The sequence below is a fragment of the Glycine soja genome, chromosome 7, assembly GCF_004193775.1.
Source record: "Glycine soja cultivar W05 chromosome 7, ASM419377v2, whole genome shotgun sequence".
Classification (NCBI taxonomy): Eukaryota; Viridiplantae; Streptophyta; class Magnoliopsida; order Fabales; family Fabaceae; genus Glycine; species Glycine soja.
In genome coordinates this window covers 38,760,550-38,861,759 of record NC_041008.1, presented here as the reverse complement: position 1 = coordinate 38,861,759, position 101,210 = coordinate 38,760,550, and the positions used below count along the sequence as shown (strand labels likewise).

The 101,210-nt window shown below is 30.8% G+C and overlaps 5 protein-coding genes, 2 long non-coding RNA genes and 2 pseudogenes across 10 annotated transcripts; 5 read left to right on the top strand and 4 right to left on the bottom strand.

The window, feature by feature from the left end:
• Nucleotides 1-13,638: 13,638 nt before the first annotated feature.
• On the top strand, nucleotides 13,639-14,393 carry LOC114417742 (protein RALF-like 19). The gene has a single exon (XM_028382815.1). The coding sequence runs from the start codon at nucleotides 13,792-13,794 to the stop codon at nucleotides 14,125-14,127; it is 336 nt and encodes a 111-aa protein (XP_028238616.1). The 5' UTR covers nucleotides 13,639-13,791; the 3' UTR covers nucleotides 14,128-14,393.
• A 4,930-nt stretch (nucleotides 14,394-19,323) lies between these two features.
• Nucleotides 19,324-20,653, top strand: LOC114417792. The gene is made up of 2 exons (XR_003667922.1): nucleotides 19,324-19,664; nucleotides 20,150-20,653. It is a non-coding gene; the product is annotated as an uncharacterized LOC114417792 (long non-coding RNA).
• Nucleotides 20,654-32,224: 11,571 nt separating this feature from the next.
• On the bottom strand, nucleotides 32,225-35,390 carry LOC114419555 (VQ motif-containing protein 4-like). 4 transcript variants are annotated; one of them, XM_028385256.1, is made up of 2 exons: nucleotides 34,334-35,390; nucleotides 32,225-32,585 (listed from the first exon to the last, which is right to left on the bottom strand). In XM_028385256.1, the coding sequence occupies exons 1-2, from the start codon at nucleotides 35,094-35,096 to the stop codon at nucleotides 32,545-32,547; spliced, it is 804 nt and encodes a 267-aa protein (XP_028241057.1). In that variant the 5' UTR covers nucleotides 35,097-35,390; the 3' UTR covers nucleotides 32,225-32,544. The 4 variants fall into 4 exon arrangements, with proteins under 4 accessions (XP_028241057.1, XP_028241058.1, XP_028241055.1 ...); XM_028385257.1 differs by having other exon boundaries at nucleotides 32,225-32,582; XM_028385254.1 differs by lacking the exon at nucleotides 32,225-32,585 and adding an exon at nucleotides 32,909-33,671.
• A 33,088-nt stretch (nucleotides 35,391-68,478) lies between these two features.
• On the bottom strand, nucleotides 68,479-70,915 carry LOC114419554 (non-classical arabinogalactan protein 31-like). Its single transcript, XM_028385253.1, has 2 exons — nucleotides 70,041-70,915; nucleotides 68,479-68,968 (listed from the first exon to the last, which is right to left on the bottom strand). The coding sequence occupies exons 1-2, from the start codon at nucleotides 70,561-70,563 to the stop codon at nucleotides 68,679-68,681; spliced, it is 813 nt and encodes a 270-aa protein (XP_028241054.1). The 5' UTR covers nucleotides 70,564-70,915; the 3' UTR covers nucleotides 68,479-68,678.
• Nucleotides 70,916-78,265: 7,350 nt separating this feature from the next.
• LOC114419553 (protein MOS2-like) lies at nucleotides 78,266-80,090 on the top strand. Its single transcript, XM_028385252.1, has one exon. The coding sequence runs from the start codon at nucleotides 78,344-78,346 to the stop codon at nucleotides 79,775-79,777; it is 1,434 nt and encodes a 477-aa protein (XP_028241053.1). The 5' UTR covers nucleotides 78,266-78,343; the 3' UTR covers nucleotides 79,778-80,090.
• Nucleotides 80,091-81,393: 1,303 nt separating this feature from the next.
• Nucleotides 81,394-85,261, bottom strand: LOC114417748 (annotated as a pseudogene).
• Nucleotides 85,262-88,647: 3,386 nt separating this feature from the next.
• On the top strand, nucleotides 88,648-92,803 carry LOC114419550 (chaperone protein dnaJ C76, chloroplastic-like). Its single transcript, XM_028385251.1, has 4 exons — nucleotides 88,648-89,067; nucleotides 89,903-90,159; nucleotides 91,678-91,858; nucleotides 92,005-92,803. The coding sequence occupies exons 1-4, from the start codon at nucleotides 88,660-88,662 to the stop codon at nucleotides 92,626-92,628; spliced, it is 1,470 nt and encodes a 489-aa protein (XP_028241052.1). The 5' UTR covers nucleotides 88,648-88,659; the 3' UTR covers nucleotides 92,629-92,803.
• LOC114419551 lies at nucleotides 90,796-92,295 on the bottom strand. The gene is made up of 2 exons (XR_003668265.1): nucleotides 92,156-92,295; nucleotides 90,796-91,781 (listed from the first exon to the last, which is right to left on the bottom strand). It is a non-coding gene; the product is annotated as an uncharacterized LOC114419551 (long non-coding RNA).
• A 1,321-nt stretch (nucleotides 92,804-94,124) lies between the features above and the next one.
• LOC114420667 lies at nucleotides 94,125-98,724 on the top strand (annotated as a pseudogene).
• Nucleotides 98,725-101,210: the final 2,486 nt, after the last annotated feature.

Sequence of the window (101,210 nt, the reverse complement as noted above, 5' to 3'; positions counted from 1 at the left end):
CTATTTTTTTAAGTCCCTATCATGATCTAAGAGATCAAAACAACTGACAACGAATGTTGTAAGAATAAAAAAATTATAAAAATCGCTATATTTGTGGAGACATAAAATATAGTTAAGCTTTGTCCCAACCTTTATTTTATATTCCTTATAAAAAATTGTTCTGTTTGTAAAACCTTCACAAAACCTTTTTATTTTCTTTTATAAGTACGATACACTTAAACTCAACATCTTGATTCGTAAATAAAATTAATTAAACTACCCTTTGTTACAGATTTTGACTAATTACATACAATTCTGTCTGTTTCTTAAACATTATATACAAACTCTCCTTGTGTTTTATGTACAAATATTTGTCATTTTTACAAAAAAAAAAAACAAAATAAATAAAGATATCGAATTTAAGTGTAACATATTTATAAAAAAAACAAATTGCGTAGGTTTTAAAAAATAATGATTTTTTTTGTAAGAAATAAAGATGTTAAAGTAATTTGCTTTAACCTTGCTTTAAGTTTGTAATGATTTTTTATTTTAAAAAGTTTGTGGATGAAAATGTGTTTATTGGAAGAAGTTAACTCTCCTGTACCAAAAAAAAAAAGAAGAAGAAGAAAAGGTTAGTTTCTTATATAAATTTAGTACTGTGAAAAATTCATCTTTGATTTTTGACGAAAAGAAATCCTAGATTAAAAAGGTATTTGCTTTAATTAAAATATTAACACAGTTTTGAAAAAATAAAATAAAAGTAAAGTCTAATGACAAGGTGCGTAGCTGTTTTGCATGAGAATGAATTCCATGAATACCAACATAACTTGATACTGTCACACTCGACTAATGTAGTTCAAGAGGAGCAGTGATCTTTACTCTTTAGTTCAAGTAATAAGTAGGTAGGTATATTAAATACTTGAAGAAATTTTTTTATCATTTAAAATAATTTTATTCTACTCGAATATGATATATACATATAAAAAAAAGTAAGGTTGATTATTCTTGAGAAGTTGATTTAGTAACAAATAAATTTGTAGTAGGTTAATAAACATATATTAATGTATGTTTAGATCTTAATCATATTAATTACTTGATGTTAAGTGAAAAAAAATTATAAATCTTATATAATCCTAACATGACTTGTACCTTTAACTAAATTAAAGAAACAAATTATATTGAAGTAACATGATAAAATCTGATTGCAAGATGATTAAAAGGAAAAAGAGAGAGAGAGAGAGAGAAGAGCTAACTTAACAGTGTGTGGACATCTAGTTAAGTGCCATTTCACTTTCCCCTATATGAGATAGGACAAAGAGGGCTTGACCAAACTGCCCACACATGCATGTATACAGAAGAGTAGGTAGATGCTGGTGGGTAGTTAAGACTCCAGAGGGGGTCAATTCCAAATGCTTGCCAATATTTCAAGATGTCTTTTTCTGACCAGTGCTGAGTCACATAAGAATGAAGTCATCTTATTTGAATCCCTATTATTTTTATGTGTTTTTATTGCAAATAAATTTTATTATCTTTTGTTTCTTATTCTCTGTGAATGCTATTCCTAACTGGTCTCTAACAAGAGTTGTATGGTCTATCATGCCAAAGAGGTGTTTTTTTTTACAAATGTATCTCCACACAAAAAATATAATAATTGAACTCTTTTATATATCCTATTATTATTATTAGGAGTTATATAATAATTGAACTCTTTTATATATCCTTTTATTAGGACTTATAAAATTGATTTAATGGTTGAAAAAAAAAAACTAAACATGAAAAAAAGAGTTTGTTTGTTCGAATTTTTCTCACTAACAATCTAATAAAATTAATCACTAATATTTATTATAAGATAATAATTTTTTTCTTCTCTTTTGCTAATAAAAAACCTATTCTTCCTATGATTCATCATATAAATTTATTAAAAAAAGGATTCATCATATAAAAATCCAAGATGGATATTCATTTCCCACGCCTGACTTTGCATTCGTCATAATGAAAATAACAGGAAAAGCTTATGCTTAGGCGTACACTTTTATTTTCTCTATGGATTAAATAACCTTATTTTATTTACCGCAAATTCGGGTAAAGTTGAAATAGCCGGAAGGGGGTGACAGAATAAAAATTGCTTATGCGATGTCTACTTAAGACTTTTAAGGCACGTAACGTAATTTTCGTTCGCCGCATAGATCGTTTACCCTGTGTGCTGGGTAATTTGTGAAAAAATTTAAGAAGGACGGTTTTACCAGGGTTATTAGGTATGGAAATTGAACAGGAGAAGTTGTAAAAATTTGTGTCTCATATTTCCTCTTACTTTAGCAATAATGTTGATTGAAAAAAAAGTGTTGCTTAAAAATTAAATATTTTATAATAATAATAATAATAAAATATTTTCTGTTAAAAGTTAATGGAATAAAAACTTAAAAAATTTTAGTTAATAAAACATTTGAAATATGAAATATTGTTTTTACTCATCTAAATTTTTTAATTGATATGAATTCAACTTAGAAACCAATACTCTCATAAGTAAATGTTGATTTTAAGAAGAAAAAAAAAGTAAGAATATCTCTGGTGAGAATATTTGAGTTGTTTAACTTTTTTTTTATCCATATTGTAGTAGATGACATGAAATTTCTTATATAAACAATTATCGTTTAAAATATTTATAAGATAAATAATATATTTTTTAAATATTGTAGGACCCGTAAAATTAAGATAAGTACTCATTTTAATCATCTTAACATTGAAGTAAGTTTTTGTGTAGAGTATTTAAATTTATGTAAAATATAAGGTTAAAAAATTAAGATAAACAATCCATTTATGTAATTATACATTGTAGATGTTGAAAGTGATTTTTTTTCTTCATGTTTTTGTTTTCATTTATATTATTTCAATTAATACACTTTTTTTGCTCTAGTTATTTTTTTATTTCTATTTTTTTTTCTATTTCTTTCTTTCCTATTTATTTCTATTCTGATTCATTTTTAATCCAGACAAAAGTTTATGGTCTTTTTTGAAATGAAGGTGAGAAAATAAAGAAGGAAAGAAAATTTTTAAGTTTTTGTTTTTGAAAGTCAATATTCCCCCTTTTTTTTCTTTCCTCTTTCTCACCCAAAAGCTAAACACAAATAAATAAAAATACATCATTATCTATATCATATGCACTTTTTTTTTTCATAATAAGAATGAATTAGTCGCAGTGTACATGTTATAATGTAAAATTCACAATTGAGATTAATTTGAGTACACATTTGAATTATATTTAATGAAAATTAGTTATACTCAATTTAAAATAAAGGAGATAAGTGAAAGGATGACATATAGAGGCTAAAATAAGTGGCTTAAGAACTATATAATTCAGATATTATCATTTTACTATTTTTCAGTTTTATTTTAAATTTGTTAAGCTAGGGTGATGATACTTGTAGGATCATATTAGCTTCATAGTATTAATAGTATTAGCATTCTATAACTGTTGAGCGTGTAGATCAACTGAGGTGAGGTTATTTTAGTTTTATAAGATATTTTAAATTTGAGTCCTAAATATATAATTATATTGTATTAAATATTAGAAGGAAAAAAGTGTTGATACTTTTCAACTGATGCTTTTATTGAGAGTCAGCCTACCAAAAAGAATTACCTATAAGTTAAATCAAGGTGCAAACTGAATAGTAATAAGTGAGTGAAGTCACCATAAAAAAAGAATTATCATCTTGTTAATGTTGATAGAGGAAAAATTATTATGAGTGAAAGTCGATTCTTAAAGAGAATCACAATATTAGAAATCTTAAAATAATCTACTTCATGTGATATTTGAGTTACAAAATTTTCTCACTTAATAAACTTAACAATACACTTTGTAACATTTTTTTGAATATATTTTTTAACTAATATACTCTTCCATTGGGGACGAGACAATGTATTGCTAAAACTTTTGACACCAATTAATTATGTTGGAAAGTTAACCAACAAACACTTCATATTGAATCCCAACTTTTAGATGATAGAAGATTGTTGAGTCCTAACTAACTATTATGATAGATTGATCAAAGACAAGAAAGATGGATGTGGATTTAGTAATTGTTTGTTAGGTTAGTGATTGATGTTGATTTCATGTCAAAATTTAAACTTAATTATTCAAGAAACCTGTTACACAGTCTTGCATGTGTCATCCCCAATTTTTCATCCATTAACATGTGCTTATGTTAAGTGAATATTTAATTCTACTTTGTTGGGATCCCTCCTTAAGTGGAGAGGTTCTAGAAAATTCTATAGCTTTCTAGAAAAGTGTAGAATTTTCTAGAACGTCCTGGAGAACTCTAGAGTAGTGTAAAACTCTCTAGAAGCTTGTGGAAGAATGTGGAAACCTGTGAAATATCCTGAAGATGTGTGAAATCTTATGGAAGAGTATGGGAGGATATGGAATGGAATAGAAAAGTGTAGAGACTTCTAGAATGTGCGGAGCATTCTAGAGAATTAATCTCCACCCTAGGATACAAGTAATCTTCACCATTCATTGTGAAGGTGGAGTAGTATAAATAAAGGTAGGAGCCTTCATTCCTAACCATCAAAGACAAGAGTGAATCCACTCCTTGGAGTGAGAAAGCTAGAAGGTTAGAGAACCTCTTTGAGAGAGAAGATAAATAACTTGGAAAGTCTCTATCCTCAAGTTTGAGTGAGCCACTATAAAGTGAGTCGATCCCAAGATAAGAGTGAATCCACTCCTTGGAGTGAAAAAAACTAGAAAGTTAGAGAATCTCTTTGAGAGAGAACATAAATAGCTTAGGAAGTCTCTATCCTCAAGCTTGAGTGAGCCACTGTAAAGTGAGTCAATTTTGTAAACACATCTTTGTAACCCTACTATGCTTTTGTATAGTGGAAGAATCTCCATATTGAAGAATTATAATCATATGCTTTCATTACTACCTTTAATTACTAAGTGTCTATCTTAACTTCACGAATCAGGAAAATCCGAGTTTTTCCCAACATATTTAAAGAATTTCTATTGATAACTATTTTGATTGTGAATGTGATAATTTTAGAGTCTAATATTTCTCATGACATAACAATATAAAGAAGAAGGACTAAGCCCAAACTTTAGAGACAAAAATTTTTAGTAATGTCTAATTGTAACTATATCAGATGCATTGGCCTTGGCCATATCCACAATAAAACAATTTGAAAAATATCTCTTTAACAAATTCCAATTGAAAATGATTGACAAACACTTTATATAAGTAACCTTAAGCTGGTTTGACCAATTTTACAAGAGGGCAAGAATTTTTGGAAGAAACTTCTTGGGACTTTGTGCAAATGCAAACATGGGTTTTTAGTTGGAATTCTGTGTCACGGGCATGGAAATTTTATTCTCTATTGAAATTCCGGAATTCATGATTTGATGGGTTAGATTATTATAGACAACAATATGAGATTTTGAATATTTTTTAGAGTGCCAATACAACTTCTAAATGTGAACAAGTCTAATATATTTCCATTTGCTTTGTGGAGAGAATTCTCTCATTTGGAGTCTACCCATTTATTAATTTCAATGAGGAAATAATCGATAGCACTACAATAATCTTGCAAGGTTAACCAATTTCACAAGCATGATCCAGAAAACCAAAAGCTTCAAGTAAAGTTTTTGACATTTTAAGTGTGTTCGGAACAACGGTAAAAAAAATAGATTATTTCAATAATCGATTATAATCATAATTATGTTTTGTGTGGGTAAGTTTGCTGAACAGTAATTTGAAAATAATAATTTCGTTTTGATGCAACAAAAGAATTTATTTTTTACATAATAAAATGCTATAAAACCGCTAAAAGGAAAATAAGCGGTTGAAAAATCACCACAAGGTACAAATTTTCAGCTTTTTAAATTGCTTATTTTTTAAAAAAAGTTTTTTTTTTCTTTCTAAATTTAAGCTAGGATCTCAAGCATCTAGTCTTTTTCAAAACAATTTATTTTCTAAAAAAAGATGAAATTTTAAATCATAAATTGTCCCAAACATGCTTTAGTTGGAAATGGAATTCAATTTTTGTTTCAGTAACAAAACACCAATTATTAATCGCCTATGCTTAAGGCCGAACTTTTACTGAGGCCCAGAAAAATATTAGTGATAAATATCTCTCTCTTTTCCTCTCTCTTTGCATATATATATATATAAAGTAGTATTTTAGTCGCATAGATAAATATTTAGTTTTATACAATTATATTTTATAATAAATTAATATTTTTAAATATATAATTATATTATTATTAAAATTCATAGTAAATCAAAATTTTAAATATATATAAATTATATTTCAGTTTTTTAAAATTAAATTATACCATAAATTTATTTTTAATTATTGAGAATTCATTTATAAAAAATATTGAAACTCAATTTAGAGATTAAAATAAATGAAAATAAATAAATAATTATGAAAATCAAGCATACAAATAAAAATTAGAAGAAGATAGTTCATTTGAAAGTTATGTAATTTTCATTTAATATATATCATTTCTATAATAACTCCTTAATTTGTTTCCACTCAGAACTCATTTATTTTTTTAAAAGAAACGTTGGGATGGTATGCTTTGTTTATAAATACTTGTTTTCTTGGTCAAACTTTGCTCATAAATATGAACTAGAGAACTCTTGTGCAACCGAAAAGGAAACAACCTATTTTATTGGTAGAGATTTTACAAAACTCAAAAAAGTTAAGCTACTTACGGCATCCGCTTCACATCACCCATAAAAAAAGCCCAATTTACAATGGACCAAAGTTTGCACAATCTAATTAACTTGGATTGCGAAAAAAAGAAAAAAAATCATTGACAAAATGCATTTGAATCTTGCACAAACCGAATTGTATCCTACATGTCCCATTTTATTTGTATGGATAAAAATATCCCAAAATGACTTATGTCTCAACACCTTCCTTCCCTGCCATGGACAACTTGCATCGATCATTGCCCTTCACCCAACACCACTGCACTACTATGCACCTCCACCAACACATTTATATATTTGATTTAATAACTTAAGTGTAAGGGGAATGAGAGACGGGGACAAGGGGAACATGGATTCATGACATAAAAGATGGGGATTGTTATTGATTTTGGTGAGTAGGGTTGTGATGAAGGTAAAGGGAAAAGGAGAACAAGGGATATCACCCTATCTAGAATAGGTTTTCAAAGCACATCTTATTTCGGAATAGTTATTTTGGAAGGTAATTTTTACCTTTTGGAATAACTATTTCGGAAGGTAAAAATAACTTTCAGAAATAACTATTTTAGAACATTGGTTTATGGTGAAAGGACGATTTTCTGTCCACATAAATAAAATGGGAGGTGTATGATACAAGTTGGGAGGTGCATGATTTAAATGCCTTGACAAAAACAAGATCAAAATAGGAAAAAAAAAAAACTTGGGAATAGGTTAGGATGACCCAATATAGCTTGAATTTGTCTTAAAAATGTATTTTGATTTAAGTTCTTAAATTTGAACCTATCAAAAGTCTCTTTTAGACATGGTCAAATTAATGGAACATGACAAATTATGATTACTCCTAATTTTAACAAAGTTAAATTATGACTTAATATCCAATTTGGCCCCTAAATTTATTTTATGTGCTCAATTGAGTCCTTTGGTTTTTGTAGTATGCAATTGGGTCACTTTGTTTGTAAAACTTACCCAATGGGTCCTTACCGTCAGAATAAGACAAACATCACTAAGTGGGTGTATAGGTGGCTTATTGATTTTATTTTAATAATGTTTTGGTCTTTTTCTTCTTGGTCATCCCCAAATTGATGCATCGAAAAACTAGGGTTCCTCCTCTACCTCATTCTACTCGATTCCTCCCTTTGCTCATCCTTATCGAATTGAATTTCGAACTTCCAAGGTTCTTCTAGTGGCAATGACATGTTGAGGAGTGTCTCTAGTGCTGAAAGAGGAAGAATTGTGCCACCAAGGACTGCAAGGAGCTTTGTGTTATTCGAACAACACACACTACCAGATATAATGGGAGGCAATTTTGGGGATGTCCTAACTAGGTGAGTTTTTCTTGAACAATTTGGTCATTTCTATATAATATTATGGCTTTGATTCATGTTTAATTTGTAGGTTTTTTCCATTGAAAACATAGTGGGAGTAATAAACTTGGATGCAATTTTTTTTTTATTGGTGTTCAGTTGAACTAAATGATGAAAAAGACTTGGTGATTTTCCAACAAAGGAGAAAGATCATGAAAGTTAAAAGTTCATTGAAGGAAACCAAAAAGTGGTTGAAGTTATTCATTGCAATGTGTTGTTTTCTTGTACTGGTGAATGCCATTTTGATGACATTAATGTGGAACATAGGAGGTAGAGATGGAAGAAATTTGTACTTGAAGTAGAAAGTAATGTATTTTGAAGATTATAAGAGGTAGAGATGGAAGGAATCTTTACTTGAAGTAGAAAGTAATGTATTTTGAAGATGATAGGAGGTAGAGATGGAAGGAATCTGTACTTGAATTAATTGATATCATTTTGAAGTTGATATTGGTTCATAGTTGTAAAATTCTATGTTTAGATTAGGTGCACCCATATGTTTTGTTTAGTAATGTATTTGAAGTCATTGTTGACAATATGGACCTTTTGACAAGCTTGTATTGGTTCACAATTGTAGAATATGCTATGTTTAGATGAGGTGCACATGTAGGTTTTGTTTGGTCATGTATTTGAAGTCATTTTGTAATAGATATTTTGATGGGTTAAATTAAATAAGGCCTTTTGATATTATAACAAACCTTTTGATGTTGTGACAAATTTTTGTAAATGACAATAAATTTCTAACACTATTAAGCACAACAAATAACCAATAGTAAATATAATTTATAAACAACCCAATATTTTGATGGTTGAAAAATAAATTTCAATTGTACTCCAAAATACATACCAAGGAGCATTACCAAAATAAATTTCAAATGTATCCTTAAAATAGATAGAATTGAACATAACAACATTCAAACAGTGCAACAGAACTTAACTAAAACTAAAGTAATGTTCTATATCAAGACATTACAACCTAAAACACTTTTGAAAGTCATATTGAAGCATCATGGCTTCCACCAAGGTCTTTTAGTTGGCAGCTTCTTCCCTATTAAGTTGATGTTCAATGGTACAAATGTATATGGTTGGGTTGATTGAGATGCAACAACTTCAATTGAGGTAATGGATTGTCTTTGGCTAGGATATGTGGTTTGGTTTGTGTCAGAGGTTTGGGTTTGCCTAGGCACATTGGTTTATGCTGTTGTTTGGGTTTGGGCTTGCCTAGGCCCATTGATTTGTGTTGTTGTTTGGGTTTTTGCTTGACTAGGCACAGTGGTTTGGGTGGTGATTGGTTAGGCTAGGCACATTGGTTTGTGTTGCTGTTTGGCTAGGTTGTGGTGTATTCATTGGTGCATCCTTGCAAGTTGATTTGTCATGCCCAAATTGAAGGTAAATGCTAATTTTTTTTTTGCACACCAATCTTTCTGATCTTTATGCCATCAATAGTTTTTTTCCCCTGGTTCCTGAATTCTTTTCTTCTAGGGTTGATCCAACATCTTTTTCTTTGGTGGTAGGACATCATTGCACCATGTTCTTTTCCACAATTTTGTCCCATTTACAGCATGAATAATTGGTGCATAAACACTCTCATATGCCTCTTTCCTAAAACATGTAAGGATGCAGTCTCTTGGTTCCTGATTATTAAATTTCATGGATGAAATTGCATGACAGCAAGGGATTCCACTTAACATCCATTTCCTACAGCTGCAATCATTCCCCTTGATGAATAAAATATATTAGGCTCACAGAAGGGTAGATGTACCCTACGCAATAGTAACAATAGATTTGAAAGTCTGGATTTCAAACCCAAAGGATCAGTTGTATTCTCAATTAATCAAATTTATTAAACTAACAGTAAAGATGATTAAAAAGAGGATTTAAATATTTTTATGATTTTGGTTTTTATAAGAACAAATAGATGGATATAAAGAGAGGTTTTGAGTTATAATAAGAGTGACCATGGGTTATGACTCAATAGTATCAATTTTTCCCCAATCTTAGTCCTAATGAAATTCTTTCCCAAGTTAATTACCGATTCCCAAAATCAACTAAAGCCTACGATCAAGTTTAAAAGATGCGTTTTGCGTTAAATCAATAGCCCAATAATCATGGATCTATCAATTTAAGTCAAAATATAAAGTCAATTTTAGGGACGATTAATTAAATATTAACTAATCTATTAGAAATTACTTAAACAGTTTGACCATGCAATTTGGTACAAAACATTCTCTACTTAGATCTATCAATTACATGCATATGATCACTATTATGCAATCGATTGAGTATTAAAATGATAGGTTCCAAATAAACATTAAAATAAAAAGAAAATTAATTAACATAAAACAATGAGGAATTTCATTAAGAATAAGGAGAGGAGTGCATTTGAACAATTACATTTTAACCCTTGGACTAGGGAGACTAGCCATTCATGATTAGAGCAAAATTAATAATCCTATAAAAATTAATCATAGACATACCAATAGGCAGAAACGATGATCATGATTCCTCCTAGTGGTGTTGTCTACGCTTTTTAGCTCTCAAAATTCAAATTCATTAAAAGATAAGAATAAAACTTAAGATTAAACTTAGAATTTTACAAAGCCTAAAGACTTACTTATATATGGCTTTCTAAATATATCTACACGAAAAGGTGCACCATGATCGTAGTAAAAAATAATGCTGAAGCCTTGGGCCATTATGGATTGACAATGACCCTCTTGGCTGACCATGACCCTTATGATTTAACCACGGTTATTGTTGGATCTTGACGCTGTTTTGGAAGGGGCTGCCATCACTTTATTGTGGTCATGCCGATTACTATGGTCGTGATCAATGTACCATAACTGTGATTAAGTGCAGAATCTTCAAATCATCATAAATTTGTGTAATTTTTAACTCTTTCACTTAATTGAGCGGTTGTACTTCTACAATACAAAATTAATGTCCAAATGTGATTTCTACCAAGAAAATATATGAAAAATGGCACAAAAGATCATACAAAATACTATTCAAAAATGATTTATTACTCCTTCAAGTTGACAACATATTTATCACCTACATAGGTGATGTGCCTTTCTTCAAATAGTCCTTGTCCATCTTACCTACAAAATGCACACATAAGTAAGTACTGCAGTAGTGGCATAGGCAAACAAAATGACACATAAATAATGATTGAAGCAATTACAATGGTAACCATGGACTATTGTATGATGACTTTAGTTGGAATCTCTTTCTAATCTTAGGTAGAATGCTTCCTTCAAAGTTTGCAATACTTTATCTATTTTTCTTCCATCTCTCCATTAAGTACAACTTGATGTGCTCTAACATAAAAACTACATGCTTAGATTTGGCCTAAACTATAACACTGTTATCATATTAAAAAAGTGTAAGAAATATGACAAATCCATATAGTGTAACCAACATGCATTTTTTCACTAACTTACCTAGGTGAAATCCCTATCAAACACAAATATACATAATTATTAATAGATTTAATTTCCTTCATTATTCTCTCCCATGCATTAGGATATGTTTCCCTTGTTGCTTTCCAAATTAGATCCTTTAATTTCTTGCCTAGAAGCTATTTTTTAAAATTATTATACATGTGTCAGACACAAAATATATGCTCAGCTCTAGGCAACAACTCTACAAGTGTAGGCACCAAACTCTAAACAAAAATTACACCATTCACGAATATATATCATAAAAACATAAAAAAAATGTTGAGGATAGTGTTTGTTACCTTTTGTCTATCAATCATGAATGTATATGTATTATATTTTTGTGGACCACCCTAATCATTGATTAGCATTTGCAAAAACCATTTCCAATTGTCATATGATTCCTCCTCTGCCATAACATACGCAATTGACACCATCTGATTATTTGGGTCTACACCAACAATTGCTAGAATGAACCTTCCAACATTCTTTTCAGGAAGCAACCATCCAACCCAATGACAGGTCTTGACATAAGGAAACTTTCCTTACATGCTTGCAAACAAAACATATAATCTCTAGAAGGTTGAGGACAAATTACTATTTGGATTTTCCAATTGACTGTCAGTTCCTTATACTCCCTCAACTTGAACCTTTATTGTTGACCCTTTGTTAGCATAAGGTAATGCATTAGTATAGTCATAAATCCCGGTGAACTATTTTTGAATGAACCTTCCACCTCCATTTTTGCAGAAAGTCAAGCTTTTTGTGCCATAGCCCTTGATATATCAATATCGCATTTTTTCTGTGCCTTTTAACGAACCCTAATCTCCAAAATGATCCATTACTTGAATGAAGATTTTTCTCAAATAAAGACTCCCTTGGTTCTGAGAATGAGTTTTCCCATAGTTTTGACTCACAATTTCCCAAACTAGTGCAAACGACAACATTTTACAATTGCATATTAAAATAAAATAAAATATTATCATAATATTACAAGTCATCAATTAAACCAATTAAAAAATATCCAACAGTGGCCACATATGGTAGGTTTATCGACATACTTAACAGAGCAAACACTAAGGACCCAATTGAGTAAATTTTACAAACAAAGAGATTAAGAGACCCAATTGCATACTATAAAAACTAAAATACCCAATTGAACACATAAAATAAATTAAGTGACCAAATTGGATATTAAGCCTTAAATGATTTATAAGATAACCTTTTTGTAAGATTGTTTTCATTCATATTTTAATATTAACATTAGTTTTTTTAGAAACATAGATAGCCTCAATGGAAAATAATTTTGCTTAAGCTAAATATGATTATTATAGGCAATAAAATCTTCCCTTCATATATTTAATATAATTACATATGAAAAACTCTTAAAGGGATTGATTTAGTTTAGTTGATTGAGAAATATGCATAAGTTATTATAATCCTCCTTTATCAATTTTTGATTCTTATGAATAAATTTTAAAAAAAAGTTGAGAAATGTGGATGAGTTATTATAATAATCCTTTATCTATTTTTGATTCTTATAAATAAATTTTTTAAAAAAACTTGTATCAATTAATGCACACGTTGAGTGCTTACTGTCCTTTTTCTTATATTTGTATCTCTCACCTTTATAGATAATGTTATATAAATGGAAAAAAGCTAATCGTGCATCCCAAATTTAAGGCGTACGAGTGGAACAAGGAAATTTTTTTTTTGATAAACTGACAATTGATGTAACAAAGAATAAAAAACAGAAATGAAATAAAATATGAGATAGAAGCAATACTAGGTATATAATAATCCTATACAAGCTCCTTCAAAAAAATAAATAGTCTTATAAATGTTTAATTATCATGCATTTCTCATTTTAGTATCTTTCATTGCAAATAAAGTCATTATTATTTAGAGAAACACGTAATTCCTTTCAATTTATAGCAACTTCACCATGCATGGCAGTCATGCATTTGAAATATAAAGTATAAACCACAACACATGATCTCTATCTAGCATATATAGAATTAATTCTAAGTCACAAAGAGCATAAGAGAAAAAGCAGGAGCAAGAATCGGGCACTGCCCAAAATTACGTTAAATCACAAGTAACAGCCACGAAAATCTATCCTTTTTTATCCCTAGAAACTAACTACCTACTCAACTTTTTTCTCCTATATCCTCTTCTTTCCCCTCCTACACAAGGAAGGACAGCGATAAAATCAGCCCTAAAGGCTCTTCTCATTCTCTTTTACATTCCAAAGCCAAAAAAAAAAAAAAAAAACTCACTACCCTACCCTACCCTTTTGAAATGAACTTCAAACCCTGGCTCTCTTTCCTCCTCTTGGCCCTGGCCTTGGCCATGGTGGCTGAGGCTTCTAGTGTTCATCATGAATATGGCTTTCATGGTGCTGCTGTGGTCCATGATCTCATTGGAGATGACAATGAGATGTTGCTTGATTCAGAGACCAATCGTCGAACGCTCGCTGGCCGGCAACAGTACATTAGCTATGGTGCCCTAAATGCCAACAATGTGCCATGTGGTAACCGTGGAAGATCCTACTACAATTGCCAGCAGAGGGGTCGTGCCAACCCTTACAATCGTGGTTGCACGCAAATCACACATTGTGCTAGAGACACCAGCTAGATGAACAAGTGATGAAGCTGGAAAGGGAGATATATGATATATAATTATGTTATATAATAAGTATTAATTGTGGCTGGCTTTTGTTCTATGGATTAAGATTCTAGAATAACTTATGTGAGTTCTTGTCACACTTACCTATATAGGCTTCCCATTGAACAAATTTTATTTTAATTTGTTGGGGAGGTTATTTAATTAATTGTTTGTTTGTTTAATTTTTGAGTGTGTTGATGCTAATGTGATATGCGGACCGAATTGGTCCCTCTCTCTATATATTCTTGTTATGTAGTCTATGTATAATTCTTTTCCTCTTGTTCCAAATATAGATGGAGCTTATAGATAAACATCTAATAAATTAGAGAGATACGTAGCTAAAGCTTGTCGCATTATATTCTTACTTTTATAAACGCATACTAGTAATTTGTATTTGTCAATACGGAAGACAAATTAATAATTAATGTCTGCTAGCTGATGTTAAGTTTTCATTGTTTCTGTAGACAATACCACATAATCATGTTCTCACATATATAATTAACCATTTCGTTTCAATAATTTGAGTTATGCATATAATCATATTCTTCTTTTCTTGTTTTCAATTTGATATCCCTTTCTCGCCTCCAATATTATCCAAAAAAAAGTACATTATATTTTTTGAAGACTTCCTTCTAAAAGCACTTGAAAATAATTATTCGCATGCACATTCATCCCTCATTATATAATAACCTATAATCTTTTTTAATTTTTGTATCAACATGAGATTAGTACTGAGTATTTATTAGTTTTGTTGATAATTATTTTTCATCAGAAAATCTGATTGACCTTTAATGAGATCTTTTCTTTTAATTATTATTTTTTTTATCCATAAAATTCGGACTAAAATCTTGCTTAAAAAAATCAAATAAGTATCACTCAGACTAATAACTAGTTAATTATTCCCCTTAATTAAAACATTTTATAATAGTCCTAATTAATACAATTTAACTAGTGCTATAAGGTGTATAAACTACATTTAATTAGTTCATATTCATCAACGATATAATTGATTGGAATTTTTTTCACATAATACTTTTAATAATCAATCATGATAGAGAAGAAAAAAAAATTTAAAGAATATTGAATAGATATATTAATTAACTAATATATAATATAAATAGAGAATCACATATTTTTAGTGAAAAAATTTGACCTTTCAAAGAGACACATTCTTAATAAAAAGTTACATAGTATGGTCTTTGGTTTGAAGTCAGATATCACACTCCTTATTGAGAGTCACAATTCATAACCGAATGAAAAGTCACAACCTTTCATTTTCAAAATCTCTCATGAAAGAAACCTGTCATTAATCCAAAAGATTATCAACATGGCATGACTTATGCATCTGGTTTAGAAACAGATCATCCTCTCCAATACAAGCACGGGCCAGAATAAAAATTCCTAGTCTATACCATTGGTAGCTGCAGCCCCGTGATCCCTATAATTTACATATAGTAGTGACCTGAACTACAAAAGAAAAACAAAACAAAAAGTAGCCAGCAAGAGAAAAAATTCAAACAAGACTAAATCACGAAAATGTAGCCAGAAATAACTAGTTAGTAGAAGCTTGTATTTGAATTTCAAAATTTATCAACACCTGCCATAATTGGTATATAAAAAGAGTCAGCACATGCAGTCTTCAATATTCTTGAAATAATCCGCCTGGTTAGCATAATTAAGCACTCTATCAAAAGCCTGCGTTGTCCTACCTAAGTTCCAAGCATCTTGCTATTCATTGAGATTTCACGTGCCGCAGAACAACATTATAGGGTTCATGTTCCTCTCCGAAATCCTTCCTTGACGAATTAATGTCATCATCACACCGTAACTTTCTAGCTTTTGCTTCTGAATCAATCTTACACAAACCTGATATACAACATTATAGTAATTGACAATTCCTTATGGCAATTTGGACACGTAGTTTTTCCACAAAGTAACCAAGAATTAATTCAAGACGAATGAAATTCATGGACACATGCACACTCCAAATGGTTGGATTAAATCTCCATTCTCAAATTCATCCATGCAAATAGAACAATTCCAAATCAAAAGAATACGAGCTTGTGTTCTTTGATATTCTTTCCACTCATTATCAAGTATACGAGCAACACAATTCCAAATCAAAAGAATATTCCCAAAAGACAACACAAAGGTATGAAAATTTCAGTTGACAAAACAAAACCCCCATCAGAGGTAGAACAAAAATCGACACAATCGCTAAGAACAATAGCAGCGGCGAGGCCCCTTTACGAAAAATGAGAATTAGAATAGATCGAGTATGTATCTGAGTTGAGAATATAATTAGAATAGAGTATGGATCTGAGTTGGGAATAAGAAGAAAAAATCAAGGAACAGAGGAGTGAGGAAACTCGTTCTGTTTAGACTGTGAGTTTAGGTTAATTTAGATTTGTAAAATGATTACAGTTAGAAATCCTCCCGATAAAGTGATTATTTATGTCCCTATTTATCGCTTAACCTTTCTATAACTGTAAGTAATATTAATTATGTTTATCTATCAAATTATCTATATTTATTTCATTATCCATCTACTAATAAAGCAGTTTGATAGTGGATGGGAGTATAATTAAATCCTGTAGATCATTTCTAACGTGAGTTCCTTATGAAACTTTTAAAATTAAAAGCAACTCCAATATAGATGTTTATATTGATTTTTAAAGTTAAGTAATTTGAGGATACTATTGAAACAAATGAGTTCATGTAGAGTTCTAATAAAATTTAGCTACGACAAGTAGGTTGATTAATTAACCATTAAAGAAAACAATTTTCTCAATTATATGGAAATTCTTCTGCGAGTGAAGAGATAAAATAGGATTCACCAAAAATAAGTTAAGAATTAGAGTGTAATTTAATTAGAGATAAAATAGGATTAACCATTATAGATAACATGGCATTGTATCTTTAATTAAGATTTCAAATTTGAATCTTATAGATAAAAAGATAATTGAGAAGAAAAATCCACTAAATATGATTAGTTAGATTTCTGGATGAAGATTATTTATTGAAAAAGTCAATGAATATCTCATGATAAAAAAATATTATGTCAACAATTAAAAAACAACCAAAATCAAAGTTAAAAATCTATGTTAATTTCTTGTATAGGTATCAAGTTTAGTTGTTAAATAAGGCGTATGAGTTGTGACAAACTCTTCAGAATATTTGCCTTTAGTTGTTAAGAATAAAAAAATGTATTGGAGATATTCCTAGAAAGAAAACTTAAATAAAATTCTTAAATCTCACGTGATTTGAGCACATGCACCAAAATAAATTAAATAACTAATACTATAACATAGGAATAAATTCACTCTTAATTAGCCATTCTTAATATTATTTCTCTTTTTTTTTTTTGCACGAGCATTTCACACACTCTACAATTATCCAAAATAATTCCTCTCAAACATCAATCATTTTAACTATTTTTTTTATTTTTTTATACTAGATCTTCTTAATTGTCCATCCCTTTTAATTTGCTCTCTTTTTAAATTGAATTTCAATTGTTTTTTAAGAGTTTAATTGACATGACAATCCATGTAAATATTTTTACTTTTATCAACTAATTAGAATTCATCTTTAAAGTATTTTTAAGTAATTGTTATAAAAATTTAATAAACTAACCCTACTACAAAAATCACCTTCAACGACATTAATTCAAAAACGGTTTTTTGAAAACTATTTTCATCATAAACACGATGATATTTTTATAAATAATTGAAACTATTCAACAACGGTTTCATAAAACTCGTCTTTAAAAATAAGAGTTCAAAGAAGGTTTTCGAAAAATCGTCTTTAAAATTCCTTTCCATTTGGCTTTCATTTCCTTTTGCTTGTGCTCTCTGAGTCTCTCACGCAGCATTCTCTCTCTCACACTCTGACCCAACTCCACCACAAGTCAAAGAAGTTGCCGATCTGGCCAAAGAAGTTATTAATAATTGTTAATTATAAGTATATTTTGGAATTAAATTATATAAGAATTTATAATTTTTCTCTTCTAATTCTTTCTTTTTGAGCAAATAATTATTAAATTAACATCATTTAAGTTTTTGTGGAGAAAATATTAAAAGTGATGAATTTATGATATTTAGTGAGTAAAATAAAGCTCCCAAAAATAGGATAATTAAAAAAAGTATGACTAATTAAGAAAAGTAGGATAATTAAAGAAAACAAGACTACCTAAATAAAACATGCTAATTCAAGAAAATAAAGGCAGGCTTAGCGCGAGAAGTTCGCTTAGTACTAAGCTAATCTACACCTATAAAAGAAGAAGAGAAAAGAAAAAAAAAACACACAGAAATTTCAAGAGAATACAATTCCTTATAGAAGATAAAGGCTAAAAAAAGGAGAAGCAAACAAACATTAGGAGTTATTCTTTCTCTCAATTCCCTTTCTTATCTTTTTTCCTTTACTAAATATTATCTTCTTGCAAGTGTAAAACCTTCATGACAATAAGAGGCTAAATTCCCTTTGTTGGAAACTTGGAAGTCAACTACTTTTGATGTAATTTCTCTTTTTATCTATTTAAAAATATTAGATTTGCATTATCCTTTCTTCCGTTTAATATAATTACTTGTGACTTGATCATCCATTTGCATTGTAAGTTTTAGGGGTAGCATTAGAAAAAGTTATATTTTTCTAAAAGAACTAGAAATGGGTATCTAAATAAAGTCCATCACTAGGGATAGATTGATATTTGTTTAGTCTGTCTTACATCTTTATTCTTAATGCAATTTACTATCTTTTAGCTCTGCAAATAGATTTGAGAGAGAAAATAGATAGATTAGATTCTTTCAGGAACCAAATTAGAGTATACTAATATATACATATATAAATTGGAATAATTATAAATAAAGAAAAATTATTAATATTACATTAAAGAATGACTCTGATAAACTAAGTTTTCAATATTTCCATCTTCTGAATTTAACTTCTATAATAATTGGTTTTTCTTCTCTTTTCTGTCTTTAATTAATTAATTTAAATTCTCCTTTTGTTTGATTTAATTTTCTGTCAATTTAAATTATTATTTTTCTCATCATTCTTTTGAATAAATTTTCTTTTACAAATAAAATTCACGTGAATTTGACACTTAACTCTTATTTTAACTTTAATACTTGATAAATTAATACACTTGACAAGCTATCATCAGCTAGATCCGACATCCAATGTCATAGATAATTCATTGTCCCCTCTCACCTCCTCAACCATGGGTATTGTGAACGTCACCGTCGCTACTCATTGACGATTCAGATTCACAAAGCAAAAAGTCTATCATAAATAGATTGACAGTTTTCATAAATTGGTCGTCTTTGCAATCGACAGTCTCTTTCCTTTCTTTTCTTTTTGTGTTTAGGGATTCAGTCTGGTTCCTCTGTGCTTCTTATTATTGTGCAGGCGTTACTCGTGTTTTCTTTTAATCCGATTTCGTTACCAAATCCGAATAGCGCTGCGTGGAAATTCCTCAAGCTTGAAATCTTTGTCGCCGTTATGTATTGGTATCTTTCTTAATTCTATAATACTATATTTGTGTGATTTAAAATGAAATCAATAAATCATATGCAAAACCTTTAAATCCCTTTTCATACTAAATTAGTGATCCGTTTTCTAGTTCCTTTTTTTTTATAGGCAAGCTATATTATAGTTTGAAACCTGAACGGATCCAGTTGGAAGAAATATGTTGTCATATATAATAGTTGGAGCAAGTAGAATCTTCAAGAAAAGTGAAAAGAAACTACATCAATTGTTATAAAATACTGTAGTTTTCTTGGCAAAGATAAGTAAGATCTCTCTTTTTGAACATATCTTACTTATCTATTTGTGTGAATACAATTCTTCTACATGTTTTCATATTTTACTTTAGTAATGTGCTTTCATGGCCAGGGTGTTTTAAAATTTTCCTTGTCTATTTGTGTGAATATAATTCTTCTGCATCCCTATGGCAAAATTATAATCTCTATGTATCTTAAACGACTTATTTCAGGGCTTGCTATGGTGTTTTAGAATTTGTGATGGAAAGTGGGGCCAAAGGATGCGAGGTTTGTTTTATGGACTCCTAATATTGTATTGCTTTATGTAATGGTTTGGTTAATTCAAGGATGGATACATGATTTCTTCTGGACAACCAGTCAAGGATCATTGACTCAGCAGTGAGACACGTGCTACTAAGACAGGTTTGATTTATTTTTTCTTCTTTTTCTTCATAGCCACATCATGCAAGGGTAAATGGAAAGGAGGATGATAAAGAAACGATTTTGGGGATTGTGTGAGTAAGAATACAAAAAGGAATGGCCACTTTTTAACTACTGATGATAGCCTCGTAGGACGACAGTGTGAAACAGAAAGCAAACGTTCATCTTGTGATTCTTCTGCAATGCTAAGTCCCGCATTTCTTTTTAGTTCAGTGAATTCATTGAGTGAAGTGATAAAAAGCTTCACATATTGTACCAGTATATCTTATTTTAAAAAATTATGATATTTTTCTTCACCTGTTGCTTCTTCACCTATTTTTTGTAAAGACGGAATAATGATGTTTAATTCTGGTATTAATATATTTTTATAACATTTCTCCTTAAATTGCTTTGAAATATATACGACATTATGGATATATTTGTCATTTTTAAATATTTATGGTTGTGTAATATGCTTGCAGGTTTGAGAACACATTAAAAAAAATATATACATAATATATTTTTAAAATTTGTCTTTAGAAAATATACTTTTTTAAGATAGTTTTTAGAAAAATTATATTTATGATTTCACGTTTTTTGAATAAAAATAACACTTAATTTCTTTAGAATAATCAAGGTAGAAATTGACATTTTAAGACAATTTAAAAATTGTCATGAAAAATATCCACTTTTTACAATGATTATTTCAAAAATGATTAAAAATCATCATAAAAAATGTTAAATAATTAACTTTAAAAGGCTTTTTTAATAGTGTAATCATATTTGATAATTTTAGATGTTAGTGTAAATAAAATCTTTACAATGCAACTAATTTAATTTATTTTTTAAAAGAATTGTTAATAGTTTAAATAAATTTATATAATAATTTAAATTATTTATTATAATCCAAAATATGATTTATACCAAAAAAATTTATTTATTATAAATTTTAATTATAATACAATTTATATATTAAAATATATTTATTTTATTTATCATAAACTTTAATTGTATAAAAATAAACATCTATAATATACACTACAAAAAAAAAAACTACAATTTCTAACTGTCAAAAACTGTAATTTGCGACAGCTAACTGAAATAGAAATAGAAGCAAAAAAATAACACTAGTATCTTTAGCAAAACTATTGTTAATTTAATGAGTGAAATGGCCACTCTTGATCACTAGTAGAAGCGCTCAACCATGCAACCCTGTGTTGCATGTCTCCACCAACCACACAACCTCAAACATTATCTACATGCATGAGATTGTCAATGAAAAAGATTAATCTCCATTCACAAATACCCTAACCCCGAATCCAAAAACCAAAACATAAGCAATGGCAAAGAAAAAGAGAAGATAACTAACCATAATGAGATCAAAGCGTGTGACTTGTCCTTAAGATCCGTCAACATCTCTGATACTCTAGAATGAAAAAAATGGAAGATGAGATCTTAGTGTTAGTTAGTTAGCGGGAAGTTAAGTTAGTTTAGTTGTTAATTAGTTAGAAATTAGTTTAATTAGTTCAAACTAATAGTTAGTTAGAAGTTAGTTGTTGTATATGTGTATATATAACCATTTGTACAAATCAAGATGTATATTTTTGAGAATTAATTTTTCAATACATAAAACTCCATTCATTGCTTCCCTTTTCTTTCTAAGCTTTTCTTGCAAGTTTACTTGGTTAACTCTGCATCCAGCAATGGCAGACACAAGGTTTATGATGGTATCAGAGCACTAGTGCTCTACTGTGTCACTCCCTGATCTTAACCTAAATATTTTCTTTTCTTTTGTTCTTCTTCATTATGATCAACAAGATTTCTCCACAAGACCTATCCCTGAATATGCTCAGCCCATACTACCTTCATCCAGGTGAAAATCCTACAAATGCATTGGTTTCTGTAGTTCTTGATCCAACAAACTACAACTCATGAAGTCGTTCGATGTTTACTGCATTAAGTACGAAAAAAAAAATCGAATTCATAGATGGATCAATCCAGAAGTGTGCATCAAATCATCTTCTTCATCCAGCTTGGAGGAGAAGCAACAATATGGTGGTTTCCTGACTTGTCCACTTAGTTTCACCCTCGATAAGGCAAAGTATCTTGTGGATGGATAATGCTAGAGACATTTGGAAGGACTTAAAGTCAAGATACTCACAAGGAGATCTGCTGAGAATTTCAGAATTGCAGCAAGAAATGGCTTCTATCAAACAAGGTGATCAAAGCATTGTCAATTACTTCACAAAATTGAGAATTATTTGGGATGAATTGGAAAGTTACAGGCCTGATCCAACATGTTCATGTGATCCAAAGTGTATATGTGATGCTTTTACTAGTATGATAGAAAGAAAGCAACAAGATCGTATAATGCAATTTTCAAATATATCCAAGGTTTTCTCATATGTTGTTCAACAGGAAAGACAAATCAATAGCAATGAATTAATAGGAAGCATTAGTCTGATCAATGCAGCAGGCAACAATTCATCAAATTCTAGGCCTTCATATACCTATTGTGGGAAAGATAATCACACTATTGATAAATGCTATAGGAAGAATGGTCCACCTCAGAATGATCCTTCAAAAAGGGGAAAAGGAAACTTTGGAGCAAAAGGAAACAAGGTCTCCACAAACCGTGGTCTTTCTAACCATACTATAGATGACTGCTACAAGAAACATGGGTACCCACCAGGACACAAATTTTACAAGGTACAAAATCCAAACATCAACAATGTCAATACTAGAAGGGAAGAAGGTGATGGTTCACCCTCAGATCGAAATCAAGAGACACAAAATAAAGATGTAAGATTAACTACTCAACAATATAAAGCCTTGATGTCATTGCTGCAACAGCAAGCTCGAGCTCAAAGCAATTCACAAATAAATCAGATTGGTACAGTCACTAACAAAGGTAGTATATTACTTGTTACTTGTAGTGTTAGCAAGACTAGCCAAGATGAATGGATCCTTGATTCTGGAGCCACAGATCATGTCACAACTTTCCCACATTTTTTTTCTTTATGCAAGAAAATAAAACCTGTAATGGTTAGGTTTCCTAATGGCCATACAGTTACTGCAACCCTTGCAGGCAGAATCCAAACTACTCAAGTTTTATACTTGGAGGAAGTTTTATACATTTTAAGCTTTCGATATAATTTGATACCAGTGTCTAAATTGGTTTCCTCTTTACCCTACAAACTAACATTTATGAATGATAAATGTTTTATCCAGGATATGAACCAGCAGAAGATTAGTACAGTTGAGATGGTGGAAGGACTCTACAGACTCAAGATGATTCCTATCAAGTCTAAGTACAAGTCTGATTTTGTTGGTTCTAGCATTTCCAATTTTTTTGCCTTTTCATGTAATAGAATACCTATAGATCTATGGCACTATAGACTTGGTCATCCATCTTTAGAAAGATTGTTGTTATTAAAACAATTTTATCCTATTCTTAAATCAGATAAGCAATTTGTGTGTGAAACCTATCATCATTCAAAGCAAAAAAGATTATCCTTTCCTAGTAGTGAATCACATTCTTCTTGTGCTTTTGCTCTTATACATGTTGATATCTGGGGTCCTTGCAATGTAACTTCATTAAATGGTTGCAAGTATTTCCTTACTATAATAAATTATTACTGAAGGTTTGTTTGGGTTTTTCTCATGCAGTCAAAAGCTAAGACACAATCTCATCTAAAGAATTTTGTTGCCAATGTTGAAAGGCAGTTTGAGACAAAAGTAAAAGTGATTAGGTCAGATAATGGGGCAGACTTTATCATGAGACAATTTTATGATGATACTGGTATTGTGCATCAAACTACTTGTGTTGAAACACCCCAACAAAACGACATTGTTGAAAGAAAACATCAACATTTGCTCAATGTGACTCGATCTTTGTTATTTCAATCAAATCTCTCGACTGTATTCTGGTCATATGCATTGATTCACTCTATTGTTCTTATCAATTGCATGTTCTCTCCTTTTCTTAATAATCATACTCCCTATGAAAAATTACATGGAAAAATCTATGATATTGAGTCTTTAAGAGTATTTGAGTGTTTATGTTTTTCTAGTACTCTAACAGCTAATAGAAAGAAACTAGATCCTAGGGCTGTTACTTTTGTATTTTTGGGTTTTAAACCAAACACTAAAGGATTCATTATGTTTGATCTTAAAACCAGTGCCATATATGTCTCTAGAAATGTGATCTTTTATGAGGATTGTTTTCCTTTCATTGGTCAAGACAAACTTGATGCTATCACTATCCTTCCTATTCCTTCTTCTCATGCCATTGATCAACCTGATGGTGTCTCATCAGAATTACTAGTTGATCATATCATGCATGTACCAAATAATGTTGATTCTGATTCCTTAACCTTAGAGCAATCCCCTAATACAACCAGAAGATCTCTGAGACAGACACACAAACCAAGTAAGTATAAGGACTTCCATGTTTCATACCTATTTTAACCTATAGCTAGTTATTCTACAGGTACTTGTCTCTATCCTCTTAATTATGTTCTTTCATATAGAAAATTGTCTCCTTCTTATCATAATATTGTTTTATCCATTACACAAAGTCTTGAACCTCGGTCATATAATGAAGCTTCTAAGGATCCTATTTGGGTAGAGGCAATGAATGTAGAGATTAAGGCTTTAGAACTTAATGATACTTGGATTTTAACTGATATGCCTCAACATAAGAATGTTATTGGTTGTAAGTGGGTGTATAAGATCAAGTACAAATCAGATGGGTCAGTAGAGAGACATAAGGCCAGGTTAGTGGCCAAGGGCTACACTCAAGTGGAAGGGCAAGGTTACCTAGACACATTTTCTCCATTTGCCAAGCTAACCAAAGTGAGACTTCTATTGGCCTTAGCTGCTATCAATAAATGGTATCTCAAGCAATTAGATGTGAATAATTCTTTCTTGCATGGTGATTTAAATGAAGAAGTGTACATGATGCTTCCTCAAGGTATGCAAGTAGCCAAGCCTGGGCAAGTTTGTAAGTTGCAAAGGTCCTTATATAGATTGAAATAAGCCAGCAGGCAGTGGTATGCCAGGCTCTCTTCCTTTTTGATCTCTCATGGGTACAAGCAGTGTGCTTCAGATCATTCTTTGTTTCTCAAGCATGGATTCAATACTGTTAGTGCTCTGTTAGTTTATGTGGATGATATTGTTTTGTTAGGAAATGATTTGATTGAAATACAAGCTATTACACAATTGCTGGACAATGCTTTTAAGATAAAAGATTTAGGTGACTTGAGATACTTCTTAGGTTTTGAAGTGGCCAGAAAACCTACTGGTATCAATCTTTGTCAGAGGAAGTATGCCTTAGACATTCTCAGTGATGCTGGTATGCTTGGATCTAAACCAGTATCTACTCCATCAGATTATGCTACTAAGCTGCATCAACAATCAGGGACTCCTCTTTCATTAGAAGATGCTTCCTCTTTTAGAAGGTTAATTGGAAGGTTGATCTACTTGACCAATACAAGGCCAGATATCACTTATGTTGTGCAACATCTGAGCCAATTTGTTGCTGCTCCCACCTCAGCTCATCAACAAGCTACTGTTTGAATTCTTAGGTATATCAAGGGATCCCCAGCATCAAGTATTTTCTTTTCTGCTGCAAGTAAAATACATTTAAAAGGGTTTAGTGATTCTGACTGGGCTGGTTGCATTGACACAAGAAGGTCTATCACTAGTTATGCTATGTAGATTAGTGACTCACTGATTTCATGGAAATCCAAGAAATAAGCCATTGTATCTAGAAGCTCATCAGAAGCTGAATACAGGGCACTAGTCAACACCATTTGTGAAATACAATGGCTTACCTATCTGCTGGAAGAATTTAGAGTAGACTTTCAGAAACTTGTCACTCTGTATTGTGACAACAAATCTACTCTTCACATAGCTTTGAATCCAGTATTAATTTCATGAAAGAACAAAGCATATTGAGATTGTGTGCCACATAGTTCGAGAGAAGGTGTTAGGGGGTCTTGTGAAGTTGCTTCCCATTCCTTCTACAAATCAGTTAGTTGATGTTTACACTAAAGCTCTAATGTCTGGTGCTTTTAAATTTCTGCATTCCAAACTAGGAATGTCTGATATCCACTCCTAGTTTGAGGGGGGCTCTTAGTGTTAGTTAGTTAGTTGGAAGTTAAGTTAGTTTAATTGTTAGTTAGTTAGAAGTTAGTTTAGTTGGTTGAAACTAATAGTTAGTTGGAAGTTAGTTGTTGTATATGTGTATATATAACCATTCATTCAAATCAAAGATGTAATTTTGAGAATTAATCTTTCAATACATAGAAATTCATTCATTGCTTCCCTTTTTCTTTTTAAGCTTTTCCTGCAAGTTTACTTGGTTAGCTCTACATTCAACAATGGCAGAGACACAAGGTTTATGATGAGAGAAGAAAGTATGAAGTTAATAGAAAAAAAAATGAATGGGAAAGAACGAAGTGGGAGCTTTGAACCTAATTGGAAAATCATATGCACTAGATGATGTGAATTTCCAACTATGTACCAAGAATGCACACTAGGGATCTTACAATAGTATTGGGGAATTAAGGTTCAAGGAAAGGAGCGAGAATCAATGGCATTTGATATTGGACGAACCTTGAGCTCAAGAAAGCCTCCAACTAATTCAAACTTGGATGCCATTGGAATGGAGCTTCGAGATTGAGGTGAGTGATGGTTTGTGCATCTTCACAAATGCAAAGTGTTGAAGGCTAGGAGCGAAGAGAGAAATCAAGTGTCCCAAACATGAAAACCTAGAACAGATGAGCCACATTATCGTTTATTGGGCTTGGATTAGAATGTCTTTAGCGCTTAAGTGAACATAACTAGTGTATTGACCCGCGGTGTTCTTTTGTAAGGTTACACACACCGTAGACGGGTGTCAAAATGAAAAAATATATTTCAAACATTGTGGTGGAGAACTTATTTGTTAGAAATTACAACATTTTTTTGGTGTTTTTTCACGTCCGTTACAAATAAACGCTAACAAAAATCTTTTTTTTGGTAGTGTGTAATGTAGAAGTTAAAATAGTAGTGATTTTTAATAAATTTAATTTTAAAAGAAGTGATTTGAAACGATTTCATTTGTTCATGTTGCATTTATGTATCACCTAACATTCTTCATCATTCATACCCTATGCATCAGGCGGGTAGGAAACTTGTCTATACGCGCGGGTATTCCATGAAACTTTGTTTACATTAGATCACGTGGAGTATATACAGAAATTGCTATAATAAGAACATAAGTACGAACTCATCGTCAATCAAATTCATAGCAGCAAAGGCTTGTTCTCTGAATCTAATCCAAGTTGCAACAACAGCGCTAGCTATGTTCATTCATGGAAGGGAAAACGTAATCTTTCGCTCAATATGCAAATTGCTGGAAAATTAGTATGGGAACTCAGACATGAAACAATGCAAGTGGAGCTGCAATGCAGTGAAAATTGCGGCACGTGAGACCCGTGTTGTTTTCTCTTATTCCATATATTCAATGCAATGTCAAAACTTGCGGCTACTTCACTAAACAACTATTTTTTTTATGAGACTCCACGACACAGTTTATAAGTAGCATATAGGATAAATTAAGCATTTTGAGAGTTGAGATAGAGTAGTTTACATAAAGCTAATATGAAATGGATATATAACGTATAATATAGTTAGTTAATTATGATGTATGAGTTATTGGAAATTTTTTATATTTATCTTTGATTCTTACGGAAAAAAAATAAATAACTTATATTTTATTTTTATTTTTTTTAAAAAAAGTTCAAATATCATGGTAGCTAGGCCTTGGTTCTATATACATCCCTTAATTATATTGATCATAAAATGCATATGCATATATGAAATTTAATCTAACCACTACCATTTCTCACTATAATTGCAAGGTAAATCTAGTCACTACTTAGTATTTACAATCTTACAACACTCAGTAAAAAAAAAGTGTTGATTCCTTGCATTTATCGTACATTAAGCTATGTTCTGTCCCTTTCCTTATTGTTCGTCCATGCTGGTGCATCTGAAAAGTGGAAAAACTTCTGCTTTGGCGGCAGATAAAGACTAGCCAAGTGGGCCACTAGTTTTCAAAGTCATCGTCAGCATGAAACCAATCTAAAATTGCATAGTACCTTCCAAACTATGGTTGGCAACTTGCGTCCATGTTGTTGGCCGCATGCGGTGTTAAAGTACTACCACTATTAATTACACTATTCATTTTATTGGTCAAGATAAATATATAAGTTAAAATTAGTATATGTTGATTATTTATAAGCCATCACAGTACCTATCACTTTGTTTAAGAAAAATATTATATTTAAATGCATCTTGTCTGTTCAAACCCTAAGTTAAAATCATGAACGCAGTAGGACTAATGCCAATTGCAAACTCCATTACTCCATGGTCATGCCAACTAGTAGTGCTCACATGTAGCATGACATAGATTTTATTTTTTTTTTTCAGTATTCCCATATACTCCTTTCCTTCAAATAGAAACACTCATTGTTTTGACTGAGATATGTAGGTTTAACACATTCTCCAATAACAAACCGTTTATGTGAAAAATTTAAGTGCGTTTTCCTAATTATATGGGTGTTTTTTAGCTTCTTCAATCAATATCAGAGATTAAATTTTATTAGGCGTGTTACCAAGATTGAACCTTAACTTTTATCAAAAAATAATACCAAAAATATCTGAGAAAATATTACATAAATTCTTTCTTAGTTTATTATCTTTTATATTATGTGTTTAACGCAACATAATTAATTACTTCTTTTCAGTTATGTATTTATTTTTATTTAGTTTTTAAATATTTAGCACATTTATCATACATGAAAAAAAATCATATTAAAAATTTAAAATAATATATACATTATCTATTTATATTTTAATTTTTAAATAGCCATATTTATATTTTAAAATACACATGAAATAAATCAGATTAATATATGTTAGTATAGTTTTGAAAAACAGTTATCAAAGGCACTATCTTTCTTTCTTTGTTGTTTTCCATTTTCTTTAAAGTTATCATAGCATATCATAATTCGTGATTTGCAAATCCCAACTATTCTCTTTTTCTGGCATATAAAATCTCCATATGTTAACGCCCAAAAGAAAAGAAAAAAAAAACTTTTGTATGTTGATTTTTTTATTGGTTAAACTAATACACCTTTAGTCCTTTTCATTTTAAAATAAATGTTGCTTTTTTGTATTGAATAAAAATTAAGATAACTAATAAATTCTAATAAAAAATTAAATGAAGCTAGACTTTCCTTTCATTTATATTAAATATTCTTAATACTTTGTCTCTTAAAAAAAGAATGTAATTAATCTAGTTGTATAACTATCAAGATATGGTTCTTAAAAGAAAGTGTAATACAGAAGGATCATGGTTTTTGTTTTTTTTTTTTGTCATGAAACCATAACTATCTTTGTTAAAGACAAACTCGCTGGAGGTAGACAAATTACTATGGATTGCAAATTTTTCTCTATGAATATTCAGTGTCAGGGCTTGAATGAAAACAAGTAATAAATCTTTTTTCTTTATAGTATGAATGATAAAAAAATTTAAAAAATACTAAAACATTTTATTTCAAAATAAATGGAGCAATTAATATTTTTGTAACGATCAATTAGTGATATTATCATATTAGTTAATTAGGTCATTTTCAATGTCGTTGTTTATATGGGTTGTTTCAAGTTAAGCATCGTATAATACTACATATAACCTAACATTGCTTATACAAGCCAGCAACACTACTTAAAAATTTGTTAAGGATAAAAAAATGGTTTTTATGCTCTGAATAAGAGAAATTAACACTGGACCGCAAAAAATTAAGTTGAAAAACTTTATCAACCTTAACATTGAGGTGACTTTTTATGAAGAGTGCTTAAATATATATGGTTCTCAAAATTAAGATAAGCACCGCAAATATTACTCTTCTTCTTCATACTACGACCTTCGTTCCAGTATTGTCTCTTTTCTATACTATGACCTTTGTTCCTCTTTAAAAATATTTTTTTAAAATTTTTCTTCAAGAAATGTTAGATGCACACTCTCTTATTAGTTAAAACTTATTAAAAATGATAAAATTTTGTGAGTTTCATATCAATTTTGATGATTCTTTCTCCTAATTTTGTAATTTTTAATAAATTCTAACAAATTAAAGAGTATATGTTTGAAGGAATGTGTTAGAGAATGTGTTTCTAAATTTCTATCCTTCCATTCTATCATTTTAAAATTTAAAAACCAAAAGGAGTTAGGTATAGAAGGGACTAATTTTTGACAATGTAACAAACCAAAGTTTAAATCTCATTGATATACTCACATTTGGTGTCCGACAATGTGTTAGATATTTTTTCATGGGGACAACATCTCAAATATGATTGCATTCAAAGGAAAATGCATGTATGGAATTAAAAAAAATTAATACATTACTATTAATTACTTTTTGTCTATTACGCCATTAATTTTAATCATTAATTATTTAATACATTCATCATAAAATTAATGAGATATGAAGAATAATAAATGATAGATAGGTTGATCAATAAATAGACAAAATAAGTTATATATGTAAAATAATTGTATATTATCATTCAATTATAAATCATTATATATTATAATTTTTTATTTTGATTTCTATGTAGTTAGCAATCCATACCCATTAAACTCGTATAAATAAATAGTAAAACGAAAATTAGAAACAATTTTTATAAAAACAAGTTTTTTTAGTGTCTAATAGTAACAATAAGGTTTGAGTTTAATACCTTATATAAAATTATAAATTATTCAAATTTCTCACCACTAAACAGATCTATAAAGTTTTAATAAAAGAAAAAGAATACTAGTATATGTCTTAATTCATATACCATAACCTTAAATAATATTTAAAAAGTATTTTTTGTTATTTAAGGTTGATCACCTAATTTGTTTGATTCAAGAAGATAAAAGGAAACGGAAGGATTTTTTTATATATAAAAAAAAGATCACAATTACTTTTGCATGAGTCAATCTTAGGAGGACGATAAATTTCTTCCATTAATTATTTAATATAATTGTATTCTAATGATTCAAATCCAAAACCTTGGATCCACAACTCTCAAATAAAAAAAGAAAAAAAAAACTAATGTAGTTAAAAAAAAAATATTAATATTAATGCATTTCTATTATAATTTTTATTATCCTCTCAACATAATTTGTAATAAAATCTTTTTATTTATGAGTTCTTTAACTAAAACCTTTAAACAAAACACCTTCTATTTTTTCACGAACCTGAGACAAGATTAAATAGAAGAAAATAATGATTACGTGTATCTTTTCCAAAGGGATAGCAATACCGACCAATCAATAAAACTCAAGAATACACATAAAGCTTACGGATCAGTACTTGTGGCTCTTACGAATTTGAAGGTATCAGTGACAGTCAAATGTGTCAAGCTTGAATTTCCTCCTTCATAAAATAATTAAGATATGAGGACTTTGAAAGGGGTTATTATCTAATAATGCTTCAAATGAAAACACGCCACATGAGGCATGTTGTCTTTATATCTTTCTCAAAAAATGAAAGTGAAAGGCAAAGTATATATAGAAGATGGCGTTGATAATGGCATAGCAAAACGCCACTAGTGTTTCAGAGCAGTGCACATGTTGAGTTTCAAATTCCCAATAAATGCCACCACCAAGAGTTTTTTTTCCATATAGTCCTCAAAAATTATATTCGCCCACACAATCAAACAAGAGAAAAAGGATTATATAAATAATATGTAAAATAAATTATACACTCACCCATTCATAATTCCCTATATATAATAAATTTATTAATTTTTAAAATAATTCAAATAATAATTTATAATTAGATAACAGTATATATAATAAATTTATTAATTTTTAAAATAATTCAAATAATAATTTATAATTAGATAACAGTATCAGAATAGACATTAATTTCATCAAACAAACCAACACAAAAGAGGGTCATCTTAGCACCATGTTTTCTGGCTTTCCCATTTTCTTTCCTTTCATCATTACAAGCCCCACTTAGCCTTCATTTTCCCATGTCCCCATTCATTCTCTCACAACAGTTGTGGTCTCCTTCGAGTCAAAAAGGATAATTAAAATGCTGAAATCAGAGAAAGAGGAACTAACTGTCTTTGCAACATCATTGCTTTTTACGAATGTTCAAAGCTTTCATTCAACACCCTGTGACTCAAAAGAAAACGAGGTCCCTACTACAAAGGAAAAAACAACAACACAAAATTAAAGAGAGAGAAAAAAAAAAAAAAAACTTCAATGGCTCACACATCGTGTACTTTTTCTGTTCACAGTTCACTCCTTGAACAAGAATCCAATTTATTGCTCTAACCTAAACCCACTAGCAAGCTAGTTTGACTTCTCCTTACACAACATTGCGACAATTTCACGGTTCACGAAAACGAAATCACTCATCACATTACCAAGTGAACCCAAACTCAAGTTCAATTCAGCATTAGTGTTATCATTCAATCAAACAATCATTCATCTTGATACTTAAAATTAATATAAAGAACCCATGTTTTTTAAGAGACCATATATATCCTCTCTACCGAAGACAATTTTGTTCAAGCGGATACAACTATTATGAATGATAAAACTCTTAATTAACATGACTACATACCTAAAACTTGAACTCAAAACTACTAATAAAACTGAAATAACCTTGTCAGATTGATCCACAAGGGTACCCATTTTAATTAAATAACAATAAGAAACATTATATCAAATTTAGTCCTAAAAATAAGCAAGACAACCTTAATTATTACACAAGGGTGAATTTGTTTTCAACGTTTTGACAAGGGAAACACATGATGTGTGGATCTACCTTGTCCTTGGGGGTGTTAGCCTGCGCCCTGTTGTGCTTGGGGAAGAGAGGCACAAAGCACTTCCACACACACACCTAGAATGCCCTGAACTGAATGCCTGCATCTCTTGTTGGCACCTTCCCCTCACTCGGAAAGACAACAAAAAGGGTCAAGATTCCTTACCCATTCTTCTACTCTTTCTTTGACAGCTCGCCCAACCCAACACTGCTTTTCTTTTGCCATCCCATGTAGTAGTAAGTCTCTCTCTCTCTCTCTCTCACAAACCCAAGTTTCATAATTCTCATCCCTACCACTCTGCAAGGACTGCACTTAGGTATAACGTTTCATTATCATCATTGCCCTCAAGCGGAAGCAACTGAATTCGATCACATAATTCAAATTCGGCATTAATTGAAGGGTTTGACAGTGTGCAAAACGAAGTGGAGTAAATTAAAATCCTCTGAAATACGCAGCGACCTAGCATGAACCACATTTAATTTTCTTATTTATTTTTAATTTCTTTATAAATAAAACAAAGACCAAAAGTCAAAAACGAAGAAGAACCGAAATTTACGGTTGATAGTAGTAAAACCATTACTCTCATTAAATTCCCATACTACATCCCAATACCCTCATCCGCATGGCTCCTAATAATTGACAAATTTATTATTAATACCCAAAGTTAATTAAACTCCACGAGCTCAATAATTAGCATTAAAAATTGAAAATAAAAACGGTCAAAATAAATTTCCACCCTTCCGCAGTTCCGCTCCTTCTCTTAATTAGCATTGAATTAACACTTAACAAAGAGAGAAAAAAGTGAAAAGCACAATTATAAAAGAGAAAAAAAAAAAGCAAAAATTTACTACATACAATTGAAGCAAGAATCTTGTTCCATTCTCAGCATAAGCCATTACAAGTTTATCCCTCTCATTCTTTCTCGTTGACTCTTTTTTTCCCTCCTCATGAATGCCATAAAAATATACTACTATATAAGAATCTTACAAGAAAATCTAAAAAGGAAAATAGAATTAGTTAATTAATAGAAATTATTATTATTATCATTACTAATATATATTTTTTTTTGGGGGGGGGGGGGGGGGGTTGAAAATTTTAAGAGGAGGAAGAAGAACCGGAACCTGGGGACGCGGCGGCGGCGGTGGTGGTGGGGAAGAGGGGCAAAAGACGAGGCTTTTCGTCGCGAGGAGTGGACGCGGGAGAAGGGTGCAAGAAGAACCCTTTCTCCTTGATGGCTTTCTCTTCAGTAGCTTCGGCTGTGTCCATAACCATACCGGCGCCGTTTTCGTTGAGGGAACGGGAACGGTTGAAGGGGTCGGGTATGAGGGGCGTGACGGGGCTGAGAACGAGCGCGGGGAAGTCGAGGATGCTGGGAGAGAGAACCTCGTGGTGTTTCCTCGGCGAGAAAGACGAAACGACGACGTTGTTGAGAGGGTTGATGCTGAGATTCTTGCTGAGCGAGTTTCTTCGTTCGAAGAGCTTGAAACCCGTTTGTTTTTTGATGGGTGGGATGTGAGTGTGGGGTTTTGCAGGTTCAGAGGCCGAGGCTGAGGCTTGTTTTGCGGTTTGGGTGGATCCGGTTAGCATTTGGACGACTTGCTTGAAGGAGGTGGTGTCGGCTTGGACAAAGGTTGTCGGGTACGGGTTGGCGGATTCGGATCTGGTCACGGGCTTCGGAGGGTACGATGATGTCGGAGATTGAGCAGCCGCCGCGGTCGGAGTCAGAGGTGACAGCAATTGGGTGTGGTGGAGTCCATTGTTGTTGCTGCTAGTGCTGCTGGTGCTGCTGCTGTTTGAAGAACTCAAACTGTGGCGTGGCGAAGGAACAAGACTCACGCCGCCGCGGTGGTGGTGGTGCTCTTGGTGGTACCTCGGAGAGTCCATGGTTGACGGGGAGATATTAACAAAGAAACGAAACGAGGGGAAAAAGAAGAGAAAGAGAGAAAGAGAAAAATCTCTCTCTCTTACTCTCTGTAATTTGGTTTGGTAAGAAATGTGTATTCGTAGGGCCCTTTTTCTTTTTTCTCTGAGAGTGAGAGCAATAGGCCACTCCCTACGCGCTATTTAAACTGTGTGTGCTTCATATGCAGGAAGAGGTGGACCAACTAAGCAAGTTTCAAATTTGTTTAGACATTTAATTTTTATTTTGTTTGCAGTTAATGATATTTTTAATGCTTTTTTTTTCTTCAATATAATTTAATTTGTACTGCACTAGTATGTGTTAATGAGTCCAAGTCAACCCAGCAGAAAAGATTCTGGATGTAATTTTTAATGTTTGCCATTTTTTACTATAACTATTTTTTTTAGCTGATACATGCACACACACTGTTGACTGTATTTTCTTTTTATGTAAAAATATTAATTGTTGTAATGGAGAATTTGGACTCTGCAAATGATAAATTTATCCGGATTTGTTAATGTGGGGAAACAGATGGGGCAGATTCATTCATTTTATGCAGATGACTAATGTGGATTTATCCGGATTTGTTCACTGTGTTAAAATGTGATTTTGGTTTTTTAGTAATGTATTTTTTTATTATATTTTCTTTTTTGTACAAATATTAATGGTCACATAATGAATTATTTGGGCTCTGAAAATAATACATTTCTCCGGATTTGTAGGTGTGGGGAAACAGATGGGGGGGATTCATTCAAATTATGCACATGGTTAATTTGTTCACCACTAGTATGTTCAAATATGATTTGGTTGTGTTGTAAGAGAAATGTTACTGATATTCTTTCTACTACTTTTTATATGATTGGTTAAGTTTATTAAAAATTATCAATTTTAAGGGTCAAAACATTCTTTCAATTTAAATGTAAGACTTACTAATCAAATTTTAATCAATTATGTTGAGATTGTTAAAAAGAAGGTCTTAGAAAGAGTATTATTAGCGCTCCTCTCCTATATTTTTTATTAAAAAAAAGACCAATATCATGTGGGGTTTGCATATTTTATTTGGATAATAATGACAATAATATTCATTAAGGAAAAAAGATAAGTGGAAGCCCCTCATGTTATTAGACACTTAGTGAGAGAGGAATAAAAAGAATAAAATACAAATATTATAGGATTTATGATTTGATAAAAAAAAAGACATAAAATAAATAAATAAAAAATGCTAATCAAATGTTTAAAATGAATAAGTATTTAAGCATCATTACTCATTGGTTAAAGGATTTCATTGTGTATTTATTAAAAAGAAACAATTGTACATATGCATAACAGCTGTATCCTTTTTTCATATGTAAATGGAGAAAAAAAAAATTAAGTGTGCATCCTCGTATTAATTCAATATTAATGGTGTTTTCATGTATTTTGAATTCCGATTGTGGTGGAGATACTAGGAATTATCAAGTTTACTATAATTTGCCTTGTACAATAACTTGATCACACCTTTTGATAAGTTATTTTCATCAATAAAACTCACTTGCTTTTAAAAAAAATGGAAAAAAAAAGATTTGAAAATGATTCATGTCATCACTAATGGAAAATTCAAAAAATCAATAATATAATATAGAATTTGAATAATTTAAAATTTTCTCTTACATATTATCATACTCTAATTATATTGATGTACCATACTCTAATTTAAATTTTTCTCTTACATATTATCATACTCTAATTATATAGAACATCAAAATGTTAGAAAAATATTGATCTACCATACTAAGTGGAGATGTAGAGTTGTGCCTTTGATTGTTGTCACATGATGGAAATTGAGTGCATCAATTGTGTCCTTAGTCAAAATCCAAGTCTTAACAAACGATTATAATTAGACTGACATGTTGGAGTATTCCTTAACCAATTTTCTCAAAGTAAAGGTCTTTTTGGTAAACATGATGGATTGTCAAATTGCTTTGCACAACTCCAGAATTGAAGTTATTAACCTTAAGATCTTCGACATTAGGCCAACTAGGGAATTTCTTGTCAAGCAAATATCTATTTGGCCTATCTTTGTCATAATTAAACACTTTCCAATATTTAAGTAGATCAATAGAACATGAAGCAAACAACCATTCATAAATCAATTTAGCCATTCAGCTAATATTTGGAGAAGGCAATTACCGTATCTAAAATCAAATTTACAAATAATTAATAATGTATAGTTTTATCGATTTTTCCCTATGGAAATAGATATAATATATTGAATCATGTTTAGATTACACTATTTGAAAATAAAGTGAAAAAAATAATCTATTTTTAAATCCAATTTTTTTTTTCATACACCAATACAAGATTCCAATAAGACTAATATTTAAAGATAGAAACCTTAAGGAGGAAACAAAGGACTTTGTCCTAGGTAACATCTAAAGATTACTCCAAATTCCATAGGTGGAATGAAAAAGACAATTGTAAATTTTTTTAACAATAAAAGATTGAGATTTAGTAATTTGGTAGCATTTGGTGTCATGAGAATAAAACAATTCTAAAAAAACTACATTAAGAAAGAGAAGTAATCTAATGGAACTTAATACAAATAGTACTAGAAAAAAAAACACAAAATCCTACTCCAATTGATGTACATACTAATTGTTGTCCGGTGAAGTCTAAGTAGTATATCATGCAATAACTCATAATTCATAACATAGAAAATGACACCTTAACTCTTAAACATTAACCCCAACATTCTCACTAATCATGCGTGGAATTCACCTGATGAGAGCCTAGGCTACCAACATTTGTATAGTTTGAAGAAAAATATAAATATTAAAATACAAGCTTACAAGACAATTTCCAAAACTAAATGCAAGGTGCTGAAATGGTAAAGTAAGGTGGCTATCTCATATTTATGGTGACTCTCTAAAATAACAATTATGAGAAGACCCTTTACCACCAGTTCAAACACATACAAAGAGCTTTCACATATTGTTTTCCCTTTCGACATTTAAGTATCCTATTACTTCTGATCCAAGTAAGACCATTGTTAGAATAATTTAACAACATTATCCTTGCTTTTGAGCCCCTTTAGAGTTGAATACACTATATTGCTAAAGTTTAAACATATTCCTTAACAATAATTAGAAGTGATTACAACATTTTTAAACTAGTAAAAAAAACTTGGGTATGAATAAAATGGAAACTCAATATACATTCAAATAAATTTAACTAACTTTCTAACATTTATAAGACTAATTTCTCAAGTGTAACACTTTATGAAGGCTACTTGCTATAGAAAGTCTACAAGGGAAAAAAAATATTAATTAGAACACATTATAACATCATTCAAGCAAGACAAGTGCTTTTGAAGCTCAATATCCACCTTTTAAGGAACGTTCCTTCTTTGAAAATCACTCCAAAATATGTTTGTTTCAATTGTAATAACTTAAAGAGTGTGTTTGAGCTCTGCGGTATATAGTACATCCACTTTTAAGTGTTAAAAATGCATGGAATCTTATGTCTTTGAGAAGAATAAAAAAAGGTGTTTCTTAAGAGATAATTAATGAGGATTTGAAGTGTCTCGTAAGTCAATTGCTAATAGTTGTGTTTGTTTAGAAGCTTTGAAGTTAGTGTAGAATTTGCAAAGGCTTTGTGAAAGAATATCAGTGTATGCTAATCCTTAAGGGTTATGGAAAAAGAATACTTGTATAATCAAGGTTCATTACAATCTATTTCTGATAACTTTTCAAAAGCATAATTTTAGGTTAAACATTACATACATGACAATTTTATTGAACCTCAACATCTTGATTTAAAGTATTTCTAGTGATTAATTATAAATATTGGGGACGACATATTGTTTGATTTAATAATAATAATAATGAGCTTCTAAGAATCTTTTGATGGTAAGGTGTGAAAACTTGAGTAACAGATTAAAAAGAGTCTTAATATGTAATACGTACCCCTATTTTTATTTTATCAGGTGTGTTTATTTATATTCAGTATTTTATGAACAAATGAATGTGAACTCAAAATTATGAGACATAGTTCAGCTCAAAACAGTGAATGTTACTTAGTTATAACTTTTAATGATTTATTCCGAACGAGACCAAAGAAACAGAAAAATACCTAGAACATCCTAAAACATGGTATTGGGTCAAATAGTAAAAACAATCAAGATCTAGAGTGAGAAAAAATAAGCTAAATTATTATTTTGATTTCTCTATATGTTTAATTAGTTTAATTTCATTCCTTTATTATTAAGAAGTTGAATTTAATTCCGTAATTTTTAAAATTAATGCAATATTGTTCTTTTTGTTTACGCCATTTAAATTTCTAACAGCGGTGTTTTACATGGCCACTACATTCCATTTTTTTATTGTGCACATACCAACAAAGTTAGTGTTTTTTTTCTCATAATTGGATAGAAATGACAACATTACATCAATTTTAAAAACCAAGGAGCAAATTTAATGTTTTAATAATAGAGAACCAAATTCAACTAAATAAATAGAGAGACCACATTATTAATTTAGCCAAAAATTTAAGCTTAGAATATTAGAATATAATTGGAATTTTTAGAAATTATTTGGAATTTCTATGTAAAATGACTTAAATACTTTCAATTGTCTTTAAAATTTGAAAAAAAAAAAGAAGTTATTTTAACCTCTAAACATTATATTTTTAGATGAAAAAATATTTATAAGGTTTAATGTATGTATCTATAACAATTCATAATTAATTTGATTTGTCTTAATTTTCTTTAAATTTACAACACAAATAATTAAAATTATTTTTATTATTTTAGGACTAATCTTTTTCCTTAACTATTTGGTGAGTCATCACTAACATATAAGAATTAAATTTTTTATTTAAATTTATTAGCCTAATTAATTGACAATTATGTGAATTAATAGCAAAAAAAACAAAATTTAAAATATAATGATGGATAAGAACACATTTATTGTGCCATGTGATGCACAAAAATTAATCACAAATTTAGATGAAAAAGGATAATAGTAAACATTTCTAATTAATTTTAATAATCGATAAGGACGCATTTACTTACATTAAAAAATCAAAATTAAACTCTCTCATTCTATTTCTTTTCCTTCATCTACATGATCGATCTACACACACACAAACAAACAGACTTCGTTTCACCCTTTCATTTATGCCACTAATACAATAAAACTAGTTAGTTCTTGGTGTTTGGGAGAAAAAGTCTCACTTTTATTGATGTTATTGGTGTAAACTGGAAACTATTTAGTCCCTCTCCCATTGTTCAAGCTTAGCTTCTTCAGGGAAGGGGGAGTGAGACGTTTAATTCAAATTATTATTGTTAGTTAAATATAAGATTTATGGGAAGATATAAGATAGGTCTAATTGAATCTCTTTTATTAATATTTCTAATAAAATTAATATTTATCGATAAAAAAAATAAAAGATTTATGGGTTGAATTTGGCCCCAATTCCATCAGTTGTAATTTTGTGTATGATTTTATTAGTTTCCTTGTCATAATATTATTAAGTCGTAATTTTTTCGTCGTGAATATAATTGATATGCAATGTTTTTTTTTTTATAATTTAATCGTTTAGAATGATTTTTAATCATACTTTATAAGATTTAGACGGTTTAGTGATTAATTTAACATATTAGTTTTAGTCAAAAAAGATTCTAAATCGGTTTGTTTTAATTAAATAATGATTTTAATTTTCTTATTTTCGTTAAACAATTATTTAATCTATATATTTATTCTAATTAAATAGTGAGCTAGCTAATCAGTTTATTTTAATTAAAATAATTATTTAAACAATATTTTTTTTAGTTAAACAGTGTTTTGATCCATCTAATCCACCTCTCTCTTCCTTTGTCACCCTCTCTTCCTTTGCCATCACCCCATCTCTATTGAACTCAAACACAATCCCTCTTAAGCTTGTGTGTGTCTCTTACAAATCATACACAAGGTCAACAAAATAGTCAGTGCTTACAGATCCAACAAAACTTATTTGAAGTGGATTTCCTCATCTCAGTTGTGGGGTTAAGTATTTTAAGCCTAAGACAGAGACGATTGTTGGGAAGAAAATGATTGGTGCTAATGAGAAATCTATGTTTGTTTAATTTGTGTTGGGTTGTCTAATGTACTTAATTAATTATTTCTTAAATTGTTTACTTGCACATGGATCCCTTACAAAAAAAATAAAAAATATTAGCAGCCTCTAGTCGCCCCATGAAGTCCACAGGATCCTGTTGAACGTGTGTTTATAGAGTGCATGAGTTTTATAGAGATGGAAAATCATTTTATATATGTTTGATTTGAGTGTTTTTTAATTTTATTTTAAAAAATAGAAAATAAAAGTAAAAATATGCTTATTTAAAATTTATAAAACATTTTTTCTAAAAATATTTTAATAAACAGGTTTAAAATTGATGATAATAAATTAATATTTTTAATCTTTTCTTAATAAGTGAAAACACGATGATGATACTTTAAAATATATTTTTTAATATATGTTTTCTAAATCTTAAAAATTTCAAAATAAATAAATACTCAAACTAAACGTAAGCTTAAAATTTTGATGAATTGATTGACTTGGTGGGTTTCACAGCAATAGTGGGATATTGATGGATGGTCGTTGCTAGCAATTCCAGGAGGTGGTTAATGGTTTATGAGTAAATGTGAGCTCTCTAGTTCATTGTGACGGTTTGCCACAATCATAGCTCATGGCAAGTATGTTTGATAAAAAATTTTACACCTTAAATATTTTTCATTAGATGTAATCTTATTATTTATGTCAGATATAAAATGGGAAAAAAATTAAATATTTAATATAACTATATATTTAGAACTTAAATTCAAGATTTTTAATTAAATTGAAATAATTTTTCGACGGTTTATTCACGGGTTGATAGTATGTTTGGGATATTTGACTTTGAGACCTGAGAATGAAAATTTTTATTCAAGCAAGTTACTCTATAGAATTTGATTCGAGTCTATTGAAGACTAATTAAGTTTTTCACTTGGGTACTTACTCAATTGCATGTTTTGAATTCGGCAAAGATTTTTAATTCATCCACAGTTCCTAGAGTAAATATAAGTTGACATATAATTAAAATCAGAATAGCTTTATAAAAGAATATCATGATTTCTGTAAAGCGTAGGGGTCTCTACACACTAATAATTGTTGATTGGAAAATGAAGATTTTAGATGATAGTAATTAAATTTAAAATAATTTTTTATGCATGTTTTTATTTTATTTTATTTATAATTCTTAACTGCCGACATTTTAATAATAGTTGTAATGCTACACTCCTAAATTATATTACAGGATTCAGTTCCTATATATAAAATGCTGCTGAATATCTTATTAAAATGTAGCATTTAAATTAAAAAATTAAATTGAACATGTTTAATTTTTAAAAGGATGTTTATTTATGTGTAACATCAAATTTAAAGTAACTTTTAAAATTAAAAAATAAAAAATAAACTACATACACACGATGTAGTATGTTGTTATCAATTTAATAAATTGGGAAGGGACTTCAAGACTATGTGTTTATGTAACTTATTTTACTCAATAACTTTTTATAAACATTAAATTTAACTATTGGTCAAGAGTTTTTATTAAGTAGAGAAAATTTATAAAATTTTATATGATTTAAAAGTATATGGTATTTTATCAATTAATCTTATTATAGCATATAATATAATTTTTAAAATAAAAGAAAATATTGACTATAAGATCATATATTTACGAATGTTCAATTTATTTAAAATCTAACATACATACATTTTATTTAAAATCTGACATGCATATTCAATAACATAATATAGCATGGTTTAATGATTAGATTTAGAACTTTGTATTCTAAAAAGTTATTAAGGAAAATAAATCTCTAAGACTTGTAATTTTTATCTTTCATCAAAATTTAACTTGATAAAAGTTGAGGTTGAGATTTTAAATCAAGCTGTGATAGAATTTCACTCATTGAAAGAAAAATCATTTAACCAAGTAAAATAGTACTCGATCCAAATGGTACTCCAAGAAAAATCTCAATCATGAAGTAGTAAGAATTTAAATGGTATAAAGAAAAAGAAAAGTGGTGGAACTTAAACACGCGCCTACAAAAGAAGGTGGGTTGAATTTAAGGGTTCCAAATGGTAATGTTGCATTGGTGATAGTAGGAATTTTAGACAAACATGAGTGGGGATGTTGTTATGTTATGATAGAGAAAACAGAAAGCGTCAAAAAGAGTTTAATATTTGGCATTGACTCGCAGGCTGCGCCCATGACATGTTGATTCTGACTACACCCTAGTGCCTTGTTTGGGACGACTCTTATTTTCATCCATTTTTCATTCATGCTAACAAATCGCGTTATACAATTCTGGAAAGTAAAGTGTCTAATTAACCATATTATATTTTTTATTTGATTTCCCTATCATCCTATACTCAAAAGTCCTTTCTTATAATAATTATAATATTTTATTAAGGTTTAGTTAATCTATTTGGTGTTTATATATACTTCATCTCACCTTCATGTTTTATTCTAAATACTTAAAAATTCTACTATTTTAATTTATTAACAAGCAATTTTTTCATATTTTAATATTTGATATTAGTTTTATGAAAAAAGAAAGAAAAAGAATTTTATCATAGAAATTATTTATGATCTATGCCAAATAAAAGTTATTTGACACCGTAAAATCATTAGAAAATGAAAGTATATATTCATATAGGAATTAAAATGTGTGTATAAAATTTAATTTAGAAAGGGTGGATAATAGGCATCAAATGATTAATTATTATTTTTTAATTATAACTTGTAATTTCACATTTACCCCTGACAACTACTGCTGATATATGTCCCACTAGCATGCTGCAAACATACATACATATCAGAGGTTGTTCAGTCTTGTAAAAACTTATTTGGTACGGTGTCAGTTAAAGATTCTTAGAATTTAATGTCCCCACCCTCCTCTATGATATGTAGATGATAATTAGTTGCTAAAGTTTGTAAACAAAGCTATATCCGGGTTTGTCTGGTAAAGATAAAAAAGGTTATGAATTGGGATATAAATTTAAAAGTTATCCAAATTGAGATTCATAAAGATCAGATTAGACAGATGTCTTGATTGATCCTTCCAAGTTAAGGTCTTGCAGAGGAGAAGGTCCGAATTTGTTTTTATATGTCAAAATGTTAATGCTATTATCATTCACTTTCCTAGTATTACAACAGTATTAGAAGTATTTTCCTTTATAATCATTATTACCTAATCCCTACCTCTCCTCCTCGTCCTTCTTCTTCATCTGAAGGATCAAATTCCATTAGTGAGATATCTCTTCAAGAGTTCCATTTGGGGTGTTGATGTACAAAATAATTTCTTACTAATTTTTGTTCTTTGTATTAGAAAAGTGAGGAGATACATATAAGTATATAACACCTAATTGATGTGGCCAGAGATCATAGATCTCAAAAAACAAGAGAGGAGTACCATAAAAATAACTCAATGTCATTGATTGATTTGATAAAATATACAATGAAGGGGTGGAAGAGCTCTATATATAGAACTTATTTCTAACAAATTATAACTACTCTTTTAACACTTTGATTACTTGTCCAACAAAAAGAAAATTCAATTTTGAAACAATTGACTATTTTTATGCAACCTAATAGTACCTATAAAAATACTAGTGGAAAAAAAAATGACTGTTAGCAAGGACAAAAATTGCTGAAGTTCGAATTCCAAGTTTGATTAAATCATTAATGCCGTTGAGGGTGGGGTGCTAAGAGTTTGAGGACATTCTTTTCAAATACCTTTGCTTTTCTACAAGTCAGACACATTGATGATGCCCACATTGAAGTTGATACTCAATTCCCAATTCCAGAATCCTAAGCTACATTTGCTTGCAAGAAAAAAGTGAAAGTCAGTGGTGAATCCAATTCCCCTAATTTATATTAAAATAAAAAAGGTAAAAGACTAGAAATGCTGTAAAATGATGGGAAGAAAAAGGGACCACACACCACAGTGTCTAAGTGCAACATTTAGCAAAATATCGAGGTGCTCTAATCATAGAAAAAGAGTCCATTTATGTTTGGACAGTGCTACATACGGTGGGTATACGAACCCGGATGGATCCATTTAAATCCTGACCCGTAAAGTTTGTATTTTTGACGGATCGGATAAATTTAGTCTATAAAATAAATAGGTTTTTTTAAGGTTTATATTTGATTTATAAAAGTCTGCAAAAAAAATGGATCTATCTGTAAACCCAAATAGTAATTTGAAAAAAATATTTTTTTAAAAAAAGATATTTTTTCAAAAGTGAAAAATGTATAAAATTAAAAGAAAATAAACTGACTTTATTTTTAAGATAAAATCTATCATACTAAAATATACTTATATTTTAAATATAACAAATTAAAAATACTTACACATTAGACATAAGTGGGTTAAATATATAATTCACATCTTTGTGGATAACGTCAACGAGATATGTGAACTTAACGAATTAGATTAAAAAATTCGATGTAATTATGTGAATTTTAAAAAAGAGACCAGTTATCTATAAAATCGGCGGGATTAACGGGTCAGACCGTGAATCTGAGTTTGTATACCTAACCCTAGTGCTACATGTAACCACCAAACATGTTTTATCAACCAACAAGGTTGGGTCTAATGGAAGGACTAATTTCCCAAAAAATAAAGAATTAAGAATCTTTGTTAAGAAAAATGTTCATATTTAATATCCCAAAACCATGTTTCGAATAGGACCGTGAGGGGAAAAAAAAAAACACTTTTTACCACAATATTGATTCCAAAGAATTGACAAGTTCGAATGGATTATGAAAACGTAAAGTTCTTTAATTTATTGCTGCACATGGTCGTACGTTTCATACATTACATTTATATGTTGAAATTTCAAGTCTAAGGAGTAAGGATAAAAAATAATGTTAGTGGATAAACTAGAAAACTTGTCGGACATGTTGTAGGTCAGAAGCAACTTTGTCAACATCTACTATTAATGTAAGAATATAAAAGTCAGAACATTGAATATTAGGCTTTTTGAATTAGTACTCAATCATTTCGGAAAAAACTATCGATTGAAAATATGTGTCTCTGAAAGGCTAATTGCCAAATAGAAAAGCATACAGAGAGGAGATAACAATATACTAATTTAAATCGAACTATGTCAATATGAAACGGCGAAAGTTCATTTAAAATTATAAAAGTTTTGATTATTTCAATTTTCAACCGCGTAGGAGAGATCCATATGCAAAACAGGAGGGGAAAAAAGCATATAAAATAGCTGCAATGACGTTTAGGAATGGCTCCTTAGTGTTTATGGAAAAAGATGGTAGCATGTAGTTATTTCTAGTGAGAAAAATCATTCCTTTGAAATTCGAAGGGTAGACATAATAATTAGAGGATATTAAACAAGCCCATAAAGTTGTTCTTGAGATAATTTCTTCTAACTTGTACAATACTAACATGATTGCACGCTGAATTTTTTTTGAAGAACTTCAAGTTTTACTATAAAATTCTTGCCATTATTGACATTGTTTATTGTTCTTTTTCCTTAGAATTTGACATGGTCAACGTGAAGATATAAAATGAATTGAATGGTGGAAAAAAAAAAGAGAAAAAAACCACATATTCATCTCATCTACTAATAAAAAGTCTAATATTCTAATAAACTAATATTTGACAACAAAAAAATTGGTCAACCTCCTTGACGCCCTTCTCCTCCTTCATTGATCATTATTTCTTCATCTGCCCTATTGATTTCTAAGTCCTCCTTCATTTTTTATTCAACTTTATATGTTTATGACAATTCATTGAAGAAATAATAAAAAATGGTTTGATGTTGGACTTGCTTTAATTGATGCTTAGTTGCTTTGCTTTATATGTTGTACAGACAAGTTTTAAAAGATTTGATATATAGTGTTTAGATATAAGTTTAAGATTCACGTTTTCTGATAAACTCACATCTAGAACGTGGATCAACTTAAAGCAAAAATATTGTTTTTGCGTCATATGAGAATTTGGAGAAGTTCCAAACCAATCAGGTTAGCACTTGTGTTTACAATTTTTTTTAATTTTTTTTGCTTTAAGTATATTATTGCAACATTAAGACTTCTTTTTGTCTTGCTACTTTTGTGTCCTTATGCATTACTAAAATTTTACTTCTCCTTTGTTCTTCTGTTCACATTTGACTTTTTTTTTTATCTCAAATAGTATAGAAGAAGTAACTTTACAGGAGCTAAGCAAATGTTCATAACAGACTACTCAAGGCCACCTCTTTTCAGATAAGTAATTGAATGTTTTATTCTTTTTAAATTGCATTGTTAAAACATTGTGATCATCACGTATCGTCTGACCCTATACGCTTAACTACTTTTATTAATTTCAATTTATTTAATTAGTTAAGGTTATGAAACCATCACAATTTTTTTGGAATCTATGGACATCAAACATCACTGGACTAAATATTTTTTTATCTTCAAAACAGTAAAATATCAAATAATTTGTTAGAAATTATATAAAAAGGAGAAAAAAAGTAAAACTTCCTAAAATAAATTACAGTTTACACGTGTTTGAATAAGTGTTGGTAAAATTAATTTTCAATGAAATTGATTTTAGTTAAAATTGATTTTGATGTAATGTGATTTTTATTTGAATGTTTTTGTAATAAAATCAGGTTGAAAATAAAATCCATTACAAAATTTTGAATCTAACATAAAAATTACTCAAAATTGTTTCAGAATCAATCTTAGATCCATAATTAATTTTAAACTCTTTTTTTTAACATGAAACCAAATATGTCAAAATTTATTAAAAATCAATTATAAATACAAAATCAATTCTTCAACGCGCACACGATTAACAATTTCTATTCGATTAATTAATGTATTACAATATCTATTTATTACACTTTGCATTTTCTCAGGAAAATATGTTATTTTCTATATATATATATATATATATATATATATATATATATTTTACTTCTAGTTACTTAAAATAAGGCCTAAAAACTAGTGTTAATAAAACTATATTTTGAAGAATCTTTATCTAACTGAACCAAAACATAATAGATGAACAAATCAGGTCTCCATCCTTTTGATTAAAAAGTGGGTTGAATCAAATATTGTGTTTGGTTATGTGGTGGCGTGAAAGAAAATTATTATAGTATCTTTTTTTAAGGTTGAAGGCACTGCATTCTTTTTTTTGTAACTTCAAGATTTCAATGGTAAAAAATGGATTTTTGTGGTGCTACTGTATAAACGCATGTTTGGATTAGCTTGATAGAGGAATCTGTTTTTTTGTTTTTTTAATCTTTTCCGAACATGCAGTAGAAACTTGTTAGGGGAAGGTTTCTCTTTATTTATTTTTTGTTATAATCTAAACTCATTCTATAATTTTGATAATTATTATATCATTTTATAATTTACAACTATTATATCACATATACAATTCATATTAATCCAAAATCATTTATTACCTCATTTATATATATTAAAATCAACATAATATAAATATTTTAAAATATATTAAAATATGAATCATTTGATTATTTTTTTATTGTTATTTAATTTTGATAAAATTTAACACAAATAATTTTAATAATATATAATAATAATTCAACCATTAAATCAATAAAAGTTATCTTCTATATTAAATTATAAAAATAATGTAATATAATTTGGTTAGGAGCTGAGCTCAATAGTGAAGCAGTTTTTTATTTTTTCCAATTAGGATACCAGCAACATGCTTCGGATTTCAAGGGATAGGCAAAGATTCCCTGCAAGATACAGTCACATAAGGATTTTTCCATATAAAGATTCCCTAGGTGAATAGGGAATTTCCATTATGGCGTGTTTACATTTTGCACACAATGAAAAATAAAATCATAAGTTATCGTCTTAATAAATCACTCTGGCATGAAAAACAAAGAATAGTGTCAGTCTTATATTTCCAACTTTAATACTTAGCACAAGCAGTTGAGAACTTAAGGATTTATTTGAATATAAGATATAAGTGTTTTTGATTTTTTTTTTAAATATAAAGTTTCTTTCACTAGAAAAACTCTCAAAAACTACTAGAAGAACTTTTAATCTTATTTTCGAACATACACTAAGTTTTTTAAATAAAATTTGAAGTTCAATATTTAATTTAGACATAAAGTTGCAGTATTATTTTGTCCAAAATGAACTGGACTTGATAGAAGAGAATTATTTGGGTACTAAATAAAAGATCCCTATACTTTCTATTTATACTAAAACAAAAAAAATGAATCATCCCTAGAGTATCCAAGTAGCAGGGTATTGAATGTATATCCGATACAGAATCTATGGCAAATACAAATATGTGTGCTTTATAGGATAAGCACCAAACAAACATATTAAACCATGTGTAAGCTCTATTCATTTAATATAAAAAGAAATGTGGAACATTATACTCACGTTTTGCATTGTAGTAGCTTCCTGCTTCGATGAGGCCAAACAAAAACCCCATTTTTATATTAAATTTATTGAAGTAGAAAATTTTATAATTTACATTCAACTAGGGTGGGGGCTTTTTATTTACAATCAAATGTTGCAAAAAGAAAAGTGATAGAAAAAATGTTGCACAAAGGAAAACAGAAAAAGGTTCCATTTCATCCTTTTCCCACCCTATGTTTGGGCATAAAACACGAATCTATGAGTGAATTAAGCAGAAGTATGTCCCTAATGTTCCTCATGCTCTGCATTGGCTTCCTTATTGGAATGTTGATCAGCTCCTGCAATATTATAAGAAGCGTTGAAATTGTCATCATTCTGCACAAAAGCTGAACAATAATGGAGTTATGAAAGAAACCCGAATACCCCCATCAGTGTTGTTAAGTCCTACTTCTTGTTTTACTAATAGTGTGTTGAAGAGTGAATGTGTTACTAACACTCCCCTAAGATAAATTGATGTTTAATTATTTTGTACAAGGATTGGGGAGCTTATTCCTTTCTCAAGTTCGTTTAAGTCCAGAGTTAATGCTGGCATATAATCTCTTGAATAGTTTCTCTCCAAGACAATGGGGGACAACTTTGATTCTTTAAAAAAAAAAAAAAAAAAAACTCAAGCTTTTGACATACGCTCAACAACACTAAAGGTGAAAGATTAATTTAAAATTTAGATACAGTAGCATAATTATTAATCAGAATGGTGAAAACATCAGCTATTTCCTGAATAACAAACATCAGCTACAGTAGCATAATTATTAATCAGAATGGTGAAAACAAGTTATAGTTTAATCTTTTGGAGAAATTTCATGAATACTATCTGAGTTGTGCTATTTCCTGCCAAATTAATTTGGTAGAAAAGGGATATGAATGAATTTGCAAGTTGCAACCAATCATCAGATAAGAGAAGATACCGGAGATGATTAGGAATAAATACTAGTATTACAGATAGAGTTCCTACTAAAAATCATTTCCCGTAGGGTGGTAAATGAGATAAAGCAGATAAATATACCTATTTAGTGTGACCATTAGCTGACATAACTTCATGAAGCTATAAGCATTTTTCTTCTTCTACCTGACAACCAGAACTCAAATTATTAACACAGAAATAAACCAAAACTATCTAGTATACATCAGGCAACGGCATCAAAAGGGGCAACCAATTTATATTTGGACATAGACAGATTGCTAAATCACAAAACTCAATATTATGATCCAGCGCCTAGAATTAGAACAACAAAACACTTTAGCAAGGTTTTCCTCTCCATTTCTGTGGAATAAACACATTTGCAATTGATGTTACTGAACATAATACACAACATGTATAAGATTAAGGGTGAGTTTATTTAAACTTTAAAATAAATACTTTTTATATAAGTATTTTTTTCATCAACCAGATAAGATTTATTTTTTAAAATAAACATAAAATTGTTTTTTTTAAGTGAAAACAATTTAGACCAATACATTTAAAAAATAAAAAAAATTGCTTATTTTATTTAAATAAGTATTTATTTCAACAAAAAAGTTTTAAATAAACTGACCCTAATTAGAGAAATAGTAGTAGATAGATCAATAGGCCAGAATATTTTGCAGGAAGAGACTGGAATCAAATGATCTAGGTTGATCACATAATAAATTTATCATCAGACTATTTTGCAAAGACAAAGGAGTTGTCTACAATGTGATATAAGCATTTTGTGCAGAGGATAAATCAGACAAAGAGCTGATAAATAAATTGCCCAGATTGCTATGCAGCAAGAAATTAAAATCAAATGACCAAGCATTATGAGTTAATAAATTTACCATCATAAAATAATAGCACATTGTGAAACTACCAATTTTACCCTCTTAGTTGCATATCTTGTTCACAACTTGACATTGCTAGCAGCACTAAAAAGTTGTTACTTTCCTAAATTTGTAGCAGAATGAAGCATATATAAACAAGTGGTGTAAGAAAACAAAACCCAATAGCCAACTAAAGAATTTCGAGGGGAAAAAAAAAGGAGAAAATATAACAACCTGAAGTTTTTGCAATTTATGTAACATTGATATATATATGCTTCCCTAAAAGACCTCATTCTGCTTGTCCATATGCCTGTCCACCAGAAACATAAGAATAGAATATTAATTCAAAAATAGTTTCAAAAAAATAGCAGCAATTAATTAATGAGTTAATCACAAATTCACAATAATTTAATCGCATTATGAAAGCACGGAGTAGAAGGGGAATGTACTTCAATAACTCTTCAGAGGCTCTTGTGTGAAATTTTCCAGGTTCCATCCTGATATATAAACAATTGAAGATCAAATTAATCAAAAAACGCAAAGGGAACATTTTTGCTTAATTTAAGGGCATATTAGAAGAAGCCCATTAAACAGATGGCTTTGTGTGTGTGGGGTGTTGCTAGGTGCACCCAGCAATTTCCCATTTTTCCAAAATTGTCCTTCCATAAAATATGCATTAGAAATTTTAGTGTTATGTATAACAACATTATTTATTTTATAACATAATTGACTCATTAGCTCAATTGGTTAGAGCATTGTGCTAATAACCTGAAAGTCACAGATAACTTCTTCCGTAAAATTTTATGGAAGGGCAATTTTGGGAAAATGGGTAATTACTGGGTGCACCTAGCAAAACACTCGTGTGTGTTGTCTTCCAAGGAAAGGCCCTGGTCCTCTCTGGGCCTGGAGTTGCCCAAACTAACCAAAAGAGCGGGGTGTGTTGAAAATGCGCATTTTGGGCCAATTTGCATAGGCTGAGGAAAAGTTAAAAGTTTAATTACTATATTAATCTTCTAATTTATTTTTAATTTAATCCCTTAATGTTTTTTATTAGTTTTAATTTTATTTTTTTTTAGGTTCAATTATTTCATTTATTGTTTAAAGTTTGTTCAATTTGGTCTCATTGTTTGTCCATTACCTCCCAATATTTTCAAAACAATGAGACCAAATTTAATTTTAAATGAAACTAAATTGAACATATTTTAAAAAATGATAGATCTAATTAAAAAAAATAAAAAATAAAAGAATCAACTTGAACCTAAGGATTAAATTAAACCTTTGAAAAATAAAAAGTGATTGAAGAATAACTTCCGAAATCAGAACCAAAATTCCAAATAAGAGTGTCGCGGCCACTATATTTTCACAAGGGAGCCTAATGGAACTGATTGGCTGAATAACTTGGCGAAATTTTTTCTATGTAAATCATCATTAAAAGGTTTCAAATAATGCGAAATTAACTTGCCAACAACACCTATCCAATCATCTCTGTCCAGAAGCAAATGCTGCTGCCATCTCCTAATTGCCGTTGCACAGATTGAGGAATTTTAAGGAAGATTCATGAGAGGTAAAATTTGGTCTTCACATCGGTATTTAGCTCTCAGGGAACTTTACCCATGATTTATCCCTATTAATGAATAGTTCCCAAGTCAACTTTTGCATATAAGCATCATTGACACCTCTCATATTTCTAATGCCAAGCTACATTTGAGAAATAACAACAGTATGTGCTGGGAATTGAAAGGCTAAGAATGGTGTTTACATGCTAGCAGAAATCACGATGAAGCTACATTTGATATTAATGTTAAGAGGGGGTGCATTGCATAAATGTGGTAAAAAGACTAATAATGTGAATGCTGTTAGAACAAATCTCTTTTAACCTGTGATATTACAAACTACAAAGAAACACAGGTTATTAATAAAATGCGGAAATTACAGATCAAATCATACCTCCAGCCATTCCTATGAAGAGTTTCTTGTTTTGGTTCTTCCAAGCTCTCTCTCTTTCTACTCTCTAGATGGTGTATAAGACTGAATTCGAAGGGATGAGCTCAGGGACCAAATTCATGTGCTTATATAGGCATTCTACCATCAAGAATGCATTTACCAGCCATTACCACTCATTATTGGCTGTTACAATTCATTATTGGCCATTATCATCCATTAACAGCCATTCAATTTGGCTTTCAAAACTGATGAGCGTTACAAAATTTCAAAATGTTATGACCATGAATTATTACATTCTCCCACTTGGTCCAAACATTTTGACTTAATGCTCAATCTTCTTAAGAAATGAATATATGAATCATAGTGATAATTCCTCTTATAACGAGTAATATCATCTATGTATTACAATATACTCAATTTCCCAAGCAGTATACTTAAAGTGGTAATAAAACTTCATGAATAAACCCAATGTTTATTCTTGGTCCAAAACATAATTTTTCTCAAATAAATCAATGTGCACCAAAATATGAGAAAATATCATAATATAAAAGTTTCAATTTTTACATATATGTATACAATCATAAATTGGAACCAAGTCCCATTCTTTCTACATGATCCTTAAATTTAAACGGTGGCATGCCTTTAGTTAAAGGATCAGCGATCATCAACTCAGTGCTTATATGCTCAATGACCACTTTCTTGTCTTTTACTCTTTCTCTAATGGCTAAGTACTTAATGTCGATGTGCTTACTTCGACTTCCACTTTTGTTATTCTTAGCCATAAAGACAGCAGCTGAGTTATCGCAAAAAATTCTTAAAGGCCTTGAAATAGTATCAATTATCTTCAGCCCAGAAATGAAACTTTTAAGCCATACACCATGTGATGTAGCCTCAAAACAAGAGACAAACTCAGCTTCCATGGTAGAAGTAGCAGTCAAAGACTGCTTAACACTCCTCCATGAAATAGCTCCACCAGCCATCATGAAAATGTACCCAGATGTTGATCTACGAGAGTCAACACAACCAGCAAAGTCTGAGTCTGAATAACCAATCGCATCTAGATTGTCTGTCTGTTTATACATAAGCATGTAATCTTTGGTCCCTTGAAGGTACCTCAACACTTTCTTAGCAGCTCTCCAGTGGTCAATACCTGGATTACTCTGATATCTTCCTAACATTCCAACTGCAAAAGCAATGTCAGGCCTTGTGCATACTTGAGCATACATGAGGCTTCCAACAACTGAAGCATAAGGAATGTTTTTCATTTGTTCCCTCTCAAAGTCATTCTTTGGACATTGGTTCAAATTAAACCTATCACCCTTCACAATGGGAGCAACACTTGGTGAACAATCTTTCATCCGAAATCTCTCTAGAATTTTGTTAATATAGGTTTCCTGTGATAGACCCAAAATACCTCGAGATCTATCTCTATGAATCTTAATGCCGATGACATAAGATGCATCACCCATATCCTTCATGTCAAAATTCTTAGAGAGAAATTGTTTCACCTCATGTAGCAAACCCCGATCATTGGCTGCAAGTAAAATATCATCTACATATAAAACAAGAAAGCATATTTTACTCCCACTAACCTTGTGGTATATGCATTGATCCATGGGGTTTTCATCAAAACCAAATGAAGAAATTATCCCATGAAACTTAAGGTACCACTGACGAGAAGCTTGTTTTAAACCATATATAGATTTATTAAGTTTGCAAACCAAATGCTCACCACTATTAGAGGAGAAACCTTCAGGTTGTTTCATATAAACCTCCTCCTCTAAATCACCATTAAGAAAAGCTGTTTTCACATCCATTTGTTGCAACTCAAGGTCAAAATGAGCAACTAATGCCAAGATTATACGAAGAGAATCTTTCTTAGATACTGGAGAAAAAGTCTCTTTGTAATCTATTCCTTCCTTTTGAGTAAATCCCTTAGCAACAAGTCTTGCCTTGTATCTCTCAATGTTGCCTAATGAATCCTTTTTTGTCTTAAAGACCCATTTACATCCAATGGCCTTCGCCCCATTAGGCAACTCTACAAGGTTCCAAACTTTGTTACTCTGCATGGAACTCATCTCATCCTTCATGGCATCATACCATAAATTTGACTCTTTACAACTCATGGCTTGATCAAAAGTTTCAGGATCATTTTCAGCTCCAATATTATAGTCAGATTCTTGCAAATATACAATATAATCACTAGGAATAGCTGATTTTCTTACTCTAGTAGACCTCCTTAATGTTGCATCAACATTTTCTTGGGGATCATGTTGTTCAACTGGTTGTTCATCATTTTCATGAATTTGATGATCAACTTGATCTACTGGATTATCAACAACAGTTTGTGGAATGCCAATCATGTGTTGTTCATCATCCCTTTGAACTTGAGGGGTATGAATTACAACCAATCTTTCATTTGACGTGGAAGGTTGAGATTCTATATAATCAATTTCAGAACCTAAGTCCCTCAATTGATCACTCCCACTGATCAAATCATTTTCAATAAATTTGGCATTTCTTGATTCCACAATCCTAGTAATATGATGTGGACAATAAAACCTATAACCTTTAGACCTTTCGGCATATCCAATGAAATACCCACTAATGGTCCTCGGGTCAAGTTTCTTCTCTTGTGGGTTATATATTCTCACCTCAGACGGACAACCCCAAACGCGCATATGTTTCAAACTCGGTTTCCAACCTTTAAATAACTCAAAAGGTGTCTTTGGGACAGCCTTGGTTGGAACACGATTTAATATATACACTGCCGTCTTTAGTGCTTCAGCCCACAAGGATTTAGGAAGATTGGAGTTGCTAAGCATACTCCGCACCATGTCCAATAATGTTCGGTTCCTTCTTTCTGCCACACCATTCTGATTCGGAGAACCAGGCATAGTGTATTGGGCAACAATCCCATGTTCTTGAAGGAACTTTGCAAAGGGACCAGGTGCTTGTCCATTCTCAGTATACCTGCCATAGTATTCTCCACCTCTATCTGATCTCACTATTTTTATTTGCTTGCCACATTGGTTCTCAACTTCAGCCTTAAAGACTTTGAAGGCATCCAATGCTTCGTATTTGTTATGAAGCAAATAAACATTCATATATCGTGAATAATCATCTATAAAGGTGATAAAATATTTCTGACCATGTGCATCCATATCTGGACAACAAATATCAGTATGAATTATTTCTAATATGCTTGAACTCCTATTAGCACCTTTCTTAGACATGTTGGTCTGCTTACCCTTAATGCAGTCCATACAAGTCTTAAAGTCAGCAAAATCTAGAGTATTGAGTACCCCATCTTTCACTAACCTTTTAATCCTCTCAATGGAGATATGTCCTAATCTCCGGTGCCATAACATAGAGGAATTCTCATTAATATTACACCTTTTAATACCAGTTTGAACATGCATAGAACTATAAGTGGCATTATTTTGTAAACCAAGAAGATAAAGACCATCAGACAATATACCATTCCCAACACATTCAGAATTATAAAATAACTCAAATGATGTGTCTTTGAAATTAAAGGAATATCCAAACGGTACAAGCCTTGAAATAGAAATCAAGTTTCGGGAAAAACTTGGTACATAAAAAGTCCTTTCTAATTTTAAAATAAAGCCACTACTTAAAGTCAAAATGCAAGTTCCAATGGCCTCCACATGTGAGCCTAGCTTATTGCCTGATAAAATGCTTTGCTCACTTCCCACTGGTTTCCTTAGGTTTTGCATACCCTGTAAAGAATTTGCAATATGAATAGTAGATCCAGAATCAATCCACCAGGTGTTAATATTAACACTAACCATATTAGATTCATAACATACTAATGAGATTGATTTACCTTTCTTCTCAAGCCATTTCTGGAATCCGGGGCAATTCTTTTTCATGTGTCCCTTCTTCTTGCAAAAGAAACACTTTGCCACCTTCTTAATATCAGCTTGAGGTGGTATTTTACCATTCCCCTTCTGATAAGCTTGAGACTTAATTGCTTTGTTCTTCCCATAAGCAGTAGTCAGTAGTGCACTCTCACCCATCTCCATTACAAGCCTTTCTTCTTCCTGAACACACATGGTCATTAATTCATTGATAGACCATTTATCTTTATGTGTGTTGTAGGAAATCTTAAATGGCCCATATTCATGCGGAAGGGTGTTCAAAATGAAATGCACTAGGAAGGACTCAGACATATCAACCTCTAGTTTCTTAAGTTGAGCTGAAATATCTCGCATTTTCATGATGTACTCACGCACACCTTTCACACTGGTGAGCCGAAGAGAAGAAAACTTCATGATCAAGGTGCTTGCTAAAGTCTTATCTGAAGTGATGAACTGGTCATCAATGGCCTTAAGCAAGTCTCGGACCTTTTCATGCTGGTCAACAGAACCACGTATCCCAGCCGAGATTTTAGTCTTAATGAACATCACGCTGAGCCGGTTGGATCGTTCCCACCGCTCATATAGCGCAACGTCAGCTGGGCTACTTTCATTTGTGATTGCAGGTGGTTCGTCTTTCCTTATAGCATAATCTATGTCCATCCACCCCAATTGTAAAAGAATTCTCTCCTTCCATATCTTATAGTTATCTCCTTTGAGTTCGGGAACATCACATTGAATATCAGAAAAATTAATAGTTTGAGAAGCTGCAAAATTCAAAGGCTTATGTCAAAATTTGAGGCATACTAATCTTAATTGTATCTTTTACCAATGTAAACATACCATAAAATTGAATCTTGTGACATAAAAATTGCCTGTGGGCTAAATTTTTAATTCAATAAGAAACAATTAAACCTTATGATAGAATAATCAAATTATTTGCTTAATATTCATGCTTTACGGGTACAATATGAAAATAATTTAATTTCTATCGTAAATTTTTACTTTATGATAAAATCGACAAATTATACATATATCATGATGCCTGTGGGTAAATCATGAAAAATAATACGTCATTTTATCCCAATTAATTATACAGATATAATAAAAATTCTTGTGAGATAAAATTCATTATATAAGTATAATTAATTACAATATTATGTCTAATTCCTTATATGATCTTTAACCAACTTAATATATAATTTTAATCAAATATAGATGCTGTGGCTAATCCATAATTAATCAAAATCATAAAGATCACTTAGACATAAAAATTTATTATATGAGAATAAATAGTATTTTGCATTTCAAAATCAAGATACAATATAATTATGAATAAGATTCTCATATAATTTTATAATTGAAATATAATATTATGCATTTGATTTCATATATATATGCATAGAATAAAATGTTCTAGAATATATTCATGCATAAATTAAATCAAAATTCAAAAAACTGTAAAGCACAATGTGTATATAAGGTATTAAAAACGACAACATATCAAAAAAGCCTTACTAGTTTAGTGGTCCGCACATATATTAGTGTTCTCGGAGTCAAGGGTTCGACACCCAGCTAGCACAAAACGTAGGAGTTTTTGTCTTTTTTTTTTTTTTTTAAAACACTGTTCATCATCTTCAACCTTTAGCGGGTCAAACCCGACCCATACGCAGACCCGTTTGTTTTTCATTCATTCGGACACCATTTTTCACGATTCAAAAGCCAAAATTAAGGAAATCAAACAAAATACATATTTCTAATTTTATTTTTTAAGAAACAAGGCCCTTCATACCATAAACAAAATCAAATCGGAAAATACCGAAAAACGAAAATGGACAAGGCAGAGGCAATTCTTGCTCTGATACCAAATGTTAGAACAAATCTCTTTTAACCTGTGATATTACAAACTACAAAGAAACACAGGTTATTAATAAAATGCGGAAATTACAGATCAAATCATACCTCCAGCCATTCCTATGAAGAGTTTCTTGTTTTGGTTCTTCCAAGCTCTCTCTCTTTCTACTCTCTAGATGGTGTATAAGACTGAATTCGAAGGGAAGAGGTCAGGGACCAAATTCATGTGCTTATATAGGCATTCTACCATCAAGAATGTATTTACCAGCCATTACCACTCATTATTGGCTGTTACAATTCATTATTGGCCATTATCATCCATTAACAGCCATTCAATTTGGCTTTCAAAACTGATGAGCGTTACAAAATTTCAAAATGTTATGACCATGAATTATTACATGCAACTTTCATTTGGATTGTGAATAGAATTAACTTAATCCAAAGCTAATTCTAAAACTCAAACACGTTAGCTACAAAGATTTATTGCTGCATATATATTAATTTATTGCTGTGTAGTGCCACGTTAGCTAGAAAGGTTAATTGCTGCATACACACAAGTAAATCTATTCATGCAGGAAATTTTGTTGCAACTTTAGAGAGTGAGGAGGGATAAGATAATTACCAAATTATAGTCCATACAATGCGATTATCTCTTCAGAGTTCACAATCATATACTCGTATTATTCAGGTTTTGAGTCTTTTGACTGAGCCGGCGAAGTAAAAACGGTGGTCCAAGACAATCATATCTTAGTCTCGTGATGACTTTTCCTTTTCCTTTTACTCATAGGGATCACACAAAAGTAAACTTCATTAGAAGGGTCGCGAAATCTACAAGAGTAATGATTAGATTAAAAAAATGATTAATTCAAATAAAGTTTAATTTTGTAATTTTTGGAAATTCAGAGTTTGTTTGGTTTTAGTTGTCAAAATTGGTGCAGAATATTTAATAGTTTTATTGATAACTAATCTTCATTCGAGAATGATTAATCATGTTTTTTTTTATCTACAACATTCAAATCTGAAAGTTACTTAGAGAAAATCATTTGAACCAATCATTTGTTGGTTATTTATTAAATTTAATATGATGCTTTTTTTTAAAATAGAGATGTTTAAATTAATAAGTTTGAAAAATTGTTCCTTTTTTAAAAAAAAAAATCCAATTATACACATAAACACAAATATAAAATAAAATTAGGGTAGGAGTTTAAATTAATTTATTCAAACAAAATAATTTCATGCACAATTATTTAAAAAAAAAATCTAAAACATTTTGCATTAATTATGCATGAGTAAAAAAAATAATGGAATTAATTAGTTCGGCTCACATGTTATAAACTTTTTAATTACAATCAATACTTAAAGTTATGTTTGACGCGTTATTTTAGCAACTTTTTAACTTTTTATACTAATTAAAAAATTTATTTGAAATATTTACTAAAATTAGCAAACCCTCTTACTTGGTGAAAATAAATTGGGATTAGGTTAAGCTTTACAAATTTTTAATTTTACTTACTTTCAAGTCTAATACTTATATTTTACTTATTTACTTAATATAAGTTTTTTTTATAATCTTATCTGAGTTTTTAAGAGTTTAAAATTAGTTTGAAGTTTATTTTAAAACATATTTTGTAATAAGATATTTTATTTTAGGCTTAATCTCATTTTTGATCCATTATGTAACAAAATTGTTTTGCTTTAATATTTTAAGTGGTAAAAGTTTCATAAAAAATTAATAGAACAGTAATATTTTTAACAAAAAATTAAAAAAAATGACCAAAATGATATATTTTAAAAACATAAAAAATCAAAATAAAAAATTTTAAACTTAATATACCAAAGTGAAACAATTATAAAATGACAATGACATTAGGCCTTCAATTTATATTTTTGAAAAATTGTGGTGAGACGTTTTAAATATGTCTACAAACTTACTTGTAAATAACTTAATGGGTCTAAATTTATATATAAGCTGATGGACTTAAACCTTTAATCAAACTTAAAATTATACAATATGAAAATATTATAATAAAAATCAATTAATAATAAAAGTAACATTATTATTATATTATTACTTATCTATTTAAATAGACAAATAAGTCTGAAAGAGTTTTGAATAATCTAAAACTGTTTTTCTCAACTAAATATGCCTTAAAACAATCCAACTTAAGGTCACACATTCATAATGAGTGGTTTCATCTTTTACTCTCTTAATCCCTAATAATGATGTAGTACACATTTTAAAAAAATGTTTTCAAAAAGCTTACACTATATTTTTTTTCTCTTACTTTTTCCCCCTTTCCATAAATTCTTTTAAAAATTTGGTGTTACCGTCTTTTACCAATATGTAATTATCCGAAGTCGAAAAACCCAGTTTGTAATTGCAGTCATAAAAAGGGTTTGGATTGCAGGGAGGCCCACAACTAGTCATTTTCGTTAATAATTTAGTTACCTTTCAAGAATCCAAAGATTGATGAGGATCGAGGTAATTACGAGTTTGGGGGGACCCAAAGTACCCTATCCATATGATATATGTGTCTTAATGGAACAAATATTTTTTTAGTAGTATTAATATAAAGTTATCTTTGTCTAAAATAGGGATTAATTTTTGTTAAAGATCATAAATACATATAAGATGATGAATATTTTTCTTTTAATATAATCTATTTCATATCTAGAAAATCAATTAATATTTGAATTATGAATCACTTGATTAAACATAAATCCCTATCATTTGTGTTAAAAGCTTGGTTTAATGGAAGAAACTATAGCTTAAAGAAGGAGTGATTGGAGCACAATATTGAACATAAGTATGTGGGTATGTATCTCAGCGGAACAAATCATAGCTTAATATGCTTGTGCATTTTTTTGGTTAAAAATATGCTTGTGTTTGGTACAACAGAAATGAAGGAGGGAAACATGAAAAAAAAAAAAAGGAAAGGAGAGAAGCAAGGAAGGATGGGAAATGGAGAAGAGAAAAAAAAACCAATAATTTAACACTGTGGAAATAGAGAGTGAAGAAAAAAAAAAGCGAGTCTCACGATGATTTATTTTCCTTGCTCCACAAACGAAATTTTCTATAATAGGATGTTTCTTTTTTATGTAAAATATTCAATTATTTTTTGCTCTATTATCGAGTTTGATAATCAATTGTTTTAGATTCTCACACGCAAGACAATTGATTATCAAGTTTGATAATCAATTGTTTTAGATTCTCACACGCAAGTTTGATAATTATCAACTTAGTAATCAATTAAAAATTGTTTTTATCCTTTTTTTTATTTATTCCATTCATATTTTTTATTTATTTATCTCAAACTGAGCATTCTTGTTTTCATTCTATTTCTCATTTATTTTCATTACCTCTATTTATTTTTTTCTTATTTTCATTCATCTTATTTTATTATTTATTTTTTCTTTCTACCAAAACGCATCCTAAGAAATGAGTTATAGCAATTATACTATTGAACATGTTTTATTACAATTTATATTATTAGTTAAAATTTATTAGAAATTATAAATTCTAAATGAAATTTATTAAATAAGAATAAATATTAATAAAATTTAATATTTTTAATAAATTTTAATTAATAAAAAATTGTCTTAAAAAAATATATCAATGTGTTACTTACATTTTTCTATCAGTATTTATTTTTGAATGCCATAAGGTTGCATCATAGATATTGGACCTAATTATTTAAACTTATTTTTTAAAAAAATTGTTTTTAATAAATATATTTTTTATTTTGAAGTGTTTGTCTAAAATGTGTTTTTTTAAATATCTTTATTTTCTTTTTAAGAAGCAAAATCTTATTTACTTCTCAAATAAGCATTTTTATAAAAGAAAAATTAAGGGTTTATTATCTTTTTAGTTTTTAAACTTTTTATTTTTAGTCCTTGAATATTTCTTATTTATTTTAAGTCCTTTAAATTTTTTATCATCCTTATTAAAAAAATTTAACTTTTTTTTTCCTGCTCTTACTTTTAGTTTCTTAAAAAAAAATAAAAACTAAGTATGTAAAAAAAGTTCACGAACTAAAAGTAAAGACAGGAAAATAATTAAAAAACTAAAAAAATAATGGACTAAAAAAAAATTCTAAATAATTTAAGAACTAAAAAGATAATTTGCCTAAATTTAAACAAACGAATCCATTTGACGATGAAAATAGAGTGTCTCACGTAAATAATTAATAATTATTTACTCAATCTTACTTTTTTATCCAAATCTAAACAAAGGAAAGAAGTAATCCTTGACCTTTTTTCTCCGATTTTTCCATAAAGATTTTGCATGGGGAAAAAAGGATTTAATGGATAGCACTAAAAGGGAAAATAACAAACCTATTATTGTAGTTTGCATATTCTTATTCTGTATTTTATTAATCTTATACCTAAATTAGTTTTAAAGTTATTTAAAATCTATTAACATGTTTTTATGTTTTTTTCTTTGAGAAAACTAAACAAAAGAAGATAAATATTCCTTCTTTTTCCTTAAACAATAATATCAAATAAAGTTAATAGATCTTGAAAGTATTTCTTGTTTGTTTGAAATTTTCTCTGTATAATATCAAACTGAAAACTAAGGCAAATATAATGTTAGTTTTTTAATTTTTGTTAAAAATATTTTTATTTTAAACAATTAAGTGTACGTGTTTAATTTAGTTTATTTTTATTTTTCAACTTCCTTGAAGAACTTTTGATGAAAATAAAAATAAATTCAGTAAAAAATAAAGCAAATATGTTTTTTAAAATTAACCAATCTGAAAACTTTACCAAACTATATTTAGCACATTTTATTAAATATTTTAAATAATTTTAAAAATAAATATAAAATAAATTATAATTTTCAATGAAATATTTATTTATTTTGTAAAAAATATTTCATACTTTTTATTTATTTAAAGTCACTTGCCAGTCTTTTTTTGTTTTCAAATCCTAACAGAAAGCGAGTCATTGGACCAAATCAAAATTCTTTTATAAAAGCCATGTTTCATAACTCCAACAGAAATCATTACACCCATTACCATACATGTTTTGTCACTTAAAAAAATACCTGGCGTGATATGTAAGATAATAATGACTAATGATACATGGAGAGGAAAGGAATAAAATTCTCTCTAATCCTTGAAATAAGAAAAATATATTAAAAATTTATTGTCAAATTTAACTAAATCTGCTTGTGATAATAATTAATATTTTTATTTATAAAATAATATTTCTTCAAACAAATAAAATTCTCAAAATTATTATGTAATTAAAAATGCATTTTTTATAATAATTGACTCACTTCTAATTAGTCGAGAATGGAAAAATCTTTACATATATTAAAATTAAATTTATTATATATAATATGAAACAGAAAGATAACCTATTATGGTAAGCTTTGTGAGGGGTTTACACTTTAGATTTTAATATTTTTCGTCATTTTATAAAAGAAACAAATAATAATATTGAGTAAACCAACTTCAAAATTGTGACTTGTTATCACTTTATTATTCTTTAGAATTAAATAAATTTAAAAAAGTCTTTGAAATTGTAGTTTGTCATCCATGTTAGATAAGTCATTACGTGACCTTTGTTTTCCTTAGTAAAAGTGTCTACACATGACACGTGAGACACATATATGACACACTTGTATGACACATAGACAATCTGATTATAAGACTAAAATGAAAATATATTACATTTTGGTATTTATGACAGTAAATCTCATTCAAATCTCTAAAATTATAATGTGATGTTGGTTTAGTTTCTAAAATTATAACGTAATATTAATTTAATCCTTAACATGAACGAAATTAAAAAACTTTAGTGACTTTTATTATCTTCTCTATAATCTTGCAAGATGTCTTTATTTATAATCTTGCAAGGATTTATTCAATCCAGTTTTCTATACTTTATTTAGTTGCACCATCTTCCTGTATAATACATTGCAACATCTTGGTCAGGACAAAGAATAACCTACTCACAGTCTTGTATTAGGTCATTCCCAACTCAAATGTCAAACACAATGTATTTCTTTCATCAAAATATTGTTTTTTGCTATCTAAAGCAAGTTCAGAACCCTATGTCGTCCATTAATGCTTTACAAGTAGAGGCTTTTGAGAATAATTTTTTTTATTAAGGACTAAAGTTACATCTTGTTACAATTTTAAGAACTCGTACAATGGTTTACCATCGGAAATACCAAGATACAATTTTAGTCTTTAAAATTAACGAAATCAAAAAGACCTTGAAACTTGCCATTCACATGAATCCACTTGTTATAAGAGACCTTCATTTTCTTTAATAGAAGTGCTTACAAGACTTGTTAAGTGTTACGGGACACAACCATATAAAATTGTCACAATTTCAAGAGCTAGAAAATTGTTTATTGTAAAACATTACTTGAAGATCCAAGTCCCAAAGTGAAAGGGTTAAAAATGTCATGATAATCGTTAAGAAGACAAGTTGAAAATTCAAGCTCTATAGAAATAAGGCAAGTTGGTCATGACAATAGTCAAAATATGTGAAATTGTGAATAAGAAAATTAATTTTCAGATAAATGACTATTTTAATTTTTGAATATGTAAATCAGTCACAATTTAGATCTTGAAAGAATAAATATTTTAATTTAGTTCCTAAATGCATATAATAGTTAATCTTATTAATTTCAGGAGGACATAATGTTTAAAAATCAATTTAAAATATTAGATTATATTTTTTAATGATAAATTTAACATGAAGATTTTTTAAGTTTAGGTTTGCCCTGTGACACCCTCTACCCCTCACATATATATTAATAAAGGAATAAAAATTCAAATATTAATTAAAAGTATTTTTAAAACATTTTTAAATACAAGCTTTTCAAATGGGTAAAAGGCTCACATTCACTTTCTTCTACATCATATTCAAACTTGTCCAAATAAATAATAAAGTCATCTCGACTCAAAGAAAATCATATAAGTCTCATACAATTAATATAGAACCTATATCCTAATGTCACATCCTATCAGAGCGTGGTGTTCCCGTGTCCTCTAGCATGAGGTTCTTCATAGTCATCCACCTATTCATCTGCTCCCCCGAACACAAGTTCAAGATCATCACAGGATCCAAACACAACAACACACAGGGAGTGAGTTATCACATTCCTAGCTAATAGAGAAACAAGACAATTAAATATACATATTATATAAATGAGATACCACTTGCTTAAACATAGCTCACATAACTTCACCACTTCATCATTCAAAATTCACTTTTCAATTATCAATCACATTACACAAGAATCCCACACTTCGATCAAGATATAATAACACATCAATTAGCAAGCATATGCAATAGTTATGCTAAGACTCAATCCTATATGCAATGTGGTACCATGTCAGTGAAAAACCACCCTGGGGCGCTTAGGAGTACATAACAAGACACACCACACAATGGGTTTGTCAGGTCACTCTCACTAAGTAAGATCATAGGGAGATCAGTCAGGGTCACGATGTTTTGCGAGAATGCTCCAACCATATGAGATCAGCATAGGCTTAAAGGAGCACTCAAACCCGGTGACCCCCAAGGCCTACACTCCGAAGAGTCCGTCAGGGCCTCTCCCTCCTGATTCAGGTCCAACCCCTAAAATAATTTTTGCATGCAGACACTGCTCATGAATTATACAATACCCACGACCTTACACTCGTGTTTTAAACACGTTCAACACAATCGCACTATGATTTAACACTGGCTCCTAAATAGGAAACCTACATTTTCTCTTTAACACTGCGCATCAACGCTTTTCTCAAGATAACACTGGTCGGGTTATTGTACAATTCATAGCTTACAACACAAGTAATTTCACATCAAGTGTTAACTACACACTTATCCACAACTAGAACTCATTCACAATTTTACTTCTCATAGTGTGACAATCCACCATCACATGTTTACACGTATCTCACAAATTAACACATGTTCAACTTTACACTTATACTCAATCTCAATAACAATATTATAATCTCAAAGCAACATATTCTTCTACAATTCATCACATACTCACAATTTGAATCATCATTTCATATCCTCAATATAACAATTTATATAAAACACTATCACAACATTAGGACTAAAACCCCTTAACTAATATTACACAATTATATCAAAATCATAGGTCGAAATATACAAATATCAAGAGCACAATTTATCGACATCAATATTTTATTTATAATCATAAAGGAAAAATTACAATTTAATAAACATCTCAAAATAAAACCCCAATTTAATTCTCTAAGGATCCCTACACATGTTCTCACTAATCCCCAACTGTGAATAACTCATCCCTTACCTCTGAGCGGACTCACGTGTCTTCAGTCAGGGATAGCAACATCTCTAGCGGTTCCCTGAAATTCTTTCAGTTATTTCTCCGACTGCTCCGATAGAATTCCCAAACGTCAGAGAGACAGAGAAGAGATTGAAACCTCCACTTATACTGTCTTCATGCGATTCCTTTTTCTCCCTCCACGAATATTATCTCGCAAATCCCAACGGTGGAAGCGTGCGGAATTGAATTTCGAACAACCTATCCAAATTTCACAATAATCCAACGGTTAACGAAACCGGGATCGTAGTTTTACCAAGACAGCTCTGGGTTTCTGCGGGAAAGAAAAAGGCTACAATGCGAAGGGTGTTTCTCTCAGTTCAGACATGATATCGAAATTCCCAACGGTGAGAATGCTCGGAATTGTGTTGCGAACATGATACTCAAATTTCACGACGATCCAACGGTGAACGGGTTCGAGATCGTCGTTTTTCTAAGACTGATTTGGTGGGCTGCGAGAAAAAGAAAGAGTTTTGAAATGAGAAGGGGAAAAACGAAAATGAGGCCAAAAGGAGGCAGCTGACTTAACATAACTATTTATAGCTAGAGTACTCAGCCTATTATTTGCTCTATATTTATTTATTTATTTATTTATTTTACTAAAAAGCTTTTAAAATTTATTTACGAAAAATTGAAATGTTACATGTCCAGCTCAATATCTTAAAGAATAACAAAATTCTTCATTCGAATATTTAATAAAAACTATATACCAAAAACTCAAACCTAAGATTTTGTCGAAACAATCCTACATGAATTAATCCGTGTGATGGATGGTATTTTCACTCCCTCTTCGCAATTCTTTAAAATAAGCCCACTATATTATTTGATTATTAAACGGCCGTAAACACCGCGGCTTTAGGTTTTGACCTAAAAGATTATTAATAATTCATATTTTATGCAAATGGAGTTATAAAAAATATTAATTAATTTGATTATGTTATTTAAGAAGCAATTTTCTTACTGAGAGAAGCTTCTCCGTTTTATGTCATTTTCCTCATTCGTACGTTGCTAAGCATGCTACAAGAACCTTGGAGGATTCAAGACTACATAAAAAACAAGAAAGTGGAAACGGCAAAAAATAAACTAAAAGCCATACTTGAACTATCCACTGTTTATTGTATATGATCAATTCAAGCTCAGAGCTACAAAAAGGAAAACACATTAAACTAAAAATGAAGACAACAAAACAAAACAAGGCCATAAAGCAAATAAAGGCAACATAGCTCTATATAACTTAAATATCATTATCATATTATATATCCATAATAATTTCTTCATTTTAATGGCAATTGGGCTCAAATGCAAGAGGCCCAACAGTGTAGAGCACAAAGGGAAGCTTCTTGGACAAGAAAGGCTTCTCGGGCCTGAGAAGAGCACCGGTAACACCACCATGGAGATTTGAGGCCTTAAGCCCATAGGGTGCACTGACCAAAACCACGTTGCACTTGTGGGCCCCGTATGTGGTTATGCTCTTTGGTGCTCCGATGTAGAAGTAGCCGTTCTTGTCGGTTTTGCTCGTTTGGACCAGCTTGTACTTGGTGTTGTTGCATTCGAGCTTCACAACGGCACCTGCACCACAGTTATTGTTGCATTTGTCGTTTAGCAGCAAGGGTGGAAAAAAGTCACTTCACAAGGGGTGAAAAAAGTAAAAAAGACTCGCAACAAACAATGTCCCATACTCAGTAACCGTGCAAGCTTGAGTAAAACGACAAGCCAACTTTCCCATAAAGCTTTTGCTGTTTTGCAAATAAAGTAATCATACTCAATGTATCTACACTTTTTTAAGGCTTAATTGATATCTATCATTTTTCTTTTATCTTTTTTATGTCACTATCATAATATTTATATTAATATTTTATTTTTTTTTACTGGGTGTATAATAACACATTGAATAAAGTGACATAAAGAGAGTAATAGAAAAAATTATGAATATTAGTTAGAAGTTCAAAAAATATAAGTGTATTTGTTTCATTACTCATTCTTTTTCTTTGCAATACTACTCCCCCCTTTCTCTCTGAGACACACACACAGGTTTATTTTGCTTTACTATGCGTAATTAATTAAGCTAGCTAAATTATTTTGAAAAACATACTCATTAGTCTGCGTTTTCATGAGAACTTTTTATAAAACTTCCTTTCCTAAAATCATGCTACTACTACCCCACAAGGAAAAGAGTAAACGGAAAATAAAATATTACAAGGCATGGACATGATTATTATTCTCATATGGAAAACGACGTGCCAAAATAAGAAAAAGGAATAGGTCTACGTACATGCTGTGCCCGGCGCTATCCATGAAAAGTTTCAGGAAAAAAAAAGTGAAATAAAACTCAAATGAAAGTGAAAAAGGAGCTTGGCATTATCTACTTAGTGTAGCAAAGTAGCGAGGCATTAGATGAAGGCAAAAAATGTAAAAGAAAATAAAATAAAAAATTACATGACAGTGACCAGATCTGGAAAAACAAGAACAACATTTGCAAGGCATTTTTTTTAAGTACGTGGGAAGTAAAAACATGTACTTGGATCGAACAGCATGCAGTTAATTAGAGAATAAGCTTAAAAACATGTTCTTTTTATGTTGTCTTTGCAGCAAAGAGAGAAAAGAAGGTTAAGGCATAGTAGTTAGTTGAGACAAAACTAACCAAGTAGTGGTGTGGCTCCCAAGAGGGTGTCAACCCCAGCATACTTGCAGGATTTAACATAGACAACTCCTTGAACTGCGACATAGCTTCTAGGGAAAGGGTGCACCGGAGCCGGAGGATTGAGAGGAGGGTGAACCGGAACAGGAGGTTTAACTGGAGGATTGAGAGGAGGGTGAACCGGAACAGGAGGTTTAACTGGAGGGTTAAGAGGAGGGTGAACAGGAGCAGAAGGGTGATGGTGATGGTGATGAGTAGGAGACTTAGCAGGGGCAGGGGTAGGAGGGTAATTGTGGTGGGTAGGAGGAGAAGGTGGATGAACAGGTGCAGGTGCTGGTGCTGGAGGGTGGTGGTGGTGGTGGTGGTGGGGGTGAGGAGCACTTGCTGGTGGGTGAAGAGGTGCTTGTGTGGGAGAGTGAGGGTGAGGGTAAGAAGGTGGAAGAGTTTCAAGCTCTTCAGCAACCACACTACTACTCACTGCTAGGAGCAGGAAAAGCGGCACTGATGCCAACAAGGCTTTAGCCATTGCTCCAAGCAAGTGAAGGAGAGAGAGAGAGAGAGAGAGAGAGAGAGGAAAGTTGTGTTGGTATTATGTGAGTATGGCAGGGGTTGGATTTATAGGGGCTGATGCCGGGATTCTCTGCGGTTTTTGTTCATATCTAAACAAAAAATTTGAAAGAAAGAAAGAAAAGTGTTTGCTTATTAGAGTAACCAGTGCTAGCTAGCTTAGCTTTGCATGATGGGATGGGAGTGGAAAACTAGGGAAAATGGCAATGTGAGGAAGGTACATTTGAAAATCAGAGATCCCAGCCTCACTTAATTGGATCTCTGAGTCTGTGATACTTCACCACTACTCTACTACTGATGTAACATAATTGCTACTAGGGTAGTGCGTAGTATTCTTCTGTCTTAAATATGACAGAGGAACAAAAACTTATTCTTTCTAACTAAAAATATTTAATTAATCATATTTAATTATTTAATTTTAATTTAAAAGTTAAAAAATTAATTTATTCTTTCTTAAAGTTTGTTATTAGAAATAAAAAAATCATTAGAATCAATATTTAATTAAATGAAAAATATTTTAAAGATAATAAATTAAATAAAATAAAATAAATTATTTTATAAATAATATTTTTTATATATTTAAAACAGGAAGAAGAATATTATTGATGTGACAAACTATTAACAGAATAAAATATAAAATAAAATAAATTAAAGTCAAAATGTAAAATTAAAATAAAGTGTAAAAATATAAATTATTCCTCGTTTCCTAATACTTTATTTTTTTTAAAGAATTTTTTTTCACCCCAACCAAACATAACTAAATACGAATTTATAGCATATTACTAGGGTAGTATATGAATTTCTTTAAAGTGTGAAACTTATAATTTAGGAAAAACCTAATAAATTTTGAACGGTAAATAAAAGTTTTTATTAAAAATTATCAGAAAAAATATGTTGATAATATTAAGTGTTATACTAGTATCTGTAAAAGTTTGGTAGTCAATTTTTCACACTTGTGTAAAGTTTGACTATCTTTAATCAATAAAATTTGTTTGAGACAAATTATTAACAAGATTGATTCTCTAAAAGAATTTTTGGACTTTAAAAAAGTAAAATATTTTAATTTTAATTCTTTCATGAAATTTATTTATTTATAAAAGTAGTAACAAAGCCCCTTTTAGTATGAAATTGTGTGATTATAAGAATTATAATTAAGAATACGCAAATGGCAGAATCAATGCACATGCATAGGTGCCTGTTATTCGATAGTATTTAGAATTTTGCACTTCTTACGAGGCTTATGTAGAAGTTTCTAAGAACTTCCAAAATAGTTTTATGTTTTTTATTGAATAGATCTCATTTTTTTAAAGTTTCATTTTAGTTTTTTATATTTTTTAAGTTTTATTTTGATATTTCATATTTTTAAAATTTTTATTTTAATATATTAAGTTTTAAAATTTTTATTTTATTTTTTTATATTTTTAAAAGTTTTATTTTGATCATTTTTTTCTTATTTTAGTTAAAGGGTGTTGTTAACTTTAAATTTTAAAATAATCAATTTAAAGTAGTGACGACTAAATCATCGTTATCTTTTGAAAATGTATTCAACCAACTGTTTATAACATAAGTAATGCAACTATTATATGCTTAGATCTACAACCTCTACTATGCCACAACCATCTTTAACAAACAAATTAGATTAACAATTTTTATCCACCTAACAATACAATTGTGTCATCCTATAAATACACTGTGACTTAGCATCAACATAGATAATAAAAAATATTGGATCCCGACAATGATGAAAAGCTTCAAATTTGACTTCGTGATGGTGATTTTGGGTCTTGCTTCGATTTTAGCCACCATTACTTTAAATGAATTATTTAAAAATTAACAAAACATCAACGTTTGCTAAAGAAAATTAGAAGAAATAACCAAAATGAAATCTTAAAAAACATAAAAGATCAATGTAATTTTTGAAAATATAAAGGATCAAAATAAAACATTTAAAACTAAATGTATCAAAATGAAACTTTTTTATTACTACTAATCGCAAATAATTTGGTTTGAATTTCTGATATGACATTTATTAGGAAAGAAAACAGAAATGACTTCAAAAAAAAAACCCATGAAAAGGTCAAATTTGAAATAGGAAACAAGTGGCATGCATGGAATGATGGAGTACTCACTAGTATATTTAAAGTAATTTTCTAATACTACTTTTGATTCTATGATATAAAAAAAAACAAGTTTTTAATTTGTTAACATTAATAAAAATGGTTAGATTGATTAATTTATAATAAATTTTAATTTCATTTCAAAATTATTTATAACATTAATGGTATGTTTGGTTGTGGAGAAGTATAAGAGAAAAGGAGAGAAATTTTTAAAATTTTGGTGTGTCTTTGACACCTCTTTTTCTCTATTAACTTAAATATTTATTCTCAATTCTATTTCATTCTTTCATCTTCTCTCCAACCAAATCACCCATAAATGGTCTAAGATGTGATTATTTTTAAAAGTGATTTTTCAACCAATGAATGCACCTTATTTTGTTGATAACTCAATAAATGCAATTCACTTTTATGAAAAAATAACTATATATCATTAATAGACCTCACAATTAGGAGTAAAAAAGAAATTTAGCAATAACATAGTCCTATGTTTTTTTATGATTAGGACAAAAAAATGTTACTTTTTATTTCTTATATATAAAACCAAAATTAGTGTTAGATAGAAAATTAGACTCCTGTAACTTTTAAGTAATAAAAAAATATAGGTTAAATTATAGTTTTTTTTTGTTTTAATTATTAATGTGTTTTTATTCTTTTTTCAGTGATTTTACTTCTTAAATTTTAAAAAATTCATGATTTTGGTTTAATCTTTAATTTTGTATATGTTTAATTTTCTATTTTAACTAATTAAATTATTTGTAAATGCTAAATACCATCTATGATTTTATTTATAAGAAATACTTACAGCATTAAACTGTTTAAGAGGTAGTTATTGTTAGAGCCAACTAATAATCTAAAAATAGGGATTTGAATAGACTCCTAAAATTTTTACCATTTCTTCTTTTTAATCAATTAAAACATATGTACGCCCCTTTTTGTGAATCAAAGTTTTCTTTAAAAAAATTGCTTCTTAGATAAAGTTTATGAACAAAGACAATCAATTTACACAAAAACCTTGAAAATAAGAATTTGAATCAAAAATAATTTTCAATTTCAATTATCAATATTGATTACAAAACCAATAATATAAAAGGAAAAATTAAAGACAAGATTTATATTGGTCTAGTCCTCAAGAGGACCTATTTCCAATTATACCCAACAATCCTAGTTGGATATTTTCACTATGAATTTCAATGTATTACAAACACTATGTACATACAAAAAATTCAAAAACTTCCTTCCAATTTGAACCCTACAAGTGGAGAACACTAAGAGATGAAGCCCTATCAACTTTATGCTTGGTAACCCTAACCAAGACCAACCTTGAAGAAAGAAAACAATTAAAGGATATAATACACCTAATAATGCATATTAAAACTCTTCAAGCTTTAACCATGATGATCAATCCATGATAATGATTACATGATCTTTAGGCATCTTTGTCTCACTTGAGAAATGCAAAAAGTTCTCCTTTGTTGACTCTTGAAAGTGATTTCACAAAATATGATATCAAAAAGAGTCACAAGAGAGAAATAACAAGATAGAGTATTCTAACTAATAAAATCGCTATAATTGCTTGCCAAATACTGTAATTGATATTTCGATCAAATGCTTTTTGTTTTGCATTCAGAATCGTGGTAATAAATTACACTAACTCGTAATCGATTATCTCGATCAACAAAGAGCATACACAATTGTTTAGAAGCAGTCGTAATAGATTATGAAAGTTGGTAATCAAATATTTAAACTTTTAGAGAGCTTAAGTTTTTCAGAAGCAATGTAATTTATTACAAAAAAAAAGGTAATTGATTATCTCAATGTATTGGGTCTTCCTTCTTTTTGAAACAAGCATAATAATTGATAGCGATATGTTGTGATCAATTATCCTAATGGTGCGTGACTGTGACACCCTTTATCCCATACATATATGTACTAATAATAAACGGAAAAGAAATCAGAATTAATTAAAAATTATTAAAATACATTTAAATATAAGCCTTTCAAAAGGGTAAAAGGCTCACATTCACTTTTTTTGCATCATAATAAAACTTGTCCAAATAAATAATAAAATCATCTTGGCTCAAACAAGGTCGTCCAAGACTTCATGCAATTAATATAGAAACTTATACCCCAATGTCACATCCTATTAGAGCATTGTGTTCCTGCATCCTCTAGCATGAGATTCTTCATTGTCATTCACGTAATCATATGCTCCCACGAACACAAAGTTCGAGATCATCACAAGATCCAAACACAAATAACACACGGGGAGTGAGTTATCACATTCTCAGCTAATAGAGAGAAACAAGACAACATGCAGATATACATATCATATAAACAAAATATAACTTACTTAAACATAGCTCACGTCATTCCATTACTTTGTTGCGTAACATCACATCACAATACAACACATCTCATTCATTTTCACATCATTATGTACTCAAGGATCAAAACATAATATCACTAAATCAATCAATATCGATCAATATACAAGTGTTATGCAATATATACACTAAGACTCAATCCTATATGCAAATGTGGTACCATGTCAGTGAAAAACCTCGTCAGGCGCTTAGAAGTACATGACAAGACAAATCACGCAATAGTAAGTCAGGTCACTCTCACTAGGTAAAATCATAGGGAGACCAGTCGGGATTACACTGTTTTGCAAGAATGCTCCAACCATGTGAGATCGACACAGACTTAAAGGAGCACTCAAACCGGGTGTACTTACCTCTAAGGCTTACACTCCGAAGAGTTCATCAGGGCCTCTCCCTCCTGATTCAAGTCCAACCAGAAAAATATTTTAGCATGCAAACTCTATCTATGAATTGTACAATATACATGACTCCGCAATTATTCTCAAAATAATTTTATCTCGTCGCACTTGTGATTAAACTCGTCAGGTCCCCTCAGTGGTTCCCTTCACAATACTCATCGCGCATTAACTCATCGCCCTTAAAGGGTCTTATAGTCCTGTGATTGTACTACAATTCATAGCTCACAACTCAATGCACACACACATATATATTACAAGTCAATACATACTCAATTTATCACATACACTCGGTCTCAATCACAATGGAATAATCTCAATTAAACATGTTATCACACCTCATAAATCATATACACTTTACCTATGAACTATGCAACACACACGACTCCGCAATTATTCTCAAAATAATTTTATCTCGTCGCACTTGTGATTAAACTCGTCAGGTCCCCTCAGTGGTTCCCTTCACAATACTCATCGCGCATTAACTCATCACCCTTAAAGGGTCTTATAGTCGTGTGATTGTACTACAATTCATAGCTCACAACTCAATGCACACAACATCTCAATGCACACACACATATATATTACAAGTCAATACATACTCAATTTATCACATACACTCGGTCTCAATCACAATGGAATAATCTCAATTAAACACGTTATCATACCTCATAAATCATATACACTTTACCTATGAACTATGAAACACACACGACTCTTCAATTGTTCTCAAAATAATTTTATCTCGTCGCACTTGTGATTAAACTCGTTGGGTCCCCACAGTGGATCCCATCACAATACTCGTCGTGCAAAAACTCATCGTCTTTAAAGGATCTTACAATTGTATGATTGCACAGTTCATAGCTCACAACTCAATACACATGTATTTCTCTATTCATCACAAGTTCAATTTATCACATACTCACAATTTGAAGCAGAATTTCATAATCTCAATATAACAATTTATACAAAAAGGTTTATCACACCATGGGGAGTAAAACCCCTCAAATAATTTCATACAATTATATCAAAATCAATTAATCAAAATAATAGGTATAAAAAATGAAAACACCAAGAGCACTCAATTTTATCAACCAATTCGCATTAGGACACCAATATTGTATTTATAATCATAAAGGAAAAATTATAATTCAATAAGCTTCCTAAAATAAACTCTAATTTAATCCTCTAAGGATCCTTACACATGTTCATTTTAACCTCAATTGTGATAAACTCATCCCTTACCTTTGAGCGGGCTAACGTGTGTATTCTGACAGCGACAACGGTATCTCTAGGAATTTCATGAGATTTCTCGAGTTTTTCCTCTGATTTGTTTTGATAGGGTTTGCAAGAGTTAGAGAGAAGAAGAAGAGATTAGAGTCTTCATTTTTTATTGTCTTCCTGCGATTCATTTTTCTCTCTCCATGAATATTATTTTGCAAATACTAATGGTGAAGGTGTGAGGAATTGAATTGCGAACCAGATATCTAAATTTCTCTTAGCTTTAACATTTTTTTGAATTTCCAATGGCGCGAATGCTCGAAAGTTACAAACATGATGCTTAAATATCATGACGATCCAATGGTTAACGAATCCAAAATCGTCGTTTTACTAAGATAAGTTTGAGTGTATGCAAGAAAAAAAGAGGATTTTAGGAGGGGAGGAGAAAAAATGAAAATTGAGAGGAAGAAAAGGTGTATTGTCTGAAAACTGTATTTATAGTTAGGATACTCACAACCTATTATTTACTCTATTTATTTATTTTTATTATTTTATAAAAAGAAACTCTATTTTATTTTCTATCAAATGAATAAATCAAATTTGTTTTTTTAATTTTTCTTCAAACCATTATTTTAATACATATATCCTTTTTATTTATTTAATTATAAAACTTCACATTTTTTAAAACTCTATTTTTTTAACTATTTTTTTTAATTTATTTACGAAAAATGAAATGTTACCGTGACTAAATTTCAATAAAAATAAATTTTTACACTTTTTCTACACAATGCAATTGATCACATGAAGTTGTTATCGATTGCCTTATGTTAAACTTGTATTGCTCTAAAAACTTGGTGAATCATCCGATCTCAAATTACACTTAATAATAAATTATAAACTGATAACAATTTTATTTTTTAAATATTTCATAAAATACGAGTTTAATAAACTTCAGTTATAGATCTCAATAGACTTCAATAATTAGGAAGACAATATCAATTTAATTAAAGATATAATTAATCTTTTACTCAATGTATTTCTTGTGGACGTATATGGTGGTATTATTACATTATCTTCCATGTTGTATTCGTTACATTTTTAGGAACTCGTTGTTTATAAAAAAATAAAAAAATAAAAAAATAAAATAAATACAGCTTTATGATGCTAATGAGTGAAGTCCAACTAGCAATACGGGAGGTGCAAGCTGAGCCAACCAAAAAACCATTTTAAAGCTTTGGATTGTTTTATCAGCATGTCTCACAGACTCGTATGAAAATGGAGTTGGGGGATTTTCTGCTTAAAGTTTTATTTAAAATATATGATTAATATTATTAACTATAAAAATATTAATAAGTAATTTATAATTAATTTATTATAAAATAATTTATAATAAAAAATAATTAATAATTAATTATTTTTTATAATAAAAATAAAAAATAATTAAAATATAAATCATAAGAATTAAAAATATTATAATTATACAAACTAATGATAAAAATAAAAAATATCAATTTTAGAAGATAAAGAATTAAAATAAATAGTTACTAAAGTTTAGTTTCCATAGATGATGGGTGAAATTTGTCCCTTTTGTGTTTTTCTGCAGATGTCTCGGTGGGAAGTAGTTGATGTTCTTGTTCTTGTTCTTGATTCGTGAAAGAAGAACTGAAAGCATGAAGCTCTCCTTCTCCGTCCCATCATCCAAACCCCACTCGAAGCCCAAAGCCGTCTCCAACACCTTCGACGACAATTCCACCTCCCAAAACGACACCGGCGGAACCAAATACCTCATCACCGAATTCGACCCTTCCAAACCCGCTCCCACCTCCGTCCCCAAAACCCTAATTCCCCCAATCCAAAACCAATGGCAACCCTTCAAGAAGATGAAGAATCTCCACCTCCCCACCGCCGCCGACGTCGAATCCCTCGCCTTCGAACTCCACACCGACGGGGACCAACCCGAATCCGACATCTCCTACGGCCTCAACGTCCGTGCCGACAATAATCCAGAAGGAAACAACAAAGACGACAGTGATGCTGCCGCGCCACGGCGTCGAGTTCCGCTGGAGGCCACGGCGCTGCAGAAGCTGAAAAGCGATCTGGAGAGGCTGCCGGAGGACCAGGGGATGGAGGAGTTCAAGGATGTCGCCGTCGAGGGTTACGGCGCGGCACTGCTCGCCGGCTACGGCTGGAAGGAAGGAATGGGGATTGGGAGGAACGCCAAGGAGGACGTGAAGGTGGTGGAGATCAAACGGAGAACTGCCAAGGAAGGATTAGGGTTTGTCGGTGATGCTCCTGCCGCGCTCGTTCTGAGCAACAATGAGAAGGACAACAAGAAGAAGGAGAAGAAGGAGAAGGTTGTTAGGATTGTTGGGGGAAGAGATTCTGGGTTGAAGGGTAGTGTTGTGTCTAGGATTGGGGATGATTATCTTGTTTTGGAGCTTTCAAGGAGTGGAGAGAAGGTGAAGGTGAAGGTGAAGGTTGGTGATGTTGCTGAATTGGGTTCTAAGGAGGAAGAGAGGTGTTTGAGGAAATTGAAGGAGTTGAAGACTCAGAGCGAGGAGGATAAAGTGTCAAAGAGTAAGCGCGGTAGGGATGAGGTGGAGGAGAAGAGAGGGGATCTTAATAGGAGAAAGGAGAAGAGAGTTGATGTTGGTAGGAAAGAGGAGAGGAGAGTGGTGGATCATAGGAAGGTTTCCTGGCTTACAAGTCACATTCGTGTTAGGGTGATTAGCCGGGATTTGAAAGGGGGGCGGTTGTATTTGAAGAAGGGGGAGGTTCTGGATGTTGTTGGGCCTACTACTTGTGATATATCTATGGATGAGAACCGGGAGATTGTTCAAGGAGTGTCACAAGATGTTCTCGAGACAGTGATACCGAAACGTGGGGGACCGGTGCTTGTGTTGGCTGGTAAATACAAGGGTGTCTACGGGAGTCTGGCAGAGAGGGATTTTGACCGGGAAACTGCCATTGTTAGGGATGCTGATACCCATGAGCTGCTCAATGTGAAACTTGAACAGATTGCAGAGTATATAGGGGACCCAAGCTTATTGGGACATTGATTCTGGTGCATCTGATGTGGCATACAACTGTACTTTCATATGGATTAACAGATATGCAAGTATGCATCTTTGGAATCTTGCAGTTTTTTTTCTTCATTTTAATGCCCCATGATAATTTAAGGATGATCATCCATTTCAAATTATAACTTTTATTTTGAAGTGTTTCATATATTGATTGAACTAGCTAGTACCATAGGAAGAAAAGTTAGCTTTGTAACAATAATCTATTTTCTTTGTTCAGTTACATTGCTATACTCTGTAAAATGGTGTGGCATCTTCTTATATTTAAGACATTTGTTATTAACTTTGTTTACTTTCGGTATGATTTCATCTCAACCTGTAAAGCCACAGTGCAGCCATGATTTTTGTTAGTTGTAGTTATAGTACCTTCTAACCGATTTGTGAGAACCTTAGTGGGGTCTCTATTAAGTTGAATCCATTGTCTGATTCTTGTGGATGAAATACCAATCAGAAACTTTAGTTTTATGAGCTTTCTTGTCCTGTTATGTGACAAAAGCGAGTTATCTGTTCTTATGTTGCCCTCTAGTCTATGCCTATCGCTTGCTGATGCTGGGCATTCTATGGACCTATATGTTTCATTGGTATGAATTTGGTCTAACAGTTGCTTCTTCTTGGTCAGTGACTTTTTTTTTGCTTTCTATGCTGTTCTCTTCTTTATATAATTTAGAAGAGAGTCCATGATCTGGGGACTGAAAGATAGGCCAAGTTAAGGCCCACTGGCATTTGAGCACCTGGGATCAAGTTGCCTCAGCTGTTTGTTTTTAAAAAATTGATATGTTCAAACAATTTCCAAACTAGAATTAGATTGACTGGGATTACTTACATTAAATTAAGTGTTCGTCTGACTATTGGATTGAGACTGAACTAATACATTTTGTCAGAACATGTTTTCTTTTTAGGCCTTTTAGATTTAAAATAGGAAAGTTTTTGTTAGCCGTTGTTGCATATTAGTTTTAACATTGTTTTTCAGTGCTGAATTACAAATGCATCGGCAGTGTATGAGAATTGTTATGGAAGAATGTAAACTGTAAAGCCTTAGCACATAATGATTATTGAAGAATGTAAAATGTAAAGCCTTAGCTCATAATGTAAATATCTATCATCTTTGTTTTAGTAGAAGGGGGTATTACAGTAGAACATAATTTGGCAAAGTTGTCCGTTTCATTTACACTATATTTGTTTAGGATGAATTGGGAAGAAGTGAAAGAAAATGGAAAAGGAGATGGAACAAATTATGTGGGGCTAAAAAAAAATTGTTTACTCCCATAACACCTGTGAAATGAAATGGAATTTTCTTATAGTAAACTGATTTTCGAACTAGCCTGTTGATTAAAAAATATATGAAAAACCTCCACAGTGAAACATTATTGTGAACCGAAAATATATCTTAATTCTTAAGAAATATTTTAATTTGTAATTGGAGATTTTTGAAGTTAGTTATTGCTGGTAACGTTAACCTCAATGCTGGTTATATTTTCGACGCATTAACAGCAATGAACATTATATGCTAAAAAAGAGTTTAAAAAAAGTTAAACAAGTTACATTAACAATATGTTTGAGAACAAAGACAATCTTTTCGACATATTGTGCCTTCCCTTAACAAGTTCCAGAAATAATACTATATAAAAAAGAATGAAAAGGCTAAACTAATCTAGGGTAAGATACTTTTAATAAATAATGTTCAACACATGAATTAGGAGAAATCTGTCTCAATCTGACTAGCGGCTATCCTGTGAATTGAGTAAAGAAGGTTAATATGTTATTTTTATTTTTTCATACTCAATTGTTAGAAATTGCCCATAGAAGTTACTGCTACAACTAAATCAATTTTGATTTGCGTTTTCTCAAGTTATAAATGATTCCTGGCCTTTCGGTACCCTTCCCACATGGAAGCCCATTGTTTATCCAGTGCTTCATTGTTGACTTATTCTTTTCAACACTGTGCTTGATGCTGTCAGCCACTTTTGTTTTCGGTTTAGATGCTGCCCCAAGAGAACTAGCAGTTCCTCTTACACTTTTTTCTCTGTGCCAAGGATTATTCTGCTTTCAGTTTTAATTTCAAAAAATGGAAATAAATTAGAAACCTTTAAATAAGCAACCTGAAGATAAGTAAAATAATGCATTACATACGTGATGCAAGCAAAGAAAGGTATGCTTAAGATTTAGAAGTGTCATTGTCAATCCATCAAAATGCCTTTACCAATTTCATGTTTAACATTTCACTTACCTCAGGATCTTTGTTGCTATCATTTCTGTTAAAGGAGAATATACTTGATAGAGAGAATTTGTCAACACATTTTTTCCCTGTTGAAAACATTTTGCTGCTTCTTCCAATGCGAAAATGTCATTACTTTTGAAAATAGTATAGTCTCTCCCACATAAAAACAAGTCTGTGGTGCAATGTCTGCATGGTGTAATTAGCAGAGGCAAAAAGCATATGTCAGTAAGTCCCAATTCATCTTGTTGCTAACAAATTGGAAATAAACAAGTCTCAAATCATCTTGAAGTCTACATCTACATATTAACTGAAAGCATGTCCACCTATCAATAAGTGAAGCAATTCAAATGAAAATTCTCAAAATGAATGTATTAATCATGTCATACCATGGAAAAGACAAATTGGATGAGAAAAGCAGTACTTGCACAGCACGTAAGCTACGTAACAATCCCTGTGGCAAAGGCTGCATATCTGAGAACCTGATGTATTTGAAGAACTCGGCAACTTTCTTGAACTGTTCAGTCGCAAGAGGGAGGTCTTATAAGATTGCATAAGATGCAAGAAAGGCAGTATAATAGCTTTGATAAGATGCTGTGTCTTCAGGCTTCTTCTTGGAACTTCTGACTCTTGAGGACTTGTAAACCTGCATTGCCTCTTTAGAAAGAAGTTCCTCATATGGAATTAAAGGCATCCTTCTGAGATGTGCATAACGCCTGCTAGCTGCAGCCCGAAGTTGAAACCAATCACCATTAGCAAAGTTTACTGCTTCTCCACAGTTAAAACCTAGGATCAACAAAAAGAATCAAATAATTGAGAGAATTTAATTAGAATGTCTTGACAGTATAAAAGATTTTTACAAAGTTATCTTATTATAAATTGTCATGTTTGATAAGTTTGTTGATTTTTATAATTACTCTAAAGGTTATACTTCAAATGTTTTCTGATATTGGTTAACAATACAAAAATCCTTACCCTGACCATGCCTGAAAATTAAACTCTAATGCATATCTAAAACTAGATTTTGTATGTCACTGTACACGTGTAGTCAAATTCACAATTAACAGAGAATGATAGATTACCATGACTAAATCCAGCATGATATGCTCTAGGAAAGGTGATGATAAACTCTCCTGGCTTCTGCACAGCTTTGTAAACTGCCACATCATGTTGTAACATGACATTTGGTGGGAACATGGTTGTTTTCTGTGCAAGAAACTTGAAAGCTCCATCGTCTCCATGTTTTGTTAAGATCTTATTAGAGTACACATGTTGTAAGACAGTCTTTTCAAATTGAGAGGCTGCATAACCAGGCACGCCATACCAAGTTTTATTTGCACCTGAGTGATGATAATTTATGCTGTGAAGAAAACATAAATATATATCAAGATCTGACAACTTGAAGTTAACAATGGTCAATGGCTAAGGAAGTGGAAAAGCAGATTGTTCTTAGATATACCTGTACAAATAATGATCTTCTACATGCCATGCAAACATACTGAACAGCATCCCAATGTAAAGCATAGGATCAGTTATTCCCTAAAATTTTGCATCGGAATTAGAAAGTAAAAATTGTAACTTTTGAATTCTTCTTAGGTTTCAAAAATTGCTTGCTTACGGGAATTTCCCTGTCGACTAAACGTAACAGGGATGGTGGCAGCCGTGAGAAATTCTGAAATCAAATGCAATATATTAATGAAACAATAAATACATGCATGAATGAATGTTGCTGCAAATAACAATCAATATATTAACTTCTAATAGCAGACTCTACATTTTTAGAAGCAATGTATGGCAACCAAAAATCAGTTGCCGGAGTGCCGTTGTTAAAAGAAAACACTAAGAAGAAATGAAGTCAGCATAAAGTCTGAAAAAAACACTTCAAGTTCCATTTGCTTGTTCCAAGTCTGTCATTATGATCACATGAAAAGGCACTACCTTCAACATTGACTCCATACTCAACTGTTTCCCTCTCTCCAGAGCCCATCTCATGCCAGAACTCCTTTTCCGCATATGAGGAAGGAAGACCTCCTGAACTATGAAATCTACTGAAAAAAGCCTTGTTTGCAAGAGCCTCAAATTCATGGTATGTATATTTTCTAGTTGAAATAATGACAACCAAAAATCATTTTATTTTACATAAATTAAGTAGCACAAAATCTTAAAAGCGTGATATTGTTTTACCTGCCTCTCAGAGAGAAGGATATTATATCCTTTTCATCAATCCATTTAGAAAGACGAAGAGGCTGTACATTTGTTTCAAATTTGAAATCTTTTTTCTATTTCATTAAGACAAAAGCAGCTGGGTTAGAGGCTGCAATTGGAGAAACAATTTTGCATATACCTGAAATATGAGGATGAAACTATTAGAATACATGTAAAAAAAAGACAGAAAAATGCAGTAAGTACTTGTTCTATTGTAGATAATTCTTTCCTGTTTGAACAAATTATTCTGGTTTAAAATAAATCCTTCTTCTAATTTGTGATTTGGACACTTTGAGAAAGAAGACCAAAGGAAAGTACATGGAGAATTGGAAGAGACACTAAGTAGCATCCCTAGTACGCTTAGGAGGACAAACAAAATGGATGTAAGAAAATCAGACATGAATGAGTGCTGCAATTCTTTCTCCATCTAATTTCCCTCATTTCCCCCCTCCTTCACTTCTAAAGTAGTCCCGGCATTTGTATTTGCCAGATAAAAGTGATTATACTGATCAGCATCTGAATAATCAAATGTCATTATAGCAATTGTACATTGTATGGCAAAAATGCCAACTTATTTACAAACCATACCAATATTCTGCATCAATTTCTTATACAAAGGGAATTCTTGGTATAAACATTTTAATGACAGATGAATCCCTTAACTCATCAACACAGTGATGCACTACATGTAATTAAAAGAAAAAAAATCTATAACCAGTTATCAAATACCATATTCAGAAGCCTCAGGTGCAATCTTCTGCAGATAAACTAAAGGATGCTCAAACTCATGCTCTGATGGGTGGTATGTTGGACACTCGGGAATCGTATTGGTCCATTCTAGATCAGCTAAATCAAATTTTCTCGGTTTGCGTGAGCCATGTCTCGCTGTCCGCTGAGTAATTGAACTTTTACCAGTCATTGTTGTTGTTCTTCTTCCACATCTTGAAGCTTTTGGTGCACCCATTTTATTTGATCTTTTTATATATCAAGCATCACTAGCATCAAATTCTTCTTCAGAGACACCAACTTCCACCCTTGGAGGCTTTTCCTCCAACCTAAAATATATTTAATAGTTATTAGGCAATTAGACAATAATTACTATACAAATTTACCAGATTGCAACAATGAAACTAACAAAACAAATTTGGAGAAATTAAATGGATGAGTATGCACGTGATGAAAAGCATCATTATAATTTTTATTTTGTCATTCAGATTGTTGAGAAAATATCATGTATAGTTTACTTTGTTTTGCATAGAAAGTTTTTTTGCAATTAGCTACACATAGTGAAACAAGAGTTCCCTTGATGGATTGATCAATTAATGTTTTCATTAGGGACAAACTGAATGTAAATCAATGTACTTACAGATAAACAAATTCTCCATTGATTGTGTATATTTTCATAAATACACTGTATATAAAGCCAAATTCATGATTAGTACTTTAAATTTGAATATTAAAGCATGTTCAAGTTGTTAGTGAATTGAAACTAATAGTAAGCAAAACATCAAAGAACTGTTGCAACCAGTGCTCAAATATTTTCAACTTCAAATACTGCTTTATACGTAACGCGTCACTACCCAACTTTATGAGAGGCAACCAATGCATAGAACAGGCAAAGTAACGGAAAGCGATTGCATTAACTTTTATTCAGGAAGATCTTCAAAACACCACAAAAAGAAGGTGGGGGGCGGGGGGACTATAAACTTGTATTCCTGAATCTGCCACTGAAATTAATTACACATATGAATGTAAACTTAGTGATCCCGAAATAAAGATAACACTCATCTTTTTGAATGCATATGCACGCATGCCATGCCAGAGACTCTTTTCCTTTTCCTGTTCATATCTATTTTTTACCTTTTACTTGCATGCACGCAAAAAGGTTGAATTTGTGTGAATCCAAGAATTGAGTATGTTATGTTATTATGTATACGTTTGATGAATTGGTTGTGAAGGGACCATTAACAAAACTGAAACAGCATATTTTTGTAACTGCCAGGAAACCAGTTTTGTGATACCCTTCTTCGGTATCACATTATATTGTATCCAATATTTATACACTTGCAACTTTTTCCTTGATTTCCTCCTTTTTTTACGATCACCGACACAACATTTTAAAATTTGTGAACAAATATATAAATTAATTATTTTTCAGGTCTTATATAATTATATTAAATGAGAAGCACTATTTACCAGTTATTTCCAATAAACTCTAACAACGTGAAGAGAGGTCAAAATGATATTAGATAGAGAGTGGGAGTGCCGCTAGCATTTGTCATTTTTTTTATCCTTTTACATTAACCTCTCTTAATTGTTTTAAAAGTACAAGAACATATGCATTATGTTATTTATTATAAGCTTAGGTTGAATTAATTAATTCATTTCCCACATTTAAATCTACATGTTTGTATGATTGATCACTAATGATCCTAACAAATCATTCCCTCCTCATCCCTAGATGAGACATTCATAAGATGCTTTATTCAAAACTTAGTTTTCAAGCATTTTTTTAATGACAATAAAAATAAAGAATTGAAACTTGGATAATCAAATCATAAAACAAGTTTTAATATGCACAATTACTCTTTTTGGGCAAGATATCCTGAATGACATCTTGGATGCTCCAAAACTTTGACAAAAGAATAGAAACTAAGAGAAAAGGATTAAATTTTTTTTATTGTCTAAGATTTTATAAAACTCTATTTCCTAATTAAATTGAGACTAAACTAAAGCAAAAATTCAGATAAAATAGATAATTGTAATGTTATTTATAATTTAAATGAACATATGCACCACAATTATCAAATATCATGAACAAGATCATGCATCATAAAACTTGTAACTTTGACAAATTCATTTGTTTTAAGATCCTGAAAAAACGATCTCCAATTTATTTCATTTGACAAATTCATTTATTTTAAGATCCTGAAAAAATGATCTCCAATTTACTTCATTCCACACATGATCACCAACATTTTCAACATCTAGCATTCCATTAAATGGAATGAATCCATTAGCCATCCAAAGTTTAATTAAATATTATTTTTTAATTCTTTAATTTCATCTTTGTGAAATATTAGATAGTAAGCAAAACATTGCCCGATTTCTATTGATAAGTTTAAGTAACTCGATATCAGAACAAGCATTATATTGTGTGTTAAACTCCATAAGTTGTTTTCCTTTTATATATATATATACATAATTATTTTTGTATTAATAAAAAAATTTAGTTTAATTATTTTAATTAAGACAAGAAAATATATTTTTAATCATAAATAATTATTGTCTATAAAAATAATAAAATTTAATTTTAAGCAACCTAAATGGTAAAAAAAATCTTAGCAACTAATCTTAAAATAAGGAAATTTGTGTTGGAGATGTTCGAATTGGCCAGTGCTAAGATACTTGATGTAACTTAATCCTTATGCAGTTATACTCTCATTTAAATACTAATCATTAAACTTTGATTATAAATGAATAAAGGTGGTATTTATTATTTAACCCGTTTCACAAACTTTCACAGCGTGTGTATTCAAACGGTATGTATGGTTGGTACCGGCGAAGTCCACAAGCATGGCGATTTTGCAGTGCCTCGCTTCGGACATCTCCTTAACTCCACCCCAAAACTGAACCATAGAGTACAGTACACGTACTTAACAAATTAAAACTAATTGGATCAGTGACTCTCTGAGTTTGAGACCACTACATGATAGGGTCAAAGTGTTGAACACTTATCAGATCAAGTTCCCAATTTTTTTGCATGTTCATACCAAACTAACATCTGACAGCAGCTTGCTGTATTATGATAGATATCCTCAAATATAATTTTAACATATTTTATATAATAAATAAATATTTTTAAATATATAAATATTATATTTTATATTTATGATAAACGTTTTACAGGATTGTTTTTAGTTATTGATAATATTTTAGAAAACAATATTGAAATTTAATATAAAAATAAAGATGAAAAACATATATTGAAAGACATAAGATATAAAGGGAAAAAAAATTAAAAACACTCATGTAAAACTCTTAAAAAATTCTAACTCATATTCGGATAGGATATATAAAATTTAGACCCTGCTGACTAGTGTCCACACACCGGGTAACGAATCATTAAATAGAAAATTTTAAGTATTGAAATTGTATTAAAAATCACAAAGGAGTGACCTAGCTATGTTTTCCAAAAAAAAAGAATAATTTTACATTGAAATTTCTTAAGGAAACTGATAGCATTTTTCATAATATTTTAATTCTACACGCTTTCCCTAACGCCTTGTATCATATAGTTGAAGAATTAGGTAGCATAAGTATCTTGCATCGTTTTCAGGAAAAGTGATGTGAGAATGCAAAATATCTTGCATCATTGTTGTGTTGTGGGTCATAGAATTATATAGGAGCCGAACGTGATCAAACTCTACCATATGATACGATGATGTCTTATCTTTTTCCCTTAGCTTCTTCCTCTTACACTCATTATTCCATCATCAACAACAAGGCAACTATTGCATCTGCATGTCTTCCTTCCTACATCATCAAAAAACCACTTGGATTTCACCCTTCAAACCTCCACAACAAGTGTTTCTCTAAGTCCAATGCCTCCACCTCCACTCTCACATGCAAGGCATTATCATCATCAACCATGATGGACTTTGACTTGTATGACCTTCTGGGCATTGACAGCTCTTGTGATCAGTCACAGGTCAAAGTGGCGTATCGCTCTCTTCAGAAGCGCTGCCACCCTGACATTGCTGGCCCTGCTGGCCATGACATGGCTATCATACTCAACGAAGCTTATTCCATTCTCTCTGACCCAAATGCACGCCTTGCCTATGATAAGGTTATTTTTAATTTAATCTTTCTTCTTTCTTTCTTTTGCTTCAATTCCCTCAAATTCTATGCTTTTCTTCTTGTGAACATTCCAATAGAAACAACTCATTACTCATCTCATGTTATGATGTGGTTGCCGAATGCCAACTCATCATTTGTGTTTCTATGACTGTTGATTTGTTCTACCCAATTCAAGTTTTAGGATTAGTTTGGATGAGCTTCTAATGAGAGCTGTTTAATTGTACAAGCTTAAGACTTTTCTAAAGTTATTATGTTAGTTTCTCTTAAATTTGTAAGTGTTTATAGAGAAGTCAGAAATTATCTTTTGAGAAAGTTAAGGTGCATATGGTTAAGAGTAATTAAATAGTCTGTGTAGTGTGAAGTGCTTTTAATCTATCATCTTATCATAAATTGAGATGTAAGGAAATTTTGTTGATTCTTACAACAATTACCATGAAAGTCATATCTAACATAATTCCTGATTGGTTAACCGCATGAGTATATAGGAATTAAACTCTGGCTATCGGTTAATCTTAACTTATACCAGAAGTTTGATTCATTTTATTTTATTTTTTTCCTTTTAAGTGTTTGTTCAGGAGTTTATCCAAATTGGGACTTAGTCCAATTTCTAGTCTATGATTACAAAATAGTATTTGGGTCATGAGATGAATATGCTGCTTGTTTAATAAGACAAAGAAAAACAGAAAATAATGAAAATTTGCGTTTGAACTGGGAGCGTGTCAGTGAATCTATGTTTTTGCATAATGTTTTAAGGGAAATTAATTGTCAATTCATTTTTTTTATGTTGATATTGCTTAATTTGAGAAAATGTTGATGTTGTGCAGGAGCAAGCAAAAAGTTCAGAATTCAAAGGCTTCACTGGCAGACCCATATACTCGGTCTGGTGTGGGTCAGAAAGTGAGCAGCGGGCAATATTTGTTGATGAAATCAAATGTGTTGGTTGCCTGAAATGTGCTTTGTTAGCTGAAAAGACTTTTGCTGTTGAATCAGTTTATGGAAGAGCAAGGGTTGTTTCTCAGTGGGCTGATTCCCCAAACAAAATTGATGAGGCAATAGAATCTTGTCCTGTCAATTGCATTTCGTAAGTGTGTGTATATATACCATTCTGGATCAAGATGGGAATCATTATAACTATTTTTTAATTGTTACATAATCAATACCTTATTTGTTGTGATTTATATCGTGCAATATTCTAGTTATTACCATAATATATAGAGTCATATTATGTGGTAAATTGTTGCACACCTTCAGGTTATACTATCTTAAAGTTAAATTTCTTAAAATTCTAATCTAGCATGGAAGGCCCCATTACCGCTCTCTCCTCCAATTTTGATACTTCTAATTATAAGAACTACTAGCTTGTTTCTAGTATCTTTGTTGAGTTGCAAAGAACTTCAGAGGATTGAGTTATAACCTTTCTTCCCAAAATGGGAGATTGGGAGAGGGGTAACCTAATTAGCTGATGATTAGCTGATGGTTTGTTCAAGAATTTGAGCTTACAATACTGATGTATAGGTGTTGGCAATTGTTATCTGAATTTATCATCTTTGCTAGGAAATGGTTGTGCAATTTTCCTGCAGATAGCATCAGGGATGAGAAAATGTTATGAATGAGAAAGTAGCTATATAATGAAAGTTGGATCTGCTTGATAATTCTTATTTTGGTTCTATACAATGTTGATAATTCCTTATTTTGTTTCAAGTATATTTTTTGCTGCTTTTTTTTTTTTATCTTTATTGTCTGCCAACTTTTTACTATGCTTCTATTAACAACTATTTTTGAAATTTTAAATTATTTACAGCTTAGCTACACAGAGACTTACAAAATTGTTTCGGAATTTAGACAGCAAATATGAAGCTTATTGCATATAAAGTACTGGATCCATTGATCTAGTTAACTTCTTACCAATCATATTTGTTCGGCTAAGATTCTCCTGGATTTAACTTTGATCCATTAAATGTTGATTTTTGTGCACAAATTAGAGATGATGTTGATTGATTAAGGAGTTCTCCAAGTAACCAGGTTAGAATGGTTCTCTTTGGACTGCAATCTTAGAAGTAATGTTACATTGGTTGGACCACAGTGCTTGAAAATTTATAGATAGCCTTCATTTTTTAGTTATTTGAGAATACGACATTCTTTTGGATTCATACTGGTATTCCTCTATTTGCTAATTTTTTGTTTGTTCACTTTGATTTTATTTAAAAGATTATTTCTTCCCCAATTTCATGGAAGTTCTCTTTCCTTTTTATCTTAGAATAATCTGCCATGTTGCAGCCATTCTCTCTCTTGTATGAGTGAAATTTCTTGTTTCAAATCAAGAAGAAAGTTACAACTTACAATATCTCTACTTTATAGTTGAATTGTTTTGTAAAGCAAGATCTTTGCTTTCACCTATTTCACATTTGTAATTTGCAAGCAGTTTGCAAGCAGCAATTGTTGAATAGACATTAAAGAGTAGCCATTATTCTTTGGAAGAATTGTGACTTAGGGACAAACATGATAATTGTGTTGGTCAGGAATTTTTAAATCACGGTTCTCCCCTTTTCATTTTAGTTCTTGTTAACGACCATTCTTCTTCTTCTTTGGAATAAAATAGGGTTGTTGAGAGGTCCAACCTTGCAGCTTTGGAGTTCTTGATGTCCAAGCAGCCACGTGGCAATGTAAGAGTAGGTGCAGCTCACACAGCCGGTGCTCGTGTCTCTAATATATTTGTAGATGTGGAGAAATTTCAGACTAGATTCCAGGAAGCAATGGAAAAGGCTAATAAGTGTTCTAAGGTTAGTTTGACATGTAATGCAGTACTATCATAGAAAGTAAGAATGGTCATAAGAATGTGTCTTCATTATGCTAAATCTTCAATGCTTGTGTTGTATTCCCCACTCATTCTCTACTTCATGGATTAAGTAGTTAACATCTCATTCAGGAAACAGACCTCCAAAGAGAATCAAGAATGTCAGCAATTCAGGCAATAAGATCAATTTCCAATTGGTTATACTGGCAAACACCTAGATCAAGTAGTAGCTCATCAAAATCAGAAAAAGGCATGACAAGAGTTGTAAATAAATTGCCTGAACCTGATATCAGCAAGCTCAGAGACGCGGTTGCAAGGAAGAAAGTACGAGATAGGACAAGGACCAAACATCAAACCCCATTAAATTTCATTCATCCTGAGGAGTATTGGACTCCATCAACTCATGCTCTTCCATCTTCAACTAGAAGTACAACTACTCCAACCCCACTTGAAAAGCCTTCAGTTACGACCACAGGACAGAAAAAAACAAATGAAAGTGATCATGAAACATATGATAATCAAAATAGCCCTATCAGATGGGGATTACCAATAATTACTGCATTGACTGCAGTGGTTACAGTTCAAATGCACACAGTTGAGTCAACAAGTAAACTGCAACAACATGTAGCTGGTTCTCTAGCTCTGCAAATTGTTAACAGCTCTTGGTTGCAGTGTACCCTGGCAGCAGCTACATGGTATATGATTGGAATGGCAATTACAGAACTTTTGTCCATAATAGGAAATAGAAATAGGTAGAAGTATATATTAGGAGCTTTAAATTTTACAGGCAAATATGTATATATATATACACATACATACATGTAATAAACTGTAAGGTATATAAAGAAACACATGAATCACATTCACAGTAGATGATGTATAAGTATAACAATTTACCCATTAAGAATGCTATACTTTATCAATTCTCTGACTCAGCTTTGAAATACTAACCCAAACTTGTTGGGATTTAAAATTTACCACTTTCTTGTTCACCAAAGACATTGAAAATTCTACTTGATGTCTTGAAGGTGACTTTGTTGGTTCACTTTGCAAAAATATTGGCAAGGGAATATTTTGACGAACGTGTGTATCCATTTCTTTATCCTTGTAACTTGGATATTATTACTGTATGCTTCACATACCTTTCAGCGTTATGCTTGAGCACAAATAAATAGCAAGATGCCATAAAGTATAAACTATGCGAATTGAGCAAGCAAAGTTGGTTGGTTGCTACGAGTAACATCTGAAACTAGTAGCGGTACTTGGTGGAGTAATCATGATGTGCTTGTTCCTCAAGAAGATCATCTTCCTCCTCTTCCTAGGGTTTCAGATTCTCAACCAATAACGCAACAATGACTCACCTTCAGAAAAAGTAAACTAGTGTCAGTTGGGCTATGGGCCCAATTTCTTTTAAAATGTTTGAAATAATAAGAGGTGTGAAGAGTAAAAATTGGAATGCAAATAACAGCCCCTGTATTTTTGTGATAGAATAGAACCCTAATTAAAGCAGAAAATGTATTAAATTAGATGTACGATTTGGTCAAGCTTTTAAAAAGATTGGCATCAATTTTATTTACATACTATTAAAATTTTAAAATTATAGCTTGTCCTACATGCAAAGTATGAAATGAATTATAAGGTCCGCTTTGAAGTCGGCAACTTTAGTCCTTTCTAAAACTATGTCGTGCATTTAGAAAACAAAACACAAAGCACAGTTGTCAGCAACCCATGCTTAAGCACACCATATCTTTTTTTCTAATCTAACATCTTAGTATTTTCACATTCCTTATATAATATGTTCCAAGCTTCATGTTTGAACGACATTTTGTCAGCTCCTAAGTAGCTATAGTATGATGTATCACAGGTTGGCATGCACGGGTGCATCCTCTCTCGTGCATGTATTGTTTGTTAATCATGTTGCTCTAATATTCAACAACAGTATCCTATAACCTCAAACATATCCACACAAAGGGAAGGTTCCTTTGGACAAACTAGTACCTTAGCTGTTACCACTATTCTCAATTCCGTACCTTCACTTTTGCTTCCTCTTCTGAATCTTAGATCTAATTAAAATAATTTTTTTAAGCTTTACTACAATGTATATAAACCCCTTGAAGCACCCTATGAGCCTATACCATAGTACTAGCTTTCTAGCCTTGACTTGATAAACAAAAAAGAAAAGAAAAAGCTTTCTACTAGCCTTGATTTTCTCACATAGTGGAAGTTAACCCTTTATTTGTTCCAGTTAAGTTATGGCACCCCTTGATTTTGTTGCACTTAAAGACTTGCACAATTCAGCAAACAACCTTCTCCATTCTCCAATGGTTCAACAAGCTATTGTCCATCAAACAGAAGAAAAATGGTTTGATGATGTGTCAGAGTCATCTCTGAGGATGTTGGAGGTTTGTGGCATCTCAAAAGATGTTCTCTTGCTAGTAAAAGAGCACCTCCAAGAACTTCAATTCACTTTGCGTAGAGCAAGCATTGGTGATCCAGGAATTGAAGAAAAAATTGCAGCCTACAATTGCTATAGGAAGAAACTGAAGAAAGAAACATTGAAGTGGTTGAAGTGGTTGAAGAAGGGTATGAAGAGTCAAACAGCCACCATGCACCCTCCAATGATTAATGAACAAAAGCTAGTGTTGGTTGTTGATGTGCTAAGAGAAGTGAGGATGACCAGCATTTGTATTGTGGAATCACTTTTGTCCCTTGTTTCCTCACCTTGGTTGGATACAAAATCAGGGAAATTAAGGTCCTTCACATCAAAGCTTGTGCGTGTGAGTTTGCATTGTTGTTCAGATGATATGATCTATTATGATGCCATGGTGCTTCAAAGTGAAAACAAAAGGTTAGCAGGGATTAGGATGGCCATAGAAGATCTTGAGGTGGAGTTGGAGTGCATGTTCAGACGTTTGATCCACACAAGAGTTTTGCTTCTTAACATTCTTACCAAATAGAAAAATTAGGTGGGAAATGGGAACCCCAACATACCAATGACAAACAAGTCGACTAGCTCACTAGCTCAAAACCCCTTTATCTCTTAATTAAATTTACTTAGATTGTTAACCATTCTTTTATTCTTTGATTGTTTTCAAATAAACTACATTGTGAATGTTGAATATAATTGAACATTGTCTATTCCACCCTGAGTTACATAGATTTACAGTCAATGGAAAATAAGTTTGGACTATAAATAAAAGCAATTCAATTGCTTGTATATATATGTTTTATTATGCCATATAATTGCAAGAAAGAAAAATCATAATTCCATGTGCATCTAGCTGTCTGCAAGTGGATTTCTTTGTCACTATGTTATCCAACAATTTGAGGAATAATTAATAAAAAAAAGAATAATTGGAAGTGTTTATGTTGCATACGCAACAGAACAGATATTGCTTTTAAAGCTTCATTGGAATTATATAGCTAATAGTGATTGGTAACAGGATGTCTCCATGTGCCTTATCAATTATAGTTTGTACTTTGTAGTCAAACATTGCTATGTATGTATGAAGGAAATATCTTCATGGGGATGGGAATTTAGCATTTGAACAGCGTGTGGGGGATGGTTTTACATGGGTAACAATTTCGATTACACCCTACAAATTGTAGGGACTAAAACTATAGTATAAAAAAAACAAACTTTTAATTGTTAGTTGAAATCTATTAATGTAATTTATTAAATTAAAAATATTTGATAAAATTAAATTGTTGATTGATTGATAAGTATAAAGATACATATTTGCATATTTTTAATATAAATTATTTTTTATTTTGCAAATAAAGTGTATATAGTATATTTTTATATAATTATATATTTTTAGTTTTTTAAATAATTTTAAATTATTATATTTTTTAATTTTAAGATTAAAATGTTTTCTTAAAAGTAAAAAATATTATACTAATGAAAATAGATAAATTAATTTAAGGATTTTTTATTAAATGAATAATGGACCAGTTTTTTTAAACTTAAAATAAATATTTTTTTTAAAATAAATATTGATTTAATAAGCAGGTAAGATTTACTTCTTAAAATAAAATAAAAAAATTATATTTTTTAAACAAACACATTAAAAAGACATAAAATTACTTATTTGATTAGAATAAACATGTTTTAGAAAAAAATAAGCCTAAACAAACTTATCCAATATTATATTAAATGAGGAATACATGATTTTTTTAAAAAGTTGAGGTTAAAATAATTCACTTATTAAAAAAATTTATTTTGATAAAATGTTTGTAAACAAGTCAAACAAATTATAAATTAATTAGTTGAAATAATTAATTAATTACATTCTTCGTGTCATGTTTTAATTTTAGCTTCAACTTAAAGCAATTTCTCATTTCCTAAACTTTTGTAACAATTAAAAAAAAGGACTCAAAGGTAGGACTTTAGGATAGGGGATGCTATTCAATAAATAAATAAAAAAAGACAGGAAATGTGAAAAAAATAAGTAGCCTTGATTTGAGTGTTTATTTTGTATTCTTATTTTTTGAAAATAATTTTTATTTTTAACATTTAAAAAATTATTTGTCGAGAAGAAAGCACTATATGGTGTGAGTGTGTTTTAACTTCAAGAAAAAATTTAAAACATAAACCTTCATGATTTTAAAAGAAAACTAATGAGATTGATATCTTTATATATAAATTAGTAAACATAAGTCAAGTAGTGCTAAAAAAAAGTAAGTAAAAAAGTTGGTCTAACTTTTATTAGAGTTTATAATTTGTGTTGCTCAAATCACAATTCACAGCCACTCTATCGTTGAAGCACGAAGAAGCTGCTACATCATTTATCATTCACTTTGTTGCACCTTCCCAAATCGCTAAGCAGGTTCACATTCACGATCACTCTTCACACGGAAATGAAACGCTGCAATGTCTTTATCTCCAGGCTCTGCAAGGAAGGCAAAATCGACAACGTACGCAAGGTGTTCGACGAAATGCCTGAATGGGACATTGGTCTGTGGACCACAATGATAACTGGGTACTTAAAGTATGGCATGATCAGGGAGGCCAGGAAGCTGTTTGATAGACGGGATGCCAAGAAAAATGTGGTCACTTGGACAGCCATGGCTAATGGGTACATCAAGTTCAATCAAGTTAAGGAAGCTGAGAGGTTGTTTTATGAGATGCCACTGAGGGACGTCGTGTCTTAGAACACGATGATTGATGGGCATGAGAGGAATGGCCTCACCCAGCTGACTTTGGACTTGTTCAGCAGAATGTCGGAGAGAGATGTTGTTTCTTGGACCACAATCATCACGACATTGGTGCAATGTGGGAGTATTGAGGACGCACAGGATTTTTTTATCAGATGAATGAAAGGGATGTGGTTTCTTGGACTACCATGGTTGCGGGTTTGTTGAAAAAGGGGAGAGTTGAGGATGCTCAGCACTCTTTGATCAGATGCCTGTTCAGAATGTGGTTTCTTGGAATGCAATGATCATGGGTCATGCACAGAATAGGAGGTTGCATGAGGCTCTGGAGTTGTTTCAGGGATTGCCTGAGAGGGACATGCATTCATGGAATACCATGATCACGGGTTTCATTCAGAATGGGAAGTTAAATTATGCAGAGAAATTGTTTGGTGAAATGCGAGAGAAGAATGTCATTACTTTGACTGCAATGATGATGGGGTATGTGCAACATGGGCTAAGTGAAGAAGCATTGAAGGTATTTAACAAAATGCTGGCTACCGATGGGTTAAAACCCAACACTGGAACTTTTGTGACTGCTAAGGGCTTGTAGTGACTTAGCTGGTCTTACTGAGGGACAACAAATTCACCAAATGATAAGTAAGACAGTTTTTCAGGATAGCACATATGTGGTACACTGATAAATATGTACTTGAAATATGGTGAGTTGCATTCTGCTAAGTAGATGTTTGATGATGGGTTATTGAGCCAAAGGGATTTGATATCTTGGAATGGTATGATTGCTGGCTATGCCCACCATGGGTATGGCAAGGAGGCAATTAATCTATTTAATGAAATGCAAGAATTAGGTGTTTGTTCTAATGATGTCACCTTTGTTGGACTTCTCAGGGCTTGCAGTCATACTGGTTTAGTTGAGGAGGGACTTAAATACTTTGATGAGATTCTGAAAAACAGATCTATACAACTCAGAGAAGATCACTATGCATGTTTGGTTGATCTTTGTGGTCGTACAGGAAGGCTGAAAGAAGCTTTCAATATCATTGAGGGGCTTGGGGAAGAGGCACCATTGACTGTTTGGGGAGTGCTCCTTGCTAGATGTAATGTGCACGGAAATGTTGATATTGGGAAGCTTGTAGCTGAGAAAATTTTTAAAAATTGAACCATAGAATGCAGGCACCCATTCATTACTTTCAAATATGTATGCTTCAGTAGGGAAATGGAAAGAAGCTGCCAACATTAGGATGAAAATGAAGGACAAGGGGTTAAAGAAGCAGCCAGGTTGTAGTTGGATTGAAGTTGGCAATACAGTGCAAGTATTTGTAGTTGATGATAAATCACGTTCTCAGTATGAGCTGCTGGGGCATTTACTTCATGGTCTACATACAGAGATGAAATAACAGCTGAAAGAAGCTTCCCATTCCCTCTTTAAATTTGTTAGAAATGAACATTACTTTTGATTTAAAATTTGTCAGACTCCTATACATACCCCAGTACTTTTCCCTTACTCTGGTCCCTTGCTTTTCATACACTCTTCTCCCCCTCTTTTTATGAGTTTCAAATTTTAAGTTTGAGCTAAGGATCAGTAATAAGATTTTAAATGCTTGATTTACGATTCACTTATGCCAATATTTACTTATGAAGGTTTGGACGGATTACTGAATTCAAGCAACCCAATGTCAGATATGCTGATGCAGATCTTGATAGAAAGAGAAGTTAGTTTTTGTGCATAATATTTCTCATATGCGTTAATCTTTTACTAAAATAGAGAAAGGGGCTTAGTACTGTCTAGAAAACTATTGTGCAGTTGAAAATGAACTGTACACATGCATGTCGTGTACTTTAAGGTTATTATTACAGAATTTTAGTGATGTTATTAGAAGATAAACTGAGCTATGCAACCTCTCCACAAAAAACTGAATTGAGAGCATATATGAGTTCTTTGTTTTCAGCAATGAGATGAAGATAGAAAAACTGTGCGACCCTTTCTAAGCATGTATATAAAGGCTAGTTTAACTTTTTAGCGAATTATTGATCCATGATAACTGCTTTTTCCACTTTTAGTAAAATAATAAGATGTTAAGATTAAAAGAAAAGGTTTTGAGCACAGAATAATAATATTCCCCTAGACACTTCAGGATGATAATCCGTTGATTTTTTTATTGATAAGATGAATTAATTAATGTATTAATTTTTTTATGGTTGTGATAGGTTTGAATTTTTAAATTTTGCAGAAGAATTGGCATGATTGAAGAATTAGAGAAGATGACTAGCCTCCGTATTCCCAGGCCTTAGTGTTAAATTGAACATAGTCTAGATAATTTAGTTAGAATGTGATTTGACATCAAATTACATATATTTTGGTGTAATGAAACTTTGATGCCAAGATTTCCAATAAAATATTTAACTTTATAGAGGAGATTGTATTTGAAGTGATGTGATGAAACTACGTACATATATATGTATTTGATTCTAATATATATTTGTCACTTTAATTTTTTTCTATTATGATTTTGGTCTCTAACTATACTTTTAAAGTTTTAAAGTTTGGATTTTAATGAAATAACTTTATTTGTTTTAAACAATTATATACTATTGGATTAGAATTATGTAGGTTTTAGTGCCATAGCTTTAGACCTGTATGTAAAACAAACAAGAAATAAAAAATAAATAACTTCGGTTTGCAAAAATTGTTTTGGAAAGGTTTTTTTTTTCTTCAAAAAAATCGTCTTTAAATTGTTATATTTTTAATGGAAAAATAACATATTTTAAGATGGATTTTTTAGAATCCTTAATTTTTTACATTTTTAAAACAAAAAAAAAGATATTTTAGAATATTTTTATGCAAACTGATGTAAAAAAATAAGTTTTTAAGACAATTCAAAAATCATCATGAAAAATGTTGATTTTTCACGATAAAGATTTCAAAAACGGTTAAAAACCGTTGTAAAGTGTCAAATAATCAATATAAAAAATCCTTTTTTAGCAGTAACTGCTTTTAAGAACAATACCTTAACCAATTATCAGTCACCAAAATGGATAATACCTTAGATGTGATGACCCTAATAATGCTAACAAATTTAAGGTATAGGAATATTGGCACCCGAACGGCAACACCACTATTGCTCACTTTGCCTGTATTAATTAGGGGACTTGTTTTGATGTGTCAAAGGTCTCATCGATTAAGAATTGAGACCAAACATAATTTATAAACATCTTCATATTTTATGATTTTTAAAAAAATTTAACTAATAAAAAAGTGTTCAAAAGAATCTATTAAAAAAAATATGTTTTTAACATTTCTAATAAGATTAAGTTTTGTGGGCTTGTATTTGAGGAAAATTAATGATCGTGAGAGACGTGTTACTTCAAAAAATTAGTTTCACGTAAGTTAATTGGTTAATGGTGATGTTTAGTTGGAAAGGAGGGAGACAACTCACCAGGAAGGAGATAGCTAGGGAAGAGAGAAGAGGGAAGCGTGTAGAGGGAGAGGAGGAAAAAGGATATTTTTATATTATTAGTGACTGTCAATTTTAAATAAATAAAAGAATTACTTTGATTCAGCTTAAAATATGAAAAGATTAAATTGAAATTTTTTAAAAGATTAAAATTCAAAAGTAAATTTTAACTTTAAAGAAATGATATCGTCAAAGGCATGTTACTTTCGTAAAACCAAGCTTAATTAGCAGCTGTTAATGTTTAGTATGTTTTTATGGTTGTTATACTAATGTTGCTGCACTTCTTATGAACCAATCAGTTATTTCATTATTAATATATATAATCATATTTGCCTATAAAAAAAATACTATTGTTGCTGCAGCATGCAGAAACCCGGAAATAACCATTTCTAGTTAATGATCAATCGACGCTTAACTTTTCATATAGTCTATTTAAAATCATCATTGCAGAATTATACTGTTTCTGAACACAATTCTTTTTAACCAAATTGCAAAAGTGATAAAAAAATTTCTAACGATGGTGTAATTTTTATACAGTAACAAAATCTATTATAGATTGAATTTATTATTTAATTTGGTTTGATTTTTTTTTAGAATTATTATTGTATAAAAGAGATGCATCATCTTAGTTTGTTTATTTCCTTCAAGGTAGAGAAGCTGCAGTAGTTCTCAATTCTCAGCATACACACTGTTGTAAGATGCTTGTGGTTTTGAAAACCGACACGTGAT

Excerpts from the sequence above, each read along its gene's own strand:
- LOC114419553 (XM_028385252.1), top strand. The coding sequence starts at position 78,344 with ATGTTCTTGTTCTTGTTCTTGATTCGTGAAAGAAGAACTGAAAGCATG.
- LOC114417742 (XM_028382815.1), top strand. The coding sequence starts at position 13,792 with ATGAACTTCAAACCCTGGCTCTCTTTCCTCCTCTTGGCCCTGGCCTTG.
- LOC114419554 (XM_028385253.1), bottom strand. The coding sequence starts at position 70,563 with ATGGCTAAAGCCTTGTTGGCATCAGTGCCGCTTTTCCTGCTCCTAGCA. Across the intron at positions 68,969-70,040 it reads GGGAGCCACACCACTACTTG|GTGCCGTTGTGAAGCTCGAA; the intron begins GTTAGTTTTGTC and ends ACTGTGGTGCAG.
- LOC114419550 (XM_028385251.1), top strand. The coding sequence starts at position 88,660 with ATGATGTCTTATCTTTTTCCCTTAGCTTCTTCCTCTTACACTCATTAT. Across the intron at positions 90,160-91,677 it reads TGTCCTGTCAATTGCATTTC|GGTTGTTGAGAGGTCCAACC; the intron begins GTAAGTGTGTGT and ends GGAATAAAATAG. Across the intron at positions 91,859-92,004 it reads AGGCTAATAAGTGTTCTAAG|GAAACAGACCTCCAAAGAGA; the intron begins GTTAGTTTGACA and ends CATCTCATTCAG.
- LOC114419555 (XM_028385254.1), bottom strand. The coding sequence starts at position 35,096 with ATGGACTCTCCGAGGTACCACCAAGAGCACCACCACCACCGCGGCGGC. Across the intron at positions 33,672-34,333 it reads CGCCGCCGCCGCGTCCCCAG|GTCGCTGCGTATTTCAGAGG; the intron begins GTTCCGGTTCTT and ends GGTTCATGCTAG.